At 39.7% G+C, this 144,179-nt stretch overlaps 1 protein-coding gene and 3 pseudogenes across 1 annotated transcript; all 4 read left to right on the plus strand.

Moving 5' to 3' along the window:
- The first annotated feature begins 9,526 nt into the window (after positions 1-9,526).
- Positions 9,527-10,651, plus strand: LOC129053485 (actin, cytoplasmic 2-like; annotated as a pseudogene).
- On the plus strand, positions 22,960-38,055 carry LOC129053291 (PTPN13 like Y-linked pseudogene; annotated as a pseudogene).
- LOC129053292 (heat shock transcription factor, Y-linked-like) lies at positions 40,841-83,162 on the plus strand (annotated as a pseudogene).
- Positions 41,842-42,147, plus strand: LOC134760935 (heat shock transcription factor, Y-linked-like). The gene has a single exon (XM_063721440.1). The coding sequence runs from the start codon at positions 41,842-41,844 to the stop codon at positions 42,145-42,147; it is 306 nt and encodes a 101-aa protein (XP_063577510.1).
- Positions 83,163-144,179: the final 61,017 nt, after the last annotated feature.

Genomic DNA, 144,179 nt, shown 5'->3' on the forward strand with positions numbered 1-144,179 from the left:
ACATATATTCTTAAACATTTCTTACGGCATGAAAGACAGAATGGCTTTCATGATAATGATGGAAGCAGTGTCAAATAAAATCTTACAAAACTGTCTGGACAGGATGGCTCCATGACTGTAGTCCCAGCTCTTTGGGAGGCTGAGGGAGGTGGATGACTTCATTGCAAGAGTTTGAGATGAGTCTGGCCAACATGGTGAAACCCCTACTCTACTAAAAATAAGAACATTATTTAGGCATGAGGGTGCATGCCTGTAACCCCAGTTACTCAGGAAGCTGAGACAAGAGAATCCCTTGAACCTGGAAGAGGCTGCAGGGATCCAAGATTGCACCACTTCCCTCTGGCCTGGGTGAGAAAGTGAGACTACATCTCGAGAAAAACCTCTCTGAACATTAAAAAGCAAGGTAGATTTAACCAAGTTTCTATTTTAAGCTGTCATTAAAGTTAATTGAGTTAAAAGTGAAGATCTATAAGGAAGAGAAAACAACATCAGACTTGATTTTTGGAGCTCTGGAATCTAATAACATAACTCAGGGGTGTGTTTAATGAAGAAAGACCTGACCTCTAAGTTTGGGCAAGACAATATGTGGCATTTTAACTGACCATCATCACCAACTCCTTGGCTTCATGACAACTGTGAGGAAGATTAGATTCTAGATGCAGATTTTGATGCACGTGTGGAAATATGGAGCTTATCTCAAATAATTGTGGTTGTGTGATTTAAAATGTCTGAGGATCCCTTGGAGAATATTAGCTCAGAAGCTTTTCTTTAGCCCACCTCAGAGCTTTCTTGGGGGCATAAGTTGACTCCCAGGAGACATTTGTGGAAAGGAAATATACTAGTCGGGGCCACTAGTAGCAAGGAATAAGAGTCAGGTCAAGCAGTACACAAACAAAACGCCTAGAAATAAGAGTCTGGTAAAGAAAATTGATGAGGAAAATCACCTTTGAAAAATTCTCACAGTTTATTGCTGTTTATATTGGATTTGGTTTTAAATAGTCACATAACTTGCCCTGTGGCCCACATTGGAATCCTGTGGCATGATCATGGCCTTCTGCAGCAGCAACCTCCTTGGGTTCAAATGATCTTGCCAACTTAGCCTCCTGAGCATCTCACCTCTCTGGACTCCACCAATCCTTCCCCCTCAGCATTTCACAGTACAGGCATGGGCCTCCAAAACTAGCTTATTTTTGTATTCTTTTATACAGAAGAGATCTTGTCATGATGTCAAGGCTGGTCTCATAATTCTGGGCTCAAGTGATTTGTTCTCCTAAGCCTTCTAAATTGGTGGGATTACAGATATGAACCACCACACCCAGACTCCTACTGGTATATTTAGAAGGATAGAAGTATGCCCATTTTTGGATGCATGCATGGAGAAGACCCCAAAACTTTTAACTTTTTCCTGACTTTGTACTAAACACTAGAGTTCCTGAAAGAGTCCATATGCAAATTCTGGACAGTTTTTCTTCTCTTTCTTTTCCTTCCTTGGATTTTTTTTTTAATGTGTCAAGGAAAAGATATGAACAAAAATATGAAAGAAAACAGGTTAAGTGGCCATACATGACAAAGAACACAGACTACAAAACTAGCTTTAAAGAGTTTTAAACAAGTACACAACCCACAAACTAAGCAATTGTGGAGGTCAAGAATTTTTTATCTAAATATGCTGAATAATATCCAAAGTGTTCAAAGTTCAACAATAAAATAAAAGCCATTCAAAGATAAATGCAAAAAAGCACATTCAAAGAAAACATGATTAAAAGAAACTATTTCAGAAAGCCCAGGCATGGTACTAACTAGGGAAATCTTTCAATTCTCTTCATTTTAATGTTCTCAAAGACCTAAGGGAACCCAGTAGAACAGTGATTCAAAATTGAAAATACCAATAAATACACATACATTATTTAAAAAATGAAATCTGTAACTAGAAAGATTGAATTGCTTGTGTGAGCATGCAAAAAGCATAATGAGGCAACTTGAAGATAGATTGTTTGATATTATTCAGTGTATGAAACAAAAAGAGAAGCAAGAATAATGAACAAAACTAAGGTTGCCATGGGATTCCATCAAGAATATCAACATATTCATAATGGGAGTTCCACTGATAAAAGAGAAATATGAGGTGAAGGAAAAGAATATTTGAATAAACAGTGGCTGAAACTTCACAAATGTGTTGATAGATGGAAATCTACTCATCCAAGTATCTCCAAAGAAAAAAAAAAATTCTCCAGGAAGAATAAACTCAAGGACATCCACACTGAAACACATGCACTGAAATTGACAGAAGACAAATAAATAGAGAACTTTAAGGAAATGTCACTGTGATGAGATCTTCAAAGTGCTGAAATAAACAAAATTAAGTCAATCATAAACTCAATATCTGTCCAAACCAAAATTTAAATTTATGAGCAAGTAAGGCATTGCCAAGCAAACAGAATTAAAGAGAGTACATTACTACTAGATCAGCCTTACCAAACATGATAAAAACATATAAGGAGTGAAAGTAAACCCATACCTCATGTGCAAATCAAGAAATGAAATAAAGAATATCAATAAAGTAATTACACCAGGAAATAGAAAAGCCAATATTATTGTATATGGGGTTTCTGTAACTGTATTTTTCTACTGGATTTAAATGACAAGAGGAAAGGCACAGTATCTCACAACTGTAATCCCAACCAAAGATGAGGATTTCCTTGAGCCCAGGAGTTTGAGACCAGTCAAGGCAAAAAAACGTGACCCTGTCTCTACAGAAAATCAACAATATTAGCCAGCTGTGGTGGCATACACTTCTGTCACAGGTACATGAGGGGCTGAGGTGGAAGGATCCCTTACGCCCAGGAGCTCAAGGCTGTAGTGAACCATGTTTAGCCTATGTGACTGAAACCCTGTCTCAATGAAGTAAAATAAAATTCAATAATAAAATGAAGAAATGACAAAGAATAAAACAATAATTACATATCTGTGTTGTTACTACATATTGTATGACAAACAATTTTTGACAAAAAAAGTAGAAAGGTAGGGAGAGCAATATAGGAAAATGATTTGTGTATGTCAATACTCAGTTATTGTAATTCACACTGTATTATTATAAATTTCAGATATTAATTATAGTGCCATTAATGGCCAATAGGAAAATAACTGTTCAATATACTGAAGAGAAATGAAGGAGTCAGAATTGTACCCCAGAAAAACAAATGTAAATATGAGCAGTTTTGGAGGAATGAAATATAACAACAACAAAACTTGTAGAAAAAAAGGACAAAAATAGGAAATTAAATTCTTGTCAGCAATTAATTTCAGTCCAAATAAACTCCAGTTAAATGTCAAAGACTGGCAGAATAACTTTTTAAATGTTTTAAAAGTGAGGGAAAAAATAACTCAAACTGTAACCAAAATAGAGGTGGAATTACTAGATAAATATCAAAATTGTTTAACTAATCAAGAAGATATATCACTTACATATATACCTAATAACAGATCCTCAGAATATGTGAAACAAAAACAAATAGATTTGTGGAGCTAGACAGTTCTGCAATAATAATAATAGTTGGAGATTTCAACAGCCCACTTTCAATAATGAGTGAAGCGACCACATCCAAGTTCAATAAGAAAAAAAAAGGTCTTGAAAAGCAGTATAAACTAAATAAGTCTCTCAGACATATACAAAACAGTCCACAAGCTGACTACACATTCTTCTAAACTGCTTATGTGTTATTCTCTGAGCTATCTTCAGAATAGACATTATGGTAGTCCACAAAGCAAGTGTAATTATATCTAATATAATTGAAATCACACATAATGCTTTCTCCAACCACAATGGAATAAAACTAGAGACCCATTTTCTTTTTTTTCTTTATTTCTTTTTTTCTTTCTTTCTTTACAAAATAAATAAATAAGTTGGAGTTTCACTCTGTCACCCAGGCTGGAATTCAGTGGTGTGATCTTGACTCACCAAAACCTTTCATGTTCAAGCAATTCTCCTGCCTCATACTCCTGAGTAGCTGGGACTACAGGCACACACCACCATGCTAGGCTAATTTTTGCAGTTTTAGTGGAGAGGGAGTTTCACTGTATTGAGGAGGCTAGTCTCAAACTCCTGACCTCAGGTGATAAACCCACTTCAGCCTGTCAAAGTGCTGGGATTATAAGCATGACCACCACACCTGACTGAGTCTCATTTTCTAAAAACTGAAAAAATACATATTGTTTGGAAACTAATAAACACACTCTTCAACAACCTATGGTTAACTGAAGAATCTGCAAGGAATTAAATAATTTTCACAAATAAAAGGAAAATTAAAACATACTAAAGCTTTTGAAATGCACTAAATCAATTTTGAGAAATATATATGTGTAAACATATAGATAAAAAAGAAGAAATGTAAAATTTATAACATAAATGTATACAAAAAGAAGCAGAAAAAGTTTAAACTAGAGTAGAGTACTTTTATAAAAAATATGGCATAGTAAAGGAAGCTGCCATCAATTGCCTCCAAGCCTAACCCCCAAAGAACACCCACAGAAAAACTGAGTATACAGTGCTGAGATTATCACCATCAATAAAGCAGAGATCAAAATTGAGAATGAGGCTGCTCCTAGGGTGACAGAGAAGTGAAGAAACCAGGCAAAGTGTAAAAAATTTGACCTTTTATATTCATGACACTTGTCCCCTATTCTGCTGACAACCAAGTGTGAAAAAAAAGAAAAAAGTTTGGTAGGCAAGATGGCCGAATAAGGAAAGATTCCGCTCTACATCTCCCAGCATGAGTGACACAGAAGAAGGGTGATTTCTGCATTTCGATATGAGTTACCGGGTTCATCTCACTAGGGAGTGCCAGACAGTGGGTGCAAGGCAGTGGGTGCAGCCCACTGTGCACGAGCCAAGGCAAGGCAAGGCAAGGCATTGCCTTACTCAGGAAGTGCAAGGGGTCAGGGAGTTCCCTTTCCTTGTCAAAGAAAGGGGTGACAGCTGGCACCTGGAAAATCGGTTCACTCCCACCCTAATATTGCGCTTTTCTGATGGGCTTAAAAAACAGTGCACCAGGAGATTATATCCCACACCTTGCTCAGAGGGTCCTATGCCCATGGAGTCTCCCTGATTGCTAGCACAGCAGTCTGAGATCAAACTGCAAGGTGGCAGCGAAGCTAGGGAAGGGTCGCATGCCATTGCCCAGGCTGGCTAAGGTAAAGAAAGCAGTCAGAAAGCTCGAACAGGGTGGAGTTCAACACAGCTCAAGGAGACCTGCCTGCCTCTCTAGGCTCCACCTCTGGGGGCATGGCACAGACAAACAAAAATACAGCAGTAACCTCTGCAGACTTAAATGTCCCTGTCTGACAGCTTTGAAGAGAGCAGTGGTTCTCCCTGCACGCAGCTGGAGATCTGAGAATGGGCAGACTGTCTCCTCAAGTGAGTCCCTGACCTCTAACCCCAAGCAGTCTAACAGGGAGGCACCCCCCAGTAGGGGCAGACTGACACCTCACATGGCCAAGTACTCCTCTGAGACAAAACTTCTAGAGGAACAATCAGACAGCAGCATTTGCAGTTCACCAATATCTGCTGTTATCATCCTGATACTAAAGCTGAGCAGACACACAACCAAAAAAGAGAATTTTAGACCAATAACCTTGATGAATATTGATACAAAAATCCTCAATAAAATACTGGCAAACCAAATCCAGCAGCACATCAAAAAGCTTATCCACCATGATCAAGTGGGCTTCATCTCTGGGATGCAAGGCTTGTTCAGTATATGCAAATCAATAAATGTAATCAAGCATATAAACAGAATAAAAGGCAAAAACCACATGATTATCTAAATAGATGCAGAAAAGGCCTTTGACAAAATTCAACAACACTTCATGCTGAAAACTCTCAGTAAATTAGGTATTGATGGGACGTATCTGAAAATAATAAGAGCCATCTATGACAAACCCACAGCCAATATCATACTGAATGGGCAAACATGGAAAGCATTCCTTTTGAAAACTGGCACAAGACAGGGAAGCCCAATCTCACCACTCCTATTCAACACAGTGTTGGAAGTTCTGGTCAGGGCAATTAGGCAGGAGAAGGAAATAAAGAGTATTCAATTAGGAAAAAAAGGAAGTCAAATTGTCCCTTTTTGCAGATGACATGATTGTATATCTACAAAACCCCATTGTTTCAGCCCAAAATCTCCTCAAGCTGATAAGCAATTTCAGCAAAGTCTCAGGATACAAAATCAATGTATAAAAATCACAAGCATTCTCATACACCAATAACAAACAGAGAGCCAAATCATCAGTGAACTCCCTTTCACAATTACTTCAAAGAGAATAAAATACCTAGGAATCCAACTTACAGGGGACGTGAAGGACCTCTTCAAGGAGAACTACAAACCACTGCTCAATAAAATAAAAGAGGATACAAACAAATGGAAGAATATCCCATACTCATGGGTAGGAAGAGTCAATATCATGAAAATGGCCACACTGCCCAAGATAATTTATTGATTTGATGCCATCTCCATCAAACTACCAATGACTTTCTTCACAGAATTGGAAAAATCTACTTTAAGGTTCATGTGGAATCAAAAAAGAGCCCGAATCACCAAGTCAATCCTAAGGCAAAAGAACAAAGCTGGAGGCATCATGTTACCTGACTTCAAACTATACTACAAGGCTACAGTAACCAAAACAGCATGGTATTGGTACCAAAACAGAGATATACATCAATGGAACAAAACAGAGCCCTCAGAAATAATGCCACATATCTACAACTATCTGATTTTTGACAAACCTGAGAAAAACAAGCAATGGGGAAAGGATTCCCTATTTAATAAATGGTGCTGGGAAAACTGGCTAGCCATATGTAGAAAGCTGAAACTGGATCCGTTCCTTACACCTTATACAAAAATTAATTCAAGATGGACTAAAGACTTAAACGTTAGACCTAAAATCATAAAAACTCTAGAGAAAAACCCAGGCATTACCATTCAGGACATAGGCATGGATAAGGACTTCATATCTAAAACACCAAAAGCAATGGCAACAAAAGCCAAAATTGACAAATGGGATCTAATTAAACTAAAGAGCTTCTGCACAGCAAAAGAAACTACCCTCAGAGTGAACAGGCAACCTACAAAATGGGAGAAAGTTTTTGCAACCTACTCATCTGACAAAGGGCTAATATCCAGAATCTACGAAGAACTCAGACAAATTTACAAGAAAAAAACAAACAACCCCATCAAAAAGTGGGTGAAGGACATGAACAGACACTTCTCAAAAGAAGACATTTATGCAGCCAAAAAACACATGAAAAAATGCTCATCTCCACTGGCCATCAAAGAAATGCAAATCAAAACCACAATGAGATACCATCTCACACCAGTTAGAATGGTGATCATTAAAATGTCAGGAAACAACAGGTGCTGGAGAGGATGTGGAGAAATAGGAACACTTTTACACTGTTGGTGGGCAGCTATAAAGACACATGCACACATGAATGTTTATTGCAGCACTTTTCACAATAGCAAATAATTGGAACCAACCCAATTGTCCAACAATGATAGACTGGATTAAGAAAATGTGGCACATATACACCATGGAATACTATGCAGCCATAAAAAATGATGAGTTCATGTCCTTTGTAGGGACATGGATGAAATTGGAAATCATTATTCTCAGCAAACTATAGCAAGGACAAAAAACCAAACACCACATGTTCTCACTCATAGGTGGGAATTGAACAATGAGAACACATGGACACAGGAAGGGGAACATCACACTCTGGGGACAGTTGTGGGGTGGAGGGAGTGGGGAGGGATAGCATTAGGAGATATACCTATTGCTAAATGACGAGTTAATGTGTGCAGCACACCAGCATGGCACATGTATACATACGTAACTAACCTGCATGTTGTGCACATGTACCCTAAAACTTAAAGTATAATAAAATAAAATAAAATAATAAAATAAAATAAAATAAAATACTCATCTGTATTCACATTAAAAAAAGAAAAAAGAAAAAAAAAAACTCCTCCGACTCTTAGTTACTACACAGAACAAAATAAAGTTGAAGTGGATAGACAGATTCCCCATCACTGTGGATTCCCTGGCAGGAGACTTATTCTTGTCTTCACCCAAGGAAGCCCTGTGAGTGCTGAAAAGAGAAAAAAAAAAAAAAAAAAAAAAAAACCTGAGGACAACCAGGCATGAAGTAGAAAGGCAGGACTACCATCTCCAGCCTGGATATCTCAGTCACAGGAGATGTCAACCCTGAGTGCCTGTACAGCATCACCATAAGGTAGGAGGTATAGTGCATAATTTCCTTGATCACAAGCCTATAGAGAGCCTTCCCACACTCTTAGGATATCCCTTTCAAAATCTCTCAGATAAGAGACTGGCAGTGTTTCAAAGTTTGTTAGAGCCGTGATAAACCTGGGCTTAAGGCATCATCTACTGCCAAAACAGAGGCACTGACCTAGCCAAAATCAAGCCAACAATACCCCACAATACTTATGTCTTAAAGAAAGCTCAAAATGCAAAATAAGACAGAGAAAACAATAAAGTAAATAACTACTCCTTCAATAAAGAGATATAGATGTACAACTACAAGAAATAATACCAAACAGGAAATTATAACCTCCCTAAATGGACAAAACATAAACCATTGACCAATGCCAATTACTGAGACGGCTATCAGTGTTTATTGGATCAAGAATTCAAGGTATCAGTTTTCAGGAAACTCAGATCTCTAAAACAACACAGAAAAGGAACTGATACACTTCTGAAAGAAATTTTTAGAAATGGACTGAAATTATTTAAAAATAAAAAAAGTCCCAGAACTGAGAAATATACGAGTTGAAGTTTAAAATTCAGAAAGCTTTCAACAGCAGAATAGATCAAACAGAATAAAGAATCAGTGAGCTGTAAAATGAGTTATTAGGGCCAGGTGTGCAGGCTCAGGCCTGTAATCACAGCACTTTGGGAGGCTGAAATGGGTTGATCACTTGAGGTTAGCAGTTCAAGACCAGTCTGGACATCATGGTGAAACCTTGATTTTTCAGGGAGTCAATGTGGTGTCATTGAACTCCAGCCTGGGCAACACAGAGAGGCTTTGTCTAAAAAATAAAAAAAGAAAAAAAAAGAAAAAGAAAAAAGAAAAGAAAAGTAAATTAACAGAGGTTATTAAGAAATTCACAAAGAACAAAACAGAAAAACAATCAAAAAGAATGAAGAACATTTACCAGATATACAGAATTACCTTAAATAAGAAAATCTAAGATTTAGCAATATTCATGAAAGAGTTCAGCAAAAGGAAGTTATATACAGCATATTCAAATGAATAATAACAACTTTCAAAAATTTGAGATAAATATAAATATATAGGTTCAGAAAGATCGGAAACTACAAAAAAGATTAACACTGCATAAAACTATCCCACAACAAACAAGAATCAAACTCTCGCTCCCAGTCACCACTGCCAGCTCCTCACCTTGTTCTTCTGTGGCTCCACTATCCCACTCCTCCGCCCATCGCAATAGAAGAAGTGATCGCCATGCTGGTCATTGACAATGGCTCTGGCATGTGCAAAACTGGCTTTGCTAGGGACAGCATTCCCCGAGCCATGTTTCCCTCAATTGTGGGTTGCCCCTGACACCAGAGCGTGATGGTGGACATGGGCCAGAAGGACTCCTAAGTGGGCAAGGAAGCCCAGAGGAAACGCAGCATCCTGACCCTGAAGTACTCCATCAAGCATGACATCGTCACCAACTGGGACAACATGGAGAAGATCTGGCACCACTTCTACAATGAGCTGCATGGGGCCCCAGAGGAGCAGCCAGTGCTGCTAACCAAGGAACCCCTGAATCCCAAGGCGAACAGAGAGAAGATGACTCAGATTATGTTTCAGACCTTCAACACCCCAGCCATGTATGCGGCCATCTGAGACGAGCTGTCCCTCTATGACTTTGGGTGTATCACTGGCATTTTCATGGACTCTGGACACAGGGTCACCAACACGGTGCCCTTCTGGGAGATCTAATCCCTTCCTCATGCCATCCTGAATCTGGATCTTGTTGGCTGGGACTTGACTGAGAACTTCATGAAGATCCTCAACAAGCTAGGCTACAGCTTCACCACCACACCCAAGTGGGAAATCATGCACGACATCAAGGAGAAGCTATGCTAGATCTCCCTGAACTTCAAGCAGGAGATGGCCACTGCCACATTCTCCTCTTCTCTGGAGAAAAGCTATGAACTGCTCAATGGTCAGGTCATCACCATTGACAACGAGTGGTTCCAGCGTCCAGAGGTGCCGTTCCAGCCTTCCTTTCTGGGCATGGAATCTTGCAACATCTGCGAGACCACCTTCAACTCCATCATGAAGTGTGACGTGGACCTCTGCAAAGACCTGTATGCCAACATGGTACTATCTGGCAGCACCACCGTGTACCCAGGCATTGCTGACAGAATGCAGAAGGAGATCACTGCCCTGGTGCCCAGCAATATGAGGATTAAGATCATTGCTCCACCAGAACACAAGTACTCAGTTTGGATTGGTGGCTCCATTGTGGCCTCACTGTCCACCTTCCAGCAGATGTGGATTAGCAAGCAGGAGTATGATGAGTTGGGACCCTCCATCGTCCACCACAAATGCTTCTAAATGGACTGAGCAGATGTGTAGCATTTGCTGCATAGGTTAATACAGAAGAAGTATAAATTTGCCCTTAGCAAATGCATACACCTCATGCTAGACTCATGAAACTGGAATAAGCCTTTGAGAAGAAATTGTCTTTGAAGCTTGTATCTGATATCATCAGCACTGGATCATAGAACTTGTTGCTGATTTTGACCTTGTATTCAAGTTAGTTGTTCCCCTTGGTATTTGTTTAATACTGTGTACATATCTTTGAGCTCAAACTTTAGTGCACGTGGCTTGGTCACTTCATGACTGAGGTAAGAATGTGCTTGTGGAAGACAAGCCTGTGGCTTGGTGAGTCTGCATGGCCAGCAGTCTCTGATCTGTGCAGGGTATTAATGTATCAGGGCTGAGTGTTCTGGGATTTCTCTAGCGGCTAGCAAGGACTCCTGACTTAGTTGCTTCTGTCCTGCCTCTCTGTCACAGTTGAAAAGCCCAAGCCATAGGACCCAGTTTCCTTTCTTAGCTGATGTTTTTTGCCAGAACACCCTGGGCTGTCACTTGCCTTGAGTTGAAAGCAGTTTGCATTTACACCTGTAAATGTATTCATCCTTTTAATTTATGTAAGTTTTTTTGTATGATATTCTAGATTCTTTAAAGACATGATAACAAATTTTTGTTTCTACTGTTATATGAGAACGTTAGGACCCAGCAACACATCACTGTGTAAGAAAAAATAAAAGTGCTGCCAAAAAAAGAATCAAACTCTCAAAGGTTGAGAAATAAAGAAAATTCTAAAAGCACTAAGGGAAAATAAACAAAAAAAGGAGGAGCTTGAAATCATTCAGCAAAAGACTTGTCACCAATAGGATTTTAAGGAAGACACTGTATTAAAAGACATAAATTGTGACATCAAAAACATAATTGGAACAGAGGGTAAATGTCTATAGTTTTTATATGACAAAAGTTGTCAGCTTAAGCTAGTTGATAATTAAGTATAAGATGTTTTCTCTGAGCCTTTGAAGACCATCAAAAACTACAGCAGCAACACTAATGATAAAAACAAAGCAATCAAAGCTTATCACTACTGAAATTATTTAAATGCTAAACATTTAAAAGCAGACATGGGAGGAAGAAAGGAAAAAATGATGTATGACTCAATCAGAAACAACTAACAAGATAACAGTAGTAAGAACTTACTTATCAATAATTATCTTGAATGCAAATGAATTAAATTATGCAATTAAAAGTTGTGGAGTGACCAAATGGATTTTAAAAATGGAATTCAACAACATGTTACCTATGAGACCCACTTAATCTTTAAGGACAAACATGGGCTGAAAGTGAAGGAATTGAAGAAGATACTGCTATGCAAATGGTAATAAAAAATTTGGAGTGGCTATACTCCTATCTATAAAAGAGATTTCAATTCAAAACCTGTCATAAGACCAAGAAGGTCATCATTTAATAATAAAGCAACCAATTCATCAAAAGGTTATAACAGTTATATATATAAATCTGCACTCAACATTGGAGCACCTAAATATTTAAAGCAAATATAAATAGAAATGAAGAGAAAAATGGCAATAAAATAGTTGTAGGAAATTTCAGTACCTCAATTAAAACGAGGAACAGACAAACTCGGCAGAAAATTAATAAGAAAATGCCAGACTTGAATTGTAGTTTTAGCTAAATGAACCCACAGACATATACAGAACTTTTCATCGTGTAGAAGCCGAATATATATTTTGCTGTAACACGCCTAGAGGATTCTGTAAGATAGACCATATGCAAGGCCATAAAACAAGTCTTAACAAAGTAAAATGGCTAAAAATATAGTGAGTATTTTTTCAGACCGTCATGGTAGCAAACCAAAAATCAGTAAGAAGAGAAATCTTAAAAAAAAAAAATCGCAAATAATGAACTTTTTTTTTTTTTTTTGAGACAGAGTCTCGCTTTGTTGCCCAGGATGCAGTGCAGTGGCACAATCTAGGCTCATTGCAAGCACTGCCTCCCAGGTTCATGCCATAGTGCTTCTCCAGTCTCCCAAGTAGCTAGCACAAAAGGCACCTGCCACCACGCCCAGCTAATTTTTCATATTTTTAGTAGAGATTGAATTTCACCATGTTAGTCAAGGTGGTCACGATCTCCTGACCTCATGATCTGCCCAACTCGGCCTCCCAAAGTGCTGAGATTACAGGCATGACCCACCACCCCCCAGCCTACATGGCATTTTTAAAACATTGTCCTGAATAATGAATTGATGAAATGAAAAATGAAAAGAAAAATTCATAAATATCTTGAGGCAAATAATAGAGGAAACTCAACATACCTATACCTATGGTGTGCAGTGAAGCAGAATTATGATGGAAAATTACAACAATAAATGCATACATTAAAAAAAAAAACATACCAAATAAGCAACATCTCATTGTATCTAAGAAACTAGAAGGAAAAACATCTAAATTCAAAATTAGCACAATTAATAAAATAATAATTAAAACAGAAACAAATCAAATAGGGAACATAAACATCTGATGAGAAAAAAATAAAGGCAGCCAAATTATAAAGAAATAAGTAAAGTTGTCTCTCTTTGCAGATGACAAGCTCCTATATGTAAAGACAGTTCAAATATTCTATTTAAGAAACTGTTAGAACCAATGAACGAATTTGGTAACATCATTGTACAAATAATTACCTAACTGAAAAAGAATTCAAGACACTCATCTGACTTATAAGCATATCAAAGAAATTAAATACTTAAAAAAAGGTAACCAGAAAGTAAAAGATCTCTCCATTGAAAACTATGAGACATTGTTAAAAGCAATTTAAGAAGACAAAAATAAATGGAAAGATTGTCTATGCTTATGGATTGGGAGAGTTAATATTGTTAAAATATTTATAGCATCAAAATCAATACACAGATTCAATGCGATCCAACAAAATTTCAATGGCATTCTTCACAGAAATAGAAAACAAAATATAAAACTTGTATAGCTATATAGAGAGCCGTAAATTGTGAAAACAATTCTTGAGAAACAAAAAAGAAGTAGGAAGAATCACATGACCTTATTTGAAATTGGCATGAACACAGAATCATGACCAAAGGAACAGAACAGAACATCCAAGCATATGTAGTCAATTAGTTTTTGAAATCTACAGCAAAATCATAAAATGAGAAGAGGGATCATGTTTTCTATGAGTAGTGCTGGGAAAACTAGATTTCCACATGCAAAAGAAAAAAATTGGATCCACATTTTACATCATACACAAAAATCAAATGAAGATGAGTTGAAAAATCCTAAATGTAAGACTGCAACCTCTAAAACACCTAGAAGAGAACACAGAAAAAAGCTCATGAACGATGGCCTTGATAATAATTATTTTGAATACCATATTAAAAACTCAGTCCACATAAACAAAAACAAATAAGCAAGACTACATCAAATGAAAAAGGAATCAATCGACCAAATACAATAGCCTAAATATTGGGGAAAATATTTTCAAGCTATATATCTGATGATGGGTTAAGATCTAAAGTTTATGAAAAAATTGTATGTGGGAAAGAAAGTTTCTGGGGTGCCAGTTGATTTGATCTCCCCTGTGTGAGACACCCATGGGGAGCCATGGGTGGCTTCTGAGGAGAAAAATCTCCTTACTGCCTTCATGTCTTTTTCCCTGAGAGCACAACTGCACAGCACATTCCACTGGTTGCTCAGGGAGATAACACTCCCTTGAAGCAGTGGAGTATGATCAAACGTCTTGGCTCTTCCTGAAACCTGTTCCCACCCATTTCAGTTCTGATAAGTTAAAGATCTTAAGTAGTTTAGCCACCCGCCTTTGCTCAAGGGAATTCACAGAAATCACCAGTGCTATACATCTTACTCAATGACTGAGGAGTTCTCCTTCACTGATTAATCATTTTCCTCATTCCTTCCTCCCCCTCCCATCTACCCTAAGAACAAAGAACTTGTAAACCACTAAATTAGGTGGAGCCTGACAACTTTGGGCCGTGAGCAAGCCTCCAATGCTCAGGCCCCCTGGACCAGCATTTTAAATGCTTATTCTCTCTCTTTCTATCTCCTTTGTCTCCCCCAGACTCAAGGTACCTGCGGGGTGTTGTGAGACTGTTTTCCCCGACATTGTACAACTCAACAGTAGCAAAACAAATAAATATATTAAAAGCTGAGCAAAAGCTCAGAATTGACATTTCTCCAAGGAACATGTAAAAATGGGCAACAGGTATTTAAAAACTTTTCAACATCATTAATCATCAGAAAAAAATTAAATCAAAGATACTTTGAGACGTTACATAACTCACATCAGGATAGCTATTATTAAAAACTCAAAAGATCACAAAGATTGGCTAGGATGTATTGAAAATGAAACTCATGTACAGTGTTGTTGGTAATGTGTAGCAATTATAAAAATCGGTATGGAGGTTTCCAGAAAATTAAAAATAAAGCCACTTATGCCTCAACAACTCTTCCTTTAGACATATAACCAAAGGAAATCCCTACCTCATAGAGATATTTGCACTGTCATGTTCATTGCAGCATTATTAACAATAGCTAAATATGGAAACAACCTTATTGTCCAGTACAAAGAAATATTATTTAGCCCTAAGCAAGAATGAGATCTTGCCATTTGCCCCACCATGGAGGAGCTTGGGGGTAACTATGCTAAGTGAAATAAACCAGACACAGAAAGAGAAATATTTATAGTCACATATATGCAACAGAAGGGAGGGCGGTGCCAGGCTTTTTTTTCTTAATGAGTTCTCAAAGGCTAATAAAAAAAGATCTCCCTCCTTATCACAAGAATGACACTAAACTCTTCAAAAAGTATCCACCCCCAAGACCTGAGCATCTCCCACTCAACCTTTCCTCCAACACTGGGGATCAAATTTCAGCATAAAGTTTGTAAAAGCAAATATCCAAACTATAGGAGTAACTATGTGAGATTAGAAATATGTTAATTTGCTCTAGTATGGTAGCCTTTGAAATAGCAATAGGTATCCCATAGTATATGTCGTACACATGAAATGAACATAATAGGATGCATTTTTATTTATTTATTTATTTTTAAATTTTTATTATACTTTAATTTCTAGGGTACATGTCTACAGTGTGAAGGTTTGATACATAGGTATTCGTGTGCCATGTTGGTTTGCTGCAACCATCAACACATAATTTACATTAGGTATTTCTCCTAATGCTATCCCTCCCCCAAATCGCTGCGCCCCCCCCATTTCCTGACAGGCCCTGGTGTGTGATTTTCCTTGCCCTGTGTCCAGCTGATCTCATTATTCCATTCTCACCTATGAGTGAGAACATGTGGTGTTTGGTTTTATGTCCTTGTGAAAGTTTACTGAGAATGATGGTTTCTAGCTTATCCATGTCCCTGCAAAGGACAAAAACTCATCTTTTTTAATGGCTGCTTAGTATTCAGTGGTGTATATGTGCCACATTTTCTTAATCCAGTCTACCATTGATGGACATTTGTGTTGTTTCCAAGCCTTTGCTATTGTAAATAGTGCCACAATAAACAAATGTATGCATGTTTCTTTATAGCAGCATGATTTATAATCCTTTGGTTGTATATCCAGTAATAGGATTGCGGGATCAAATGGTAATTCTAGTTTTAGATCCTTGAGGAATCACCACACTGTCTTCCACAGTGGTTGAACTAATTTACTCCCAGCAACAGTGTAAAAGTATTCCAATTTCTCCACATCTACTCCAGCATCTGACTTTTTAATGATCGCCATTCTAAGAGGCATGAGATGGTATCTCATTTTGGTTTTCATTTGCATTTCCCTGATGACCAATGACGATGAGCATTTTTCCCTGCACCTGTTGGCTGCATAGATGTCCTCTTTTGAGGAGTGTCGGTTCTTATCCTTTGCCCACCTTTTGATGACTTTTTTTCATATAAATTTGTTTGTGTTCTTTGTTGATTCTGGATATTAGTTCTTTGTTGGATGGGTAGATTGCCAAATTTTCTCTCATTCTGTAGGTTTCCTGTTTACTCTGATGGTAGTTTCTTTCACTGTGCAGAAGCTCTCTAGTTTCATTAGATCCTATTTGTCTATTTTCACTTTTATTGCCATTGCTTTTGGTGTTTCAGTCATGAAGTGCTTGCCCATGCCTATGTTCTGAATGGTATTGCCTAAGTTTTCTTCTAGGGTTTGTATGGTTTTAGGTTTAACATTTAAGTATTTAATCCATTTTGAATTAATTTTTATGTAAGGTGTAAGGAAGGGATCCAGTTTCAGCTTTCTAAAAATGGCTAGCCACTTTTCCCAGCACCATTTGCTAAATAAGGAATCCTTTCCCCATTTCTTCTTTTTGTCAGATGTGTCAAAAATGAGATCATTGCAGATGTGTGGTGTTATTTCTGAGGCCTGTCTTCTGTTCCATTGGTCAATATATCTGTTTTGGTACCAGTACCATGCTGTATGGTACCAGTACCATAGCCTTGTAGTATAGTTTCCAGTCAGGTAGCATGATGCCTCCAGCTTTGTTGTTTTTGCTTAGGATTGTGTTGGCAATGTGGCTTCTTTTTTGGTTCCATATAAACTTTAAAGTAGTTTTTTTTTCCAATTCTCTGAAGAAAGTCTTCGGTAGCTTGATCAGAATGGCTTTGCATGTATAAATTACTTTGGGCACTACAGCCATTTTCAAGCTATTGATTCTTCCTATCTATGATCATAGAATATTCTCCCATTTGTTTGTGCCCTTTTTTATTTTGTTAAGCAGTGTTTTGTAGTTCTCCCTGAAGACGTCCCTCACATCCCTTGTCAGTTGGATTCCTAGGTATTTTACTCTCTTTGAAGCAATTTCGAATGGGAATTCACTCATGATTTGGCTCTCTGTTATTGGTGTATAGGAATGCTTGTGATTTTTGCACACTGATTTCATATCCTGAGACTTTGCTGAAGTTGCTTATCAGCTTAAGTAGATTTTGGGCTGAGACAATGGAGTTTTCTCAATATACAATCATGTCATCAGAAAACAGGGGCAATTTGACTTCCTCATTTCCTAATTGAATACTCTTTATTTCTTTCTCTTACCTGATTGCCCTGAGCAGAACTTCCAACACTATGTTGAATAGGAGTGGTGAGAGAGGGCATCTTTGTTTTGTGCTGGTTTTCAAAGGGAATTCTTCCAGTATTTGCCCACTCAGTATGATATTGGCTGTGGGTTTGTGATAAGTAGCTTTCATTATTTTGAGATACGTTCCATGAATACCTAGTTTATTGAGAGTTTTCTAGCATGAAGGACTACTGAATTTTGTCAGAGGCCTTTTTTGTATCTGTTGAGATAATCATGTGGCTTTTGTCGTTGGTTCTGTTTATGTGATAGATTACATTTATTGAATTGCATAAGTTCAACCATATTTACATTTCAGGGATGAAGATGACATGATAGTTGTGGATAAGCTTTTTGATGTGCTGCTGGATTCAGTTTACTGGTATTGCACTCAGGATTTTCACATCAATGCTCATCATGGCTATTAGTCTAAAATTAACTTTTATTGTTGTGTCTCTGCCGGGCCTTAGTATCAGGATGACGGTGACCTTATAAAATGAGTTAGGGAGGATTACTTCTTTTTTTATTGATTGGAATATTTTCAGAAGGAATGCTACCAGCTCCTCTTTGTACCTCCAGTAGAATTCAGCTGTGAATCCATCTGGTCCTGGACTTTTTTTTCTTTGAAAGGCTATTAATTATTGCCTCAATTTCAGAGTCTGTTTTTGGTCTATTCAGAGATTCAACACCTTCCTGGTTTAGTTTTTGTAGGGTGTATGTGTCCAGGAATTTATCCATTTAGTCTAGATTTGCTAGTTTATTTGCATAGAGGTGTTTATGGTTTTCTCTGATAGTAGTTTGTATGTCTGAGGGACTGTTTGTGATATCCCCTTTATCATTTTTAGTGCTTCTGTTTGATTATTCTATCTTTTCTTCCTTATTAGTCTTGCTAGGGATCTATCAATTTTGTTTATCTTTAAAAAAAGCAGTTCCTAGATTCATTGATTTTTTGAAAGGTTTTTTGTATTTCTATCTCTCTCAATTCTGCTCTGATCTTCCTTATCTTTTGCCTTCTGCTAGCTTTTGAATTTGTTTACTCTTGCTTCTCTATTTCTTTTGATTGTGATGTTAGAGTGTCAATTTTAGATCTTTTCTGCTTTCTCTTGTGGGCTTTTAGTGCCATAAATTTCTCTCTACACACTGTTTTAAATGTGTCCAGAGATTATGGTACATTGTGTCTTTGTTCACATTGGCTTCAAAGAACATCTGTTTTTCTGCCTTCATTTCGTTATTTACCCAGCAGTCATTCGGGAACAAGTTGTTCAGTTTACATGTAGTTCTGTAGTTTTGAGTGAATTTCTTAATGCTGGGTTGTAATTTGATTGCAGTGTGGTCTGGCAGACAGTTTGTTGTGATTTCTATTGTTTTACATTTGCTTAGTAGTGCTTTATTTCCTATTATGTGGTCAATTTTAGAATAAGTGTGATGTGGTGCTGAGAAGAATGCATATGATTTCGGGTGGAGAGTTCCATAGATGTCTATTAGGCCTGTTTGTTGCAGAGCTGAGTTCAGGTCCTGGATATCCTTGTTAACTTTCTGCCTCGTTGATCTGTCTAATATTGACAGTGCGGTGTTAAAGTCTCCCATTATTATTCTGTGGTAGTGTAAGTCCCTTTGTAGGTCTATAAGGACTTGCTTTATGAATCTGGGTGCTCCTGTATTGGGTGCATATATATTTAGGATGCCTAGCTCTTCTTCATGAATTGATCCCTTTACCATATGTAATGGCCTTCTTTGTCTCCTTTGATCTTTGTTACTTTAAAATCTGTTTTATCAGAGACTAGGATTTCAAACCCTGCTTTTTTTTTTTTTCTTTCCATTTGCATGGTAGGTCTTCTTCTATCCCTTTATTTTGAGCCTATGTGAGTCTTTGAATGAGACATGGGTCTCCTGAATACAAAACACTGATAGGTCTCAACTCTTTATCAAATTTGCCAGTCTGTGTCCTTTAATTGGGGCATTTAGCCCATTTACATTTAAGGTTAATATTGTTATGTGTGAATATGATCCTGTCATTATGATGTTTGCTGGATAGTTTGCCCGTTAATTGATACAGTCTCTTCATAGCATTGAAGGTCTTTACAATTTGTCATGTTTTTGCAGTGGTTGGTACTGGTTGTTTCTTTCCATGCATAGTGCTTCCTTCTGGAGCCCTTTTAAGGCAGGCCTGGTGGTGACAAAATCTCTCAGCATTTGCTTGACTGTAAAGGATTTTACTTCTCCTTCACTTACAAGGCTTAGTTTGGCAAGATATGAAATTCTGCATTGAAATTCTTTAAGAATCTTGAATATTGGCCTCACTCTCTTCTGGCTTGTACGGTTTCTGTTAAGAGATCCACTGTTGGTCTGGCAGGCTTCCCTTTGTGAGTAATTCAACCTTTTTCTCTGGCTGCCCTTAACACTTTTTCTGCATTTCAACCTTGGTGAACCTGACAGTTATGTGTCTTTGGGTTGTACTTCTCAGGGAGTATCTTTGCGATGTTATCTATATTTCCTGAATTTGAATGTTGGCCTGCCTTGCTATGTTGGGGAAGTTATCCTGGTTATTATACTGAAGAATATTTTCCAACTTAGTTCCATTCTTTCCCTCACTTTCAGGTACACCAGTCAAATGAAGATTTGGTCTTTTCACTTAGTCCCATATTTCTTAGAAGATTTGATTGTATCTTTTTACTCTTTTTTTTCTAACCCTGTCTTCTCATTTTATTTTGTTGATATGATCTTCAGTCACAGACACCCTTTGTTCCACTTGATCATATTGGCTATTGAAGCTTGTGCATGTGTCACAAAGTTCTCGTGCCATGGTTTTCAGATCCATCAGGTCATTTAAGGTCTTCTCTACACTGTTTCTTCTAGTTAGCCATTCATTTAATCACTTTTTGAGGTTTTTAGCTTCCATGTGATGGGTTCAAACATGTAACTTTAGGTCAAGGAGATTTGTTATCACCAACCTTCTGAAGCCTACCTCTGGAAACTCATCAAAGTCATTCTCCATCCAGTTTTGTTCCACTGCTTGTGAGGAGCTGTGCTCCTTTGAAGGAGAAGATGTGCTCTAATTTTTAGAATTTTCATCTTTTCTACTCAGGTTTCTCCCCACCTTTGTGCATTTATCAACCTTGGGTCTTTGAGCTTCTTGACCTATACGTAGGGTTTTGGTGTAAATGAACTTTTTTTTTTTTGATGTTGAAGCTATTCCTTTCCATTTGTCAGTTTTCCTTCCAACTACAAGGTCCCTCAGCTGCAGGTCTTTTGTAATTTGGAGGAGTTCCACTCCAGATTCTGTCTGCCTGGTTGTCATGAGCAGAGGATGCAGAAGAGCAAATATTACAGAATGGCAAATATTGCTGTCTCATTCTCCCTCTGGAAGCTTTGTCCCAGAGGGGCAACTGCCTATATGAGGTCAGTTCCTACTGGAAGGTTTCTCCCAGATAGGCTACAGAAGGGTCAGGGACCCATGTGAGGAGGCAGTCTGTCTATTCTCAGAGCTCAAATGGAATTCTAGTATAACCACTGCTCTCTTCAGAGCTGTCAGACAGGGATGTTTCAGTCTGCCAAAGTTGTCTGCTGCCTTTTTTTAGCTATGCCTGGCCCACAGTTGCAAAGTCTAGAGGCAATAGGCCTTGTTGAGCTGTGGTGGGCTCTGCCCAGTTCAAGTTTTCTGCATGCTTTGTTTACCTACTCAAGCCTTAGCAATGGTGGATGCCCATCTACCAGTCAGGCTGCCACCTTCGGGGTTGATCTCAAACTGCTGCATTAGCAGTGAGCAAGGCTCTGTGGGCATGGGACCCACCAAGCCAGGCATGGGAGAGAATCACTTGTTCTTCCAGATGTGGTGACCTTGGAAATGTGCAGTATTTGCACAGGAGTACCCTTTTTTTTCCAGGTAGTCTGTCATGTCTTCCCTTGGCTAGGAAAGGGAAATCACCCAACCCCTTGCACTTCCCAGTAGAGGTGACACCCCGCCTTACTTCAGCTCACTCTCTGTGGGCTGCACCCACCTCCATGGGCTGCACCACTGTCCAACCATTCCCAGTGAGATGAACCAAGTACCTCTGTGGGAAATGCCGAAATCACTGACCTGCATTGATCATTCTGGGAGCTGCAGACTGTAGCTGTTCCTATTTTGCGATCTTGGAAAACCCCCAGGAAAAAATAGGATGCATTTTTAAAAGTAATTTTTTTTTAAGATGGAATCTCATTCTGTCACCCAGGCTGGAGTTCAGTGGTGTGGAGAGTGCTTCCTCCACACACTTCCCTGTCCCTGTCAATCAGCTGGCTGTGAGATCATTGAAACCAGTGATCTGAGGCTCAGGACGGGCCCAGGCAGTGTTGTGGCTGCCTGCCTGCATTTCAAGGTCACTGTATGATAGGGTCAGTTCTTTGGCTACAGAAAAGGTTATCGTGTCACCAGAGGAGGGCTTTTTGAGTTGATTTGAGAGACAATACAATCAACAAGATTTGGAATGTAACAGCTTAGTGTTGGGGAAACCAACCCCACACCATTCAGTTGGTACCCTGACTCTGGAGAAGACAAAGGAATTAGAAAGAGATAGAATAAACATTTAAAAAGTAGGTCCAGGGGACCAGAGCATTGAAGGCTTGCTCATGGCCCATTGCTCTTGGGCTTCACCCTATTTATTGGTTTACAAGCTCTTTGTTCTCAGGGAATCTGGGAGGGGGAGTAAGGGATGAGGAAAATGATTAATCAGTGAAGGAGAACTCGTGAGTCATTCAATAAGATGTTTGGCACTGGCAGTTTCCATGAATTTCCTTGAGCAAAGGTGTGTGTCTAACCTACTTAAGTTATGTAACTTATTGGGCCTGAAACAGGTGGGAGTTGGTTTCAGGAGGAGCAAAAATGTTTGATTATACTCCACTGCTTCAAGGGAGTGTTATCTACCTGAACAACCTGTGGAGTGCTGCTGAGCAGTTATGCACTTGGTGCATAAATAAGTGAAGGCAATAAGGAGACTTTTCTCCTCAGAGGCTCCCCATGGCTCCCCATGAGTTTCTCACACAGGGGAGACCAACATAACTGGCACCCCAGAAACACGCTTTTCCACAGTTAGCAATTATGGGTTTTTGGTTTGGACCAAAGAGAGGACAAGAGATAAACAAAAATATTGGGGTGGCCCTGTGGTGACAGCATTTTCCAGCCAGCAGGCCTTCTTTACCTTCTGGGAAGAAGGCTGGGCCTCAGAGTCCCACAAACTTCTTCTTCCATCTGATCCCTTCTAGAGGGACATGAATAAAATGGGCCTCCACCGTCCCAAGAAAGCACTCAAGGACTTGGGCTTGGACTTTCCTGGAGACAAGACAATTTGAATGCCACTGACTACCAGCTACAGTCATCCCATGGGCCACAAGACCATTTCACCTGTTCAGTTCCTCTCTACATTTTATTGGGGACTAAGGCATGGAATGGGTGTAGGGATGACAGATGACAGGGCCCTGTCTGTGGGATAAGGACAGACCCCAGGGAAGGGGAAGCCTCCAGCCAGGAGTCCAGGTCGGGGGCCAGGTGTGGGCAGCAGTTTCCTCTGACCTCATGCTTACTCCTGCAGCCTGACTCATCACCTGAATTTATGTCTATTTTGGAGAATGGAGAAAACAGACTTAGAAAAAGACACTTGCAGTCCTGTCACCTAAGACAAACCCAGTTGTAATTCTGGAGTGTTTATTTTTAGTATTTTGTCTGTTTCTCTTTTCTCATGTTTCTGCTACATGTCAGTGCTTTTTTGAGCAAACTACCTGCACTCCGTGATCTTCCTTTGATGAGGAGGATCCTTTAAGATAAGAAAAGTACCGGCTGGCCAGCTGTGGATCTGGTCTACATTTCGGGCTGGCCTACATCTTGTCTGGCCTTCACATGATGTGCACTTTTTCTCCTCCTTTCCACATACCGTAAGGATATTATCATGTTTCCTGGCACCTCTTTTGCCAGCTTATATTTAGATCCCGCACTGCCCAGATGTGTGACCCTAGGCAGGTTAATGTGACTTCTCACCTCTAAAATGGGGATGGTGCCAGGACCTGCCATGGGGATTGTTGCAAATTTAAGTGGCAGTGGTTATCAAAAGCCTAAGAGTACCATTGAGGTACAGTGTGCATTCATGAAATACAAATTCTTTATTATCAAGTGCTGCCTAATTGTTCTTTAGGATCAATCATCATTTATTCAAATAACTATCAAGCTCTTGTTAATCGTTTTCCTATTTTCAATACTGGAGAACAGTACTTCATTGAAAGTCATTGTAAATAAAGTGCTAACATATTATCAATTTCAAGTAATAGGCATTATTAAGTGCCTCATGGGTGCCAGGTCAATAGAGCCTGAGCCAAGTGTTTGCAGCCACAGAGAAAATGGGAAAGGCATTGCAATTTGTGATATCCTGGGACCCACAGCCACGAGTGGCCAAATTGAAACAGGAAACCACATTCCTCAGCTTGTCTTCAGTTTCTTTCCAAGTCATACTACTCTGACCCGAGAGAGCCTCTGCCCACCAAAATAAGGTGTTCTTTGTGTCCCCCAGGCCACTGCAGGGTAGTGAGATGTACCAGTAGGGGCCCAACCATGTTGTCACCGCCCTTCCTCTCATCTTTCTTGCTCCTTTCATCTGCCTTCTGGCTGCTTACAGTAACATGCTGGACCACTCTATGGCTGCACCTGAGTCGTGGTTGATGGCACTAGAACTGGCATCCTCTAAGGAAATTTCCTTCCAGACTGGGAAGTTGGTCTACAGTTAGGGGCTGGACTTCATGATGCACACTGCAGACACCTCTGTGGTTGTGTCTATTGATACCATTGGTGATGCCTACATGTGGATCTGCTTTGGAAAGATCTTGAGTTTTTGAGTTGGATCTGGTGATTATTTGGGTCTTGTTTGAGGGAGTGGAAGTGTGGGTAGAGCCAGGATTTTCTGCTGGAATCTGTGACATTTAATTAGACTTGGAACAAGTACACCTGGAACAGAGACTGTTCCTAGAGTCTCTGATACCATATATTATTTCTCATATATTTTATTTTGAAAATAAAAATATATACACATGACTGAAAAATACAGACGTGAGCCAAGAGTAACATAGAAGGAGCTGCCACCATGTACACCTCACTCTAGTCACCTGAACTAACTGTTAACAACCAGGTACCACAGAGGACAACCGAGTTTCTTACATTCCCACCTTTCCTCCACCCTCAGCCAATTATAGGAATGCCATGATTTTAGTTTCTTTCTTAGTTATCATTGAAATTGTAAGTAACTATAGAATATAAATATTTATATATATATTTTGTTGATCCAATACAATAGAATCTTGTGACTTTCCTCTTGTAGGAAGTATATTATCACTGTGAATTCACACACACATCTTGGTGTTCTATGGGTATATACACATTTGTTCTTTAGCTCTCTATTTTCTTGAAGTTTCTATTCCTTTTCTTCTCTCTTTCTATTTAAAATTAAATTGTCTCCTTTTATCACATCCTTAACATCTTCCCTCATTTCTAACCTCCCATCTGAAAAGTCACTGCTGGATGCCTTCCTTTTTCCTGTTCCCACCTAACCAACATCTCTCTAGGCCTGGGATGGAGCTGTCATTCCAAGGGCTTTCATAACTGCCTCCCTGGGTTTTTACATGTCTAATGCTATTTCACTACTGCAACTCGATGACTCATCTCCCAGAGAGCTAACCACTTTTCTTATGGTTCATTTTTTTAGTTGTATGTGCTTTTGAAATATTTTGTAGATTCTGTCTTCCATTTTTTGATAGTTACACATTTTAAGAGAATTTCAAGCTGTCTTTCCTAATCTCAGAATTTTCTTATTATCTTCCTAAATTTTGTTACTTTCTATGGATGCAATATTTTATACTTCTTTGAGACTATAGGGAGCATGCATTCTGAAATTTCCTTGAACGGAGGGCATGGGGTCAGAAGGAAAAAGGAACTTAAAGACTCGTTTCTCTGGAGGTGAGTTGTGTGTTTGATCATATATGTCTTTTATTTTTTGCAGTTTTAAAAACTGTTGAACACTCATGTTTGCCTGTGCAATTAGTACTTAGGCTGAAATAGGGATGTTTACAGGCTCATTTCACATTGGGACAAGAGGAGCTGGCCATCAATCCAGGGGTCTACACATGGGAAGGATGATTTCCTCTGGGAATCCCTAAGCTTCCTTGTTTCCTCTGCAGTAACCTTCACCTTCAGTTGTCCTGCTGCTGCCTTGGCATGGCGATGCTCTTCCTCCACTTGCAATCTGACTTGCACAACCATGGACATTGTGCTCATGGCTTTTCCCTTCTCTTTGTCTTAAAGAGAGACAATGCAACCCATTTCTCTACTGTGATGGAACCAGAATGTTCATATTAGAACTTGAACATCATTTCCTCTACATCAGAGGGCATGTAAGATTCTGCATGTAAGAGGAAATATCAGAAAATAGACACAAGGACAGGAAAGTCACTTTGACCTATAAAGGTCCTCAGGGGTAGCCGGGTACTATGTTAGATCGTCACTCTTCTGTGCAGAAGGAAGGACTGTGTGAGCCTTCCTCTCAGGCCTGTTCTGTTTATGAGCTCAGGGCCAACTTAATTCTCATTGTACAGCCTCATAAATTAGGAAAAGAAAAAAATCTGCCTTCTCAGACCTCCTGCTCATCCATATTCTAAGCTTCAGATGGTGATTCCTTATTTAAAAACAGCTTCATTGAAGTGTGATTGGCATACGGTAAACTGCACATGTGCAGATAGAAGAACTGGTGGTTTTCTCCATGTGAGTATTTCATTCACCGAAAGACCAGAAGTGCAATGAAGGTCATGAAAACATACCTTCCTCCCCACAATAACAACCTCTCTCTGGCCAATCTCAGATCACAGATTTGCTTCTTTGACTAAAATTTAGCAGGTATTTTATAGAATTACATGTAAATACAGTATGTACTTGGGTCTATGTGCATCATTCTGATCTGGCTTCTTTTATTTAGCAGAACCACTTTCAGAGTCACTCTGTTCTGAGTGCATAAACAGTCCATTCCTTTTCATGCTGAACCACATGCCATGGTGTGGATGTGCCACAGCTTGTTCACCCTTCTTCTGTGTATGGGCATTTGGGAGCTCCTGGTTTGGGAACATTGTGTATAAGGATGTCTTGAAAATTTATTTATGTATGTAGCCTGTAAATTTGCCTTCATTTCTCATCGTTCATTCCTAGGAGTGCAGTGGCTACATCATGTCATGGTAGGTCTGCTTCAACCTTGCTAAGGAACCACTGACCCTTGTGCTAAGTGTTTGGTCCATTCCCTGATTTCTGTCTTGCTCCATCTGATTTAGTCATACTAACATCTTGTCTCCTTCACCCTCAAGGGCAATAACTTCTTAGCATACCACCCTTCCTTTACACTTGGAATCACCAGCTCCTTCTCCATGTTATGGCTTTGATTCCCTCACTAAAGTTGCCTTCTGTGACCCATGTGTAACACATTGCCCTTGAAACATCCTATGTATGAGAGGGTTTTGGGATAAGAGAGTGTTCCTGATGAGTATCAAGTACCTACAATAGCTCTGAATGGAAGAAAGATGACTGGGTGTGTCTTGTCACCCCTTGTCCCTGGAGCTCATCTTGGTTGATAGAAAGAAGACTGGGTGTGGCCTGGACATGTGTTCAAGTGACTCACCAACTTTTTCTAAATGACAACTGGAGACCTGGCCAGGGGTTGGAACCTGAAGTTACTTGGAAGCTGTGTGATTGAAAGTGAGTCACTCAATCACCCTATCCTGGCCTTTTTCTCTACATGTTGGACTACCCATACCTGGCAGAGTTACTGTGAGTTCACCTGGGCAAGTCATCTGCACATAGTGGTGCTCAGAAAATGTTAATTTCCCTTTATTTAAGTGGAACAATGCATGGATATTATATGTGAGGTCTGGATTACAAAAGAGCAAGATGCAGAAGACCTTGTATACCCTGAGTAGACATCACTGATCACTGGGTGTTTGGATAGGCAGCATAGAAAAAGTGACCTGTAGCTTGAAATGGCCAGTGGGTGTGTTACAGATATTTAAACAGGCATCAGTGGGGCAGGAGAGGGATTACTTTATACCCACTAGAATGTCTTTTTTTTTTTTTTTTGGTAAAAGGGAGAGTTGGAGTGTTTGTGGAGAAAACAGAACCCTTGTGTATTGCTAGTGAGAATGTGAAATGATGCTGATGGTTGCACAATAACATAAACTTACTTAATGCCACTTACCTATACATGTAAAAATGTTAGATTAGTAAAGTTTATGTTATGTTTCTTTTAACACATACAATAAAGGCTTCCTGAGAACTGGTCCTGAAATAGTTCCATGTGGAACAAAACAAGACTCTTCTTTCCTAGAGTGAGTAGGAACCTTTTATTTTTTTCAAATGGAGTCTTGCTCTGTGGCCCAGGCTGGAGTGCAGTGGTGTGGCCTCTGCTCACTGCAGAGCTTTGACTATGGCCCCAACCAGCTAGTGAGACTCGCATTAATTTAGTAAAGATTAATTGACCAAGGCTGAAGTCAACACCACTAAAGGGTAATTGACAGTTTGGACTTCCCAATTAGAAAGCAATCTAGCACTGTACTAAGTCAAAGATTAAACTTAGGACCACATGAGTAAGCAAGCTAGTTAGATAAACACCCCATATTCATTTGTTTCTATTCTAACTTACTTAACTAAAGGGAAAAGGCCATTTTCAGGCAAGTTTATTACTGGGGCTTGTGCCAACCTGCTAGGCCTTGCAAGAAGGCTTGCATCTGCTAATTTTGCCCACCATCTTGACTGAAACCCCACAGATATCAACGCAACAACAGGAATTTCTAGAGTACAAATTCGTTTCTGTGAAAATTGAAGAAATCATTGATTTCAATTTTAGTGCATACTTCACAATGCTTAATACTTGATAGAGATTAGAAATCTCGAGGTTTACCTTCTTAAATCTGCTTTTTCAAAAGTAAATGAAAATGTGAAATCACATGTTTTTGGTCTATTCATTTTTCTTCACCTTTCGTAACGTGGCACAGCTTTCGATTGACATTTGAAGACAGAGATTAATATATTAAATCATTTCTCACTGTTCTTTTCCCTTTGGCTTTGAGACATTACAAGTGAAACTTCTCATAATTTCAGCAGTGCAAACTTTAAATAAGAAGAAAAGGTGATGGGCATCTGGCAATATGGTTGTAAAGTAACAACTCTGGTCTACAGCTCCCAGCAAGATGAACACAAATGACAGGTGATTTCTGCATTTCCACCTGAGTTACCCAGATCAGGTCACTGGAAGTGGTTAGACATTGAATGCAGCCCACAAAAGGCAAGCAGAAGTAGGGTGAGTGTTGCTTTACTCAGGAAGTGCAAGGAGCTGAAAACTTCCTCCCTTAACCAAGGAAAGCAATTGGGGGCTGTGCTATCAAGCCCATAACCTGCAGTTTTCCATGGTTTTTACAATGCAAAGACCAGGAGATTCCCTAGTGCACTTTCAAAACCACAGACCTGGGTTTCAAGCACAAAACTGGGTGACTGCTTTCACAGATGCTGAGCTAGCTGCAAAATAATTTTTGTACCCCAGTGGCATGTGGAACACCAGTGACACAGAACCACTAACCCCTCTGGAAAGGGGCTGAAGCCAGGGAGCTAAGTGGTCTCACTGAGCAGGCCCCAATTCCATGGACAACAGCCAGCTGATATCCAATGTCTTCAAGTTCTCACTACACACAAAGAAGCCTGAAGTCAACCTAGACTGATCATGGTTGGTTGGGAGAGGGTTGACCACCATTACTGAGACATGAGCATAAGGATTTCCCCTCAGAGTGTTAAGAAAACTGCCAGGAACTTTGGACTGCATGGAACTCACAGAAGCATGCAAAGCAGCTGTGGCCACATTGGCTTTCTAGATTCCTCCTCACTGGGTAGGGCGTCTCTGACAGAAAGGCAGCAGCCTGAGTCAGGGGCTTATATGTAAAACTCCCATCTCCCTGGGACAGAACACCTGGAAAAAGGGATGGCTGTAAGTGCAACTTCAGCAGACTTAAACATTCCTGCCTGCTTGCTCTGAAGGGAGCAGTGTATCTCCCGGGACAGTGCTCAATCTCTGCACAGGGACAGACTGGCTTTTCAAGTGTGCACCTGATGAATGTGCTTCCTGACTAGAAGACCCCTTCCAGCAGGGGTCAAAAGACACTTCGTACAGAAGATCTGTGGCTGGCATCAGCCAGGTATCACACTGAGAGAAATATTCCAATCATTGCTGTTGTGCAACTTCATATGGTGATACCCAGGCAAACAGCATCTGAGGTAGAGAAGCAAACTGTAGCAGATCTGTAGAAGAGAGACCTGACTGTTAGAAGAAAAACTAACAAACAGGAAACAGTAACATCAACATCAACAAAAAGACACTCACACAAAATCCCAATCCAAAGACATTCAGGATCAAAAATCACAGGTAGATAAATCCATGAAAAATAAGGAATAGCCAGCACAAAAGAGCTGAAAATTGAAAAAACTAGATTGCCTCTTCTCCTCCAAATGATTGCAACTCCTCTCCAGCAAGGGCACAAATGTGAATGCAGAATGAGGAAGATGAGTTGGCAGAAGTAGGCTTCAGAAGGTCAGTAATAACAAAATTCTCTGAGCTAAAGGAGTATGTTCTAAATCAATGCAAGGAAGGTAAGAACCTTGATAAAATGTTACATAAGCTGCTAAGTAAAATAACCAGTTTAGAGAAGAATATATGTTAACTCATAGAGCTAAAAAACACAGTGCAAGAAACATTGTGAAGCAAAAACAAGTATTAATAGCTGAATCAATGAAGAGGAAAAAAGAGTATCAGAGATTCAAGATCAACTTAATGAAATAAAGCATGAAGACAAGATTAGAGAAAAATGAAAGAAAAGCAAAAAACAAAGCCTTCAAGGGATGTGAGACTATGTCAAAAGACCAAATCTATAATTGATTGGTGTACCTGAAAGTGATGGGGAAAAATGGAACCAAGTTTGAAAACACACTTCAAGTCATTACTCAGGAGAACTTCACAAATGGAACAAGACAGGCCAACATTCAAGTTCAGGAAATACAGATAACACCCTAATATACTCCTTGAGAGGAGTAACAGACATATAACTGTCAGATTCTCCAAGGTTGAACAAAAAGAAAAAATATTAAGGACAGCCAGAGAGACAGGTCAGGTTACCTACAAAGGGAAACCCATTAGACTAACAGAGGATCTCTCTGCAGAAACTCTGCAAGCCAAAACAGAGTGGAGTCCAATATAAAACAATCCTAAAGAAAAACCATTTCAACCTAGAATTTTATATTGAGCCCAACAAAGCTTTATAAGCAAAATAAAAATAAAATTATTACAGACAACAAAATGTAGATGGTTTTGTCACCACCATGCCTGCCTTAGAAGAGTTCCTGAAGACAGCACTAAATATGGAAATAAAATACCAGTACTCACCTGGTGCAGAAGCTCAGACCTGTAATCCCAGCACTTTGGGAGGCATAGCCAGGAGGATCATGAGGTCAGGAGCTGGAGACCATCCTGGCTAACATAGTGAAACCCCATCACTACTAAAAATACAAAAAAATCAGCTGGCTGTGTTTGTGGGAGCCAGTAGTCCCAGCTAGTCAGACTCAGGGGGCTGAGTCAGAATGGCGGGACTTTTCAGTGAGCCGAGTTCACACCACTGCACTCCAGCCTGGACGACAGAGTGAGACTCCATCTCAAAAAACAAAACAAAACAAAAACAAAACAAAAGAAAATTGGTACTCACCATTGAAAAAAATAGCAAATTATAAAGAACAACAACACTATGAAGAAAGTGGATCAACTAATATGCAAAACAACCATCTAGCATTGCCATGCCAGGATCAAATTGACACTTAAGAATATTAACCTTAAATGTAAATGAAATAAGTTTGCCAATTAAAATACAGAGACAGGCAAATTGTATAAAGAGTCAAGACTCTTCAGTGTGCTATATTCAGGAGACCCATCTCATAGGTGAAGACACACATTGGCTCAAAATAAAGGGATGGAGGAACATTTACCAAGCAAATGGAAAGTTAAAAAAAAAATGCAGGGGTTGAAGTTGTAGTCTATCCTAAGACAAAATTTAAGCCAACACAGATCATAAAAGACAAAGAACAGAATTGCATAATGGTAAAGGAATCAATTCAACAAGCAGAGCTAACAATCCTAAATATCTATGAACCTAATACAGGAGCACTCAGATTAAAAAGCAAGTTCTTAGAGACTTACACAGACTTAGACTCACACACAATAGTAACAGGAGACTTTAACACCCCACTATCAATATTACACAGATAAATGAGACAGAATTTTAACAAGAATACTCAGGAAGGGAATTCAGCCTTGACCAAGTAGAGCTAATAGACATCTGTAGATGTCTCCATGCCAAATCAACAGAATATACATTCTTCTCATCACCACGTAGCACTTATTGTAAAATTGACCACATAATTGGAGGTAAAACACTCCTCAGCAAATGCAAAAGAACGGATATGCAAACAAACAGTGTCTCACACCGGAGTGGAATAAAATTAGAACTCAGATTAAGAAAGTTACTCAAAACAGCACAATTGCATGGGAACTGTAAAACCTGCTTCTGATTGACCACTGGGTAAATAACAAAATTAAGAAAGAAAGAAAAAAGTTGTTTGAAATCAATAAGAACAAAGACACAACCTACCACAATCTCTAGAACACAGCTAAAACAGTTTTAAGAGAGAAATTTATAGCACTAAATGCCCACATCAAAAGTGGGAAAGATCTAAAATCAACACCATAAAATCACAATGAAAAAAACTAGAGGGACAGACATAGTGGCTCATGCCTGATATTTCAGCACATTGGGATGTTGTGCCAGGCAGGTCACCTGAGTTCAAGTGTTCAAGAACAGCTTAGCCAACCAACATGGTGAAACTCCATCTCCACAGAAAATAAAAAGAAAAGAAATGGAGCCTGGCATGGGGGCACACAGCTGTAATACAGGATACTTGGGAAGCTGAGTTGAGATAATCTCTTGAACCCAAAAGATAAAAGCCACAGTGAGCTGAGGTAGCACCACTCCACTCCAGTGTGCATGGCAGAGCAAGACAGCTTCTCAAAAAGAAAAACAAAAAAATGAAGAAGAAAGAAAGAAAAAGATCTGGAGAAGCAAGGACAAACAAATCCAAAAGCTGAGACAAAAAAAGAAATAACTGAGTTCAGAACATAACTGAAGGTGATAGAGACAGGAAAACCCTTCAAAAAATTCATGACTCCAGGAGTGTTTCTTTTTTTATTTTTGTAAAAATTAACAAAATAGATACACTGCTAGCCAGACTAATAAAGAAAAAAAGAGAAGAATCAATTAGACATAGTAAAAAAAGATAATGGGGATGTAACCACTGATCCCACATAAATATAAACTACCATCAGAGAATACTCTAAACCCCTCTATGTAAATAAAGCAAAAAATCTAGAAGAAATAAATAAACTCCTTGACAAACACACTTCTAAAAGACTAAACCAGAAAAAATTAGAATCCCTGAAGAGACCAACAGATTCTAAAGTTGAGGCAGTAATTAATAGCCTACCAACCATAAAATGCCCAGACCAGACAGATTCACAGCTGACTTCTAGCAGACGTACAAAGAAAAGCTGGTGCTATTTCCTTCTGAAACTATTCCAACAATAGAAAAAGAGGGACTCCCCCCGAAATTATTTTAAGAGGCCAGCATCATCTTAATACCAAAACCTGTCAGAGACATAAAAAAAAAAAGGCCAATATCCCCAATGAACATCAACGTGAATATTCACAATAAAATACTCACAAACTGAATCCAGCAACACATCAAAAAGCTTATCTATCATGATCAGATCAGCTCCAACCAGCAAGGCTGGTTTCAAAGTACACAAATCAACAAACGTAATTCATCACGTGAAGAGAACCAATGACAAAAACCACATAATTTTCTCTATCGATGCAAAAAAGGCCTTAGATAAAATTCAATATCCCTTCCTACTGAAAACACTCAATTTACCAGGTATTGATGGAATGTATCAAAAACTAAAGAGAACTGTTTGTGAGAAACACATAGGCAATATTATACTGCATGGGCAACAGCTGGAAACATTTCCTTTGAAAACATAAAACACAAGGCACAAGACAAGGATGGCTTCTCTCACCACTCCTATTCAACACTGAATTGAAAGTTCTGCCCAGGGCAATCGGGCAAGAGAAACAAATAAAGAATATTCAGATAAAAATAAAGGAAATCAAGTTTTCCCTGTTTTTAGAGGACATAGTCGTATATTTAGAATACCCCATTATCTCACCTCTAAAACTCCTCAACAATAGACAAGAAACTTGTCTTTTGTATGAGTTTGCTTAAGCTTATAAGCAACTCCAGCAATCTCAGACTACCAAATCAATGTGCAAAAATCACAAGAATTTCTATACACTAATAATAGACAAACAGAGAGTCAAATCATGAATGAACTCAAATTCACAATTGCTCCAAAGAAAATAAAATAACTAAGAATAAAAATTACAAGGAACATGAAGGACTCCTTTATGGAGAACTACAAACCACCATTCAAAGAAATAAGAGAGGACACCAAAAAAAAAAAAAAAAAAAAATCGTGTTCACGGGTAAGAAGAATAAATATCATGAAAATGACCATACTGCTTAAAGTAATTCACACATCTACAGTGATCTGATCTTTGACAAGCCTGACAAAAACAAGCAACTGGAGAAGAATTCCCTGATATGGGAAAACTGGCTCACCATACACACAAACCTGAAACTAGATCCCTTTCTCACACCACATAATTAACTCAAGATGAATTAACAGACTTAAACATAAAACCTAAAACCCTAAATGCCCTAGAAGAAAATCAAGAAATTACCATTCAGGATATAGGCATGGGCAAAGCCTTTATGACCAAAAAACCAAAAAACAATTGCAACACAATGCAAAATTGACAAATAGGACCTCACTAATCTAAAGAGCTTCTCCACAGCAAAAGAAAATATCATCAGAGTGAACAGGTGACATACAAAATGTGAGAAAATTTTTTCAACCTATCTATCTGAAAAAGGTCTACAATTCAAAACCCACAAGAATTTTTTTAAAATATACAACAATATAAAAAAACCCATCAAAAAGTGGGCAAAGGAGATGAACAGACAATTCTCAAAAGAAGACATTTAATCAGCCAACAAACGTGTATATAAAAAGCTCTGCATCACTGGTCATTAGAGAAATGCACATCAAAAGGACAATGAGATACCATTTCACACCGGTCAGAATGGTGACCATTAAAAAGTCAGGAAACAACAGATGCTGGTGAAGATGTGGAGGAAAAGGAAGGCTCTATACTGCTGGTGGGAGTGTAAATTAGTTCAATCATTGGGGAAGACAGTGTGGTGATTCTTCAATGATCTATAACCAGAAATACCATTTGACCCAGCAATCCCATTATGTTGTATACCATAAGAGGATTATAAATCATTCTACATAAGGAAACATGCACACATATGTTTATTGCAGCACGATTCAGACGCAAAAAAGACATGGAACAAACCCAAATGCCCATCAATTATGGACTGGATAAAGAAAATATGGAACATATATACCATGGGATACTATGCAGCCATGAAAAAGAATAAGTTCATGTCCTTTTCAGGGACATGAATGAAGCTGGAAGCAATCATTCTCAGCAAGCTAACATAGGAACAGAAAAGCAAACACTACCTGTTCTAACTCATAAGTGGGAATGGAACAATGAAGACACAATGGAGCCTGTCAGGGAGTAGGGGGTAAGTGGAAGGAGATCATTAGGACAAATACCTAATGCATGCAGGACTTAAAACTTAGATGAGGGGTTGATGGGTGCAGCAAACCACTGTGTCACATGTACACCAATGTAACAAATCTGCCTGTTCTGCACATGTATCCTAGAAGTTAAATTATGATTTTAAAAAGTCAGGTTAAATGACAGACTAAATAGTATCCATGAATTCATGATTACTCCCTATTTGGTTTTTACTTTATAATTTGTCTGTGCTTTGTGTGTCCAGGGAAACAAAATAAAAATATATTGTACCGAACATTTTAAAAGAATTTACTAAAAAGCAGTTGGAGCCAATTCTTTTATCTCTTTATGAAGACAAGTATGGATTAAAAACCAACTCTCCTAATGCTTGTCAGTGCGGCAAGGTTCTTATGATAAAAATAAAACTTCCAACCTAATGACACTTGGCAGCCTCCAGAACTTTAAGGAAAGCGGAGAAACAAAATATCCAACTTCAGGCTCTTTCTGGGAAAGGATGCCCAGTGCCTTGAGGACTCTTGGACCCTGGAGGAAGGATGGAAGTGGGGTAGGTGGGGGCGGCCTTTGGAGTCACTGCTGCTCTGGCAGCCACTGCTGTTCCCCATGGATAGCTAGGAGTCTCAGCCTTCAGCAGAAAGAGCAGGCTTTCCACAAGCAGTGTTTGGCGTGCCTGCCTGATTTCCATCTCTATATCTTCCTTAGTGAAGTATCTACTCAGGTTTTTACCTTGGAATTGGGTTGCTTATCTTTTTGAGTTTGAGAGTTTCCTCGTATATTGTCCATGCAAGTCACTTTTCAGATGAGTTTGCTAAATTTTTCTACCTGTGGCTGGCTTTTTGTTTCCCTTTATCGGATTTTTATTTTTTTTGATGTGGAGTCTCATTTTGTCACCAAGGCTGGAGTTCAATGACCAGATCTAGCCTCACTGCAATCCCCACATCCCAAGTTCAAAGGATTCTCCTTGCTCAGACTCCTGAGCAGCTAGGATTACCGGCACACACCAGAAATCCCAGTTAAATTTTTGTATTTTTAGTACAGACGTGATTTCACCATGTATACGATGCTGATCTGGAACTCCTGTCCTCAGGTGATCTGTCCACTTTGACTTTCGAAAGTGCTAAGATTACGGGCTTGAACTGCCATGTCCAATGGCAACAGGGTGTTTTACAGAGTAGACAATTCAGCTTCCAATAAAGTTCATATTATCCATTCTTTTTCTTTCATGGACTTGCTAATAACTCATTACCAAACCCAGACCCATGAAGATATTTTCTAATTACAACTTTGCATTGAATAAATTTAATGTATGGGTATTTTTGACTAATTTTTTAACTGTAAAAGTTTTGTCTATATTCATTGGTTTCCATTTAGTTTCCAGCAGTTTTCTTGACACTTGTGAAATAGCTTTGCCTCTTCCAAAGAATATGCTTTGCCTTTTTGACAAAATCAGTTGACTTGGGATGGTTTTGGGGCTATCTATTCTCTTCCACTTATCTGCTTGTCTATTAAATTATGAATGCCACACTCTTCTTTATTACGTTAGCTTTAGTGTAAGTATTCATATCCAGATGTGCAAGTCCCTTAGCTTTGTTCTTCTTCAGTCTTATTTCATCTATTCTAGGTTTAGGAAGAGTTTGTTGATATATTTACCTGGAATTTGATTGGGATATGGCTGAAATAATCAAAAATGTACTTCTCCAGAATGAGAAACATCTGTTTATTGATTGATTGATTGATTGAAAAAGAGTTGTGTCACCCATGTTGGAGTGCAGTGCTGCTATCTCAACTCACTGAGATTCTCCTACTTCAATGACTCAAGTAGCTGGGACTACAGGCGTTGTATTTTTGGTAGAGATGGATTTCACCCTGTTCCCCAGGCTGGTCTCCAACTCTTAGGCTCAAGTGATCTGCCTGTGGCAGCCTCCCAAAGTGCTGGGATTACAGGCATCTGCCAACATGCCAGGCCTCTCTGCATTTACTAACATTTCTTTTGATTTCTCTCAAAGGTGACTTGTTGTTTACTGAATGAATCTTGCATATTTTGTTACATTTATACTTAATGTATTCAATTTTGTGGGTAGTGTTGTAAGTGGTGTTTTAATATTCAAATTCCAAAGATTTCTATTCATTATTTCTGATATACAAAAACTCAATCAAGTTTTATCTATTGCCGGTCTTCTTTGCTTCTTTTTATCTCCACTCAGGTATGGGAATGTTGGCTGTATTTCACTTCCACTTCCTGAGATTACCTCCTGTATGAACCCACCCCGAATTTCAGAGATTTTCCCGGGCTACCACCAGAGGGTGCACGGAGCCTAGGCACTGAGACCGCAGAGCCCGGAAACCAACTCTCTGAGGAGCAGGGTGTCCTCACAGTGCTTCGGACAGTGCTTCCTTCTCCTCAGGACACAACGGAGAAAGGCCGTTGTTTCAGGGTATGTGGGGACACCTGTGGCACGTTCCTGGTGAAGACTATGCCTCCTTCATCTCAGGACCTGCCTAAGTGTGGTCGCGGCTTTGGCACACCTGGGGTCGCCTCCACCATGAAGATGAAGCCTCTTTCTCTTTCGTACATGTCCAGGAGTGGCCGTTGCTACAAGAGATCTGGTGCTATGACCAGGTGAGAATAAAAACGTCTCCTCGGCACCCTCCCAGGAGAGGACATGGCATTCAGACATCTAGTGGCGAGGTGAGGAAAAGTCACCCTGTCTGCCGCACCCAGAACTGAGGAGGGGCACTGCCCTGAGCCTTAATTCCCAGCCTTAGCCTACAATTCTGACTATACGAAAGTGTCCCTTGAATGAGTCAGTGAACACGCATTGTCACAGCTTCCAAAGTGTGGTTTGCAGATGATCTGGGCTTGTTTCTGGGGGAGATTCTGGTACAGGGAAAGGAGAGGCGCTGAGTGGAACCACTATGACTGGCTGAGGCCAGGGGAGAAATCACAACCTCCAACAACACTTTTTTTCATGATTTAATGATTCATTTTTCTTAGAGAACTAAAGTAGTTCAAACAATATAGAAAAATTTTTAAGTAGGTATATGAGAACTTGAATGATTATTTAAGTTTAAATATATGATATATGACTGGTTAGCAACATTTTTTCTTTTCCTGACACAGTCACAGTTTAATTAAGAGTGGATTTCTAATGACGATGGAAATATCCACTTTGTGAAGACTGACATCCTACATTAGGTGAGATGTACTAACAGTATCAAATTTTAATATTACACCATAAATTAATTGAAGAATTCTGAGCCAAATATGATTGACAAATGGTCTATGACACAGCCCTACTCAGGAAATCCTGAGAACATGTGCCCCAGGTGGTGTGTACACAGCCTATATTTATGCATTTTAGGGAGACAGGAGACATCAATCAAACATATGTAAGATGTACATTGGTTTGGTGGAGAAAGGATGGACAACTTGGAAACAGCGATGGTGCGGGGATGGACTTTCAAGTTACAGGTAGATTTAAATATGTTTTCATTGGCAGTTGTCTGAAAGAGTTAAGTTATTACCTAAAAACCTAAAATCAAAAGATAGGAACGACTGGGTTACAATAAATAGTAAGGGCTGTAGAGACCAAAGTTTTAGCATGATGATGAAGATTCCATGTAGCAGGCTTGAGAGAATAGAAGGTAAATATTGCTTATCAGACTTAAGTTATGTGTTGCTGTTAATGATGATCAACTTTTTCTAAAGTTCAAAAGGGAGGAGCATGTAATGAATCATGTGTGTCCCTCTTTCCTGTTGGGAACTGGATCACTTTTGGAATGCCCTTGGTCAAATGGTGGGGTTCATTCAGATGACTGTGGTGGGTGGGGGGACTTAAGAGTTAATTTTTTTTAAAAGGTTTCACTTCTATTTACAAAACTATTACCTATTAAATTGTTATACATAATAATTAGTCTAAGAGAAAAAAGGGATTTCTTAAATTAAAAAAAAAAAAACACTAAAAAATCTAAGCCACCAAATCTTGCCAGATTTTTTTTTCTTTCTGTTTTTAAAGTTGTCAGAGATGCTTTGCTTTTAAGTCATATAGCTGACTTGTTGACCATCTGTGTATAGTTCTGTTGCTTCTTCAAATACTGTACCTAATAACCTTCCAAAATTGTTTTTAAGTAAATTTCTTAAATTGTAGTAGTAAACAAAATGAAGACAATATTAAACAATACTGAAGTTTATCACAGGATATAAAATTTTCAACAATTATTCCTTTTCTTCTTCTTCTTTTTTCTTTTTTTTTTTTTTGAGACAGGATCTCATTCTTTTTCCCAGCCTGGAGTACAGAATTGCCATCATCGCTCACTGCATCCTCTAGCTGCAAAGATCAACTGATCTTCCACATTGGACTCAGCTATCATCTCTGCCTAACTTTTTGTATTTTTTGGTGGAGACAAAGCTTTGCCATGTTGCCTGGACATGTCTCAAATGCCTGGACTCAAGTGATCTGCCTGCCTTGGCCTCAAAAAGTGCTGAGAGTATAGGCATTAATAAAATGTTTCTGTTAGGGTTGGATAAAAATTAGTCTTGAAAACTGGCTAGCCATATGTAGAAAGCTAAAACTGGATATCTTCCTTACACCTTATACAAAAATTAATTCAAGATGGATTAAAGACTTAAACGTTAGACCTAAAACCATAAAAACCCTAGAAGAAAACCTAGGTATTACCATTCAGGACATAGCCATCGCCAAGGACTTCATGTGTAAAACACCAAAAGCAATGGCATTAAAAGCCAAAATTGAAAAATGGGACCTAATTAAACTAAAGAGCTTCTGCACAGCAAAAGAAACTACCATCAGATTGATCAGGAAACCCACAGACTGGGAGAAAATTTTTACAACCTGCTCATCTGACAAAGGGCTAATATCAAGAATCTACAATGAACTCAAACAAATTTACAAGAAAAAAACAAACAAACCCCATCAAAAAGTGGGTGGAGGATATGAACAGACACTTCTCAAAAGAAGACATTTATGCAGCCAAAAGACACATGAAAAAATGCTCATCATCACTGGCCATCAGAGAAATGCAAATCAAAACCACAATGAGATACCATCTCACACCAGTTAGAATGGCAATCATTAAAAAGTCAGGAAACAACAGGTGCTGGAGAGGATGTGCTTTAGATTGCATTTATAATGATGCTTTAGATTGCCTTACCTGCATAGGCCTTCTGAAGGTGCGTTTGAAGCTTCAGTCTTGAAAACCATACAGGCTGGAAAAGTATCTAAAGAACTATTTATTTGAGATGGCACATGTTTCTTCAGAAACTCAAGTTGTTTCTCCCAGAGATGAATGAACTGATTCAGAAGCCTCCGCTAGATGGCTACTGTGTAAACACACATTCCTTCGGGACTCAGACTTAAGGTCAATGATTGAAGAAAATGCTGTTCAGGCTTTTTCACAAGAATCCTTGTTAAAATGGCCATGTGACACAGTTTGTGTTTCTGAGCCAGATAAAGATAATGATTTTTTTTCTCTGATTTTCCCCAGGAAATATCAGAAAATATTTGAGAATGACCAATTCAAGTCTATTCTATGTGATGAGAATGGAACTTGCCTAGTGATTAATGAAGAACTCATCAAGAAAGAAATTTTGGATAGAAAGACTCCTTACGGAATATTTCAAGCTGACAGAATCAAAAGTTATGCTTGACAGCTCAGCCTTTATGGATTTAGTAAAATTTGACAGAATTTTCAAAGATCTGCCTTTGTAGCCACCTTTCTGGCAGAAGAGAATGAATCCATTGTCTTAAGCAAGATATTTAACATATTTCAGTTACCACTTTATATAGAGTATATATGTAATTTTACTTTCTACCTCAGTAAATATGTTAATACATGCAGTAAGACCAGATCTTGAAAATTATATAAAATACTAAGGTAAAAATTTTTTAATTCTTTGAAATTATTGAGTTCAGCTTGAGCATTAACCTTCCAGCATTTTAAGAAATTTTGCTAACAACTTTGAATCTTACCAGTGAAATCAAAATAAATGTACCAAAGCCACTTAATGCAATGTCACTATTAATATATAAAATGTTTTCACTTGAGGGCTTAGCAACTTTAGTGCTTTTTTCCCAAAAGCACATTCTTGAAAATAGTAAACCATGTTCATGAATTTTTTGATGATATTAAGTTTGTGTGATGAAACAGAAATCTGATATTTTAAGTGTTTGTTATTGTCACTTGTCTCAACAAATTGCAACAGATCAGCATGCTATTTTAAATCAGTTGACCTCTATTCATATGCACTCTCATAGCACCTGCATCCAAGCAAGTGGCCACATTGTGAATTTCATTACAACCACAACTTCTCAATACCACAACATATCTCCCTTGCAAAACTGTTTTCTGGAGCTGATAGTGGAACCATATGCTCTTCCAACAAGATATCCTGTGATATTAGTCAACGAGGCTCCACATCCTAACCTGCTACCAGTAGGCAAACAATGGTTGCAAAGGCCTACGATACCTGATACATCAGCTGTCACCCATTCGAGGCCAGATCTTCAACCATCACAACTGGACAAATATCACCCTAATTACAAATGATCTTCCATTAAAACAGTATCAGATTATGCATGACAACAGAGACTAACATTTACATAGACCAAAAAAACCCTAAAAATATCTGCAATTATCTTACTGAAAAATAAAACTGCATGTCAACTTATATGTTTGCTTTTTCTTTATTTCTCAAAGTATAGTTAAAAGTAAAATGGTGTTTTCTTTCAGTGTCAGGCTATTGTACTACTTCCTATAAAAATATATGTGGGCTTTTTGATTATTTGTAAGGAAATTTGATGTGCTCCTTTGTAAGTTAAGTAATTTAGTTCTTTAAAGAAGAAAAAATAATAAAGTCTTTGGGTCCACTTGCTGCTGAAACAACATGGTACCACTACCTGGGTAATTTGTAAAAAGGCTTATTTTGCTCATGGCTCTTGAGGTGGGGAAGTCCAATGGGCTGCATCTCATGAGATCTTCTTTCTATGTTACAACATGGCAGGTTGACCTTACATGGTGAAGGGCATGAGATGAACAGAAAATCGGGACCAAACTCATCCTTCATCAAAGCTCACTCAGAAAATAACTAATTTGTTCTCCAGATAATACCATCAATTTAGTCACGATGTTACACACACGGCTAATCAACTCTCAAAAGTCCTACCTCCCAACATTGTCACAATGAACACAGAAATTCAATGTGAAATTTGGAGGGGACATACAAAACCATGACAGCAGGCAAGGGAAAGGAAACAACTGGAGTTAGGAAAAAGTAGTAAGTGACTTCTCAGGTAGTCTGGCACAAATCAAATAGGGCATAAATTTGGGCGGCACAAAGGGAATAGATACTCACATAAATGCACACAGACACACACACAGAGAACATCTAGAGAAAGGTTAACACACACTATATACTTCAGTATTTTCTCAGTTACATTTCCTCAGTTCTTTGAAACTTAGATTTTAGTTGGCAAAGATTTTCTTCTTTGCAATCCATACGTAATGAGCTCAGTGTCCATGATCACAATAATTTGTGTCATCACTTGAATAATAAGGTTTACATCATATTATGCTCATGGATTTCTTCACTGTCAGCACATGGTGGAATTTTACAGCTGGCATTAACAAAACATCATTTAAATCTTATATCAAAGCTTTCCAACATGCTTGTGACTTTCATTACCTCCTGCTAGAGTCCACCATTCATGTTTTCTAATGCACATTTCCTTACTTTTTTTTTTTTTTCTCTGAGAACATCTCCCTGTGTTACCCCAGATGGAGAGCAGTGGCATTATTTCAGCTCACTGCAAACTCAACCTCTGGGTTCAAGCAAATCTTGTGCCTCAACCTTTTGAGCAGGTAAAATTATATATGCCCACCATGCTGGGCTAATTTTTATATTTTTAGTAGAAATGGGGTTTCAACATTGTGGCCAGGATGGTCTTGAACTCCTGGCTGCATGTGATCCACCCACCATGGCCCCTAAAAGTGCTGAGATTACAAGCTTGAGCCACCAAACCCCACCTCTAATGCAGATTTTCATCACATTGGTTTCATGCTCCATACAAAGTCAGAGTTAATTGCTTTTGTCAGGATTTAATACCTTTTGGATTCTGAGTCCAGATCCTCAGCATGGCTAAATAAATCGCTTTCAGACCTGTTATTTGTTTTCCTTTCAGCTTCATGTCCTTCTCTTTCACCACAGTGAGAGATTCAGACAGCTCCACTTTCAGACATGCCCTTTTCCATCTGGCAACTTGAGTCCCATTTATTTCTTGGAGATAAAAATGTCTCCCCCATTTGCCTACTTAAGACTCCTACAACACAGACATCACTCCTTCCAGGAGTTGCTTCTTATCTATCACATTAGTTTTCTTGTCTGTCTGTCTTGGACACCCAGAAATGATGTAACACAGTACCTAATACATATATGTGTGTGTGTGTATGTATACATATATGTATGTGAATTAGTCAATATTGACTGGGACATATGAATATAACATCTATTTTCATTGTCAAAATGAACATTCTTGGTGTTGTGGCATTACTTTTTATTCTTTTTTCCTCACCACAACTTTTTCTAAAAGGGTAGGTCACAGTATCATTCATTAGAGATGCAATAATTTTGACTTATGGAGACTAGCATCACTGGTTATCACTTCAACTATCACACTTTCTTTTTATGTCTAGTTATGATTTTTCCATGCTTCATCTAAAACTTCTTTTTCATCTTCTGCTTTGATTGGTAGGTCCTTGCCTGAAAGAACTAGCTGTCTCCTTACCACTCTTTCCTTTATGTGCAGTAGCAATTCCCAGTGGCAAAGGGATATTTGGGAGCCCCTTGTGGCCTATTGAAAAAATTCAAATATCCCAAAATAAAAACTTAAAGAAGCTATTTTTGAAACTGACTTTGTATGCATGGATTCATTTGATAGAGTTCAACTTTTCTTTTGATTCAGCAGGTTGGAAACACTCTAATTGTAGAATCTGCAGTGGGACATTTGGGAGCCCACAGAGGCCTATGGGGAAAAACTTAATATCCCCATGTAAAAACTAGAAAGAAACTATCTGTGAAACTGGTTTGTGATGTGTGGATTCATCTCACAGAGTTAAACCTTTTCTTTGATCCAACAGTTTGGAAAACTTTTGGAGAATCTGCGAAGAGACATTTGGGAGTCCTATGAGGCCTATAATGAACTACAGAATATCCACAAACAAAAACTAGAAAGAAGCCATCTGTGAAATGCCTTTGTGATGTGTGGATTCATCTCACAGAGGTAAAACTTTCTTTTCATTCAGCAGTTGGGAAGCACTTTTTTAACAGAATCTGTGAAGGGACATTTTGTAGCTCATGAGGTCTATGGTGAAAAACAAGATATCCCTGGATGAAAACTGGAAAGAAGCTATCTGTGAAACTGATTTGGGATGTGTAAATTCATCTTACAGAATTAAACCTCCCTGTTGGTTCAGCAGGTTGTAAACACTCTTTTTGGAGAATCTGCAAAGGGACATTTGGGAGCCCATTGATGTCTTTTGAAAAGAAAAGAATATCCCCAAATGAAAACTAAAAAGAAGCTATCTGTGAAACTATTTGGTGATGTGTGGATTAATCTCATAGAGTTAAACTGTTCTTTCAATCTAGCAGGCTGAAAACACTCTTTTTGTAGAATCTGTGAAGCGACATTTGGGAGTCTTTTGAGGCCTATGAAGAAAAACTGAATATTCCCGGATAAAAGTTAGAAAGACGGTATCTTTGAAACTATTTTTTGATGTTTGGATTCATCTCACAGAGTTAAACCTTTCTTTGATTCAGCAGGTTGAAAACATTCTTTTTGAAGAATCTGTGAAGGTACATTTTGGTGTCCATTGAAACCTATGGAGGAAAATGGGATATCCCAAGATAAAAACTAGAAAGAAACTATCTCTGAAACTACTTTGTGATGTGTGGATTCATCTCACAGAATTAAACCTTTCTTTTGATTCAGCAGTTAAAAAACACTGTATTTGGAGAAGCTGTGATGGGACATTTGGGAGCCAATTGAGGCCTAGGGTAAAAACAGAATATCCCCGTATCAAAATTGAAAAGAAGCTATGTATCAAACTGTATTGTGATGTGTGGATTCATCTCACAGAGGTAAACCTTCCTTTTAATTCAGCAGGTTGAACACACTCCTTCAGGAGATCTGTGATGGGATATTTGGGAACCCTTTGAGGCTTAAAGGAAATAATCAAATATCTGCAGATATAAGCTAGAAAAAGTCTACCTATGAAATTGCTTTATGATGTGTGGATACATCTCACAGTGTTAAATTTCGCTTTGATTCAGTAGGTGGGAAACATTCCTTTTGGAGAATCTGCAAAGGAACATTTTGAGGCCAATGGGGAAAAACAGAATATCCCCAGGAAAAAACTAGAAAGAAGCTATCTGAAACTGCTTTGTGATGTCTGGATTCATCTCACAGAGTTAAACAATTCCTTTGATTTGGCAGGTTGGACACACTCTTTTTGGAAAATTTCCAAAGGGACATTTGGAAGCCCATTGAGGCCAATGGGGAAGACCAGAATATCTGCAGGTAAAAACTAGAAAGAAGTTATCTGTGAAACAGCTTTATGATGTGTGGATTCATCTCACAGAGTGAAACATTTCTTTTGATTCAGGAGATTGGACACAGTCTTTCTGAAGAATATGCAAAGAGACATTTCACAGGCCATTGAGACCTATGGGGAAAAAGAGAATATACCTGGGTAAAAACTAGAAAGAAGCTCTCTGTGGAACTGCCTTGTTCTACAGATGAGAAGTGGATTCATCTCTCAGAGTGAAACATTTCTTTTGATACAGTAGTTTGGAAACACTCTTTTTGGAGAATCTGCAAAAGAGCATTTGGGACACTTTTGAGGCCTAAGGGAAAAAACTGAATATCCTCAAGTAAAAACTAGAAAGAAGGTATCTGTAAAACTGCTTTGTGAGGTGTGGATACATCTCACAGAGTTTAAACCTTTCCTTTGATGCAGCAGGTTGGAAGCACTCTTTTTGGAGATTCTGATAAGGGACATTTAAGAGACCTTTGAGGCCCATGCAGAAAAAAACCACATATCCTTAGGTAAAAACTAGAAAGAAAGTATCTGTGAAACTGCTTTGTTTTGTGTGGATTCATTTCACAGAGTTAAACATTTCTTTTGATTCAGCAGGTTGGAAACACTCTTTCTGGAGAATCTGCAAAAAGACTTTTGGGAGCCCATTGAGACCCATAACGAAAATGCCAATTTTTCCCCATACCTAGAAATAATATATCTGTGAAACTGCTTTGTGATGTGTGGAGTCATCTCATAGAGTTAGACGTTTCTTTTGATTCAGCATGCTGGAAAAACTTTTTTTTGGAGAATGTGTAAAGGAAAATTTTGGAATCCCAGTGAGGCCCATGGGGAAAAAACAAATATACTGAGGTAAAAACTAGAAAGAAGATATTGGTATAACTGATTTGTGATGTATGCTTCATTTCACAGTTTTAAACATTTCTTTTGATTCAGCAAGTTGGAAATACTCTTTTTGAGGATCTGAGTAGAGACATTTGGGAACCTATTGAAGATTATGGGGAAAAGATCAATATCCCCAGGTAAAAACTAGAAAAAAGCTATCAAGAACCTGCTTTGTGATGTGTGGATTCATCTCACAGAGATAAAATTTCTATTGATTCAGCATGTAAAAAGTACTCTTTCTGGAGGATCTACAATGGAACATTTTGGAGACCATTGAATCATATGGGGTAAAACTGAATATCCCCAGGTAAATACTAGGAAGAAGTTATGTGTAAAACTACTTTGTGATGTGTGGACTCACCTAACAGAAGTAAAATTGCCTTTCTATTCAGCAGATTGGAAACACTCTTTTTGGAATATCTGCTTAGGGACATTTGGGGCCCCATTGAGGTCTTGAGGAAAAACAGAATATCACAGATAAAAATTGGAAAGAAGATGTATGAGAAATGGCTTCCTGATGTGTGGATTCATGTCACAGAGTTAAACCTTTCTTTTGATTCAGCAGGTTGGAAAGACTCTTTTTGGAGAATCTAGGAAGGGATATTTGGGAGCTCATTGAGGCCCATGGGAAAAAATCAAATATCCCCAGAAAGTCTAAGGAATGTATCTGTAAAACTGCTTTGTGATGTGTGGAGTCATCTAACAGAGTTACAACTTTCTTTTGATTCAGCAGGCTGGAAACACTCTTTTTGGGGAATCTGTAAAGTTAAATTTAGGAGACTAGGGGACCATGTGGAAAACGGAATGTACCCAGGTAGAAACTAAAAGCAAGCTGTCTGTCAAACAGCCCAGAGTTAAAACTTTCTTTTGATTCAGCAGGTTGGAAACACGATTTTTGGAGGATCTGTGAAGGGACATTTGGAAGTTCATTGAGGCCAGTGGGGTAAAATGCAATATGCTGTGATTCAAAACTGGAAAGAAGCTATCTGTGAAACTGCTTTGTGGCTTGCAGATTCTTCTCACAGAGTTAATACTTTCTTTTGATTCGACAGGTTGAAAACACTTTTTTTTTTTGGAAAGTCTGTGAAGGGACATTTTAGATCCCATAAAAGATCATGGGGAAAGTCAGAATATTCTCAGGTAAAAACTTGAAAGAATCTATGTGTGAAACTGCTTTGTGATTTGTGGATTCATCTCAGAATTAATCCTTTCTTTTGATTAAGCAAGTTAGAAAATCTCAGCCAGGTGGGGTGGCTCATGCCTCTGATCTCAGGACTTTGGGAGGCTGAGGTGGGTGCATCACAAGGTCAGGAGTTTGAGACTGTCCTGGCTAACATGGTGAAACCCCATCTCTATTAAAAATACAAAAAAATTATCCAGGCATGGTGGTGGGTGCCTTAGTCCAAGCTACTTGGGTGGCTGAGGCAGGAGAACAGCGTGTACCTGGGTGGTGGAGCTTGCAGTGACTGGGAAATTGGAATACTTCACTCCCAACTGGGTGACAGAACAAGACTCCACCTCCAAAAAAAAAGAAAAGAAAAAGAAAATCTCTTTTTGGAGTATATGCAAAGGGATATTTGGGAGACCACTGAGGCCCATATGGAAAAACTTAATATCTCCAGGTAAAGACAAGAAAAAAGCTGTCTGTGAAACTCCTTTGTGATGGGTAGATTCATCTCAAAGAGTTAAATGTTTTTTTTGATTCAGCAGGATGGAAACACTCTTTTTTAGAGATTCTGCTAAGGGATATTTGTGAACCCATTGAAACTTATGGGAAAACTAAATATTCCCAGGTAAAAACTAGAAAGAAGGTATCTGTGAAACTGCTTTGTTGTATGTGGATCCATCTCTTAGAGATAAACCTCTTTTTTGACACAGCAGGTTAAAACACTCTTTGTGGAGGATCTGCAAATGGACGTTTGGAAGCCCATTGAGGACAATGTGAAAAACCAAATATTGCCAGGTAAAATCTAGAAAGAAGCTATCTGTAAAAATACTTTGTGGTTTGTTGCTTCTTATCAGAATTAGATGTTTTCTTTGATTCAACATGTTGGAAACAATCTTTTTGGAAAATTTGCAAAGGCACATTTGGTAGCCCATTGAGACATACAGGGAAAAACCCAATATCCCCAGGTAAAAACTAGAAAAAAACTTTCTATGAAACTGGTTTATGATGTGTGGATTCATCTTTCTGAATTAAACCTTTCTTTTGATTCAGCAGGTTGGGAACACTCTTTTTGGAGAAACAGTGAAGGGATTTTTGGGAACCCATTGAGGTCCATTTGGAGAAACTGAATTTTCACAGGTAAAAACTAGAAAGAATCTGTGTAACAGCTTTGTGATGTGTGGATTCATCTCACAGAGTTAAATCTTTCTTTGGATTCAGCAGATTAAAAGCACTCTTTTTGGAGAATCTATGAAGGGATTTTTGAGAGCCCATTAAGGCCTATTGGGTAAAAAACTAGTATCCTTAGGTAAAAACTAGAAAGAACCTATCTGTGAAACTGCTTTTGTCACGTGTGGATTCATCTCACCGAGTTAAACCTTTCTTTGGATTCAGCAGGTTAAAAACACTCTTTTTGGAGAATCTGCATGGGATATTTGGGAGTCCATTCAGGCCCATGTGGAAAAACCCAATATCCCCAGCAAAACATTAGAAAGAAAGTGTCTGTGAAATTGCTTTGTGATGTGTGGATTCACCTCACAAAGTTAAACCTTTCTTTTGATTTATCTGGTTGGAAATGTGGGAAAGAGAGTTTCTGGGGTGCCACTTGTGCTGGTCTCCTCTGTATGGGACACACATTGAAAGCCATAGGTGGCCTCTGAGGAAAAAAGTCTCTTTATTGCCTTCGGGATTTTATGCCCCATGAGCACAAACACTCAGCAGCATTCCACAGTTTTCTCAGGGTGATAATACTCCATTGAAGCAGTGGAGTATAGTCAAACATCTTGGCTTCCCCTAAAACCTGCTACCACCTGCTTCAGTCCCAATAAGTTAAAAGTCTTAAGTAGTTTAGACACACGCCTCTCCTCAAGAAAATTCACATAAATCACTACTGCTATAAATCTTATGGAATGATTCACAAGCTCTCCTTCACTGATTAATCCTTTACCTCATTCCTTCCTCCCCTTTCCATCTGCTGTAAGAACAAAGAGCTTATATACAAATAAATTGGGTGGAGCATGAGAACTTTGGGCTGTGAGCAAGCCGTCAATGCTCCAGCCCCCTAGACCCACCTTTTAAACACTTATGCTGTCTCTTTCTAATTCCTTTTTTCTCCACCAGAGTCGGGGTACCTGCTAGGTGGTGTGGGATTGGTTTCCCCAACATCTGGCACCCAACACGGGTCTCCCTATAATCTCTACAAATAATCCAGTGAAGATATGTCAGAGCATGGAAAGTGGAGCATGACTGACAAAGGACATCCATGTAAGTTTTCACTTCAGGCTCTATGGAGAATTCAATGGTAACTGTAGGAAAATATGGGTCAGGCTGAAAGTAAGTTTGCTAATTACTTAAGGCTGGTGCTGCAGTCATTGTGCTGCAGTGGGGCAATTGTGAGTACCCGAAACCTCACATCTTTGTTCCGTCTCATAGAAGAGTATTCGCCTTGGTTCCTGGAATATGGAAAAAAAGAATGTAAAAGATTGGTATAAGGTCAGATCAGACTCAAAATGAGCACAACAAGAGAGCCACAATATTCCTTTCTTCTCTTGGTCTGTGTCATTGGCAATTAAAAGAGCACTAAAGTGCTTCCTCACTGAAGTGGAAGGAGTAGGAGTTTCAGGATGACATAGAAAATTGTAATAATCAGAAGTCTGATGATCAGCAAAGTGAACCATTACGGTCTAGGCTTAAAAAGGGGGAGAAATGGGAAACTATATATGCTAACTTCCTAAAACTTATGAAAGGAACAGTTCCACCTACTGCAGAAACATTGCCACCTACTGTGCCTTTAGGGGAACGCCTGGAATGGCCACCCCTGCCTCAGCCTTATGAATTTCTGGAAAGGGAGACTGAGATGTGGCTTCCCACTCCCGTTTCATGCCCCACCATTAACTATGGTGAAGGAAAGCTTCAGGCTTACCCAACAGTGAATTACAGTGAGGGAATAACCCAAGCTTGTACTCCTGATAATTATGGTAAAGGAATGTTGTGAGCCACCCCAAATACTAATGATGGCTCAGGGATAATGCAGGCATCCATTCTCCCAACAAGATAAATGGGGTATTTGGATGTTTGGCAGTTTTCATTAAATATTTTGCCAGCTGAGAAGTCCAGAGAACATGATGAAGCAGACTGGGAGCTATTTTATTTTAAAATATTAAAAGACTTAAAGCAAGCAATTGGACAATATGGACCAAATTCTCCTTATGTTCATTCCTTATTACAATCTGTGGCTTATAACCAACATTTAATACTTATAGATTAGGAGTCATTAACCTGATCCACACTGTTCTCTCAATTTCTGTAATTTAAAACCTGTCAGATGGATCAAGCAATAAATCAGACATGCAGAAATGCTCAAGCCTAACCTTCCATTAATATCACATGTGATCAGTTGCTTGGAATTGGACATACATGAAGTACTGAAAATCAAGCAATGATAATGGGTGTTGAAACTGTTCATCAGCTCAGAACTATATGTCTAAGAACCAGGCAAAAAAATTCATGACCTTGGTACTATTTACCCATATTTTAACTCAGTTCAATAGGCTTCAAGGGAGCCTTATCCAGATTTTGTCACCCATTTGCAAGACACGATTCAAAAGGCCATTTTGGATTACTATGCCGGGAAAGTGATCTGTGAAGGAACATTTTGGAGCCCATTGAAATCTATGGGGAAAAACCATATATTCACAAGTAAAAAATAGAAAGAAGCTATCTATGAAACTGTTTTCTGATGTGTGGATTCATCTTACAGATATAAAACTTTCTTTTCATTCAGCAGGTTGAAAACACTCTTTTTGGAGAATCTGCAATGAAACATCTGAGGCACATTGAGGCCTAAGAGGGAAAACTGAATATCTCCGGATAAAAACTAGAAAGTAGCTATCTGTGAAACTGCTTTTTGATATAGAGATTCATCTTACACGTTAAAACTGTCTTTTGATGGAGAAGTTAGAAACATTATTTTTGGAGAATCTGTATGAAGACATTTGAGAGGCCATTGAGGCCTATGGAAAAAGAACCAAATGTCTTCAGATAAAAACTGGAATCTCTCTGTGAAACTACTTTCTGATGTGCAGATTCATGTAACAGAGTTAAACCTTTTCTTCATTTAGCATGTTGCAAACACTCTGTGGAATCTGCAAAGACAGATATTGAGCTCACTAAAGTGAGTGGTGAAAAACAAAGTATCCCCAGATAGAAACAAGAAACAAGTTATCTGTGAAACTTCTTTGTAATATTTGGATTCAGCTCAAAGAGTTACACCTTTCTTTTGATTCAGTGGTTTGGAAACTCTCCTTTTAAATGATGTCCAAAGGGAATTTTTGAGCCCATTGAGTCCTTGGTGAGAAACTGAATATCCCCAGGTGAAAATTATGAAGAAGCTATCTGTGAAACTGCTTTGTGATATGTGGATTCATGTCACATAATTAAAATTTTCTTTTTGTGCTGCAGGTTGGAAAGACTTTTTTTGGAGAATCTACAAAGTCACATTTGGGTGCCGTTTGAGTTTTATGTGGAAAAACATAATTTCAAGGGATAAAAACTAGTACGAAGCTGTTTGTGAAACTGCTTTGTGACTTTTGGATTCATTTCACAGAGTTAAATCTTTCTGTTGATTCACCAGCCTGAAAACACTCTTTCAGGACAATCTGCAATAAAACATTTGGGGGCCCATTGAGGCATATGGGGAAAAACCAAATATCTCCATTTAAAAACTAGAAAGACTTGAGGGACTGATCCAAGATGGCCAAATAGGAACAGCCTACAGTTCCCAGAGTGACACAGAAGACAGGTGATATCTGCATTTCCAACTGAGGTAGTGGGTTCATCTCTCTGGGACTTGTTGGACAGTGGATGCAGCCCATGGGGTGTGAGCTGAAGCAGGCTGGGACATTGCCTCACCCAGGAAGGATGGGGGTTGGGAAATTCATTTTCCTATCCAAGGGAAGACATGGTGGATGGTACCTGGAAAATCAGGACACTCCCATCTTAATACTGCACTTTTCCACAGTGTTAGCAAATGGCACACCAGGAGATTATATTCCGTGCCTGGATCAGAGGGTCCCACATCCACAGAGCCTTGCTCACAGCTACAACAGCAGTCCAAGATTGAGGTGCAAGGCAACCGCAAGGCTGGAGAGGGGCGTCCACCATGGCTGAGGCTTAAGTAGCTAAACAAAGCAGCTGGGAACTTCAAATTTGGTGGAGCCCATCACAGCTCAATGAGGCCTGCCTGCTACTGGAGACTCTACCTCTGGGGGCAGGGTATAGCTGAACAAAAGGCACTAGAAACTTTTGCAGACATAAAGTTAACTGTGTGGCAGCTTTGAAGAGTGTAGTCGTTCTTCCAGCATGGAGTTTGATATCTGAGAATGGACAGACTACCTCTTCAAGTGGGTCCTTGACCCCCAAGTAGACTAACGTGGAGACACCTCCCAGCAGGTGCTGACTGATACCTCATACAGCTTGGTGCACCTCTCAGATGAAGCTTCCAGATGAAGGATCAGGCAGCAACATTTCCTGTTGTGCAGTATTTGCTGTTCTGCAGCCTCCGTTGGAGATACCCAAGCAAACAGGGTCTGGAGTGGACCTCCAACAAAGGCTAACAGAGGTGAAACTGAGAGCCCTTATTTTTAGAAAGAAAACTAATAAACAGAAAGGAATAGCAACAACATCAACAAAAAGAACATCCATGCCAAAGCCCCATCTGTAGGTCACCATCATCAAAGACCAAAGGTAGATAAAACCACAAAGATGGGAAGAAACCAGAGCAGAAAACCTGAAAATTCTAAAAATCAGAGCATCTTTTCTCATCCAAAGGAAAGCAAGCTTCTCCTCAGCAACAGAACAAAGCTGGAGGGAGAATGACTTTGATGAGATGACAGAAGTAGGGTTCAGAAGATTGGTAATAACAAACTTCTCTGAGATAAAGAAGGATGTTTGAACCCATTGCAGAGAAGCTAAAAACTTGGGGAATAAAGATTAGACGATGGGTTAGCTAGGATAAACAGCCTAGAGAAGACCTTAAATGACCTGATGGAACTGAAAACTATGGCATGAGTACTACGTGATGCATGCAGAAGCTTCAGTAGCTAATTCAATCAAATGGAAGAAAGGGTATCAGTGATTGAAGATCAAATGAATGAAATGAAGCAAGAAGACAATTTTAGAGAAAAAAGAGTAAAAATAAATTAAGAAAGCCTCTAAGAAATATGGAACTGTGAGAAAAGACCAAATCTACATCTGATTCGTGTACTTGAATGTGACAGGGAGAATGGAACCAAGTTGGAAAACACCTGCGTGATATTATCCAGGAGAACTTCCCCAACTTAGCAAGGCAGGCCAACATTCAAATTCAGGAAATACAGAGAATACCACAAAGATAATCCTCAAGAAGAGTAAACACAAGACACATAATTGTCAGGTTCACCAAGATTGAAATGAAGGAAAAAATGTTAAAGGAAGCCAGAGAGAAAGGTTGGAATTCCCACAAAGGGAAGTCCATCAGACTAACAGTAGATCTCTCAGAAGAAACTCTACAAGCCAAAGAGAGTGGGGCCTATATTCAGCTTTCTTAAAGAAAAACATTTTCAACCCAGAATTTCATATCCAGCAAAACTAAGCTTCATAAGTGAAGGGAAAATACAATCCTTTACAGACAAGCAAATGCTGAGAGGTTTTGTCACCACCAGTCCTGCCTTACAGGAGCTCCTGAAGGAAGTACTAAACATGGAAAGGAACAATCGGTAAGAGCCACTGCAAAAACATGCCAAACTGTAAAGACCATCAATGCTAGGAAGAAACAACATCAACTAACGAGCAAAATAACCACCTAACATATTAATGACAGGATCAAATTCACATATACAGTATTAACCTTCAACACCAGTGGGCTAAATGCCCCAATTAAAAGACAGACTGGCAAATTGGATAAAGTGTCAAGGCCCATCAGTATTCTGTATTGAGAAGACCCATCTTCTATGTAGAGACACACATTGGCTCAAAATAAAGGGATGGAGGAAGACCTACCAAGCAACTGGAAAACAAACAACAACAAAAAAAGCAGGGTTTGCAATCCTAATCTCTGATAAAACAGACTTTAAACTAACAAAGATCAAAAGAGACAAAGAAGGCCATTACATAATGGTATAGAGATCAATTCAACAAGAAGAGCCAACTATCCTACATATATATGCACTCGATACAGAAGTACACAGATTTGTAAGGCAAATTCTTAGAAACCCACGAAGAGACTTAGAATCTCTTTAACACAACAATAATGGGAGTCTTTAACACCCCACTGTCAGCATTAGAGAGATCAACAACACAGAAATTTAACAAGGATAGCCAGCACTTGAACTCAGTTGTGGACCAAGTGGACCTAATGGACATCTACAGAACTCTCCAGCACAAATAAACATAACATACATTCTTCTCAGCACCACATCACACTTTTTCCAAAACTGACCACATATTTGGAAGGAAAGCATCCTCAGCAAATGTAAAAGAACAAATATTATAACAAACTGTCTCTCAGACGACAGTGCAATCAGATTAGAACTCAGGATTAAGAAACTTACTCAAAACCACACAACTGCATGGAAACTGAACAACTTGCTCCTGAGTGACTACTGGGCAAATAACGAAATGAAGGCAGAAATAAAGATGTTCTTTGAAACCAATGAGAACAAAGACAAAACATAACAGAATCACTGGAAGACATTTAAAGCAGTTTGTAGAAGGAAATTCATAGCACCAAATGCCCACAAGAGAAAGCAGGAAAGATCTAAAATTGACAGCCTAACATCGCAAATAAAAGAAATAGAGAATCAAGAACAAACACATTCAAAAGCTAGCAGAAGATGAGAAATAACTAAGATCAGAGCACAACTGAAGGAGATAGAGAAATAAAAAAAAATACCCTTCAAAAAATAAATGAATCCAGGAGCTGTTATTTTGGAAAGATCAATAAAATTGATAGACCACTGGCAAGGCTAATAAAGAATAAAAGAGGGAAGAAACAAATAGATGCAATACAACACACCAAGGCTAAACCAGGGAGACGTTGAATCCCTGAATAGATCAATAACAGGCTCTGAAATGGAGGTAATAATTAGTAGCCTACCAACCAAAAAAAGTCCAGGACCAGACGGATTCATAGCTGAAATCTACCAGAGGTACAAGGAGGAGCTGACACCATTCTTTCTGAAACTATTCCAATCAATAGAAAAGAGGGAATCCTCCCTAACTCATTGTATGAGACCAGCGTCATCCTGACACCAAAGCCTGGCAGAGACACAACAAAAAAAGAGAATTTTAGACCAATATCCCTGATGAACATTGAAGCAATGATCCTCAATAAAACACTGGAAAACTGAATCCAGCAGCACATCAAAAAGGTTATCCAGCACAATCCAGTGGGCTTCATCCCTAGGATGCAAGGCTGGTTCAACATATCCAAATCAATAAACGTAATCATCCTATAATCAGAACCAAAGACAAAAATCGCATGATTGTCTCAATATATGCAGAAGAGACCTCTGACAAATTTCAACAGCATTTCATGCTAAAAACTCTCAATAAACTAGATATTGATGGGATGTATCTCAAAATAATAAGAGCTATTTATGAAAAACCCACAGCTAATATCATATTGAATGGGCAAAAACTGGAGCATTCACTTTGAAAACTGGCACAAGACAGGGATGCCCTCTTACCACTCCTGTTCAGCATTGTGTTGGAAGTTCTGTCCAGGACAATCAGGCAGGAGAAACAAATAAAGGATATTCAAATAGGAAAAGAGGAAGTCAAATTGTCCCTGTTTGCAGATCACATGATTGTATACTTACAAAACTCCATTGTCTCATCCCAAAATCTCCCCTTAAGCTGAAAAGCAACTTCAGCAAAGTCTCAGGATACAAAATCAATGGGCAAAAATCACAAGCATTCCTATACACCTATAACAAACAGAGGCATATCATGAGTTAACTCCCATTCACAATTGCTTCAAAGAGGACAAAATACCTAGGAATCCAACTTACAAGAATGTGAAGAACCTTTCCAAGGAGAACAACAAAGCACTGCTCAAATAAATGAAGGAGGACACAAACAAATGGAAGAATATTTCATGCTCATGGTTCAGCAAGTTGGAAAAAATCTCACTGGAGAATCTACAAAGGGACTTTTGTAAGACTACTGAGGACTTTTGGGAAAAACTGAATATCCCTAGATAAAAACAAGAAAGAAGCTACCTGTGTAACTACTTTGTGATGTGTGTATTCAACTCACAAAGTTAAAGCTTTATGTGGATTCAGCATTTTTGAAACACTGTTTGTGGAGAATCTGAAAATGGACATTTGGCAGTCCATTGAGGCCTAAGGGGAAAATCAGAATATCTCCAGAAAAACTAGAAAGAAGTTCTCCATGAAACTGCTGTGTGATGTTTGAATTAATCTCACAGGGTTAAAAATTTCTTTTGATTCAGCAGTTTGGAAACACACATTTTGAGGAATCCACTATGGGACATTTGGGATCCCATTCAGGCCTATGGGGAAAAGTCAAATATCCTGACATAAAAACTGGAAAGAATCTCTGTGAAACTGCTCTGTGATGTGTGAATTTATCTCACAGAGGGAAACGTTTCTTTTGTTTCAGCAGGTTGGAAACACTCTTTTTGAAGAAAGTGCAAAAGGGCATTTGGAAGCCTACAGTGGCCCATGGGGAAAAACTGAATATCCCAAGACAAAAACTAGACAGAAGCTATCCTTGAAACTGCTATGTGATGTGTGGATTTATCTCACAGAGTTAAAATTTTTTTCTGATTCAGCATGTTGGAAACACTCTTTCTGGAAAATTTGCAAAGGGACATTTGGGAGCCACAGAGGCCTAAGGGGAAAAACAGAATATCTCCAGATAAAAACTAGAAACAAGCTATCTTGAAACTGCACTGTGATGTGTGGATTCATCCCAAACAATTAAAACTTTCTTCTTATTGAGCAGGTTGGAAACACTCTTTTTGGAAAATCTCACATGTGGGTGCCCATTAGGGCCTACAGAGAAAAACAGAATATCCCCTTATAAAAACTAGAAAGAAGCTATGTGTGAAATTGCTTTGTGATATGTGGATTCACCTCACAGAGTTAAAATTTTCTGTTGATTCAGCAGGTTGGAAACACTTTTTTTGGATAATCTGCTATGGGACATTTGTAAGCCCATTGTTGTCTATAGGGAAAAACTGAACATCCCCAGATAAAAATAAGAAAGAAACCACTGGTGAAACTGCTTTGTAATGTGAAGATTCAACTCTTAGATTTAAACATTTCTATTCATTTAGAATGTTGGAAACACTCCTTTTGGAGAATCCACAAAGTGGCATTTGGGAGCCCATTGAGGCTGATGGTACAAAACAGTATATCCTCCGATAAAAACGAGAAAGACGGTATCTGTGAAACAGCTTTAGGATGTGTGGATTCAGCTCACAGGATTATACTATTCTTTTAATTCAGCAGCTTGGAAACACTCCTTTTGTAGAATCTGTAAAGGGACATTTTGGACTGCATTAAGACCTATCGTTAAAAACCAAATATCCCACAATAAAAACTTGTAAGAAGCTATCTGTGATACTGCTTTTTGAGGTATGATTTCAGTGCACAGTGTAAACCTTTATTTTGATTCCACAGATCAGAAACCCTCCTATTTTAGAATCTACAAAGGGTCATTTAGAATATACGAAGGGTCATTTTGGAGAGCAGTAAGGCCTATAGTGAAAAACCAAATATACCTAGAAACAAAGAAACACGTTTTCTGAGAAACTGCTTTGTCTCCTTTCAGCTCACGGAGTTAAGCTTTTCTTTTGGTTCAGCAGTTTGGAAACAGTCTTATTGTAGAATATGTAAAGGGACACTTTGAAGGACCTTGAGGCCTATAGTGAAAAACTGAATATCCTGTGACAAAAAGTATAAAGAAACTATGTGTGAAACTTCTTTGTGATATGTGGATACAACTCACAGAGTTAAACTGTTGTTTTGATTCAGCAGGTTGGAGACATTCTTCTTGTAGAATCTGCAAAGGGACATTTTGGAGCCCATTATGCCTATAGAGAAAAACAGAATATCTCATAATAAAATTTCAAAAGAAGCTATCTGTGAAATTGCTTTGAAATGAATGGTTTCAGGTCACAGAGTTAAATTTTTAGTTTGATTCAGGAGGTGTGAAACTCTTTTCATAGAATATGTGAAGGGACATTTCAGATCACAGTAATGCATACAGTAAAAAACCGAATATTCTATGAGAAAAACTAAAGAGAAACTGAAACAGCTTTGCAATTTGTTGATTCAGCTCACAGAGTTAAACCTTACTTTTGATTCAGCATGTTGGAAACACTCTTTTTGTACAATCTGCTAAAGAACATTTTGGAGCACAGTGAGACCTATAGAGAAAGATCAAATATGCCACAATAAAATATTGAAAGAAGCTATATTAGTAACTGCTTTGTGATGTGTGGATTCAGCTCACAAAGATAAACCATTCTTTTCATTCAGCAGTTTGGAAACACTCTTTTGAAGAATCTGTGGAAGGACAGTTCACAGGGCAGTAAGGTCTATAGTTGAAAATCAGATATCCTTATGTAAAAATTAAAAAGAAGATATTTGCAAAACTGATTGATGATATGTATTCAGCTCACAGAATTAAACCCTCCCTTTACTTCCAGCATGTTAGAGACACTCTTTTTGCACAATCCACTAAGGAAGATTTTGGAGCACCATAAGTCCTATAGTGAAAAATCAATATTCCATGGTAATAACTAAAAAGAAACTATATCTGAAGCTTTTTTCTTAGTTCTACATTTAGCTCACAGATTTAATCTTTCTTTTTCATTCAGTAGTTTGGAAACTCTGTTTTGTCAAATCTGTGAAGGGACAATTCAGAGCCTACCAGGCATATAGCAAAAACAGAAGAGCCCAGGTCAAATTTAAAAAGAAGCTATCTGTGAAACTGCTCTGTTATATATGGATTCAGCTCACAGAGTTAAAGCTTTCTTTGGATTCAGCAGTTTGGAAACACTGTTTTTGTAGAATGTGCTAATGAACAATTTGGAATGCACTAAGACCTATAGTGAAGAACAAAACATACTACATTAAAAACTAGAAAGAGGCTATCTGTGAAACTACTTTGTTTTGTGTGAATTCAGCTCACAGAGTTAAATCTTTCTTTTGATTCAGCAGATTAAAAACACTCTTTTTATAGATTCTGTGAAGGCACATTTTGGATTGGAGTAAGGCCAATATTAAAAAACTGAATATCCCACAATAGAAACTGGAAAGAGGTTATCTGTGAAACTGCTCTATGATGTGTGAATTCAGCTCAAAGAGTTAAAACATACTTTTGAATCAACACTTTGGAAACTGCTTGGAAACTCTTTTTGTGCAATCCATGAGGTGATATTGAGGGCTTTAGTGGAAAACTGAATGCCCTGTGATAAAAAACAGAAGAAAGCTATCTGTGAAATGGCTTTATGCTGTGTGGATTAGGCTGCTAGAGTTGAAACTTTCCTTTTTTTCGGCAGGTTGGAAACACTCTTTATGTAAAATCTGCAAAGGGACATTTCAGAGTGCAGTGAATCTTACATTGAAAATGGAATATCCCACTAAAATACTAGAAAGAATGTATCTTTGAAGCTGTTTTTTTATGTGTGGACTCAGCTCATACATTTAAACATTTCTTTTCATTCAGCAGTTTGGAAACACTCTTGTTGTAGCATCTGCAAAAGAACATTTCGAATCCCATTTTGCTTATAGAGAAACAGAATATCCCGCAATAAAATATAGAAAGAAGGTATCTGTGAAACTGCCTTGTGATGTGTGTATACAGCTCACAGAGTTAAAACTTTGTTTTGATTCAGCAGTTTGGAAAGAGTCTTTTTGTAGAATCTGCAAAGGGATACTTCAGAGCACAGTAAGGCCCATAGTGAAAAACTGAATATCCCACAATAAAAATTAAAAGGAAGTTATCTGTAAAACTATTTTCTGATGTGTGGATTCAGCTCACAAAGTTAAACCATTTTTAATTCAGTGGTTTGGAAATAGTCTTTTTGCAGAATCTGTGAAGGAACGTTTCAGAGCACACTAAGGCCTATAGTGAAAAATTGAATATCTCATGATATAAAATAGAAAGAAGCTATCTGTGAAAAAGTTTGTCAAGTCTCCATTCAGCTCACAAGGTTAAATCATTCTTTTGATTCAGCAGTTTGCAAATACTCTTTGTGTAGAATCTGTGCAGGCACATTTCGAGACCACTAAGCCTACAGTGTAAAAGTGAACATCTCATGATGAAATCTAGAAAGAAGCTATATGAGAAACTATTTTGCTATTTGAGGATTCGGTTCAAAAAGTTAAACCATTTTTTTGGTTCTGCCGTTTGGGAACACTTTTTTTATAGAATCTGTGAAGGGACATTTCAGGCCACCATCAGACCTTCAGTGAGAAACAAAATACTCCTAGATAAAAACTAGAAAGAGATTATCTGTGAAACTGCTTCCTGTGCATTCAGCTCACAGATTTAAACCTTATTTTGATTCACCAGTTAGAAAATACTCTTTTTGCAGAATATGCAAAGAGACATTTTGGAGCACAGTGAGCTCCATAATGATAAAGTGCATATCCCACGATAAAAAACTAGAAAGAGGCAATCTTTGAAACTGCTTTGTGAAGTGTGCATTTGGTTCACAGAAATAAACTGGTCTTTTGATTCAACAGTTCAGAAACACTGTTTTTGTAGGATATGTGGAGACATTTCTGAGTGCAGTAAGTTCTATAGTGAAAAACCAATTTTTCCACAAGAAAAATTAGAAGGAAGGTTGTTGTGAGTCTGCTTTGTGATGTATGCACTCAGTTCACAAAATTAAACCTTTCTTTTCATTCAGCAGTTCAGAAAAACTCTTTTTGCAGGATCTTTGAATGAACATTTCTGATGACATTGAGGCCTATAGTCAAAAAATGAATAGCCTGTGATAAAAATTAGTAAGAAGCTATCTGTGAAACTGCTTTGTGATGTGTAGATTCAGCTCATAGAGTTTAGCCTTTCTTTTGATTCAGTAAGTTGGTAACGCCCTTCTTATAGAATATACGAAGAGACTTTTCAGAGAAAAGTAAAACCTATAGTGAAAAACAAAAAGTCCTATGACAGAAACTGAAAAGAAGCCATATGCAAAACTGCTTTGTGATGTGTGCATTCAGTTCACAAAGTTAAACTTACCTTTGATTCAGTGGTTTGGAAACACTCTTTTTGTAGCATCTGCTAAGGGATATTTCACAGTGAAGTAAGAAAAAAACTGAATATCTCAAGTAAAAACTATAAAGAAGCTATCTGTGAAAATGCTTTGTGAAGTCTCCATTCAGCTCACAGTGTTAAAATTTTCTTTTGATTCAGTGTTTGGAAATACTCTTTTTGTAGAATCTGCAAAGTGACATTTTGGAATCCAGTAGGCCTATAGTGAACTACAGAATATTCCATGATAAAATCCAGAAATAATCTATCTGTTAACCTGCTTTGTGAAATGTGGATTCAGCTCACAAAGTTAAACTGTTCCTTGTTTTAGCAGTTTTAAACACTCTTTTTGTAGAACCAGAGAAGGGACATTTTGGAGCACAATAAGTCCTACAATGAAAAACGAAGTGTCTCTAGGCAAAAACTAGAAAAAGTTATCTGTGAAATTGCTTTCTGGTGTGTGCTTTCAGCTCACACAGGGAAATCTTTCTTTTGCTTTTGATTTTGTATAATTTGGAAGGTATTGAGGCCTGTAGTAAAAAAATTGAATATCCCATGATAAAAACGAAAAGAAGTTACCTTTGAAACTGCTTCATGATGTCTGAATTCAGCTCACAGAAGTAAACCTTTCTTTTCATTCAGCAGTTTGGAAACACTCTTTTTTTTGAACCTGCAAAGGGACATTTCAGTGGACATTGAGGCCTACAATAAAAATTATTAAAATCTTCGTGTGAAAATACTTTGGGATGTGTGTATTCAGCTTACAACATTAAGCGTTTCATTTGATTTGGTTCTGTGGAAACACTTTTTCTAGAATATGTGAGGGAACACTTCAGAGCACAGGAAGGCCAATAGTAAACAGAAGATCGTGCAATAAAAACAAAAAGAAGCTATCTGCACAACTGCTTTGTGATGTCATTCAGTTGAAAGAGTTAAAATTTTCTGTTGATTCAGCAGTTTGGGAACACACTTTTTGGAAAATCTGCAAAGGGACAATTCAGAGACAACCAGGCCAATAGTATAAAACAGATTATCTCACCATAAAATCTTAAAGAAACTATCTGTGAAACTTCTTTTGGAGTGTCTCAATTCAGCTCAGAGAGTTAAATCTTTCTTTTAATTCGATATAGGGAACACCCCTTTTGTGAAATCTGCTAAAAGATATTTCAATGTACAGTAAGACATACCGTGAAAAGCAGAATATCCCATGACAGAAACTAAACAGATGTTATCTGTGAAACTGCTTTGTGATATCTGCATTCAACTCACAAAATTAAACCTTTCTTTTGATTCAGCAGTTTGGGAACACTCTTTTTCTAAAATCTGCAAACGGATATTTCAGGGACAACTTGGCCTATAGCGACAAACCTAATATCTCACAATAAAATCGAGAAAGAACGTATCTGTGAAACTGTTTTGTGATTTTGGATTCAGCTCACAGAGTTAAATTTTTATTTTGATTCAGCAGGCTTGAAACACTCCTTTGGAGAATCTGAGAAGAGACATTTCAGACCACATTAAGGCCTTTTGTGAAAAACTGGGTATTACTGATAACAACTGGAAAAAAAAGTTATCTGTGAAACTGCTTTGTGATGTCTGTATTCACCTCATAGAGCCAAATCTTTCTTTTGACTGAGCAGTTTTGAAATACAATTTTTGTAGAAGCTGCAGAGACATTTCAGAGTGTAGTGAGGCCTATTGTGAAAAAAAAATCTTGTGTTGAAAACTAGAAAGAAGCTGTCTGTGAAACTGCTTTGTAATGTCTGCATTTACCTCAGAAACTTAAAGGTTTCTTTTGATTCAGCAGTTTGGAATTTTTTTTTTTTTTTTTTTTTTTTTTTTTTTTTTTTTTTTTTTTTTTTTGAGAATCTGCAAGGGACATTTTGGAGCCTAATAAGTCTATAGTGAAAATCCAAATATCCTGTGATAAAAACTAGAAAGAAGTTATCTGTGAAACTGCTTTATGATATGTGAATTCAGCTGAGTTAAACCTTTCTTTTGATTCAGCAGGTTGAAAACACTGTATTTGTAGAAACTGTGAAAGGACATTTTAGAGGGCAGTAAGGCCTATAGTAAAAGACTGAATACCCCTAGATAAAAACTAGAAAGAAGTTATGTGAAACTGCTATGTGGTATCTGCATTTAGTTCACAAAGGTAAACCTTTCTTTTGACTTAGCAGATTGAAAACACTTTTTTTTTTTTTTTTTGAGATGGAGTTTCACTCTGTCACCCAGGCTGGACTGCAGCATAGGTGCAGTGATCTCAGCTCACTGCAACCTCTGCCTCCCAGGCTGAAGTGATTCTCCTGCCTCAGCCTCCCTGTAGCTGGGATTACAGGAATATGCCACCACGCCTGGCTAATTTTGTAATTTTAGTAGAGACAGGGTTTCTCCATGTTGGTCAGGCTGGTCTTGAACTCCCAAATTCAGGTGTTCTGCCTGCCTTGGCCTCCCAAAGTGCTGGAATTACATGCATGAGCCACTGCACCTGGCTTTGGAGATACTTTTTTTATAGAAGAGACATTTCAGAGCACATCGAGGTTTATAGTGAAAAACTGAGTATCTTGTGATTAGAAACTAGAAAGAAGTTCTGTATAAAACTGCTTAGTTATGAAAGGACTCAGCTCAAGAGTTAAATTTTTCTTCTGGTTTAACAGATTGGAACACTATTTTTATGGAATATGTGTGAAAACATTACAGAGCACCATGAGGTATATAGTGAAAAACATAATATCTTACAATAAAAACTACAAAGAAGCTATCTGTGAAACTGTTTTGTGATGTGTGGAATCAGATCACAGAGTTATATCTTTGTTTTGACTCAGGAGTTTGGAAAAACTCTTTTTGTAGCATCGTCTAAGGGACATTTCATAGTGCACAAAGGCCTATATTGAAAAACTGAATATCTCACCATTAAAATCTAGAAAAAGCTATTTGTGAAACTTCTTTGTGAAGTGTGGATTCTGCTCTCAGAATTAAACCTGTCTTTTGATTCAAAAGTTTAGAAACACTCTTGTAGAATATGCACATGGATATTTCAGAGCATAGTACAGCTGATAGTGTAAAACCGAATATCATGAGATAAAAATTAAAAAGATGCTACGTGTGAAAATGCTTTTTGTAGAATCAGCTAAGGGACATTTCTGAGCACACCAAGGCCTATAGCATAAAACTGAATATGTTGTGATAAAAACAAGAAAGAAGCAATCTGTGAAACTGCTTTGTGTTGCAAGCATTCAGGTCACAGTGTTAAACCTTTCCTTTGATTCAGAATTTTGGAAATCATCTTTTTGTAGAATCTGTGAGGTACATTTCTGAGGCCACTAAGCCTATAGTGAAAAATTGAATATCTTGTGATAAAATATTGAAAGAAGCTATCTGAGAAACTGCTTTGTGATGTGTGGATCCAGCTTACAAAGTTAAATTGTTCCTTTCATTCAGCAGTTTGGAAACACTTTTTTGTAGAATCTGCAAATGGGCATTTAGGAGTGCATTAAGGCCTATTGTGAAAAATCAAATATCTCTAGATAAAAACTAGAAAGAAGCTATATGTGAAACTGTTTTGTGATATGTACATTCAGCTCACAGAATTAAACCTTACTTTTGATTCAGCCATTTGGAACACACTATTTGTAGAATCTGAGAAGGGACATTTTGGAAGGCATTGAGGCCTATAGTGAAAAACCGAATATCACGTGATAAAATCTAGAAAGAAGCTATCTGTGAAACTGCTTCCTGGTGTGTGGATTCATCTCTTGTAGTATCTACAAAGGCATATTTTGGAGGACATTGAGGCCTATAGTGAAAAAACATATAGCCTGTGATAAAAATTAACAAGAAGCTATCAGTGAAACTGCTTTGCAACAGTGTGGATTCAGCTTCCAGAGTCAAACCTGTCTTTTAATTCACCAACCTGGAAACACTCTATCTGTGGAATCTGCTAAGGGATATTTCAGAGCACATTAAGGCCATTAGTGAAAAACCCAATATCCCATGATAAAAATTAGGAAGAAACTATCTGTGAAACTGCTTTGTGATGTCTGCATTCAGATCACAGCTTTAAGCTTTTATTTTGACTCAACACTTGGAAATATTCTTTTTGTAGAATCTGTGAAGGGACATTTCAGAGGCAATTAGGCCTACAGTGAAAAACTGAATATCCCATAATAAAAACAGAAAGTAGCTAACTGTGAAACTGCTTTGTGGTGTCTGCATTCATCTCACAGAGTTTCTTTTTATTCCACAGTTGAGAAACTCTCTTTTTGTAGAATCTAGAAGAGACATTTCAGAGCCCAATATGCCAACAGGAGAAAATTGAATATCTTGTGATAAAATCTAGAAAGCAACTGTCTGTGAAACTGAATTATGAAATGTGGATTCAGATCACAGAATTAAACTGTTTCTTTGATTCAACAGTTTTGAAACACTCTTTTTGTAGAATCAGTGAAGGGACATTTCAGTGCACAGTAAGGCCTATAGTGAAAAGCCAAATATTACATGATAAAAACTAGAAAGAAGAAATCTGTGTAATTGTTTTGGATGTGTGCATTCAACTCACAGAGTTAAACCTATGTTTTGATTCAGCAGGTTGGAAACACTCTTTTTGTAGAATCTGTGAGGGATATTTCAGAGAACAGCAAGGCCCATATTGAAAAACCAAATATCCCTAAAAACTAGAAAGAAATTATCTGTAAAACTGCTTTGTGATGTATGCATTCATCTCAGAGTTAAACCTTTCCTTTGATTCAGCTGTTAGGAAGCACTCTTTCTGTAGAATCTACAAAGGTACATTTTAAAATGCATTAAGGCCTGTAGTGAAATAACGAATATAGCTAAACAAAAAGTAGAAAGAAGTTATCATAGAACTTATTCCTGATGTGTGCATTCAGCTCACAGAGTTAAACCTTACTGTTAATTCAGCAGTTTGGAAACACTTCTTTTGTAGATTCAGCAAAGGGACATTTGGGAGGTCATTGAAGCCTACAGTGAAATATTGAATATTCCTTGAAAAAAATTGAAAGAAACTCTCTGTGAAACCACTTTGTGAGATATGGATTCAGTTTACAGATTTAAACCTTTGTTTTCATTCAGCAGTTTGGAAACAGGCTTTTTGTAGAATCTGTGGGAGACATTTCAGAGTGCAGTAAAGCCTATAATGAAAAATGGATTATCCCACAATAAAAACTATAAAGGAGTTATTTCTGAACCTGATTTGTGATGTGTGCATTCAACTCACAGAGCTAAACCATTGTTTTCATTCAGCAGTTTGGAAACACTGTTTTTTTAGACTCTACCAAGAGACATTTCAGAGTATATTGAGGTCTGCAGTGAAAAACTGAAAAGCCCGGGATAAAAGCTAGTAAGAAGCTATCTGTGAAAATGCTTTGTGATGTGTGCATTCAGCTCACAGAGTTAAGCCTTTATTTTGATTCAGCAGATTGGAAACATTCTTTTTGTAGAATCTACAAAGTGATATTTTGGGACACAGTAAGGCCTACAGTGAAAAACAGAATATCTCAAAATAAACACTAGTAAGAAGTTATTTGTGAAACTGCTTTGTGATGTGTGCATCTATCTCACATAATTAAATTTAACTTTTTATTCAACAGCTTGGGAACACTCTATTTCTAGAATCTGTGAAGGGATATGTCAAAGGGCATCGAGATCTATACTGAAAAAATGAATAGACACTATTAAAACTAGAAAAAAATTAGCTGGGCATCGTGGCTTATGCCTGTAGTTCTAGCATTCTGGGATGGCTGCGTGGGTGGATCATGAGGTCAGGAGTTCAAGACTAGACTGGTCAAGATGATGAAACCCTGTTGCTTGCATAAAAACAAAAGTTAGCCAGGCACAGTGACAGGAGCCTAAATCTCAGCTACTTTGTAGGTTGAGGCCAGAGAATCACTTGAACCAGGGTGGCAGAGGTTGCAGTGTGCCAAGATCAAGCCTCTGCACCCCAGGCTGGGTGACAGATTGAGACTCCATCTCAAAAAAAAAAAAAAAAATCCAGAAAGAATCTATCTGTGAAACTACTTTGTGATGTGTGCATTCAGCTCACAGAGTGAAACCTTTATTTTGATTCAGCAGATTGGAAACACTCTTTTTACAGTATCTATAAAGTGACATTTTGGGACATAGTAAGGCCTACAGTGCAAAACAAAGTATCCCAAAATAACTAGTAAGAAGCTATTTGTGAAACTGCTTTGTGATGCATACATACAGCTCAGTGAGTTAAACCTTATTTCTGATTCAGCAGTTTGGAAACACTATTTTGGTAGAATCTGTGAAGCAACATTTAGGAGCCCACTAAGGCAAATAGTTAAAAAATGGAATATCCTGAAATAAAAACTAGAAAGAAGCTATCTGTGAAACTGCTTTGTGTTGTGTGCTTTCAGTTCGTGGTGTACAGTATTACATTTGATTCAACAGTTTGAAAGCACACTTTTTGTAGGATCTGTGAAAGGATATTACAAGGCCCAAAAGGCCTGTACTGAAAAACACTATATCCCATGATAAAAACTAGAAAGAAGCTGTCAATGAAACTTCTCTGTGATGTGTGCATTAAATTCACAGAGTGAAACTTTTCTTTTTTTTAATTCAGCAGTTTGGAAACACTCTTTTTGTAGAATCTGAGAAGGTACACTTATGAGTGTATTGATGCCTATAGTGAAAAACGAAAAATCTTCTGAAAAAACTAGAAAGCAAATATCTGTGAAACTGCTTTGTGACATGTAGATTCAGCTCACAGAGTTAAACCTTTCTTTTAATTCAGAAGTTTGGAAACCCTGGTTGTGTAGAATCGGCAAAGGGACATTTGGGAATGCACTGAGGCATTTAGTGAAAAACTGAATATCCCAAGACAAAAACTACAAAAAAGCTACCTGTGAAACTACTTTGTAATGTGTGAATTCAGTTAATAGAAGTAAACCTGTCCTTTAATTCAGCAAGTTGGAAATACTCTTTTTGTAGTTTTTGCAAAACGACATTTTGGAGGGCATTGAGACCTATCATGAAAAAACAAATATAGCATGATAAAAACCTAGAAGAAGGTATTTTTGAAACTACTTTGTGATGCACGCATTCAACCCATAGAGTGAAACCTTTTGTTTGACTCAGCAGTTTGGAAACCCACTTTTTGTAGAATCTGCAAAGGGTGTTTCAGAGCTCTTTGAGGCATATAGTGAAAACCTGACTATTTCTAGATAAAATCTAGAAAGAAGATATTTGTGAAACTGCTTTTGATATGTGCATTCAGTTCACAGAGTTGAATCTTACTTTTGAATCAGATGTTTTTAAACAGTTTTTTTATAGAGTCCACGAAGAGACAATTTAGAGACCACAGAGCCCTGCAGTGAAAAAGCAAATATCCTGAAATAAAAACAAGAAAGAAGCTATTTGTGAACTTGTTTTGTGATGTGTGCATGCAATTCACAGAGTTGAACCTTACTTTTGATTCAGTAGTTTTGAAACACTCTTTTTGTAGAATATGCAAAAGGACATTTCTGAGCCCACTGAGACTTAAAAGTGAAAAACCAAATATCCCAAAATAAAATATCCTAGAAAGAATCTACCTGCCAAACTGCCTTGTGAAGTGTGCATTCAGTTCACAGAGTGAAACCTTTCTTTGATTCAGCAGATTGTGAAAAACACTTTTTCTAGAATCTACAAAGGGACATTTTGGAGTACAGTAAGGATTACAATGAAAAACAGATCACAAAATAAAAACTAGGAAGAAGCTATTCATGAAACTGCTTTGTGATGTATACATTAATGTCAAAGATTTCAACCTTACTTTTGATTCAGCGTTTTGGAAACACTCTTTTTGTAGAATCTGCAAAGTGACATTACAGACCCCAATGAGGCCCATAGTGAAAAACTGAATATTCTGAAATAAAATCTAGAAAGAAGCTATCTGTGAAACTGCTTTGTGACATATGAATTCAGTTCACATTGTTCAATGTAACATTTGATTCAACAGTTTGAAAATATTCCTCTTATAGTAGCTGCAAAGAAACTTTTCGGTGCCCACTGTGGCCTATAGTGAAAACATGTATATCCTAAAATAAAAATGAGAGTCTATCTGTGAAACTGCTTTCTCATGTGTGGATTCAACTTTCAGGGTTGAACCTTTCTTTTGATTAAGCAGTCTGGAAACACCGTTTTTGTGGAATCAGCCAGGGCACATTTCAGTCCGTTGAGACATATAGTGCATATTGGAAAGGATTTTTTTGTAGAATATGCAAAATGGAAATTTTAGAGGGCATGGAGGCATATAGTAAAAGATTGAATATTTCATGATAAAAACTAGAAAGAAGCTATACGTGAAACTGCTTTGTAATGTGTGGATTCAGCTCACAGTTTCACAGAGTGAAACCTTTCTTTCAGCTCACGGAATGATTCATCAATTTGGAAATATCCCACGATAAAAACTAGAAAGAAGCTATTTGTGAAACTGCTTTGTGATGTTTGCATTCAGCTTACAGAGTTAATCCTTTCTTTTGATTCAGCAGTTTAAAAACACTTTTTTTGCTGAATCTCTGAAGGGAGAATTTAAAGTCCACTGAGGGATTAAGTGAAAAACAGAATATCCCAAAATAAAAACAAGAAAGGAGCTATTTGTGAACCCGTTTTGTGATGTGTGCATGCACTTCACAGTTAAACCTTAGTTTGGATTCAGCAGTTTGGAATCTCTCTTTTTGTAGAATCTGCAAAGGGACATTTCTGATCCCACTGAGACCTATAGTGAAAAACTGAATATCTTGAAATAAAAACTAGAAAGAAGCTGTTTGTAAAACTGTTTTGTGATGTGTGCATTCAGCTTACAGAGTTAAACCTTACTTTTTATTCAGCAATTTGGAAACATTCTTTTCATAGGTTGTGCATCAGAACACTTCAAAGATCATTGAGGCATATATTGAAAAACTGAATATCCTTTGGTAAAGAATAGAAAAAATCTATATAGGAAACTGCTTTGTGATGTGTGGATTCAGCTCACAGAGTGAAACCTTTCTTTTGATTAGGCAGTTTGGAAAAAAACTATTTTTGTAGAACCTGCTAAGGAAATTTTCTCAATCCACTGAGGCCTATAGAAAAACACAGAATATCAAGCCATAAAAATGGGAAAGATGCTGTCTGTGAATCCACTTTTTGAGGTGTGAATTCAGCTGGCAGAGTTAAACCTATCTTTGATTCACCAGGTTAGAAACCGTTTTTTGTGGAATCAACCAAGGAACATTTCACACCTCACTGAGACCTATAGTAAAATGTTGAATATCTCACAATACAATTTAGAAAGAAGCTATCTGTGAAACTGCTTTGTGATTTGTGGATTCACCTCACACAGTTAAACTTTTTATTTGATTCAGTAGTTTTGAAGCACTCTTTATGTAGAATCTGTGAAGAAAGAAGCCCCTGAGACCTTTATTAAATTAACTAATATCCTGTGATAAAAACTAGAAAAAAGCTCCCTGGGAAATTGCTTTATGTTGTGTACATTCAGCTCACAGAATTAAACTTTTTTTTTTCTTTGATTAAGCAGTTTGGAAACACTCTTTTTGTACAATCAGCAAAGGGAGATTTTGTAGTGCATTGAGGCCTATGGTGAAAAAATACACATCCCATGATAAAAACTAGAAAAATCTATCTGTGAAACTGCTTTGTGATGGGTCGATTCAGCTTTCTTTTGATTCTGCAGGTTGGAAACCCTTTCTGAATAATCTGTAAAGGAACATTACAAAGCAAACTGAAGTTTATAGGGAAAAACTAAATATCCCATAATAAAAACTAGAAAGAAGCTATCTGTGAAACTTCTTTGTTCTGTGTTTATTCAGCTCACAGTGCTAACCTTACTTTTTATTCATCTGTTTGGAAACAGTCTGTTTGAAGAATCTACAGAGGGACATTTCAGAACGTGGTGAGGCCTACAGTGAAAATCTGAATATCCCACAATAAAATCTGGAAAAATGGCATCTGTAGAACTGCTTTGTGACGTGTGGATTCATCTCACAGGATGAAATCTTTCTTTTGATTAAACAGATTGGAAATACTGTTTTTGTAGAATTGGTGAAGCGGCATTTTGAAGGTCATTAAGACCCATGGTGAAAAACAGAATATCCCTTGATAAAAACTTGCAAGAAACATCTGATCTGTGAAATTTCCTTGTGATGTGGACATTCAGCTCACAGGTTTAAATCTTTCTTTTGCTTCAGGAGTTTGAAAACACTCTTTTGTAGGATACACAAAGCTGCATTTCAAAGGTCATTTTGACTTAGAGTGAAAAACCGAATATTTCTTGATTAAAAACTAGAAAGAAGCTATATGTGAAACTGCTTTGTGATGTGTGGATTCACCTCACAGATTTAAACGTTTCTTTTGATTCAGCATTTTTGAAGCATTCTTTATGTAGAATCTGCAAAGGGCCATTTCCTAGTGCAGTAAGGCCTATGGTGAAACACAGAATTTTATTAGATTAAAAACTAGAAGGAAGCTCTCTGTAAAAATGCTTTGTCATATGTGCAAACAGCTCACAGAGTTAAACTTTACTTTTGAATCAGCAGTTTGCAAATACTCTTTTTGTAGAATCTGTGAAGGGACATTTTGAGCACAGTGAGGCTTATAGTGCAAAAAACAATATTCAGTCACAAAAACTAGAAAGAAGTATCTGAAATTGTTTTGTGATTTGTGGATTCAGTTCACATAATTAAACCTTTCTTTTGATTCAGCAGGTTGGAAACATTATTTTTGTAGAATCTGTGAAGGGACATTTCTCATCCCACTGAGACTTATAGTAAAACATCAAATGTCCAGCCATAATTACGGGAAAGATACTATCTGTGAATCCGCTTTGTGAGACGTGGATTCAGCTGACAAAGTTAAACTTGTCTTTTGATTCAGCAGGTTAGAAACACTTTTTTTGTGGAATCTGTGAAGGGACATTTCACACCTCATTGAGGCCTATAGTAAAAACTCAAATGTCCCACCATAAAACCTAGAAAGAAGCTATCAGTGATAATGCTTTGTGAAGTGTGTATTGTGCTCACGGAATTAAACCTTACTTTTGATTCAGCAGTTTTGAAACACATGTTTTGTAGAATCTGCAAAGGGACATTTCAGAGGGCCTTGAGACTTATAGTGAAAAACCGAATATCATGCAATAAAAACTAGAAAAAAAAATCTATCTGTGAAACTGCTTTGTAATGTGTGGTTTCAGCTCAGAGATTTAAACCTTTCTTTTGAATCAGCAGTTTGTAAACTCTTTTTATAGAATCTGCAGAGATATTTCAAGGTGCAGTAAGGCCTATAATGAAAAACTGAATATCCTGACATACAGACTAGAAAGAAGCTATCTCTGAAACTGCTTTGCAATGTGTGAGTTCATCTCCAAGTGTGAAATCTTGCTTTTGATATGGCAGCTCAGTAACACTCTTTTTGTAGAGTCTACGGGGAGCCATTTTGCAGCCCACTGAGGCCTATATTAAAACACTGAATATGCCGCCATGAAAACTAGAAAGTTGTTAACAGTTAAACCACTTTGGAAAGTATGGATTCAAAAAGTTAAACTTTTCTTTTGATTCAGTGGTTGAAAACACTCTTTTTCTAGTATCTTCTAAGGAACATTTCAGAGCCCACTGTTGCCAATATTGAAATCCCGAATATCCCACGATAAAAACTAGAAAGAAGATCTCCTCTTTGTGATGTGTGAATTCATCCTAAAGAACTAAACCTTTCCTTTGATTCAGCATATTGGAAACCCTCTTTTTGAAGAATCTACAAGGGGACACTTCGGTTCCCATTAAGGCCTATAGAGAAAAAAGGAATATACTTCAAAAAATAACTAGAAAGAATCCAACTGTAAAACCACTTTGTGATGTGTAGATTCATTTCACCGAGATAAACATTGTTTTTGTTTCAGCAGGTTGAAACCACTCTATGTATAGAATTTATGAACGGACATTTCAGAACTTTATGAGGCTATAGTGAAATACCGAATATCCTGTGATAAAAACTACAAAGAAGCTATTTGTGAAACTGCTTTGCGTGTGTGGATTTAGCTCACAGAGTTGAACTTTCTTCTGATTCAGCTGGGTGGAAACACTCTTTTTGTAGAATCTGGGAAAGAATATATTGGAGCCCAGAAGGCCTATAGTGAAAAACTGAATATCCCGTGATAAAAACTGAAAGGAGCTACCTCTGAAACCACTTTGTGGTGTGTGGATTCAGCTCACAGAGTTAAACCTTTCTTTTGATTCAGCTGGTTGTAAACCCTTATTGTGTAGAATCTGCAAAGGGACATTTCAATTCCCAATGAGGCCTATAGTGAAAAACCAAATATTCTGTGAGAAAAACTAGAAACAAGCTTTCTGTTGAATTGTTGTATGATGTATGCTATTATTGCACAGAGCTAAAACTTACTTTTGATTCAATATGTTGGAAACACTCTCTTTCTATAATCTACAATAGGATATTTTGGAGACCATTGAGGCATATAGTGAAAAACTGAATATCCCATGATAAAAACTAGAAACAAGATATCTGTAAAACTGCTTTGCTATGTGTGGATTTATCTTACAGAGTTAAAAAATTATTTTAATTCTGCAAACACTCTCTTGTGGAATGTACAAAGGACATTTCTGAGCCCATCAAGGACTATAGTGAAAAACAGAATATCACGTGATAAAAACTAGAAACAACTTATCTGGGAAACTACTTAGCAATGTGTGAGTTCATCTAACAGAAGTAAGTCTTTCTTTGATTCAGCAGGTTGAAAACCCTCTTTTTTAGAATCTATTAAGGGATGGCCAGGTGGGGTAGATCTCGCCTGTAATTCTAGCACTTTGGGATGCTGAGGAGAGTGGATCACGAGGTCAGGAGCTTCAGACCAACCTGGCTAACATGGTGAAACCCCATCTGTACCAAAAAAAAAAAAAAAATTATCCAGGTGTAGTGGTGGGCGTTTGTAGTCCCAGCTACTTGGGAGGCTGAAGCAGGAGAATGGTGTGAACCTGGGAGGCAGAGCATGCAGTGAGCCAATGTTATGCCACTGCACTCCAGCCTGGGTAACAGAGTGAGACTCCCTCTCAAAAAAAAAAAAAAGAATCTACTAAGGGACATTTTGGGGCCCATTGAAGCCTACAGTGAAAAATTGAATATCCCTTGAATATCCTGCAATAAAGACTAGCAAGCAGATATCTGTGAAACTGCTTTATGATGTATGGATTCATCTCACAGGGTGAAGCCTTTCTTTTGATTCAGCTAGTTCGAAACACTCTTTTTGTAGAATCTGCAAAGGGACATTTCAGAGTCAATTGAGACCTATAGTGAAAAACTGAATATCCTACTATGAAAACTAGAACAACCTATCTGTGAAACATCTATGTCATATTTGGATTGATTTCACAGAGTTAAACTTGTCTTTTGATCCAGCACTTAGAAACACTCTTGAAGTAGAATATCTGAAGTGATATATCAAAACCCATTGAGGCCGATTTTGAAAAACCGAATATCACACAATAAAAAATAGAAACAAGGGCAGGAATTGTGGCTAAAAACCTAAAATCCCAGCACATTATGAGGGTAACTCACCTGAGGTCGGGAGTTTGAGACCAGCCTGACCAACATGAAGAAATCTTTTCTCTACTAAAAATACAAATTGCTCTGGGCTTTGTGGTGCATGTTTCTAATCTCAGCTATTCAGGAGGGTGAGGCAAGAGAGTTGCCTAAACCCAGGAGGTGGAGGTTTCAGTGAGCAGAGATCACACTATTACACTTTAACCTAGTCAAGAAGTGAAAAACCATCTCAAAAAAATAAAAATAAATAAATCTAGAAACAAGTTCTCTGTTAAACCATCGTATGATGTGTAGATTAATCTCACAGAGGTGAACCTTTCTTTTGATTCAGTATGTTGGAAACTTCTTTTAGTAGAGCCTAAGAAGGGACATTTTGTAGCCCATGAAGTCTATTGAAAAAAATGAATATCCCACGATAAAAATGAGAAACAATCCCCCTGTGAAACCTCATTGTGATGTGTGGATTCATCTCACAGAGATAAACCTTTCTTTAGATTTAGCACATTGGAAGCACTCTTTTTGTAGAATATATAAAGGGACATTTCAGAGCCCATTAAGGTCTATGGTGAAAAACTGAATATCTGGAGATAAAAAAGCAGAAACAAGCTATCTGTGAAGCCACTTTGGGATGTGTGGATTTATTTCACAGAGTTGAAATTTTCTTTTGATACAGCAGGTTGGAAACCCAATTTTTTTCAGAATCTATGAAGGGGACATTTTGGAACCCACTGAGGCCTATAATGAAAAATTGAAGATTCCATGACAGTAACTAGAAACAAGCTATCTGTGAAATTGCTTTGTGATCTGTCCATTCATCTCACAGAGGTAATCCTTTCTTTTGATTCAGCAGGTTGGAAACACTATTTCTTCATAGAATCCACGAAGAGTCATTATTGAGCCCATTAGAGCCTACAGGGAAAAACTGAATATCCCGCAATAAAAACAAGAAACAAGCTATCTGTGAAACCACTTAATGATGTGTGGATTCATCTCACAGAGGTAACCTTTCCTTTGGTTCAGTAAGTTTGAAAAATTCTTTTTGTAGTATCTACAATGGGACATTTCAGATCCCATTAAGGCCTATAGAGAAAAACAGAATTTCCCATGATAAAAAATATTTAAAAAAATCTGTGAAACTGCTTTGTGATGTGTGAATTCAAATCACAGAATTAAACCTTTCTTTTGATTCAGCAGGTTGGAAGCACTCTTTTTGTAGAATCTATGAGGGGACATTTCAGAGCCCATTGCAGCCTGTAGTGAAAAACCGAATATCCCACGATAAAAGTGTGATAGGCTTCCCTTAGTGGGTGATCGACCTTTCTCTCTGGTTGTCTATAACATTTTTTTCTTCACTTTAAGTTTGGTGACTCTGACGATTATGTATATTTCTCGGGATTCCGCTTCTCGAGGAGTATATCTGTGGTGTTCTCTGTATATCCTGAATTTGAAAGTTGGCCTGTCTTGCTGGGTTGGGGAAGCTCTCCTCGATAATACCCTGAACAATGATTTCCAGCTTGGTTCAATTGTTCTTGTCACTTTTAGATTACCAATCAAATGTAGATTTGGTGTTTTCACATAGTCCCATATTTCCTGGAGGCTTTATTCTTTCATTTTTAGTATTCTTTCTATAATCTTATCTTCTCACTTTACTTCATTAGGTTGATTTTCAATCTCAAATTTTGTTCACATGATTTATTCAGCTATTGAATATGCTTCACAAAATTCTCGTGCTTTGTTTTTCAGCTCCATCAGGTCATTTATGTTCTTCTCTAAACTGGTTATTCTATTTAACAATTTGTCTAACATTTTTTCAAGGTTCTTAGATTCCTTACATTGGGTTACAACAAACATTTTTAGTTCAGTGGAGTTTCTTATTACCTACCTTCTGAAGCCTACTTCAGTCAATTCATCAAACTCATCCTCCATCCCGTTTTGTTCCCTTCCTAGCGAGTTGTGAATTTTTTTTTCCTGAAATGGAGTCTCACTGTGTCACACAGACTGAAGTGCAGTGGTGTGATCTCAGCTCTCTGAAGCCTCTGCTGCCTGGTTTCAAGCAATTCTCCTATCTCAGCTTCCCAAGTAGCTGGGGTTACAGGTGTACACCACCACACCTGGGTAATTTATCGTAATTTTAGTAGAAACAAGGTTTAACCATTCTGGCCAGGTTGGTCTTGAAGGACCTGACCTCGTGTTCCACCCACATCAGCCTCCCAAAGTGCTGGGATCACAGGTGTGGACCACAATGCCTGGCCTATATTTTTTATATATGATCAAATAACAGTCAGACCGAGTCATCAGTGTGGCAAATTTCTAGGCAACAAGGGAGAGAAGAACTTGGAAGTTGGGGTAGGGACAGTGAAGAAGACACAGTTGCTCCAGGCTGTGCACAGGCAGCCTAAGCTTCCATCCTCCTTGAGGCCTCAGTTTTCAGAGTAACAGTGTCCACTAGGTGATGCCCGACAGCTGTCCTCTCCTAGGTGGTCCCCACAACTAATCAACCAGGGCCGCTGGAAGACACAACCTAAGTCCCCAACCATCAGATAATCTGGAATTTCCAATCAGAGACAAGAGACTGACTGGAAATTCTAAGTCAAGGTCCAAACTAAAAGAATCACTGGCACACCCACCAGGAATAAGATAATTTTTAAAAGAATCATTTCTGTGTTTTGGGTGCAACTGTGTATTTCTGTAAAACAAAATTACTTATTGTAAATGTTACTCTCTTTACTCATTATGTGTACAGTCCTATGATAGACAGATCAGGGGACTCATCACCTCAGAGTCCATAAGACCAGATGCTGACATCTTCAATTTCTATTTAGACTGAATTTAAACAAGCCAGCCAAACACTCTGCGGTGAAACTCTCATAAAGACAAGCGACAGAAAAAGGGAAAGATAAAAAAAAAAAAAATGCTGTCGGGGGAACTGTTTCACGCCTGTCATGCCTGCACTTTGGGAGCCTGAGGGCACATGGATCCCTTGATCCCAGGCAATCTGGAACAGCCTAGACAACATGGTGAAACCTCTCTACAAAAAATACAAAAATTAACTGGTTTCATAACCTTGACTCAAAATTAATGAATAGATTAAAATTAAAAATAAAAAATCTTCAATGCTGTTTTCTCTTATTTTTGCTTCCTACCCTGAGAAGAACATAATACAGCTGTTGTCTGTCTGACTGTCCATCTGCTTGTGAGAGAGTCTCACTCTGTCTGTCAGCCAGGCTGCAGTGCAGTGACACCATTATGGCTGACTGCAGCATCAACCTCCCCAGGGTTAGGTGAGTCTTCCGCTTTGGCCTCCCGAGTAGCTGGGACCACACAGGCATGCACTTCAGGTTGTGACTGTGTTTTCCAAGACTTGACTTGAGCTCCTGGGCTAAAGCATTCCTACCACCTCAGCCTCCCAAAATGTTGAGGTTGCAGGCATTAGCCACTGCACCCAGCCTGACTTAATACATCTGGTCTCATTACACCTTGACCACATGCCCATGAAGAACTCAAATCAAGGGAGAATCAACAAGAGACTTTCAGCATCCTTTTCCTAAAGCAGGGAGGTGGATGGTGGCCGAATGTCCTGCACTTCTGTGGTTTTAGGTGGCCACGTGTAGAGGATAGATTTCAAATATTTCTGTAGAGGCAAAAGCCACTGTCATCTGGAGAAAAGGATGGGGTTTCTGACAGTGTCTGAAGGGCCAGGAAGGTCCAGGATCTGCCAAGGCCCATGTTCTGGGTTGGCGGGTCTATGGAATCCAGGGTAGAAGGAGCCATCGATCCTCACTGAGTTCTTGCCCTAGGCCCCACTGTGCAGACCAAGTCAGAAGGAACAATCCTTCATCCTACATGCCACATCCCTCCACTGAACCTGAAAGCAGATCGATTTTGCAAACATGAGGTGACTCTTCGTTGGAAATGGATGACAAGGGGCTGGCCTTCCCTGAATCAGTAGGATAAAGAAATTATTCTGTGGCATAGAATGAGGTGTGGCTCGAATCTTGAATCTCCATTTAAAACCAACAAAGGTGGCCAGGTGCTGTGGCTCATGCCTGTCATTCCAGCACTTTGGGAGGCTAAGGCAGGCAGATCCAAGGTCAGGATTGTAACACCAGCCCGGCCAACGTGGTGAAACCCCATTTCTACTAAAATTACAAAAATTAGCTGAGTGTGGTGGTGCATGCCTCTAATCCTAACTTCTCAGGAGCCTGAGGCAGGAGAATCGCTGGAACCCAAAAGGTGGAGCCACTGTAACTCCAGCCTGGGGGACAAAGTGAGACTCCATCTCAGAAACAAACAAATGAACAAAGCCAATGAATGTGTTTAACTCAAATTGTCATGCTCGGGTCTATTGATAGGGTACATTGAGCATGCGGGGAAATTTCAGGGGGTGGGGTGGAAACTATTTTGTGGCCTCAAGGGAGGGTTTGAGAGGTAGTCCCACAAACCTGATAGCCTAAGGAATCCCCTGCACTCAAGAGGCGATATTCACTTCTAGCCTGTAGCCACCCATGTGAGATAATTAGGCTCTCTACAGAACTCCTCCTGAAATGGGCTCTCGCTCCATTCAATGAAAATGGGAGAATCTGTTTCTTAGCATGCAGCTGCAGATGAACGATGATCTGGACACTCGCATAAGAAGAATGTCAGGCTCTACTCACACCATGTGGTTTTGTAACCTCCAGCATATGTGCTGGTTGGGGGCGTTGTGGACAGAGGAGTGGAGAGAGTGGTGGTGTCCAGCATGTGCCAGAGACACGGGATGTGATTGGGTTGGTCAGAGTCTAGGGAACTCATCACCTGTCAAGAAGTCTCACCTTCTGCTTTCCTCTCTGACCTACTCTCCACATCTTCATAGTGCAGTGGAGACGATGTAGGTGGAGGATGCCAGCACCTTGGACTTAAGCAAAGGAAGGCCGCCTTCCCAGGGGTTTCACTGGAATGGATGCCTTGGGCAGGCTCACAAAGATGCTGATGGTGACAGAGAGAGGGATATATGGGGGAGGGAGCGGGCCAATGTAGAGTTATGCATTTGACCTCTTTACAGGTAGTCAGCTTTGTGGAGTCCTGTGCATCCTTCCAGAGAGTCATTTAGTGCTGGCAAGCATGGTCTCCAGGATCACAGCTCCCAGCAAAGGCTTTTTTTTTCACATTGAATCCTGGGAAGGAAAGTTCTCAGCAGGCTTAGTCCTCCTATCCAAGAAGCTGAAACCACTTCTGGGAGGTTTTTCAAAGAGTCAGTCATTCCACAAGTGCCGTGGGAGTTCTGGAAATTGAGAGAAGTGTTTGGAGATATATATTTTAGACAGAATAGACAGAGCTTGGTCACGAGTTGTTTAGGACACAGGGGATACAGATTGAGAAAACCCTCCTAGCATCCTAGGTGAACAGAGGTACGATTTATTGAGACAGTAATTCTGGGTAACAGCCGAGGAGAGGGAAAAGCAAACTCAGATTTTAAGGTAGGATTTTAATTAGTATGTAATATCTATGAGATGTCCAAGATCAGAGATGAACTCACCAGTTCTGTACAGGATTCTGTATGGAGATCAAATCTGGGATTTCTGAAGTTAAGAATTCAGCCTTGGTAACAGATTAGATTAGATCTACGTGAGCCTATACTAGAAAAAATACAGGGAGGGAAGAATAGGACAGAGAAAGAAAGATACAAAGAGAGAGAGAGAGATAGAGAGAGACAGAGAGAGATAGAGACAGAGACAGAGGGAGAGAGGCAGATAAAGAGAGAGAGAGGAAGAGGAAGGAGATACTCAAGAAATAATTACAAATATTTTATAATGCTCTGATGCCATAAACAGTGGCCAGAGTATGCTTTGAAAACAAGAACATCAAAAACAACAGCAGCAGCAGCAACACTCACTTACAGATTTTTAGAAAGTAGGATATTTTGAACTATAGTTTGCCTCAACCGGTTCTCACTGCATGTTGAGAGATTTGCAAAAGTGCTAGTTAACAACAGAAGAAAACAGCAGCTAATATGTCCTGGGGAAAATATACATCTTCCTAAAAATTGGTGAATTCTACTTAAGCTGAAAATAAATACGAAAAAGAAAAAACAATAACAAAACGAAACAAGCAAACAAACACGGGCCACAGCATTGTCTCTGGAAATCTTAAAAGAGCAAAATGCTTTGTAGAAAGCGTCTCTATATTGGGCAAATACTAATAAGGCCCAGAGTAGAGCAGTGACGCCTTTCCCATTTTGAAAATATGCTGGCCTGTGGTAGGAGAAAATAAAAAAAAATTACATCTTGATGAAAGGTGATTGAGACCAATCCAGGATGAAGCTTTCTTAGGGAGAGGGGCCTGAGGAGCAAAGGGGGAAAAAACTCACAACTGCAGTCTGGCCCACCTGCCTGTCCCCTTGTCCATGCGGGTCAAGGTCTATGCCATCGGCCCAAGCTGCCTCTGCGGCACTGGGACCGTGCCTCCCACATCTTCAAAAACTGTGGCCAATGAGTGAGGCCTGACGACCACCAATGCAAATGTCAGCCTGGTGAGAATGAGATCACTGGGGAGGGGTGGGGGAAGGGGAGAGAAGACGGAGGCACACCAGGGTGGCACTAGAACATTTCCAAGCACGGTGGTGGGAGGTGGAAGGGTTGGGGGAAACCTACCTAACTAACACTAAATTGCGGTAAAAGGGCTTGGGGGTGACTTAAAAATTAAAGTGACCCTACATAAGGCCAAAGTGGAAGAGCCTATGAACATTAAAGAAACCAACACATGAAGAAAAATAATGTGCTGATAAAAGACCAACAGGGGCCCCGCCAGGGCAGAGGTTCCCTAGGAATGAGGGAGAGAGCGCGGGGCCTCCAGAAGGCAGGAAGAGAAACCAGGTGACCCAGGCTCTGTGAAGTCGGCCAGACCTCCCTCTGTACCACCTCCACTTTAAATAACAGTGGCCACTAGGTTATGCCCGAAGACAACCGATGCTTGCAAGTGTCAGTCAGCACGGAAAAGAAACGAGCGATACATCGTTCTGGATCAGGGTGGAGGTAGTGGTGCCGGGGGTGGAAGAGCAGTGTCTCGTCAAGAGAACATCACCGCCGTATTATCCTGGTAGCGATACAGTGCCATTTACTAGAAATCACTCAAGAGTTTCGCTCTTGTTGCCCAAGCTAGAGTGCGGTGGCACAAACTCGGAACACTGCAACCTCTGCCTCCCAGGTTCAAGCGACTTTCCTGCCTCAGCCTTCTGAGTACCTGGGATTATAGGCATGCACCACCACGCGCGGTTAATTTTGTATTTTTAGTACACGCGGGGTTTCTCATGTGGGTCTGGCTGGTCTCGAACTCCCGACCTCAGGTGATCCGCCCACCTTGGCCTCCAAAAGTGCTGGGATTACAGGCATCAGCCACCGCGCCCCACCATGTGTATAGAATTTTACACCAAAATAGTGAGCTTTCTTCCTCGTTGCCTTCACAATTGGTTTCACTAGGTAAGATTTTCTTTAACCGTTTATTTTTAAATTGAGGAGTTTGTAAGGGAAATATGAGAAGTAGACTTCACAAGTGACAGGGGGAAATGTCTGAACACGCCCCTTCCATCCAAGTGCGTATCTGGCCTCGACCGCCAGAAATCATAAACCGAGTGGGGAAGCCCAGCAAGAGCTGTCTGTCTAGATTCCTCTCCTCCTCTCCAAGGACAGCGCTCCTTCCTTTCGTGGAAGGTGCAGGACCCTCCGCAGAACGTGGGTCTCTTAGTTTATTGTTGATTTCATCTACGGTGATGATAATAAAAGAGGTATGAGAGTAAATCAACCTTTAGGACACTCCCCTCCGTCCTCACCACACAGATCCCTCCCCGCACAAACTCTCACCCCTGCATTCCCTACTGAAGCCCAAGAAAGGAAGAAAGACAGAAAGTAAAGTAAGAGGTCAGCATCCAAGGCAGTGGAGGTGGGGGATCTCAAAGGGTGAGCAAGAGGTGGGGGGCTGGGGATGTCGCTGCCAAGCTAGAAAAGGTGGGAGACTGACTATCTATCCCCACTCCCCAGCCTTCGGGGGGGTGGCTCCTGAAAAGCTTCTGAATGGAGAGAAGCCTGAGGCTATAGAAGTCACCAGATAGGACTCCAGAAAGGGAATAAGGATTTGGGCTTTTGAACAGGGCTTTGGAACGCGGTGCTGTGGCTTCCAAGTTGATGGTCTTCACCTCGCACAGAGCTAGACTCTGTCAAAAAAAAAAAAAAGAAAAAAGAAAAAAGAAAAGAAAGAAAAAAAAATTAGTACACTCGTCGTGGTCGTGAGTGATTACCGGGAGGCCAGGCGAAGTGGCTCAAGCCCGTCTTTCCAGCACTCTGAAATGCTGGGTCAGGAGGATTGCAACGAAGTGATGAGACACTGTCTGTAGAAAACATTTAAAAATAATCTGGGCACAGTAGCGTGTGCCTGTGGTCCCATTTACTCTACTCTGGAGGAGGAAGGATCACTTCCTCCTCCTCTGAGGAGGAAGGATCACTTGAGCTAATGTGTGTCTAGGCTGCAGTGTGTGAGCTATGATGGTATCACTGCACTCCGCCAGGGTGGCAGAGTGAGATGCTATCTCTGAATCAATCAATCAATCAAATCACTGAAAGGACTTCTCTATTTCTTACTTTCAATGGATATCTCTTTAGGTCAGATAGGCATGATGGCTCACTCCAGTAATCCCAGCACTTTGGGAGGCCAAGTTGGGAGGATTAAAATAAAGAAAGAAAAAAATAAAGGTGGCGGGAGGTGTATATCCTTGACTGGTGACTAACATTACACAAACCCTACAAGGAAGGAATGTGTGTAGGATTCAGTAAACGCATCCCGTTTTCTTAAACTACTGTACAGTGTTGTCATCTTAAAGGTGAGTGGGGCCAAGGATGAGGGTGGCTCATGCCTGTAATCTCAGAACTTTGGGAGGCCAAAGTAGGTGGATCATGAGGCCAAGAGTTCAAGACCAGCCTGGCCAAGATAGTGAAACCATTTCTTTACTAAAAATACAAAAATTGCAGGGTGCAATGGTTGGAATGTATAATCCCTGCTACTAGGCAGGCTGAGGCAGGAGAATCACTTGAACCTGGGAGGCGAAGGTTGCAGTGTGCCAAGATCAGGACACTGCACTCTTGCTCTGGGTGACAAAGCAACACTCCATCTCAAAAAAAAAAAAAAAAATATATATATATATATATATATAAATATAAAGGATGACAGAGAAAGACTCTGTCTCAAAATATATATATATATATATATATATATATATATATATATATATATATATATATATACATATAAAAAACAGGATGAGTGGACCAGCCTGACTAACATGGCAAAACACCGCTCATCTCTACTAAAAATGAAAATATCAGCCAGGCATGGTGGCACACACCTGCGATCCCAGACACTCAGGGAACCTGAGGCACAAGAATCACTTGAGCCTGGCAGGTGGAGGTAGCAGAGAGCCTAACTTGAGCCACAGCACTCTGGCCTGGATGACAGAGTGATACCCTGTCTCAAAAAAAAAAAAAAAAAAGATGAGGCCGGACACGGTGGCTGACACCTGTAATCCCAGTGCTTTCAGGGCCAAGGCAGGTAGATCATAAGGTGAGGATTTTGAGACTAGTCTGACCAATATGGTGAAACTCCATCTCTACCAAAAATACAAAATTAGCAGGCTTGGTGTTGCACTCCTGTAGTCCCACCTGCTCAGGTGGCTGAGGCAGGAGAATCACTTGAACCTGGGAGACGGAGGTTGCAGTGAGCCGAGCTTGGACCAATGCATTCCAGCCTAGGTAACAGAGGGAGAATCCACCTCAACAAAAAAATAAAAAGAAGATGGAAAATATAGATCTCAGAGTTGACAAATGGGTAGATCCAGTATGAGATGCACATAGGATGGTGGCCAAGATTGATTTGCAGTTTTCTTTTTTTATTTTTATATTTATTTATTTATTTTTAGCTCTGTCACCAGGCTGGAGTGCTGTGGTGTGATCTCAGCTCACTGCAATCTTTGGCTCCCTGGTTCAAGCCATTCTCCCACCTCAGCCCCCTGAGTAGCTGAAATTACAGTCAAGCACTACCATGCCTAGCTAATTTTGAACTTTTTTTAGAGACAGAGTTTCACCATGTTGGGTAGGATGATCTTGATCTCCTGACCTCATGATCTGTCCACATTTGGTTCTTTCTTTCTTTCTTTCTCTTTCTCTCTCTCTTTCTTTCTTTCTTTATTTCTTTCTTTGTCTTTCTTTCCTACTTTCCTTCTTTCCTTCTTTCTTTTCTTTCTTTCTCACAGGACTACCCAGTTTAGAGTGGGTCATGACTGACTGCTGCCTCAACCTTTCAGGCCTCAAGTGATCTCCTCCTTATCTCAGACTCCTGAGAAGCTGAGAATACTGGCATGCACCACCATGCCTATCTAATGTTTTTATCATTTTTATTATGATTATTATTATTTTGAGACAGGATCTCGCTCTATCACCTAGGCTGGAGTGCCGTGGCACACTCTTGGCTTACTGCAACCTCTCCCTGCCTGGTTCAAGTGACTCACTGACCCCAGCCTCCTGAGTTTTTGCCATGTTGGTCAAGGTTGGTCTCGAACTCTTGGCCTTAATTTGATCCACCTGCCTTGGCCTCCTAATGTTCTGGGATTACAGGCCTGAGCCACTGCACCTAACTGAATTTTATTCACTCTATCTCATATATACTCAAAGAAATTGCTTGGAAGTCAATGCTAGCATAATCCCCATTGTGCATATATTTCAGGTCTGGGGAGACCTGAAACAGTGATTTGTGATGGTCACAGAAATGAGAAGAAAATAATGTTTTAATCCAGCTCTGTTCCCTCAAACCTGGGGCCCTGGCTACATTTAGATATCTTCATGCGGTAAGGGGCTTGTGTTTGCATAATTGTGTACAGGTGAAGAGTTGACATGGGAAAGGAAGATGAGTAATCAGCAGCTGTGCAGGGACTTTGCATACGTTTATAGAAGAAAAGAGCTCAGGAAATGATGGAATCTTGAAGAACTAACACACTCCTCTTGTGACAGAACCTGACAGAATTTACAAGTTTGAAAACTAGACATAATCTAGAGAAACACTCTAGAGACAGCCCTGTACCTAGCTCATTTTATGGGGGATGCTTAAGAGAACATTGTGTTCTTATTTCATGGTGACATTTCTAAGCTGTTGCCTTAGAAATGTCCAAAGTGAGAGCCTTTTCAAATAATACAGACATTGGCTAAGCCCACATCCTTGACACCTGTGTCTATTTGGCAAGAGACACCCAAAGATAAGGCACTGTAGCCCAGGACAGGTCTGTCCATTCCAGGCCTCTCTTGTCTTCTAATCTGGGAAACCTCATCTGGCCCACCATAACCATGTGTTGCAGGGGGAACAGGAAAGGAGGTGGCTTTTCCTCACATATGCAGGTTGTCAGGCATTGGAACTCTGGTAAGTCTGTCATGTTCCCACACAGGCCATGGCTGGTTGAATAAAAAGTTGAGTGTGGAGACCAAGTGTGTCTACTCAGATGTGAATCCCAAGGCCTTTATCTGTCCTCTGGTTTCCTCAGGGCCTGGGGGTCTATGCAGATGCTCCTGTGTGCCTGATCTTGGGAGTAGAAATTTTATTTTTTTAAAGACAATCTTGCTGTGTCACCCAGGCTGGAGTGCAGTGACTCAATCTCCACTCACTGCAAGCTCTGCCTCCTGGGTTCATGCCATTCTTCTGCCTCAGGCTCCCGAGTACCTGGAACTACAGGTTCCTGCCACCACATCCAGCTGATTTTTTTTTTATTTTTAATAGAGATGGGGTTTCACCGTGTTAGCCAGGATGGTCTTGATCTCCTGACCATGTGATTGACCCATCTCAGCCTTCCAAACTGCTGGAATTACAAGTGTGAGCCACCATGCCCAGCCAGGAGCAGAATTTCTAATCGGGATGTCACCTTGTGGTAAATACAAGGGAGACCATTAACTTTTTTGTTTTTTTGGGTTGGCTTGGCTGCTGGGCATTCTCTTTACAGAGCTGTATTAAAATCAATGAGCAGCTCTTTGATGAGTTCAAGTCCCCATCTCTTTGGACAAGGTGCAGTTTTGCCATACAACCAAGCATGTCCTACGGTGAGCTATGGTGAGAGCAGGCACATGGGAGTCTCTACAGACAGAGGCCTAACAAGGCCAGGATGGGTCCAAAACCCAGACCCAAATATGGACTGTCTCTGGGCTCTGTCTTAGAGCTTTTTTCTCAGAGTGACCCAAAGTTCTGCCGTCAAAAAATCTGGCCTTTATTAGTCCCAATGGCAACTTGATTAAGTGTAAATTCCCTGTTCACATACTTGTGGAAATACCAGAGGAGGTCTTTTTGTTGTTTTTACTTTACACTAGGCTGTATTTATTCATGTTGCTACAGTTTGTATTGTTTTAACTATTTACCCCAGGTATCTTCTGTAACAGGCAGCTTCACTGTACTGCCAGACTTTCTCTGAGACTTAAAAGCCACCACTATTACTAGGGAGGTTTTTACACAAAAATAGGGAAGTGGTTACATGAAAAAAAGTTATGTTGTTCTCTGCATTTGCCTGCAATATGTCACCTCAGAGAACTCATCCCTGTAGGCCATCAGGGTAGAAACTGTGCCTTCAGATGTCTTTGTAATATTCTATTAAAGAAGGCCATTTCCCAGAGTGGCTTAACCTTTCAATAATGGTGGAGCATGCCATGATAACACTCTATTTTCATTTTAGTTGTAATGAAGAAAATTTATCTGCATGTCATGATTTCCTGTAACAGCTTGCTTGGGCTTCCATAATCCAGTACCGTGTACTGAAGCTCTCAATGGAAACTGAGTTTCTCATAATTCTGGTGGTTAGAAATTGAAAAACAAACTATTGGCTGAAGTGGTTTCTCTAATGCCTCTTTCTATTTGAGATTAATTGACCACCTTACATTTGTTTTTTCTCAGGGTCTTCTCTTGAGCCCCTGTGTCTTTACTCTTTTTAAAAGGACTCCAGTTATGTTAGATTAGGTTCCACTTTACTGAACTTACTTAATCATAGTCACCTCTTTAAAAATGATATGTCCAAACACACACTTACTCACAGTTTGAGGTTAATTACATTATATATGCCTTAGAATGTCAACATATAAATATTAGAATATCAACATAAATTTGGGAGAAGGGAAACAATTTAGAACATGATATGTATTAATTGTTGATTGTCAGGAAAGTGATTACTGGGTAAAAGGATATACACATGTAAAATTTCTAAAGCTACAGCCAGGAGACTTTCCACAAGGTCTGTGGCAAGTACATTGTCATCCACAGTCCCAGAATAAAGCTGATTCTCTGAACTCAGCCTCACCTGGATATTAACATTCTTTTAATTTTCTGACAATCTCATGTGTGTGGGGCCAATAAAAACACATTGATCATTTTATTTCCATTTTTCCAACTGATATGTTTAAGTCACTTGTTAGTTGTTATTTTAAATATAGATATGGGTGTTCTGTTCCTCAATTTATCTCCTCAGATCTCTGACTATCTTATTAATCCTGCAGTCTCCAGCATTTGTCTCCTTACCAGGTCTGAAAATGTTGTGTCTCTTTCTTAAGACTTTCTTTAATATTAAAGACAGAAAAGCCAGGCACGGTGGCTCATGCCTGTAATCCCAGCACTTTGGGAGCCTGAGATGGGTGAATCACGAGGTCAGGAGATCGAGACCATCCTTGCTAACACGGTGAAACCCCGTGTCTAATAAAAATACAAAAAAATTACCCGGGAGTGGTGGCAGGCTCCTTTAGTCCCAGCTACTCAGGAAGCTGAGGCAGAAAAATGGCGTGAACCCAGGAGGCTGAGCTCTCAGTGAGCAGAGTATGCCACTTCACTCCAGCCTGGGTGACAGTGCGAGACTCTGTCTCAAAAAAAAAAAAAAAAAGGAAGAATAAAATGTTGCTTTATTTCTTTCTAAGCTGTCTTGCCCTGTTCACTGTCTCCAAAATGGAGAGGAAATATGGCTTCTCCAGGTTCTTACACTCAATGTCAGAAGCTTCTCTGTTTCAGGTAATTTAGAAGAAATTTCATGCAGCCCTCTCTGGAAGGTTCTTAGGTCTGACCCATGTGCTGTTCAACAGCCATTTGAAATTTCGTAGCCTGTGTTTTCTCATCTCTACACTGAGGACTTTAATGGAGAACTCAGTGGGAAAAATGCACTTCATACAGGCTATTAATGCTGATGGATACTGTTGCTTCACAGTTGACAAAATTACTTGAGGATTTCTTGTAGCTAGTAGTGGTTAGATTACTCCCAAACCCATATCGAATTTTTTAAAAAGCCTAAAATTTTTTTGTCAGGGACATGCATGTCCTCCACATTCACAAGAAGGAATGTTTGTGGCCAGGTGCAGTGGCTCATGCGTGTCATCTCAGCATTGTGTGGGGCCAAGTCAGGCAGAGCACTTGAGGTCAGGAGTTCAAGGGCAGTCTGAACAACATGGAGATACCCCGTTTCTACTAAAAATGCAAAATTAGTCAGGCGTGGAGGTGCATGCCTGTAATCCAAGCTACTCGGGGGGCTGAGGCAGGAGAATCACTTGAACCTGGGAGGCAGAGGTTGCAGAGAGCTGAGATCATGTCATTGCACTCCAGCCTGGGCAACGAGAGTGAAACCATATTCCCCCTACAAAAAAAAAAAAAAAAAGAAATGTTTGTTACATTTACACAAGACAGTTCTTTCTCCTTCCCAATACAACAAGGTGCACGTAGGAATGGACCCCCAACTCCTGGCTTCAGAATGCTCAAAGACGTGGTGGTGTACTTTGAATGACAGATTGGTTTGGCTGAGACCAAATGTAATAAAAGAAAATGAATCTTGAGAAAAGTTTTGAGAGAACTTTAGAATTTCTAGGCCAAAAAGTTTGTGTCAGACTCTCTCCGAACAAAGCCTCTATGTAAGAACTGTGACCAGTGATTATTTTATTTTATTTTATTTATTTTTTTAATTATTGTTATTATTATACTTTAGGTTTTATGGTACATGTGTGCAATGTGCAGGTAAGTTACATATGTATACATGTGCCATGCTGGTGCGCTGCACCCACTAACTCGTCATCTACCATTAGGTGTATCTCCCAGTGCTATCCCTCCCCCCTCCCCCCACACCACAACAGTCCCGAAGTGTGATGTTCCCCTTCCTGTGTCCATGTGTTCTCATTGTTCAATTCCCACCTATGAGTGAGAATATGCGGTGTTTAGTTTTTTGTTCTTGCGATAGTTTACTGAGAATGATGATTTCCAATTTCATCCATGTCCTTACAAAGGAAAGGAACTCATCATTTTTTATGGCTGCATAGTATTCCATGGTGTATATGTGCCACATTTTCTTAATCCAGTCTATCATTGTTGGACATTTGGGTTGGTTCCAAGTCTTTGCTATTGTGAATAATGCCGCAATAAACATATGTGTGCATGTGTCTTTATAGCAGTATGATTTATAGTCCTTTGGGTATATACCCAGTAATGGGATGGCTGGGTCAAATGGAATTTCTTGTTCTAGATCCCTGAGGAATCGCCACACTGACTTCCACAGGGATGAACTAGTTTACAGTCCCACCAAGAGTGTAAAAGTGTTCCTATATCTCCACATCCTCTCCAGCACCTGTTGTTTCCTGACTTATTAATGATTGCCATTCTAACTGGTGTGAGATGGTATCTCATTGTGGTTTTGATTTGCATTTCTCTGATGGCCAGTGATGTGAGCATTTTTTAATGTGGTTTTTGGCTGCATAAACGTCTTCTTTTTAGAAGTGTCTGTTCATGTCCTTCGCCCACTTTTTGATGGGGTTGTTTGTTTTCTTTTTGTAAATTTGTTTGAGTTTATTGTAGATTCTGGATATTAGCCCTTTGTCAGATGAGTAGGTTGCAAAAATTTTCTCCCATTTTGTAGGTTGCCTGTTCACTGTGATGGTAGTTTCTTTTGCTGTGCAGAAGCTCTTTAGTTTAATTAGATCCCATTTGTCAATTTTGGCTTTTGTTGCCATTGCTTTTGGTGTTTTAGACATGAAGTCCTTGCCCATGCCTATGTCCTGAATGGTAATGCCTAGGTTTTCTTCTAGGGTTTTGATGGTTTTAGGTCTATCATTTAAGTCTTTAATCCATCTTGAATTGATTTTTGTATAAGGTGTAAGGAAGGGATCCAGTTTCAGCTTTCTACATATGGCTAGCCAGTTTTCCCAGCACCATTTATTAAATAGTGAATCTTTTCCTCATTTCTTGTTTTTCTGAGGTTTGTCAAAGATCAGATAGTTGTAGATATGTGGCATTATTTCTGATGGCTCTGTTCTGTTCCATTGATCTATATCTCTGTTTTGGTACCAGTACCATGCTGTTTAGGTTACCGTAGCCTTGTAGTATAGTTTGAATTCAGGTAGTGTGATGCTTCCAACTTTGTTCTTTTCACTTAGGATTGACTTGGTGATGCGGGCTCTTTTTTGGTTCCATAAGAACTTTAAAGTAGTTTTTTTCCAATTCTTTGAAGAAAGTCATTTGTAGCTTCATGGGGATGGCATTGAATCTGTAAATTGTCTTGGGCAGTATGGCCATTTTCATGGTATTGATGCTTCCTACCCATGAGCATGGAATTTTCTTCCATTTGTTTGTATCCTCTTTTATTTCCTTGAGCAGTGGTTTGCTGTTCTCCTTGAAGACGTCCTTCACATTCCTTGTAAGGTGGATTCCTAGGTATTTTATTCTCATTGAAGCAATTGTGAAAGGGAGTTCAATCGTGATTTGGTTCTCTGTTTGTCTGTTATTGATGTATAAGAATGCTTGTGATTTTTGTACATTGATTTTGTATCCTGAGACTTTGCTGAAGTTGCTTATCAGCTTAAGGAGATTTTGGGCTGAGAAAATGGGGTTTTCTAGATACCCAATTATGTCATCTGCAAACAGGAAGAATTTGACTTCCTCTTTTCCTAATTGAATACCCTTTATTTCCTCCTCCTGCCTCATTGCCTTGGCCAGAACTTCCAACACTATGTTGAATAGAAGTGGTGAGAGAGGGCATCCCTGTCTTGTGCCAGTTTTCAAAGGGAATGCTTCCAGTTTTTGCCCATTCAGTATAATATTGGCTGTGGGTTTGTCATAGATAGCTCTTATTATTTTGAGATATGTCCCATCAATACCTAATTTATTAAGAGCTTTTAGCATGAAGTGTTGTTGAATTTTGTCAAAGGCCTTTTCTGTATCTATTGAGATAATCACGTGGTTTTTGTCTTTGGTTCTGTTTATATGCTGGATCACATTTATTGATATGCATATATTGAACCAGCCCTGCATCCCGGGATGAAGCCCACTTGATCATGTTGGATAAGCTTTTTGATATGCTGCTGGATTCTGTTTGCCAGTATTTTGTTGAGGATTTTTCAATCAATGTTCATCAAGGATATTGGTCTAAAATTCTCTTTTTTTGTTGTTTCTCTGCCAGGCTTTGATATCAGGATGATGCTGGCCTCATAAAATGAGTTAGGGAGGATTCCCTCTTTTTCTATTGATTGGAATAATTTCAGAAGAAATGGTACCAGTTCCTCCTTGTACTTCTGGTAGAGTTTTCCTGTGAACCCATCTGGTCCTGGACTTTTTTTGGTTGGTAGGCTATTGATTATTGCCACAATTTCAGCTCCCTTTATTGGTCTATTCAGAGATTCAACTTCTTCCTGGTTTAGTCTTGGGAGGGTTTATGTGTTGAGCAATTTCTCCATTTCTTCTAGATTTTCTTGTTTATTTGCTTAGAGGCCTTTGTAGTATTCTCTGATGGTAGTTTGTATTTCTGTAGGATCGATGGTGATATCCCCTTTATCATTTTTTATTGCATCTGTTTGATTCTTCTCTCTCTTTTTCTTTATTAATCTTGCTAGCGGTCTATCAATTTTGTTGATCCTTTCAAAAAACCAGCTCCTGGATTCATTAATTTTTTGAAGGGTTTTATGTGTCTCTATTTCCTTCAGTTCTGCTCTGAATTTAGTTATTTCTTGCCTTCTGCTAGCTTTTGAATGTGTTTGCTCTTGCTTTTCTAGTTCTTTTATTTGTGATGTTAGGGTGTTAATTTTGGATGTTTCCTGCTTTCTCTAGTGGGCATTTAGTGCTATAAATTTCCCTCTACACACTGCTTTGAATGCATCCCAAAGATTCTGGTATGTTGTGTCTTGGTTCTTGTTGGTTTCAAAGAACATCTTTATTTCTGCTTTCATTTCGTTATGTACCCAGTAGTCAGTCAGGAGACTGTTGTTCAGTTTCCATGTAGTTTAGCATTTTTGAGTGAGATTCTTATTCCTGAGTTCTAGCTTGACTGCCCTGTGACCTGAGAGATAGTTTGTTGTAATTTCTGTTCTTTTACATTTATTGAGGAGAGCTTTGCTTCCAAGTATGCGGTCAATTTTGGAATAGGTGTGGTGTGGTGCTGAAAAAAATGTATATTCTGTTGATTTGGGGTGGAAAGTTCTGTAGATGTCTATTAGGTCCGCTTGTTGCAGAGCTAGGTTCAATTCTTGGGTATCCTTGTTGACTTTCTGTCTCGTTGATCTGTCTAATGTTTACAGTAGGGTGTTAAACTCTCCCTTTATTAATGTGTGGGAGTCTAAGTATCTTTGTAGGTCACTCAGGACTTGCTTTATGAATCTGGGTTCTCCAATATTGGGTGCATGTATATTTAGCATAGTTAGCTCTTCTTGTTGAATTAATCCCTTTACCATTATGTAATGGCCTTCTTTGTCTCTTTTGATGTTTGTTGGTTTAAAGTCTGTTTTATCAGAGACCAGGATTGCAACCCCTGCCTTTTTTTGTTTTCCATTTGCTTGGTAGGGCTTTCTCCATCCTTTTATTTAGAGCCTATGTGTGTCTCTGCATGTGAGATGGCTTTCCTGAATACAGCACACTGATGGGTCTTGACTCTTTATCCAATTTGCTGGTCTGTGTGTTTTAATTGGAGCATTTAGTCCATTTACTTTTAAAGTTAATATTGTTATGTGTGAATTTGATCCTGTCATTATGGTGTTAGCTGGTTATTTTGCTCATTAGTTGATGCAGTCTCTTCCTAGTCTCGATGTTCTTTACATTTTGGCATGATTTTTGCCATGGTTGGTACCGGTTGTGCCTTTCCATGTTTAGTACTTCCTTCAGGAGCTCTTTTAGGGCAGGCGTGGTGATGACAAAATCTCTCAGCATTTGCTTGTCTGTAAAGTATTTTATTTCTCCTTCACTTATGAAGCTTAGTTTGGCTGGATATGAAATTCTGGGTTGAAAATTCTTTTCTTTAGGAATGTTGAATATTGGCCCCCACTCTCTTCTGGCTTGTAGGGTTTCTGCCAAGAGATCCACTGTTAGTCTTATGGGCTTCCCTTTGATGGTAACCCGACCTTTCTCTCTGGCTGCCCTTAACATTTTTTCCTTCATTTCAACTTTGGTGAATCTGACAATTATGTGTCTTGTGGTTGCTCTTCTCGAGAAGTATCTTTGCGACATTCTCTGTATCTCCTGAATTTGAATGTTGGCCTGCCTTGCTAGATTGGGGAAGTTCTCCTGGATAATATACTGCAGAGTGTTTTCCAACTTGTTTCCATTCTCCCCGTCACTTTCAGGTACACCAATCAGACGTAGATTTGGTCTTTTCACATAGTCCCACTTTTCTTGGAGGCTTTGCTCATTTGTTTTTATTCTTTCTTGTCTAAACTTCCCTTCTCTCTTCATATCTTCCAGGGCTGATACCCTTTCTTCCATTTGATCGCATCGGCTCCTGAGGCTTCTGCATTCTTCATGTAGTTCTCGAGCCTTGGTTTTCAGCTCCATCAGCTCCTTTAAGCACTTCTCTGTATTGATTATTCTAGTTATACATTCGTCTAAATTTTTTTCAAAGTTTTCAACTTCTTTGCCTTTGGTTTGAATATCCCCCCGTAGCTTGGAGTAATTTGATCGCCTGAGGTCTTCTTCTCTCAGTTCATCAAAGTCATTCTCCATCCAGCTTTGTTCCATTGCTGGTGAGGAACAGCATTCCTTTGGAGGAGGAGAGGTACTCTGCTTTTTAGAGTTTCCAGTTTTTCTGCTCTGTTTTTTCCCCATCTTTGTGGTTTTATCTACTTTTGGTCTTTGATGATGGTGATGTACAGATGGGTTTTTGGTGTGGATATCCTTTCTGTTAGTTTTCCTTCTAACAGACAGGACCCTCAGCTGCAAGTCTTTTGGAGTACCTGGTCTGCTGTGTGAGGTGTCAGTCTGCCCCTGCTGGGGGGTGCCTCCCAGTTAGGCTGCTCAGGGGTCAGGGGTCAGGAACCCACTTGAGGAGGCAGTCTGCCCATTCTCAGATCTCCAGCTGTGTGCTGGGAGAACCACTGCTCTCCTCAAAACTGTCAGACAGGGACATTTAAGTTGGCAGAGGTTACTGCTGCCTTTCTGTTTGTCTGTGCCCTGCCCCCAGAGGTGGAGCCTACAGAGACAGGCAGGCCTCCTTGAGCTGTGGTGGGCTCCACCCAGTTCGAGTTTCCTAGCTGCTTTGATTACCTAAGCGAGTCTGGGCAATGGCGGGCGCCCTTCCACCAGCCTCGCTGCCACCTTGCTGTTTGATCTCAGACTGCTGTGCTAGCAATCAGCAAGATTCTGTGGGTGTAGAACCCTCTGAGCCAGGTGCAGGCTATAATCTCCTGGGGTACCGTTTCCTAAGCCCATTGGAAAAGCACAGTATTCAGGTGGGAGTGTCACGATTTTCCAGGTGCCGTCTGTCACCCCTGGAAAGGGAATTCCCTGACCCCTTGTGCTTCCCGAGTGAGGCAATACCTCACCCCTGCTTTGGCTGGCTCACGTTGCACTCAGCCACTGACATGAGCCCACTGTCTGGCACTCCCTAGTGAGATGAACACGGTACCTCAGATGGAAATGCAGAAATCACCCATCTTCTGCGTCGCTCATGCTGGCAGCTGTAGACCAGAGCTGTTCCTGTTTGGCCATCTTGGCTTCTCCTCCCAACCAGTGATAATTTTAAATAGTCAAGTTTAATGGACATATCTAAAGTAATATAATATAATGTAATCAGCCAAATATTACAATATATACAAAGTATTAAGATAATACGGCAAAATAATAATAAAAAAATCCAGAAATCTACCATAAAGAAATAGAGAGGTATAAATTACCTAAAAAAGTTTAAAATGATTATCTAAATGGTGCTCAGTGAGCAAAATCTGAGAGCACAGACAATGAAATAAAATCAGGAAAATGAGAACATAAACAATAACATAAAAAATATTAAAGAGCAAATTATGGAGTTGAAGAATATAAAAGAAAACATGCCTGAGAAATTATCAAGCTTCAGAAAAAAAGATAAAAACTAAAAATGTTCAAGAAATTTTAACTAGGATAAACACAAAAAGATTCATAATGAGAAAAATTACAAGCAAATTTTGAAAGTCACAGACTAGCAGATAATCTTGAAAACCGAAAAAGAAAAACTATGCATCATTTATATAGGTGCTTCTATGAGACAATCAGTGAATCTAGCTGCAGGAATCTTGCCAGCCAGAAGGGACATGGGTAATATTGTTAATGTGCTGAAAGAAGAAAAAAATTTAAGCAATAATACTGTATCCAGGTATACTATTTATCAAAATGAAGAAAAAATAAAGTCTTTTCATGATGAGCACATGCTTCAATAGCATATCACCACTCGAACTTCACTACAAGAAATGCTAAAGAGAGATTTTCTCATTATAAATATAAAGTGTTGATAAATAGCATCGCATAATTAGATGAAAGTACATAACTCTCTGGAAAAGAAATACACAGGCACAAAAATAAAATTATGATGAATTCAAATGATTGCTCATAAAACATATGTAATTATGTAATATAATTTAAAACAAAAGCCTAAAATATGCAAAAACATTTGTTAATGATATATAATATAAAAAGATATTGGTGACATCAATAATATTAAGTTGAGGCAGATGGAAAGAGAAAGAATGTTTGTATGTAATTAAAATTATTTTGTTACTGGCCGAGCATGGTGGCTCACCTCTGTAATTACAGCACTTTAGGAGGCTGAGGTAGGCGAATCATGAAGTCAGGAGATTGACACCAGCATGGTCAACACGGTGAAACCCCCCGTCTCTACTAAAAATACAAAAAATTAGCTTGGCATGGTGGTGTTCCCTTGTAATCCTAGGCTCTGGGGAGGCTGAGGCAGGAGAATCACCTGAACTCAGGAAGCAGAGGTTGCTGTGAGCTGAGATAACATCCTTGCACTCCAACATGAGTGACAGTGTCAGACTCAATCTCAAAAAAAAAAAAAAAAGAAAGAAGGTTTTATGAAATCCCCATGGTAACCACAAGAAAAATATTTGCGGAGATACACACACAAACACACATAAATACATTAAAGCATGTCACTACAAAAATCAACACAAAAGGGAAGATTAAAAGGAGTGGGTAAAGGGGACCACATAGCTATAAAAATCAGAGAAAACAATGACAAAATTAATTTCTTCAATTTTAAAAACACATCTTAATATTTATGAACTAAACTTTTCAATCAAAACATGTAAACTGGATAGAGGGATTAATAAAGAACAACAACAACTTTATCCTCTCCATCAGTGACTCACTTTAGATCTAATATCAAAACTAGACTGAAAGTAGTAAGATCAAAATCGAAGTTTGAAGTAAATGGAAATCGAATGACAGCATTGCTGGTCACAGCTGTGTTAGGCAAAATACATTTTAGTCATAGTTCATAAAACAAACTTTAAGTTGGCCACGCATGGTGGCTCAAGCCTGTAATCCCTACACTTTGAAAGGCAAGGTGGGCGGGTCACGACGTCAGTAGATGGAAACCATCCTGGCTAACACGGTGAAACCCCATCTCTGCTAAAAATACATAAAGGTAGCTAGGAATGGTAGTGGGTGCCTGTAGACCCAGCTACTAGATAGGCGAGTCAGGAGAATGGCGTGAACCCAGGAGGCGGAGCTTGCAGTGAGCTGAGATCGTGCCGCTGCACTCCAGCCTGGGCGACAGAGTGAGACTCCTTCTCAAAAATAAAAATAAACTTTTAGTTTCAACTGTCACAGGAGACAAAGAAGGCCATTAAATAATAATAAGAGGGCTCATTCACTTAGAACTTATGAAATTTTGTTATATATATGTATGTGTACATATATATACACATAAATTTTTCACACCAGTGTTTCCAAATGTACAAAGCAAACATTGAAATAATTATTACAATAGAGAGAAAAATAATAAGAGTAGAATACTTTAATTCAAACTTTTAATTATAAATAGTAAAGCTAGCCTAAATACTAATAAGGAAACAAATTTTGAAAACACAAGAGAAAAATTAGATCTAATGAGAATATACAGAATACACAACAGAAGAACACAATTTTCTCTATAGTTCATAAAACATTCTCCTAGATACACCACTTATTAGGCCACAAAATTAGACTTAACAATTTTTTAGAACAGAAATCTTAAAGGCTATTATTTCTGATCAAAATGGAATAAAACTAGAAATCAATAACAGAAGGAAATAAAAATATCAGCACATATAGAAATTAAACAACTCTCTTTTGAGCATGCTTGTGTTCAAGGGTTGTAAGGCTTAATATTGTGAAAATGTTCATACTTCCTAGTGAACTACAGATTCAATGCAATCCCTTTTAAATTAACAATTATTTTCTTTTTTTTTTTAGAAATTGAAAAAGTAACCAACAAATTGTATGGAATCTCAAAGGACACAAAACAGCCAAAAAATGTTTAAAAAAAGAAATAATGTTATTGATGTCACTTTTTCTGATTTCAAAGCACATTGCAAAGCTACAGTAATAAAAACAGTTTGGTTCTGGCATGAAGTCAGACAAGTTTTCCAAAAAAGCACAATGCAGCACAGATGAAAACCTTGCACATATGTGAAAATAGTTATTGGAACACCTATACTCATTGAAGCATTATACACAAAGGCCAATATTTGAAAGCAAAACAAACTTTCCTCACCGAATAAATGAATAAATATGATTTGTGATATAAAAGTAATGGAAAACTACTCAGCCTTTGAAAGGAGATAATCTTGTAACATCCACAATAAAGATAAACCTTGAGCACATGATGCTAAGTAAACTTAGCCACAATAAAACAGATACTCTATGATTCCACTTACATGTAATATCTAAAGTATTGAAACTCTTAGGAACAGAAAATGGTATGGTTTTAATCCAGAGCCAGGTGGTAAAAAAAAAAAAAAAATGGATATTATTAATTTATATTGAGTTTTAGTTTTGCAACAGAAAAAAGTTTTACAGATATGTTGCATAACAATGTAAATACACTTAACATAGCAAAACTGTATAAGAAAAAATATTTAAAATTATCAATTTTATGTTATGTATTTTTACTACAATTAAAATTAACAATGACACCGGAGGGCAGGTGGCTAAGGCCTGGAATCACAACACACTGGGAGGCCAAGGTGTTCAGATCACTAGAGATTAAGAATTCAAGACCAGCCTGGCCCCATTTCTACTAAAAATACAAAACTTAGCCAGGGATGGTGGTGCATGCCTTTAATCCCAGCTATTCAGGAGGCTGAAGCAGAAGAATTGCTTTAACCTGGGAGGTGGAGGTTGCAGTGAGCTGAGATTATGCCACTGCACTTTGGGTGACAGAGCAAGACTTTGGGTGACAGAGCAAGAGTCTGTCTTAAAAGTAAATACGATAGCTAACAGAGATAGAGTTACAAACTTTCTAAAATGTTACCTTCAAACCACAAAATGGTTTCTTTCACTCTAAGATATTATAATATAAAGATGTTGAAATTAAGAAAATTTCCATGAATACTTACCTAGACAGAATCAATTATTGGCCACCAGCCAAGAAGAAAAATATACAAATCATAAACAAAATAGGGGTAAGGTTTATACAAGCAAACAAACACTTTGATAATTATATTGACAAAGGAGGTAGGGCTGATTCATAATTGACTTTTGCCTCACACTGTATTAAGATGTACAGAGTTGACAATTGTCATACAAAATTATAATATATAAATTAAAACTAAAAACAGTAAACTGATGTAAGGTGGCCTACCCTAAGAAATGAAACAAACAGATATAAAATTGCAAACAAAGTTAAAATTAACATTAATCCCCAAAATTCTGATTTGAATACTGCAATTCAAAACCACACTAAATAGGTAGAAACTAGAAACACAACTGTTGTGAGACAGCCTACTCTGTAAAATACAGAAATATAAAATACAAAACTTAATGAAGAGCAACTTTAACGCATAAAATCCTCAATAACAGAGAAAAAATTCTAGATACCTGCAATTTTCAACTCTAACTGTGCATCCACGAAAAGCATGGATTTTGAATTGTTTGATACAGTTAGGGCAACAACATTTCAAAGAAAACACATTATAATTATTCATAAAGTGCTTTGATGAGAAAGTTTTAAACAATATGCATTTTATAAATACTAGAGAAACTTTTAAATTATGCTACTGATACATTGATATGTTGCTGCTTTGTTTTCTCGTTTTTTTTTTTTTTTTGAGACAGAGTTTTACTCTTTTTTCTCAGGCTGGAAGGCAATGATCTCTGCTTACCACAACCTCTGCCTCCCAGGTTCAAGCTATTCTCCTGTCTCAGCCTCCTGAGCCACTGGAATTACAGACATGTGCCACCATGTTCAGCTAATTTTGTATTTTTAGCAGAGACAGGGTTTCTCCATGTTGGTCAAGGCTGCTTGTCTCAAACTTCTGACCTCAGGTGATCCGCCCAGCTTGGCCTACCAAAGTGCTGGGATTACAGGCATAAGCCACTGTGCCCGGCCCATTGCTGCTTTTCTTTCAAAATGGTAAGGCTGTGATCTGGCCTTTAGAAGGAAAGTCTTACATTTCTAAATACAATAACTATATATATTTTAAATACAGTATAAAAAATTGATATATAAAATAAAATTGGGAATAAGTTTTGCTATTATTCAGGTAAAAGCTGAGAAAACTGGAAGAAAATGCTAGTAATAACATTGTGCCTAAATTCGATGAATCATACAAGACAAATATTTTAATAAACTATATAATTTACATATAACATATACATTTGAGAATGTTGTTTTATTTTAGTTATGTATTTATTTTTTGAGGTAGAGTGTCACTCTGCTGCCCAGGCTCGTGTGCAGCGGAAGGATCTTGGCTCACTGCTAACTCCACCTCCGAGTTTCAAGTGATTCTCTTTCCTCAGCCTCCCGAGTAACTATGATTACAGGTGCCTGCCAGCACACCTGGATAATTTTTGTACTTTTGGTAGTTGGGTTTTCACTATGTTGGCCAGGCTGGTCTCAAACTCCTGGCGTCATGATCTGCCCACCTCTGCCTCCCAAAGTGCTGGGATTACATGCATGAGAGACCATGCCAGGCCTTGAGCATGCTATTGTAGAACTTCTGAAACTAAGATTACAGAAAAATTACAGACATATGACAATTCAGAAAGTGAAAACCCAGTCATGAAAATCTTCATGTTGAAGAAGACAGAATCACAAAATAATAAGTGAGAAATAAGGTAAGAATTGGAAATTCAATGTATGTAGAGCAGTGTTCTAATTTCCCCGATGGGAAAAGTTTTTGTAAGGAATCCATAAAACAATTACATACATAAGCCACCCTACAGTAGACATTGTTGGCATACAGAGTTTAAATTTTTAAAATTAGGTCCTGATAAAAAAAAAAAAGAATTCTCCATAAAATAATTTTCTTTTTTTATTTTTTTTATTTATTTTTTATTTTTTTTTCTTTTTTTTTCTTTTATTGTAATTATTATTATTATTATTATTATTATTATTATTATACTTTAGGTTTTATGGTACATGTGCCCAATGTGCAGGTAAGTTACATATGTATACATGTGCCATGCTGGTGCACTGCACCCACCAACACGTCATCTAGCATTAGGTATATCTCCCAATAATTTTCTTATATTTAGCAAGATATTTTTGCACATAAAGATTTTCCATCAAATTTTTTTGTAGAATTATGTCTTAAACCTTCATAGGATGTGAAATTATATAGCAGAAAATATGTGTCATCTCTCTTTGGTATTCCTGGAATTTCTTTTTTTATTGTGTAATCCAATTTATATGAAATATCCAGAATATGCAAATCCATAGAGACAGAAAGCAGACTAGTAACTGCAAAGGGATGAGGAGGAAAGGATAGAGAGTGACTGCTAAAGGGTGTAGGATTTCCCTTTATCATCACTGCTTCCCCCACAGTGGTGACACTCATAACCTTGTTAGTAAACTAAAAACCAATGGATTGTATATTTCATTTATGTTTGTTATTAGAGTCTAAGGTCTCACTATGTTGCCTACACTGTTCTTGAACTCCTGCCTCAAGCAATTCTCCACCTCAGCCTCCCCATCTGCTGGGATTACAGGCATAAGTCACCATATCCAATTCTGATAATACACTTCAAATTTGTAAATTTTAATGTATGATATGTATATCTCCGATAAAAAAAAAAGAACAGGGAGTTCTGTACTGATATGATATAATCTCCAAATATATTTAGTAAAAAAGAAAGGTACAGAACAGTGTGTGCAATATACTAGTATATTCTTTAAAAAATTGTACATATATATATATATATATATATATATACACACAAACACACACTGTCCAGGCATAAAACCTCTCAAGAGGCATACAGGAAACCAGTAACATTATTTCCTAAAGTAAAGGATCCTGGAGTGCCTGTGAATATTGTGGTCTGGAAGGGAGACCTAACTTTTCAACATGCTCTTTTGTGCCTTTTAAATTTTGTATAGAGTACAACACTTCCCTTATTTTCTAATTTATAGAAAGAAAAAAAGGAATACTCTGATATTTATCTTTAAAAAAGGAATACTCTTTAGTCTTTAGTTTTATGTTAAGAGATCATCTGTATTTTTTTCTGTAATAAACTTAAAACATATCCACCCATTTTGTCAGATTTATTTATTCCTTAGCAATTTGTTTTAAAAGTACAGTTTTTGTCTCAATCCTTAATAATACTATATTCATTATATTTCAGATGTTTAGGTTTCTCACGGAGAAAAAGAAACACAGGCATAAACCTCTATACTATCCAGCTGCTAGTCCTGCAACATGATTTTAATAAAGTATTGCTGATACTTGAACAATTTCTATGATGTCAGTAGAGTAATATCAACAAGAATGATTGTAAAGCAGCTGGCCTTATAAGTCAAGAGTTATAATATTTGATCCACTGTTCAATCCATTTCTAGATCTGATCTAGATTATTTTCTTTTTTATTTATATATTTATTTTTATTCATTTATTTATTTATTTATTTTAAGAAGGAGTTTCGTTCTGTCACCCAGGCTGGGGAGCAGTGGTGTGATCTCAGCTCACTGCAAGCTACGTATCCCAGGTTCATGCCATTCTCCCGCCTCAGCCTCCTGAGAAGCTGGGACTAAAGGCACCCACCACCAGGCCCCAGCTATTTTTTTTTTTTTTTTGTATTTTTACTAGAGTTGGTGTTACACCGTGTTAGCCAGGATAGTCTTGATCTCTTGGCCTGGTGATCCACCCGCCTAGGCCTCCCAAAGTGCTGGGATTACAGGAGTGAGCCACTGCACCCAGCCAATCTGATCTACATTATTTTCTAGCTCTTCTGGTATATTTCTGGGCAACTGATGCATGATTTCTTCCTTGTGGGATGTTGTGGCTTCTTCATAAAGAACTTGAATAATCTCACACTGAATATTGTCTGTTAGAGTCTTCTCATTACAACCCCTTGTTTCAAGTCTTTCATACAATACGTTGGTATCTGTCCTCAGCACAAAAACTATATGAAACCAGCATTTAGAGAAGAAATCAAAACCAGGGTAATCAACAATAACTCCACCTTCTCTTATTTGGTTATCTAACTCATCAACTACTCTGTCTTCATCTAAAATAGGACAATCATACTCTTCAACATAGCCATCATACAATTGCTCTTCTCAAGATAAATCACCCACATCAGTGTATTTCAATCCTGATATTCATGCAAGTTCTTTGCCTAGTGTGGTTCTTCCACCCGCTGTTGTACCGGTGGGAAGGATGTTCAGAAGCAATGATGGCTTGCCGCGAGGGCTCCGAGTGCCTTGTTCACATGTCCTTTGCACTACTGTTCTTGGAATTTCTAAACCAAATCCCAATGCCTCCACAACTCCCTTCACACACATTTGACTTCAGACACCACATATTTATTAAAAAATTGCATAACATAGAGGTCTCCAGAAATGTGAACACATTTCCCCAGATTCCCAAAACTAATGAAAACTAGTCAGATCTTGTAGGTTCTTACAGATTCTGGAAGGACTTTGGTTTTCAGTGTGAATGCACTGGAAGATTCTGGGAGGGAGAAAAGAAGCCGTAGAAGATTGAAGAGAATAGTAAGCATGGGACAGGAACATGTTTCTCTGTGACAGCAAGAAAAATGAAATTACACTTTTCTAAAACAACTTCCATTGGAATAGGGATGACTAAACCATATTTAAACTCTGGCTTTCTCTGTGACTTTTGGACCTCTTCCATGTGTTACCTGCTCATTTATTTTCACCTTGCTTTTTATATGGCTGTTGCCTCCTCTATTTCCACACTGCAGGAATTTTTTCTTTGCTACAGTATATCCACCAAAGTTTTTTTTTTTTCCTTCACCACAATAGTAATTGGGCTCACCAGAAAATGCCCAACTCCCAGCATCTTCCTCAGGAAAGAATTAAAGCTGTAGTGTATGTGTTGAAATGTTTGTCTTTTTGAGAGATTGCCTAATGAATAGATTCTGTCTTTCCTGACATGGAGTGCTGAAGGACATGATGGAGTCATACAAATGACAGTTGTGTCTGATGAGAAGAAAGAAAATTGCAGCACTAGAGAAACTGTAATACCACAGAGAGTCAACTGGGGAAGAAAATAGGTAATCCATCTAAAAACAATGAAACAAATTCCCTTTAACTGAGAAATACACACAGATCCAGAGAAGACATATCTGAGAATGCATCTGTGAAGCACCCAGAATCTATAGCCTGGCTGAGTGCTGTCAATATCCCCCTTTACTAAGCCAGTTTTTTTTTTTTAATGTGTGTGTGTGTGTGTTTTGAGAAAGAGTTTTGCTTTGTCACCCACGCTGGAGTGCAGTGGAGTGATCTCAGCTCACTGCAACCTCCATCTCCTGGGTTCAAGTGATTCTCTTCTCTCAGTCTCCTGAGTGGCTGGGACGAGAGGTGCACACCACAATGCCCAGCTAATTTTTTTTTGTATTTTCAGTAGAGATGGGTTTCGCTATGTTAGCCAGGCTGGTCTCAAACTCCTGGCCTCCAGTAATCTGCCCGTATCAGCCTGCCAAAATGCTGGGATTACAAGCATGAGCTACCATACCCAACCATGCCAGGTTTTAAGTGCTACATTTGATGGATGTTGTGTAATTTTCCAAATCTTATAAAAAAATTACAAGGCATACGGAGATGGTGGAAAATACACTTCAGTGGAAGAAAGAGAATAAATATCCAGAAGTTGAATGTTAAGAAATGAAAATTTTTGCATATCTGATAAAGAATTAAAAATAAAGAAACAGTCGCAGTGAACAAAAATAAAACAAAAATAAACAATTGAATAACATTTAAAAATAATAAATGACCAAAATATGATATCAACAAAGAGATGAAACATTTTTCTAAAAACCCAACAGAAATTGTGGCATTGAAGGATCCAATAACTGGCATTTACAAATTCACTACAGAGACACAACAGCAAACAATGGAGCAAAAAAGGAATCAGGAAATTAAACATATATTATTCACAAACATTTAAGCCTGGAAACAAATTTTTGAAAAAAATGGAAAAAATAAGTGTGAAATATGAGACTTACTGGACACGATCAAGTAGACCAATATATTCAGAGAATGAGTCTTATAAAAAGAATATAGGAAGAAAATGACATAAATCTTATTTAGGAGAAAAAGAGGGCATGCTGAGACCCCTACACATTTCAGTGATGAAAGAAAGCATACTAGTAACCAAGAATAATTGATCTGGAAAACACTATACTTCAAAAATTAGAAAAAAGAAAACCTTTCTAAGTTTAAAATAAAAAATCTAAAGTTGCTTACTGCTAGAATAACCCTAGAACCAAATACAAATGACAGTCAATTATGTTGAAACGTTAAATGATGCTGGACAGCATCATAAAACCATATGATAATACAAAGCTCTCTGTTAAATATAAGTATATACACCGATATAAAATTTGCTATTGTAATAATAGTGGTGCATAAAATTCTTAAATATCTGTGAAAATACACACAATATATAAAGATATAATTTGTAACATTAGTAAGATAGTGGGGGAAGTAAAAATGAATATATTTTGTATGCTGTTAACTTGAAGTTGAAGGCAAAAGCTGTTTGCCTTGGGGACCTTAGCACTGGGCATGGGATGAGACAAAGCTGCCATTTTGTCTCCCTTAGTTCTTCCATCTCCCCCACTCTGCACAGGGATTTTTCTTGGTCTGCAGGAATAGTCAATGTGGCCAGGCTCTGTTCTGCACACACAGACAGATGTAGGTAAGCATGGCATGTATAGAGGGGGCATGGGATTCTAAAAGGAATTAAATATTCAAAAAGTGGAAACCTGAGAATTTTGGGCATGATTCTCAGGGCTTTGGGCTGTGGAAACGGTAAGTCCTTGCTTCCAGCCATGCGGTTTCTCATCAGAGTTGCTGGGGCCTTCTCCCTGCAGGTGTCCCTTAAGGAGATGTTGCAGGAGATTTAGCCGGTGCTGATGGCCCATGAAGATATGTGTCACTGCACCTGCTTCTCACTGCACCTTCTTCTCACTGCACCTGGACAGCAACATGCCAAACAACTTCCCAGGGCTGCAGAACAGTGAGGAGCTGCAGGGGGCTCAGGGCTGTGTAAGAGGGACGGCTGGTTTGGAAGTTGGGTAGACGGCCTAGAGGAGGGATCCCAAAAGAAGGGCCAGGTAGCACTTCCCCACTCTTCGGAGGTCTTTGTGTCACAGATAAGCATGTGAATGTGGATTCAAGCCCAAGCCTCCTTCTTAGCCTGTCCCACCAACACCTTATAACTTCATATCCCACAAGTTAAAGAACAGAGTTGTGATTCTAAAAAAATCAGGCAATACAAATCCAGGCTTAATATCAGCCCAATAAAATTCTATAAAGATAAATGATGTCTTGGAAAAAAAAAAAAACTTAAAAAGATTCACAGTATTTGAGTGCAGAAATCTGCCCAGTGCAGCACCAACTGCTGTGGTGAGATTCACCTGGTTGTAAAGCAAAATCTCTCATGTACTCATGTTCCCTGGGGAAAAGCCACTCATGTTCCCAGGGTCTACCTGCTTGCTAAGAGCAATTGTGGAAAAGATTTGGAGCTCAATGATGCCCATAATTGATCACAGAATCTTTCCTCTTTCCCAAAACAGCCACCATTAAAATTCTATGCAACCCATACTGAAAGATGGTCCTGAAGTTGGAGGCCCTGGGGAGTCCTCAGCACACCCCTGCATGAGGGCTGCCCAAAAAGGCAGCTCTAAATGTTCCATCTACCCAAGACACTATTGCAAAAAAAGCAGTTAGCCTTGTCAGCTCTTCAAGACCCACGAGTGCTTCAGAGGCATTTGGTAGAAGATTCTTTGTAAGAAAGGATCCCTGCCCACTAGCAGACAGGAGTGTGTGTTTGTGTGAGTGTGGGGGTGTGTGTTGAAATTAGAACCCCACCTTCTGTGTTCATTATGGAATTTGAAAATGGAAGCCTAAATTTGAAAGTTAAAATCACCCGTGAAACTATCTTACAAAATATTTTCTGTGCTAGATGTGATGTTTAAGGGTACAGGGCCCTGGTAACATCCTATTTCCCTCTCCCTGAAAGAGCTATACACACTATTCAAGGCCTGCTTCCACATGAACCACATCAAAGAGCAGCTTAAGAGCCTGGACCCATCTGCCACCTTCCGCAGGGCTGACTAAAGCTCCTGGTTCTTCCTGAGCATCTTCTCCAATGATCTGAGAGGTGGGGGAGACATTGGGGCAAGGATTAAAAATAGGGGAGGGGAGCATGGATACCAGAAGCTGAGGACCAGGTTTTCCCACCTGGAGGGGTCTGGCCTAGAGGCACTCAAACCAGGGTCAAATTTAGGTGGAGACCGCTGGCCTTGGGTGGCCCTGTGCTGACCACCAGCCTCAAGTACCTCAGACAATAAGTGAAAGAATGGCTTGGAGATGAATCTAATTGACTGTGTGCCACCTGAGCACATCTTTCTAGGGATCCATGAGGAGCCACTGTGTCTCCAGAGCCATGACTGGAAGGTGGAACTCCCAAAGGGAACAAAGAAGAGGGTTCTCAGTGAGATGAAGAGCTTATTTCTACTAGACCATTCCTGAAGCGCTTTCAGTGACTGAAAGTGCCTAGCATGAGCAGCTGGAACCCACTTCCTGGAAACTGCAAGATGCAAGGAGACTTCATGTACCTCTTTGTATTACAGACAAGGGCCAGAAGGGCCCCATCAGTGCATCTGCATTTGGCTTTTACTGGATCCAGTAAGTCTCTGCCAGCTCCCTACAGACTCTTGGGATGTCACTGGTTCTGGGTCTGTGGACAGATAACCAGGACATGTGCTCAGTGCCCACTTCCTCCTTGTAGGCCTATAGCCTATTGCTCAACCCCAAGCCCACCAGCCCTTGCTTCCTAAGCCATTACCTACTGGAGCTGCTCAAGTACAACAGCCTGAACTTCACAAAACTCTTTGTCATGCCATGAAAGAAAAGGTAAGGCTGCCTGGCTTGGTGGCTCATGCCTTTAATCCCAACACTGTGGAAGGCCAAAGTGGGTGGATTACCAGGTCAGGAGTTCAAGACCAGCCTGGCCAATACAGTGAAACTCTGTCTCTATGAAAAATGCAAAAATTAGCTGGGTGTGGTGATGCATGCTTGTAGTCCCAGCTGCTCAGGGGGCTGAGGCAGAAGAATTCTTTGAACCCGGGAGGTGAAGTGTTACAGTGAGCTGAGATCACATTGATTCACTCCAGTCTGGGTGACAGAGTGAGACTTCTTCTAAAAAAATAATAAAATAAAATAAAATAAAATAAAGTAAAATAAAAGAAAATAAAATGAAGGTAATGTCACTGTTTCATCTCCCCCGTCTTGTGTCAAGTTACAGATGCTTATGGGATGAACCAGCCAGCCAAAACTCCAGAGCTTCTGCCCAAACTATCTGCCCCCACTGCTTGAGTCCCCTCTAGGGAGCTGTCCATGTGACAGGGGGCATCCCTGGGAGTGTTGGCCATTTGCTTCCATCTGACTTCAGGGCAGATTCTCAGAGCAAGAAGATCCTAGAGCAGATGGAGGTCTTAGAGAAGAAGCCTATGGCAGGGTTCTGGGCTCGGTGGGCTGTGTATCTCCCCCTCCCCTGCTTGTCACAAGGTCCAGCACCACACACTCATTGAGGTCACTGCTCCATTGCACGTGTGCAGCTGGATGGCTCCCCAGGCAGAGGCTGCCATGGACTGTGTGCACACAGAGAATGCCTACAGCTTGAGGCTGTACTATGAGGAGAACATTCCTGAACAGGGGCATGCAGACTGGTCCAGCCCTCAGTGGGAACCCCCTTCCTCCTGGGTACTAGACAGAATTCCGTGCACTTTCCTGAAGGCTCCATGCTGGGTCTGTTCATTTGGAAGTTTGAGGCTGTCCGTAGGGAGGTAATGAAAGAGACTTCTCCTCCATCTGGAAAAAAATAAAAAAAAGAAGAAAGAAAGAAAAGGGAGACTTCTCAGAGCACACTGTGGGGCACAGGCTGAGCCCTTGCCTTCCACCCTGGTCCCTCTATGGTCCCAGGACTGAAAAAAGGAGCTGCAGACAATAAGGGAACCACTCTGCAAGAACAGGCCTTAGTGGCTGCTTCAAGAAAGAACCACAGTCAAAGTGTCTACAGCCCTTAGTGACTGACTGGCAGCTTCAGGCCCACCTACCATCTGCAGGCAGGTTTTCTTGCTGACAGAATGAAAACAAGGAAAACAGGAATGAGTCCAGCCCTCTCAGTCACCCTGAAGGTTGCCTGGTGTTCCCTGCAAGGCCTTCTAGCCTTCTGTTTCTTGGCAGACCACCCAAGCATCATTTTCTGGCCTTCGAGACTTTGATTCTCTGGAAGGAGAAGGCCCTACTTTTCACTAGGCTAAGTGGTCAGGGCCATTCAGCTCTCCCCATTCAGTAACAACCAATAGGCTCTCACCTGGGTACACACTGCCCAACCATGGCCCTTCTAAGGCAGGAGTTCATTTGTCTTACAGGTTCAGCTTACTAGGGCTTAAAAGTTATCAGTGCTGTTATTAAGATAGGGAATATAGGGGGAAAGAGTTGCCTTGAAAAATTTCCCCTAATCTTACCTTGGAGAGCATCAGCACATGTGACAGCATAGGCAGGGCTGCTGAGGATGCTGGGGGAGAGTGCCCAGTGTGTCCAGCCAGCAGGTCGCTTCTAGAGGTGGCTCATGTCCCAGCCCCTGAGAGAAGCAGTCAGACATCCCAGCAAGGAGCTGGGGTGTGTAGACCAGGGCAACCCAGGCACACTGATGGCGGCTTGGCACTACCTCCCATCAAGAGGTGTCACCACAGCTGACCCTTGGAGCCAGGGAGTGATTTTCAATGTGTGCAAGGCAGTCAGTTCCATCAGCTGTACAGCCTTCAACACTCACTTCACCTTGGACATCTCACTAGAAAGCAGTGGGGACTGGCCAATGCAGAAGCTCTGCCAACTGGGACAGAACATCATGGGGTGGGGGATCTGGGGCCTGTCTGCTTATCTGAGCATTGCTGTCTGAGGGTGGGCTCTGCAACCAAACAGTGACTGTTTTCATATTTGTCTGTTCATTTATGGGTTTAAAATATCCTAATATTTCATGTGTGGTAGTTTCAAGCTTGTATTTGTGTATTTGTAAAAATTTTATTAGAAGAAAGAGGGCTTAAGACAACAATATTTTAGAAGGTCTTAAGGGAGCATAGACTTCATGTCACAACAGGTACTGTTGACCTCTTTTTGCTACCTTTGTGCAAAGTATACACAGAAAGTGCAGCCAGAGGTGATGAGGCCAAGTGTCTAGAGAAGAGCTGCCTGGGCTTGCTTCCTGGTCTGCAGTCAGGTGGACCCTGGCTGTGAGGTGATGCCCACCCTGGATCTACACACCACACCCCCTCTCCTGAGTAACCACCCAAGGCAGAGCCAATTAGTGGGCGAGTGATGGGCATCAGGCACCCCAATACCATCTGGGAAAATTTGAATGCCATCTGGGCTGGGGCTGTGGGGGGCAGGGGCTGAGGCCACCTTGGCTTGTTATGGCACCACCCACAGATGTATCTGTCCTGTGATGCTTCTCCAGCAGTCAGCTGCCCATGGTCCTGAGCCTGTCATGCCATGCCTGCTACCTCACACTGCTTGTGTTTGAAAAAAACATCCTGAGATGGTGCTACTGGATGTGAGCACTGGCAAGAGGACAGCACCTTTGTCCTGGGGGATTAGGAGCTGACCAGATAGCTCCTGACTGCCTTTAGAAGAAGTAGGGGCTGGTGCTGCAATAAACAATGCCTCCCAAAAGATGTGTTGGCAATGGCTCAAGGAATATTTGACACAGAGGCCTAAATGAAGACACATGAATGGAGTGTGTGGACATCAGTTAGCAGCTGGGAAACAGGTGCCTCTCAGGCCTCATCCTCCAGCAACTGTGGAACGTGCCCAAGCCATGAGTGTATACACCTGGAGTGTCTACATCTGGCTGCTGCTTTTGCTGTCACTATCCCCAGGCTCAATCTGGCTTAAAATCTGGATTTAAATAGAAAATATTAGAAGCTTTTCTGTGCCCTGGAATAGGAAGCCAGAGATCTGTGTAGGGCTGGCCCTGGGTGCACATTAGTTTTGTGACAGGATGAGAGCTGCAGTGGTTTTATTAATCGTGATAGACCCGGCCTGGTTTTAGCTCTGAGTGATGGGGAGGGAGACAGCAGTGGTGGTCATGCAGACATCCACGTGTCCAATCCTGGCCTGCCTGCCCTCAGACATAGCAAGAGGCACCACCACAGGCCCTGACTTGCCTCCCTACTCCTTGAATGCCAGATGGGAATACCTGGAAGCTACAATCTGAATGTATCATCCTCCCAGTTTGACCTGAGCCGCCTAACACACAGAGGGGATGGGTGAGTGAAGGGCCTGGGGGAAAGCAGGGCTGGATCATGGATCCTGGTGGAAATTTAGAGATACAAGGGTGGTTGTCACCTCTCTGTGTAGCCCAGCTCCCTACCTGATTCTTGCCACACAGCCCCATCTAAAGAGACCAGCTCTGGCAAGTTTGGGGATCCCTAAGGCTCCAGGCTGCTCCCTGTCACCCCCTGTCTGTGCTCCTTACCTTTCCTGCTGGCAGAGCCCAACATGGAGGGGGAGGTTGCCACCCTGTGAGCCTGAGGGAGCTGTGTCTGACGGGGTCTTCTGTCTGGTGTTTTGCATAGAGCTACTTATGAATATGGTCTGTCCAGATACCTTGTTTCAAACGAAGTGAGCATGAACTAGCAAGTGCAGAAACCCCACACTTGATAAATAACTTTTTCTTGTCTTTATACCATCACATTTTCATTTCACATTGGAATCAAGTAAGTGAAACCTGCTACAACAGCCTCGGCCATGTGTTCTGTAACCAAGACTCATTTGGTTGTGAGGGCTGTTGTCAGAAATGTTATGAAAAGAAGAATATGTATAAATTAGATCAAATGTAAAATTATGCTTATAATGTCATTTGTGTGGGAGATAAGAGGGTGGAGTAACAGGCACTCAGTTGGAGTTCACCCACCTGTCACTTACCAGGCTCATGAGTGTAGCTCTGGTGAACTTCACCCGACATTGGTGACAGAAGAGAAAAGGCCAGTATGAAGGCTAGGTGGGGGAGAGGTGCCAGGCTGTGGGGCTGTGCCCTGGGCATGCTGAGCCTGTTCGGTCACTGGGCAACCAACTGCCTGGGAACCGGCCCTTGACACATGAGTTGAGGTAAGAGGATTGGGCAGCACTCTTCAGAAGTCACACTGTGCTGGGAGAATGGAGGAGAATCTACAAATGGCCATCCTAGGGTAGGTTTTAGAGTGATCTGGACACTCTTGGAGAGCTAATGAGATGGGAGGAAGGCAGTCCCCCAGGTGCACCTGACGACCGGAGCCCATGGTACTTGGGGTGGGTGCTTGTGGGGGTAGCCTGTCCCTATGAGTGGAAGAGCTGAAAACTTTTACAGCTGGTGGCTGCTTCTCAGCAATCCCTCTGCAGAGTATTCAGGTCATCAGCCACGTGTATAGCTGAATGTCTTTTGAAGTATTTAGAGAGTGTTCTCTGTCTTAGAGTTTCCTTTCCCCTGGGCTTGTGCAGTGAACACTGTTCACACGGCTAACACCACTTCTTGAGATGCCTTCACCATGAAAAGCTGAGAATGGATTGGGTTTAGTTACCATTGTGCCTTCTCCTCACCTGAGAGGCCTATTTTCTTTGGTTAATTCCTTAAGTGTATTAGTGCTGTCATTCACCTTTGGAAAACTCAAATGACAAGTGGCTGTTGTTTCATAAAAAAAAAACAAATAAAGGCTTTTAATGTGAAACCCTCATTTTCTCCTTCTCTTAGGTGAAAGATTTTATTTTTTTAAGAAGGGTACATAGTGGTATCCCAGCAGGTGTAGTGTGAGAACTGGCTTGTGCTAGGCTATGGTTTCAGTGTGGATGGGCAATTCTTCAAGATGGAAAACCAAGTCTCACTGAGTTGCTGGAGCCATACTCACCTTTCTCCACATCCCCCACTGTGGGCTTTCACTTATCTCCCATGCTTGAATTTTTTAACATACATATATTTTATTTTTAACATACATATATTTTATTTTTTAAACATACATATGTTATATATGTATATATATAAATGTATATATGTATGTATATTTATATATGTATATATACATATATACGTATATATATATATACGTACATACGTATATATGTATATATACATATGTATGTGTATATGTATATATGTGTATATATGTATATATGTATGTGTATATATGTATGTATACACATATGTATGTATATGTATATACATGTATATATGTATATTTGTGTATATTTATATATGTATATATAATTTTTTAACATACATATATTTTATATATATAAATATATATATATACACACACACACACACACATACACATACAGACCTCACTCTGTCATATAGGCTGCAGTGCAGTGGCTGAATCATGGGACCCTGCAGCCTCAAACTGTTAGGCTCAAGTCATGCTTCCACCTCAGCCTCTCAATTACAGGCAAGAAATGCTACACCCAGACAATTTATAAACTGTTTTCTAGAGAGTGAACCTACTTATGTTGCCCAGACTGTTCTTGAACTTCGGAGATCAAGCAATCATCCCACCTTTCCCTCCCAAAGTGTTTAGATTGCAGCTGTGAGCTACAAAACTCAGCCAAAAATATATATTTTAAAGAACCGTTACAATCAAATTATGAGTTATGATTGTACCACTGCTCTCCAGCCTGGGCACCAGAGCAAGACCTTATATCCAAAAGCAAAGCAAAATGAAACAAAAAAATACTTACAACCAAATTAAGCTTTGAATATTGTGTCATCTGTTCTGTGTCCAGCCCTGCCCTCCAAGCTACCACAGTTAAATATAATGGTTATTGTGAAAACAGTTATATAGTATTAAGAAATTTCTATACGTCCTCCAGCTGCGAACGAGATATTCTAAATGCAGCCCAAATATTTTCTCACCACTACCTTCAGAATCTAAACTAGCAAACCAAATCAGGACACCTGCAGAGGACAGTTGGTTGTTTTCAAGTAGAAAGAGAATTATCCCCGTTAATAAGAGTAATACAGTGATTCTCAAAAACAGAAATCAGACTGAGATGCAGCACAGTCAGAGCACAACTACCCTGGAATAACCTCCTCACACAGAATGGTTGAGGAGCCTTTCTTAGATGAGCAAATTTGGGCAATATAATTCTTGCTTATTTATTCCCAGCCCTTGCTTCCCACCTGATTCCTAATGGCCACCTCAGGATGTGGTCAGCAGTGGGGTACAGTGTGATGAGAGAGGGGTTTAGAGATGGGACGACGGTCATTCCTGCATTAACAAAATGCTTAAAAAGTTGTGAAAAATGTGTCCAAATGTTCTACTTCCTACCTTTAAATAGCTGCTAAGATGCATTGTGCAACAGACTCAGGAAAAAGAAGTAACAAGTGCATTTCAAGTCTCAGCTCACTTCTTTATTAGCTATGATACTCTGGGCAGGTGACTCCAATTATTGAAGCCTGTTTACCTGTTCACCCAATACAATCCTAAGCAAAAATAACAAAGCTTGAGTCATCATGCTACCCAACTTCAAACTATATTACAAAGCTATAGCAGCCAATACAACATGGTCCTAGTACAAAACAGATATATAGACCAATGGAAGAGAACAGACACCTCAGAAAACACCGCACATCTACAACCATCTGATCTTCAATAAACCTGACCAAAAAAAACAAAGGGGAAAAAATCCCTATTTAACAAATGGTGCCAAAAAAGCTGGCTATCCATATGCAGTAAACAGAAACTGGATCCTTTCCTCACATCTTATACAAATATTAACTCAAGATGGATTAAAGTTTTTTTGTTTCATGGATGTTTTTTGAGATGGAGTCTCACGTTGTTGTCCAGGCTGGAGTACAGTGGGTTGATCTCAGCTCAGTGCAACCTCTGTTTTCAAATAGAAATGGAAATACCTTTCTAGCAATTCTCCTGCCTCCAGCTCCTAAGTAGCTGAGATTACAGGCACCCACCACTACGTCCAGATTTTTTTTTGTATTTTCAGTAGAATTGGAGTTTCATGTTGGCCAGGCTGATCTCAAACTCCTGACCTTGTGATTCTCTTGCGTCAGCCTCTAAAGTGCTCAGGTTACAGGCATGAACCAATGCACCTGGCTGGAATAAAGTCTTAAATGTAAGAACCCAAACCATAAAAACCCTAGAAGAAAACCTAAGCAATTTCATGTAGGACATAGACACGGACAAAGACTTCATGACTGAAACACTGAAAGCAATTGCAACAAAGAAAAGTTGATAAATTAGATCTAATTAAACTAAAGAGCTTCTGCACTGCAAAAGGTGTCATCAGAGTGAACAGGCAGCCTACAGAATGGAAGAAATTTTTTGCAATCTATCCATCTGACAGAGCTCTAATATCCAGAATGTAGAAGGAACATAAACAAATTCACAAGGAAAAAAAAACACCACCATGAGAAAGTGGGCAAGGGATATTAACAGACTCTTCTCAAAAGAAGGCATTTGACTGGGCGAGGTGTCTCGGGCCTGTAATCCCAGCACTCTGGGAAGCTGAGGCAGGAGGATCATGAGACCAGCCTGGCCAACTTGGGGAAACCTCGTCTGTACTAAAAATACAAAGAATTAGCTGGGCGTTTGGTTGGGCCTCTGTAACCCCAGCTTCTCAGGAGGCTGAGTCAGGAGAATCACTTGAAACTGGGAAGCGGATATTGCAGTGAGCTGAGATCCTGCCACTGCACTGCAGCCTGAGTAACAGAGCAAGACTTCATCTCAATGAATAAATAAGTAAGTAAGTAAATAAATAAATAAATAAATAATACAAGAGGCATTTATGTGACAAAGAAACATAAACCTCATTTTCACTGGTCCTTAGAGAAATTCATATCAAAACCACAGTGAGATAACATCTCACGCCAGTTAGAATGGCAATTATTAAAATGTCAGGAACCAGCAGATGCTGGTGAGGCTGTGGAGAAATAGACACACTTTTACACTGTTGGTGGAAGTGTAAATTAGTTCAATCATTGTGGAAGACAGTGTGACAATTCCTCAAGGATCTAGAAACAGAAATATCATTTGACTCAGCAATCTTATTACTGGGTATATACCCAAAGCATTATAAATCGTTCTACTATAAAGACACATGCACATGTATGTTTATTGCTGCATTCTTTACAATAGCAAAGACTTGGAACCAACCCAAATGCCCGTCAGTGATAGACTGGAAAAAAAAATTAGGCATATATACAACATAGAATATTATGTAGCCATAAAAAGATGAGTTCATGTCCTTTGCAGGGTCATGGATGAAACTGGAAACCATCATCCTTAGCAAACTAACAGGAACAGGAAATCCAACACCACATGTTCTCATTCATAAGGGGAAGTTGAACAATGAAAACACATGGACACAAGGAGGGAAACATCACACACTGCGGCCTGTCTGAGAATGGGCGTCAAGAAGAGGGAGAGAATTAGGAGAAACAGCTAAAGCACGTGGGGTTCAAAACATAGATGGCGGATTGATAGGTGCAGCAGGGGGGCGAGGTGGCTCACGCCTGCAATCCCATCACTTTGGGATGCGGAGGTGGGTGGATCACCTGAGGTCAGGAGTTTGAGATAGGTGCAGCAAACCACCATGGCACATGTAAACTTAAGGAACAAACCTGCACGTTTTGCACATGTATCCCAGAACTTAATTTAAAAGAAAAAAAAGGGGCACTGAGGCTGAGGGGGAGTGGGGGGAGGGGCAAGAGTGGGGGGAGGGGCGGGAGTGGGTGGGCCCTGGAACTTTATCCAATCAGTGGCAGTGGCGTGGGAACTGCCCCATCAGGCATGCAGTTGGAGAGGAAGGGAGGGCGTGGCTTCCAGCGTTTGGCGGGAGCTTTTTCTCTCCCTTGCGCCGGAACTTGGGAACCGTCTCTCCTCTTCTGCCTTCTCCACGTTGGGAGCTCCAGGCGACTTCCTCACAGTCTCTGTTAATAGCCCTGTAATCTGCAGGTACTTGCTGATGCATAGCTAAGATACCAGGGCATCCTGCAAGCTGTGAAATGGTGAGTACGGGGGTTCGGCATCCCGAGAGAAGAGAGCAGGCTGTGAAACCGGCAGGACTGGCCTCTCCACAGTCAGCTCCCAGTCTCCCGTGCAGCTTGGCGGTCAGTCTCCTGTGGCCACAAGATCGTGGCTGGGCCAGCAGCGGGGATCCCCGAGTCCCACCTAGTGCAGTCCTGTCCTCTCCCTGTGCAGCGTTCTGCTGTGCGCCCACAACTCCGAGTACTCTTCAGATTGTTCAGGGATGCCAGTGGGTCATAAGGGCAGAAACATGACTGGTAGTGTGCGTGGGAGGAGCTGTGGTCCCAGGGGTCTCCATTCTCTCTTCTTAAAAATTAAAGGGAGTTGAGCAGGGTGCGGTGGCTCACGCCTGTAATCCAAGCACTTTGGGGCCTGTAGTCCCAGCTACTCGGGAGGCTGAGGCAGGAGAATGGCGTGAACCCTGGAGGCGAAGCTTGCAGTGAGCCGAGATCATGCCACTGCACTCCAGCCTGGGCAACAGAGCGAGACTCTGTTTCAAAATAATCATAATCATAATCATAATCATAATATAATAATAATAATAATAAAATAAAAATAAAGGGAGTCCATGTTAAAATGTTAACCAGTTTATTTGAGCAAACAGTGATCAGTGAAATGGAAAGCACCCAGCCATGATTTGTAGTCCACCCGAGGAGCATGCAGGAAAGGCTTTTATAAGGTACATAAGAAGGCAAGCCAAGTTCTAGAATTGGTTAGAGTTGGCTGGGCATGGTGTCTCATGCCTGTAATCCCAGCACTTTGGGAGGGTGAGGCATCCACACCACCTGAGGTCGGGAGTTCAGACCAGCCTAACCAACATGGTGAAACCCTGTCTCTACTAAAAATACAAAATGAGCCGTGCGTGGTGGCGCATACCTGTAATCCCAGCTACTTGGGGGACTGAGGCAGGAGCATCACTTGAACCCGGAAGGTGGAGGTTGCGGTGAGCGGATATCGCGCCATTGCACTCCAGCCTGGACAACGAGAGCAAAACTCCGTCTCAAAAAAAAAAAAAAAAACACACACACACACACACACACAGGGCAAATACACGAACTAAATGGTTTCCAATAATTCCTGAAGCTTTGCCAAGTCCATGTTTAAAAAATTACGTGTATGGGGACTGGCCCAGTGGCTCCTGCCTGTAACCCCAGCACTTTGGAGGGCTGAGGCAGGCGGATAACAAGGTCAGGAGATCGAGACCATCCTGGCTAACACGGTGAAACCCCGTCTCCACTAAAAACACAAAAAATTAGCCAGGGGTGGTGGCAGGCGCCTGTAGCCCCAGCTGCTAGGGAGGCTGAGGCAAAAGAATGATGTGAACCCAGGATGCTGAGTTTGCAATGAGCCGAGATCGCACCACTGCACTCCAGCGTGGGCGACAGAGCAAGACTCCATCTCAAAAAAAAAAAAAAAAAAAAAAAATTACATTTATGGATATATTTCCTGACCCTTAATTCTGTTACATTAATGTGTATATATTGATCTTTTATTCTACAACTTTGCAGAATTTGATTATTAGTGTTAACAGTTTTATTATTACTTAGGAATTTAATTATATATATAAAATTGTAACATCTATATGTAGAAATAAGCTTATTTCTTTTCCAATTGGAATGTTTCTTTTCTTGTATTGCTCAATAATTCTGACCTGATTTGTATTGCAATTTTGATCAGAAGGGATGAAAGCAATTATCCTTGTCTTGTTCCTGATCTTAAGGAGAAAGTTTTTAGTCTTTCACCATTGCATGTAGTGGTAGTTTTGAGCTTTTTGTAGGTACTTTTTTTTTTTTTTATGTTGAGGAAGTTTTAGTCTATATCTAGTTTGCTAGGTGCTCTTATAAAAATGTTTTGGATTATTTCAAATTTTTTCTCCATGAATTGAGATGATCTTTTTTTTTCTAAAAATCATTCTGTTGAGGTGGTATATTGATTGCGTTGACTAATTGCAATTGTTAGAGTGAGAAAAATTGGATTTACATCTTCTAATGTTTAAAAGAGTTCATCAGTGAAGCCATCTGATTTTTGACTTTTCTTGTTAGTATGATTTTGATAATTTATGCAGTCTTTTGCTAGTTACAGTTTGTATTAGACTTATTCAGAGAAATAGAAGGAATAGAACAAATATCTACCTCCATGTCAATATTTATGTGCGTGTTAAAATATAGGACAGAGCCCTTTTGGGTTGTCATGGCGGTGTCTGCACAGGGGGCCTTTCTCAGCCATCTCTGGGCTGGTTTAGAGAACCCTCTGTTCTTCCACACACCTCATTTCAATGCTGGCCATTGTTGGCAACAGCAAATTTCTGCCCTGCACCACAGGAAACAGAGTATGACCCGATTAAAACCTTTTTGTTAATCTCTTGTGTGGAGATCTGTGAAGACAGTAACTGGCAGCCAGATTTGGAAGACTCAGAGCTATTTCTGGTCATCACCGCTGCTCCTTATACCCCATGCAACTTTCTGCTCCCCAGGTGTGGCATAGAATTATGTCTGAACAGACCTTCAGCCTTCGAAGGTACCAGATAACAGCTCCAGGGCTCAGAACAATCAATTCAGGTGGATGGGTACCACAGCAGAATTTGCCTTCCTGTTTTGCCAACCATGACCCGGTTTGTAAACATGAGCTATCAGTATTCTAACAACCCAACAATCTGCTCCTCCTCAGAATGGGCCAGCCTCATATGACATTCCCGTACATAGAAAATTTGACATTAAATATTTATCTTTTGTATTTGGCTTGTTTTACATAGTATAATGTCTTCAAATTTCATCCATGTTGTAGCATGTATCAGCATTGCAGTTTTATTTTTTTTGAGATGGAGTCTTTTTTCACCCAGGCTGGAGTGCACAGCAATGCAGTCATGACTCACTGCTGCCTCAGTCTCCCCAGGCTCAAGTGATCCTTCTGATTCACATGGACCTCCCCTGTGCCTGGGACTGTTGGCACATACCACCAAGGCCAGCAAATTTTTGTACTATTTGTAGAGATGGAATTTTGCTAAATTACCATCTTTTTCAGATGCATAACTTCCAAATGTTTTCTTCCACTCACTAGGTTCTCTGTTTACTCTGTTGATAGTTTTATTTTCTGCTGTGCAAAAGCTCTTTAGTTTAGTTAGATCTTACTTGTCAATGTTTGTTTTTCTTACTATTGCTTTTGGTGTTTTTGTCATGAAATCTTTGCAAATTCCTATGTCCAGGATTGTTTTGTCTGGATTGTCCTCTAGGGTTTTATAGTTTTCGGTTTTATATTTAAGTCTTCAATCAATCTTGAACTTATTTATTTATTTATTATATATAGTGTAAAGAAGGGATCTAGCTTCAGTCTTCCACATATGGCTAACCAGTTATCCAAGCACAATTTATTGAATAAGAAACCTTTTCTTATTGCTTGTTTTTTTCAGCTTTGTTTATTATCACATGGTCACAGATATGCAACCTTATTTCTGGGTTCTCTATTCTGTTCCATTTCTCTATATACCTGTATTTGTATCAATATCATGCTGTTTTGGTTACTGTGGCCTTGTAGAATAGTTTGAAGTCAGATAACGTGATTCCTCCAGCTTTGCTCTCTTTGCTTAAAATTGCCTCATCTATTTGTGCTTTTTTTTTTCTTTTTTCACAGAGTCTTACTCTGTCGCCCGGGCTGGAGTGGAGTTGCAGGATCTCGGCTCACAGCAAGCTCCACCTCCTTGTTTCACGTCATTCTCCTGCCTCAGCCTCCCGAGTCACTGGGACTACAGGTGCCCGCCACTATACCTGGTAATTTTTTGTATATTTAGTGGAGACGGTGTTTCACCTCACGATCTGCCTGTGTCGGCCTCCCAAAATGTTGGGATTACAGGCATGAGCCACCACTCCTGGCCTTTTGGTTTTATATGAACTTTAAAATAGTTTTGTCTAGCTCTGTAAATAATTTCATTGGTAATTTGAAAGGAATAGCATTGAATCTATAAATTGCTTTTTCCAGCATAGCCATTTTAGTCATATTGGATCTTCCTATCCATGAGCATGGGCTGCTTTTCCACTTGTTTGTGTCTTCTCTGATTTCTCCAAACAGTGTTTTGCAATTCTCATTGTAGAGCTCTTTCACCTCCCTGGTTAGTTGTATTCCTTGATATTTTATCATTTTTGAGGCAATTGTGAATGGGATGGCCTTTCTGATTTGGCTATCGTGTTGTTATCTTTGGTAGAGAGAAATGTTATTTATTATTGCACATTCATTTTGTATCTTGAAACTTTGCTGAAGTTGTTCATTGACTAAAGTTTTAGAGTTGTAACTACAGGGTTTTCTAGATATATAATCATATTATCTGCAAACAGAGATAGTTTGATTTTCTCTTTTCCTATTTGGATGCTCTTTATTTTTCTTCTGTTACCTGATTGCTCTGGTCAGGACTTCCAATACGATGTTGAATAGAAATGGTGAGAGAGAGCATTCTTGCCTTGTACTGGTTTTCAAAGCAAATGCTCCCAGCTTTTGTCCATTCAGCAGAATGTTGGGTGTGGGTTTGTTATAGACAGCTCTTATTATTTTCTGCATCTACTGAGATAATCGTGTTTTCTTTTCAATTCTATGTGATGAATTACATTGACTGATTTGCATATGCTGAACCAACCTTGCATCTTAAGGAGGCAGCCTACTTGACCATCATGACTATCTGTTTGATGTGCTGCTGGATTCGGTTTACAAATATTTTGTTCAGAACTTTTATGTTGATGTTCATCAAGAACATTGGCCTAAAGTTTTCTACACTTCTTGTGTCTCTGCCAGGTTTTTGTGTCAAGATAATGCTGGCCTCGTAGAATGAGTTGTGGAGGGGGGGGAATTCTCATTTTTTGGGGACAGTTTCTGTAGGAATTGTACCAGCTCTTCTTTGTACATTTGGTAGAACTTGGCTGTAAATTCATAAGGTCCAGCGCTCTTTTTGACTTACAAGCTATGTATTACTGATTCAATTTCAGAACTCGTTATTGGTCTGTTTAGGAAATCAATATCTTCCTAGCTTAGTCTTGGGAGGGTGTGTTTGTGTCTAGGAATGCATCTATCCCTTCTAAATTTTATAAATTGTGTGTATAAAGTTGTTCATGGTAGTACTGACCCCACATAAATAAAAACAACTATCAGAAAAAAGTAAAGTTTTAACAGTAATTTTTATGTCTTGAATTGATTTTTGTTTAATTTTTTACATGGAATATGATACAGATTTAAACTTATTGGTTTAAATTTGGACTTGTTTTCCTAGCATCACTTGTTGAACAAACTGTCATTTCCTTTACATAATGGTTTAGGCACCCTTATCAAAAGAGAATCAACAGTTTATGCAAGGTTTTTTTTTGGAGTTATCTATTTTATTAATTTTCTCTCTATCGTTGCTTTTATGCCAGTATCAAACTTTTAATTGTAGCAGCATTTTATATTCTGAAGTTTAAAATGTGAGCCACTTAGCTTTGTTCTTTTTTTCAAGATTATTTTGGATATTCAGATCACCTTCAAATTTCATATGAATTTTAGAATCGGCTATTCTTTTTTGAAGAAGAAAAGGTGGAAAAAACTAAAAATTGGGATTACAGTACCTCTGTACACTACTTTGGCTAATATTGTCATTTTAACTTTATTAAGTCTTCCAGCCTATGAACATAGAATTCCTTGCCACTTAGTTAAGTATTTTTTAGTTTATTTCATAAATATTATTATCTAGTAGTTTTCATCATACACGTTTTGTACCTCCTTATTAAATTTATTGCTAAGCATTATATTATTTCAATGTTGTTGCAAACAATTGTTTTCTTAATTTACTCTCAAATTTATTGTTGGCATATGGTAATGCAGTTTATGTTTCTCTGTTGTAAAAATAAAGATCTTATCTCTCAAATGTAACTTTGCAATTCATTCAGAATAAATATGCTGTTTATATTGGTAGTCACTTAACAATTTCCAATAAGCCAACTAATTTCACTGTGTTCTAAATATGTTCAATTGTGTTTTATTTTCATTTCCTCTCACCTGTCATCATTTTACACATAGAACTTTCATTTCTGATAACTGATGCAGTGGTTTATGCCAGTAATCCTAGCATTTTGGGAGGCCAGCATGGGTGGATCACCTGATATCAGGAGTTTGAGACCAGGCTCGCCAATATGGTGAAACTCTGTCTTTACTAAAAAAACAAAAATTAGCTGGGCAGGGTTGCAGGAGCCTGTAGTCTCAGCTATGATGCAGGAGAATCAATTGAACCTGGAAGGCGGAAGTTACAGTGATTTGAGATCACGCCATTGCACTCAAGCCTGGGAGACAGAGAAACTCCATCTCAAAAAAAAAAAAAAAGAAAGAAAAAAAAGGAAAAAGAAAAAATCAAACAACTTCCATTCCTCTAATGTCCCTAAAGTCCTTGGTAATTGTATTTATTCCTGTCTCTTACAATCTTTAACAATCTCACAACACAAAACAACCAAAGTTAGTCTACATGTCAAAAATCTTCAATGGATCTTTTACAGCAGAAGATTGCTTACTGTAATATTAAATGGAAAGGATGCACACTGCTGAGATGTAATTCTCCAAAAGTCTTTCAGAGTTTATTGTTTTGTTAATTTTTATGTCACATATCTCTCCTTTTCCAGGTTATTTTTTGAAGATTTTTGTACAGAAATAGCCTGGGAAAAGGGTAGTAATTTTTTTCTTTTCAGGTGAATGGCAGATAAATTACTCAACCAATATAAAAAAGGCAGTTTTTCTCTGTGAGGCAAATGTTGGACAGGTTTTCCTGTAACCTACTTTTAAAAGATTAAGGTTCTTAATCTTGAGGTTGCTCAGCTGTGATATGAATCTTCCATATGTGCAATGTTCATCTGAGCCTTTTGAAATCCCTCCAAAAATTGTAGTATGAACAAGGAGAACTAATACGAATATGAAGATTTTGCCTCCAGTTCTGCCGTCAAACATAAGTATTTTTGTCATTGAAAACATTTGTTTTTCAACTACCTATGACCCGGAAGTCCCCTCCTCGCTTTGAGAATTCCCGCTTTTGCTTCAAGTTTTCCTGCCTTTGCAGACTGAACCAATGTTAATCTTGCACACATTGATTGATGTCTGCTGTGTTCAAAGAATGTATGAAACCAAACTGTTCTGATGACATTAGGCCACGTCCTCAGAACCTCCTGAAGCTGTGTCACAGGTGTGTGTCCTCAAACTTGGCCAAATATACTTTATAAATTCACTGAGACCTGTCTCAAGTGATTAGGGTTCACAATGGAGAGTGCATTGTAGCTCCACCCTGGGATTTCTCATTAACAAGAACTGTCCTGAATCTCTCCAGATGCTGGGAAACCAGGTATATGTAAATTGTATGAAACTAAATTGCCCTTCCTAGAAGTATATGAATGACTGTTGAGGAAAAAACACGAATTGCCCACCTTTCAAAGAAGCAATAACACTGAATTCTGTGACATTTTCAGAGTTGACTTGTTTCCTGAGTCATCTTCACCAAATCTGGAATCAGTCCAGGGTGAGCTATTGTCCCTCCAGCCTTTGGCCCTCCCCCTTCAGTCCTCTGTGCTCTCCCCTCAACCCTTGCAGCGATCACATTTTCTGATTCTGCAAAAGCAGATGGGAGCCTTGAACTCTGCTCACTGCAACCTCCACCTCCCGAGTTCCAGCTATTCTCCTGCCTCTCCCCGCGAGTAGCTGGGATTACAGGCAGGCACCACCACACCTAACAAATTGTATTTTTAGTAGAAATGGGGTTTCACTATTTTGGCCAGTCTGGTCTCAGGTGAACGGCCCTTCTTGGCCTCCCAAAGTGCTGGGATTACAGGCATGAGCCACTGCACCTGGCCAGAGAACAATGGCTTTTTAATTATTTTTTTGAGTCATGAAGTCCTTTGAGAATATTATAAAAATTAGGAGCTCTCTCTCCAGGAAAATACACACACACATGCAGAATGTTCCCAGAGCCTCTGAAGCCCTGCCATGCATCCCTGGCTAAGAATCCCTTGTCTATTTTATATATTCTACTTATAGTGCTATTCATCACAAAACAAGTTGCCTGTCACGACCTGATGTTGAAATGCACATTTGGAATCTTGCAGTCACATAACCTCAAGTGTTTGGTCAAGAGAGACAGATGCCTCCCACAGCAATGTGGCAAAAACTTTGCATAGTATGCCAGGGTCTCCTTCTGGAATGTTTATGATTCTTCCATACACTTGAGCATGTACACAACAATCTGAGATGCGAAACGCACAGAAGCTGGTCTTAATCTGAGCAAATCAGCAGCTTTCAGAAGCTGCAAGGGAATGAAGTGTTAGAGAAAGTGAAAATTGTCCCTAATGATAGCTCAGAAAATAGGGCTGATTAGGTGAACTGTAGCCCCGAGTTTCAGTGGATCCCAGATGTCATGGATCACCAATCACTGCTACTATCCTCCTAGGAGCATCGTGCTTACCTGTTTGCCAGCCAAACTCAGTAAAACAGATTTTAGAGTCATGCAGGCCTGGATTTAAATGCTGGCTTTCTTTACTGTATAAATTTGTAGAGGCTGCTTAGCTGCTCTGAACCTTGGTTACCTCATCTCTAAAATGGGACTAACAAGATAAACTACCTGATAGGATTATTGTGAACATTAAATGAAATAAGACATGTAAAGTGCTCAGCACCCTACTCAGCAAGTGGGAAGTATTCATTAATATGCCTGTTACTATGGACAGTAGTAGAGGGCAATAACAACATAACTCCGGAGTTAGGAAAACTCGATTTCAGGCCAGAACAGTGGCTCATGCCTGTAATACCAGCACTTTGGGAGGCCAAGATGGGTGGCAGATTCACTTGAACCCAGGAGTTCGAGACCAGCCAGGAAAACATAGTGAACCTCTCTCTTTATAAAAAATTAAAAAAAAAAATTTAGCCAGGTGTAGTGGTGCATATTTCTCGTCCCAGCTACACAGAAGGCTGAGGTAGGAGGATTGCATGAGCCCAGGAGGTTGAAGCTAAAGGGAGCTGTGATTGCACCACTGCACTCCAGCCTGGGCAACATGGCAAGGTCCTGTCTCCAAAACAAAAAATAAACAAAAAATCCTTGTCTACATTTTGACTCCAATTACTTGCAGGTTTAACTTTGTGTAGGTTACTAAACTCTCCCATTTTTAATTTCCTCAACTGAAGCAAAGGGTTAACCTCTACTTCAAAGGGTAGTTCAGCCAGGTACAATGGCTCAATCCTGTAATGCCAGCACTTTGGGAGGTCGATGTGGGCTGATCACTTGAGGTCAGGAGTTAAAGATCAGCCTGTTCAACATGGTGAAACCCTGTCTCTACTAAAAATACAAAAATTAGCCAGGTGTGGTGGCAAACACCTGTAGTCCAAGCTACTTGGGGGGCTGAACCAGGAAAATTTCTTGAACCTGGGTTGCAGTGAGCTGAGATCACACCATTGCACTCCTGTCTGAGTGACAGAGTGAGACTCCATCTCAAAAAACAAGAACCACCCCACAAAAACAAACAAACAAAGTGAAGTTCAATGGGCTAATAATACACGTACTATATGTGCTTAAACATGTCTGGTACATATTAAACACCCACTAGACGGTGGCAATAAAGATGCTGATGCTACTAATAATAGTTAATACTCACAAAGCTCTTACTAAATGCCAGGAACTATTTTAAGCACTTTTCATGTATTATTTTTTATTTAGTTGTCATGATCAATAAGATAAGTCCAATTATCATCTTTGGATGAGGACTGCAAAACTCAAATAAATTGTGCTAGATCCTAGAGCTGGTAAAGATAATTTTTTTTTTTTTTTTTTTTTTTTTTGAGGCAGAGTCTTGCTCTGTTACCCTGGATGGAGTGCTGTGGTGTGATCACAGCTCATCACAACCTCAAACTCCTGGGATCAGGTGATCCTTCTGTCTCAGCCTCCTCAGTAGCTAGGACTACAGATACATGTCACCATGCCCAACAAATTTTTAAATTTTTTGTAGAGATGGTGTCTTGCTATGTTGCTCAGACTGGTCTCAAAATTCTGAGCTCAAGCAATCCTCCTTCCTTTGCCTCCCAAAGTGCTGGGATTACAAACATGAGCCAACATGCCAGACAAAATTTAAACCTTGATAGAGCTTGAGACCATGCCCTAAACCACTATTTTCTTGAGAATAATGTGTCAACATCAGCCTTGTATATCAGAGATTCAAGATCACTTCATATCGAGGAATCTGCCCCAATATTCATTTAGGTTCTTTTCTATTTTCCTTAAGCATCAGCCAGCTTGAGAAATAAAGGGACAGAGTACAAAGGAGAGAAATTTTAAATCTGGACATCCGGGGAGACATCACAAGTTGGTAGGTTCCATGATGCTCCACAAGCCACAAAAGCCAGCAGGTTTTTATTAGGGAGTTTCAAAAGGGGAGTGAGTGTGCAAATAGGTGTCGGTCACTGACACCAAGTACTTTACAAGGTAACAGAATATCACAAGGCAAGTGGAGGCAGGGTGAGATCACAGGACCACAGGACTGGGGCAAAATTTAAATGGCAAATGAAGTTTCGGGCACCATTGTTTTTGATAATATCTTATCAGGAGACAGGGTTTTGAGATCAACCGGTCTGACCAAAATTTATTAGGTAGGAATTTCCTCTTCCTAGTAAGCCTGGGAGCACTATGGGAGACTGGGGTCTATTTCATCCTGCAGTCTTGACCATGAGAGATGGCCGAGATCCCCACCCCTGGTTTGCATTCTCTTTCTCAAGGATATTCCTTGCTGAGAAAAAGAATTCAGTGATATTTCTCTCATTTGCCTTTGAAAGAAGAGAAATATGGCTCTGTTCTGCCCGGCTAACTGAACCTTCCTCTTATCCTGTTCTTTTTTTCAAGGTGCCCAAATTTCATATTGCTCAAACACACATGCTGTACAATTTGTGCTTTTAATGCAATTATTACAGGGTACTGAGGTGATATACATCCTCCTCAGCTGACAGGATGAAGAGATTAAAGTAAAGACAGGCAAGGAAATCACAAAGGTGTTGATTGGGGAAGTGATAAGTGTCCATGAAATCTTTACAATTTATGTTTAGAGATTACAGTAAAGACAGGTATAAGAAATTACAAAAGCATTAATTTGGGGAACTAATAAATGTCCATGAACTCTTCACAATTTATGTTCTTCTGCCATGGCTTCAGCCAGTCCCTCCGTTTGGGGTCCCTGACTCCCCACAGCATATCTCCCCCTTTCTATTTATATAAATGTGTCATGGTGATGAAGTCTTGTTCATTCTCTTGATTTTGACACAGGATTATTTGACTGGCCTGGCATGCTAAAAACAAGCCAATTAAACAGAAACATAATTACAAAATTTACTACAGTGGGGCCCCCAGTAGACTTAATCCAAGTCGTAGGGTTTAATCCATAAATATTTTCTGCCACCTGATGTAACACCTCAGCTTCAGGCACAATGGATAAGTGAGCTTGAGAGGCTTCAAAAATGTGTTTCCTTAATTAAGTTATTGTCAGGCCTCTGAGCCCAAACTAAGCCATCACATCCCCTGTGACCTGCATGTACACATCCAGATGGCTGGTTCCTGCCTTAACTGATGACATTGTCTTGTGAAATTCCTTCTCCTGGCTCATTCTGGCTCAAAAGCTCCCCCACTGAGTATCTTGTGACCCCCACTCCTGCCCGCCAGAAAACAACCCCCCTTTTTCTTTTCCCTACTCAAATCATATAAAACAGCCCCACCGAATCTCCCTTCAGTGACTCTCTTCCAACCTGCACCAAGGTGATTAAAAGCTTTATTGCTCACACAAAGCCTGATTGGTGGTCCCTTCTCATGGACGTGCATGAAATTTAGTGCCAAGACTTGGATCAGGAGACCTCCCTTGGGAGATCAATCCCCTGTCCTCCCGCTCTTTGCTCCATGAGAAAGATCCGTCTATGACCTCAGGTCTTCTGACCGACCAGCCCAAGAAATATCTCCACAATTTCAAATCCGGTAAGTGTCTTCTTTTTACTCTTTTCTCCAACCTCCCTCACTATCCCTCAACCTCTTTCTCCTTTCAATCTTGATGCCACACTTCAATCTCTCCCTTCTCTTAATTTCAATTCTTTTCATTTTCTGGTAGAGACAAAGGAGACATGTTTTATCCTTGGACCCAAAACTCTGGCTCCAGTCACAGGCTAGGGAAAGCAGCCTTCCCTTGGTGTTTAATCATTGCAGGGATGCTTCTCTGATTATTCACCCAGGTTTCAGAGCTGTCAGACCACGCAAGGATGCCTGTCTTGGTCTTTCATCCTTAGCAGCAAGTCCCATTTTTCTGGGGGAAGGGCAAGTACCCCAACCCCTTCTCTCCATGTTTCTACCCCTTCCCCACCTTTCTGGGGGGCAGGAAATCCCTGACCCCTTCTCCTTCACACTTGGTGGCAAGTCCCACTTTTCTGAGGGAGGGACAAGTACCGCAACTCCTTATATCTCTGTGCCCTGATCCCTTATTTCCATGTCCCAACCTCATATCTCTGTGCCCCGATCCCTTTTTTCTGCACCCCAATCTCTTATATCTCTGCACCCCAATCCCTTATTTCCACACCCCAGCCTCTTATATCTCTGTGACCCAATACTTTATTTCCACACCCTGACTTCATATCTGTGTGCCCTGACCCCTTTCCCACTTTTCTGGAGGGTAAGAACCCCCTAACCCCTTCCCTCCGTGTCTCTAATCTCTCTTTTCTCTGGGCTTGCCCCCTTCACTATGGGCAACTTTCTACCCTCCATTCCTCCTTCTTCTCCCTTAACTTGTGTTCTTAAGAACTTAAAACCTCTTCAAATCTCTCCTGACCTAAAATCTAAGCATCTTATTTTCTTCTGCAATGCCGTTTGTCCCCAATACAAACTCTACCATGGTTCCAAATAGCCAGAAAATGGCACTTTCAATTTTTCCATCCTGCAAGATCTAAATAATTCTTCATGTAAAATGGGCAAACAGTCTGAGGTGCCTGACGTCCAGGCATTCTTTTACACATCGGTCCCTCACTAGTCTCCGTGTCCAGTCCAACTTGTCCCAAATCTTTCTTCTTTCCCCCCAGCCTGTCCCTTCAGTCCCAACCCCCAGTATCGCTGAGTCTTCCTAATCTTCCTTTTCTAAAGACCAATCTGACTTCTCCCCTCTTCTCCAGGCTGCTCCTCACCAGGCCAAGCTAGGTGCCAATTCTTCCTCAACCTCTGCTCCTCCACCCTATAATCTTTTTATTACCTCCCTTCTCACACCCAGTCTTGTTTACAGTTTCATTCCGTGAGTAGCCCTCCCCCACCTGCCCAGCAATTTGCTCTTAAAATGTGGCTGGAGCTAAAGGCATAGTCAAGGTTAATGCTCCTTTTTCTTTATCTGACGTCTCCCAAATCAGATAGCATTTAGACTCTTTTTCAGAAATAAAAACCCAGCCCAGTTCATGGCTCATTTTGCAGCAACGCTGAGATACATTACAGCCCTAGACCCTAAAAGGTCAAAAGCCTGTCTTATTCTCAATATACATTTTATTACACAATCTGCTTCCAACATCAAATAAAACTCCAAAAATTAAATTCTGGCCCACAAACCCCACAACAGGACTTAATTAACCTCACCTTCAAGGTGTACAAGAATAGAAAAAAGTTGCAATTCCTTTCCTCCACTGTGAGACAAACCCCAGCCACATCTCCAGCACACAAGGACTTCCTAATGCCTGAACCACAGTGGCCAGGCATTCCTCCAGAACCTCCACCCCCAGAAGCTTGCTACAAGTGCCAGAAATCTGACCACCAGACCAAGGAATGCCTGCAGCCCGGGATTCCTCCGAAGTCTCATCCCACCTGTGTGCTACCCCACTGGAAATCGGACTGTTCAACTCACTTGGCTACCACTCCCAGAGCCCCTGAAACTCTGGCCCAAGGTTCTCTGAGCGACTCCTTCTCAGATGTTCTCAGCTTAGCAGCTGAAGACTGACACTGCCTGATTGGCTCAGAAGCCTACAGGACCATCACAGATGCTCTAGGAAACTCTCACAGTGGAGGGTAAGTCTGTCCCCTTCTTAGTCAATATGGAGGCTACCCACTCCACATTACCTTCTTTTCAAGGGCCTGTTTCCCTTGCCTCCATAACTGTTGTGGGTATTGACAGCCAGGCTTCTAAACCTCTTAAAACTCCCCAACTCTGGTGCCAACTTAGACAATACACTTTTATGCACTCTTTTTTAGTTATCCCCACTGGCCCAGTTCCCTTACTAGGCTGAGATATTTTAACTAAATTATCTGCTTCCCTGACTATTCCCAGGCTACAGCCACACCTCGTTGCTGCCTTTTCTCCCAGCCTCAAAGCATCCCTCCCATACTCCCCTTGTATCTCCCCACCTTAACCCACAAGTACGACACCTCTACTCCCTCCTTAGTGACCGATCATGCACCCCTTGTCATCCCATTAAAACCTAATCACCCATAACCTGATCAATGCCAATATCTCATCCCACAGCACACTTTAAAAGGATTAAAGCCTGTTATCACTCTTCTGCTACAGCATGGGCTTCTAAAACATATAAATTCTCCTTACAATTCCCCCATTTTACCTGTCGAAAAACTGGTCAAGTCTTACAGAGTAGTTCAGGATCTGCACCTTATCAACAAAATTGTTTTGCCTACTCACCCCATGGTGCCAAACCCATATACCCTCCTATCCTCAATACCTCCCTCTACAACCCATTATTCTGTTCTAGATCTCAATCATGCTTTCTTTACTACTCCTTTGCCACCCTCATCCCAGCCTCTCTTCGCTTTCACTTAGACTGACCCTGAAACCCTTTAGGCTCAGCAAATTACCTGGGCTGTACTGCCAGAAGGCTTCACAGATAGCCCCCATTACTTCAGTCAAGCCCAAATTTCATTCACATCTGTTACCTATCTCGGCATAATTCTCATAAAAACGTATGTGCTCTCTCTTCTGATCATGCCCAACTAATCTCCCAAACCTCAATCCCTTACAAAACAGCAACTCTTTTCCTTCCTAGGCATGGTTAGTGTGGTCAGAATTCTTACACAGGAACCAGGACCGCACCTTGTAACCTTTCTGTCCAAACAACTTGACCTTACTGTTTTAGCCTAGCCCTCATGTCTGCGTGCAGTAGCTGCCACTGCTTTAATAATTTTACAGGCCCTAAAAATCACAAACTATGCTCAACTCACTCTCTACACTTCTCATAACTTCCAAAATCTATTTTCTTCCTCATACCTGATACATATACTTCCTGCTCCCTGGCTTTTTCAGCTGTGCTCACTCTTTGTTAAGTCCCACAATTACCATTGGTCCTGGCCCGGATTTCAATCCGGCCTCCTGCATTATTCCTGATGCCACACCTGATGCCCATGACTGTATCTCTCTGATCCAACTGACATTCACCCCATTTCCCCATATTTCCTTCTTTCCTGTTCCTCACCCTGATCACGCTTGATTTATTGATGGCAGTTCCACCAGGCCTAATCACCACACACCAGCAAAGGCAGGCTATTCTATAGTACAAGCCACTAGCCCACTTCTTGGAACCTCTCATTTTCTTTCTATCATGGTAATCTATCCTCAAGGAAATAACTTCTCAGTGTACCATCTGCTATTCTACTACTCCTCAGGGATTATTCAGGGCTGCTGCCTTCCCTACACATCAAGCTTGAGGATTTGCCCCCACCCAGGACTGGCAAATTGGCTTTACTCAACATACCCCAAGTCAGATAACTAAAATACCTCTTAGTCTATGTAGACACTTTCACTGCATAGGTACAGGCCTTTCCTACAGGTTCTGAGAAGGCCACCACAGTCATTTCTTCCCTTCTGTCAGTCATAATTCCTCAGTTTAGCCTTCCCACTTCTATACAGCCTGATAACAGATCAGCCTTTATTAGTCAAATCTGCCAAGCACTTTTTCAGGCTGTTAGTGTTCAGTGAAACCTTTATAACACTTATGGTCCTCTGTCATCAGGAAAAGTAGAACAGACTAAAAGTCTTTTAAAAATACACCTACAAATCTCAGCCACCAATTTAAAAAGGACTGGACAATACTTTTACCACTTTCACTTCACAGAATTCTGGCCTGTCCTCGGAATGCTACAAGGTACGGCCCAATCAAGCTCCTTTTTATTAGGCCCCAGTCTCATTCCAGACACCAGACCAACGTGGACTGTGCCCCAAAAAAATTGTCATCCCTACTGTCTTCTGTCTAGTCATACTCCTATTCACCGTTCTCAACTACTCATACATGCCCTGCTCTTGTTTACACTGCCAGTTTACACTGTTTCTCCAAGCCAGCACAGCTGATATCTCCTGGTGCTATCCCCAAACCGCCACTCTGGCAAGGCTATGCTGAACCTCCTTAGGCACTCTCTAATTAGATGTCCTAAGTCCTCCCAATTCTTAGTCCTTTAATACCCGTTTTTCTCCTTCTCTTTTTCCATTTAATTTTTCAATTGATACAAAGCTGTATCCAGGCCATCACCAATAATTCTAAATGACAAATGCTTCTTCTAACAACCCCACAATATCACTCCTTACCACAAAGTCTTCCTTCAGCTTACTCTCTCCCATTCTAGGTTCCCATGCCACCCCTACTCCCGCTCGAAGCAGCCCTGAGAAACATCACCAATTATCTCTCCATACACCCCCCAAAAATTTTCACCATCCCAACACCTTACGACTATTTCATTTTATTTTTCTTATTAATATAAGAAGACTGGAATGTGAGGCCCATGAGCCAAAGCTAAGCCATCATATCCCCTGTGACCTGTAAATACACATCCAGATGGCCGCTTCCTGCCTTAACTGATGACATTCCACCACAAAAGAAGTGAAAATGGCCTGTTCTTCCTTAACTGATGACATTGTCTTGTGAAATTCCTTCTCCTGGCTCATCCTAGCTCATCCTGGCTCAAAAGCTCCCCCATGAGTACATTGTGATCCCCATTCCTAACTGCCAGAGAAAAACGCCTCTTTTTCCTTTACCTACTGAAATCCTATAAAATGGCCCCACCCCATCTCCCTTTGCTGACTCTCTTTGCGGACTCAGCCTGCCTGCACCCAGGTGATTAAATGATTTATTGCTCACAAAAAGCCTGTTTGGTGGTCTCTTCACACGGAAGCACATCAAAGTTATAGCCAATGATAAATTATCTTCCCTACCCAGATGGTGTCCTTTGACCATTTCCCATGAATGATCAGTCTCATTATAGAAATACGGGGTGATGCAGAAATCCGAAGTATTCCAATCGCACTGCATTTGCATGCAATGCTCAAGATTCACTACCCAGTCTCCAAACAGACTGTCTTAAATCATTAATTTGATTTGCCAATTGTTGATCGATGCGTTGTTGAGAATTCCACATTTGGGTGGAATTGGCTTGCCAATCATTAAGAAAATGAGCCATTTGAATAGATCAGTATAATGCCATTCCAGCAGTGGTGGCCATTGTAGTGACTGTAATTAGGCCCATGATAACAGCGATTAAAGTGAAAACAAATCTCTTAGATCTTTTTAGAATTCGCTGTAGCACTTCATTAATTAAATGTATTGAGGGAGAGGATTCCCAAGGTCTAGGTAAAGTTACCAGAATCCAGATTCCTTCTCAAGCTTGAACCGAAATTACATTTTTCCTGGAGTCAAAGTGGGAGTTAATACAAGTGTATAGATAAAAATTAATGCATTGGACAGTTTGATTACTCGTCCAAATTTTGATATTTCCTACTAAAAGCATGTAAGAAGGCTTAACACAACACTATATGGGAACAGTAAGGTTGGAGGTAAGTAAAGCAGAATGCCTGGGTGTACATTGATACTGAGAGAGTGGGATGGTAGTGGGAACAACAGTCAGAATAGTTTTCCTTTCCCATTCTCACAGTCCAGATATGGCAATAGCCAATTTCTAAAGTTCTGGGTGTTCTGGGCCCAGAATGGGGAGTATCATATGAGGCCTGGGGAGGGTAATGCTTTTATCTTCCCATTTTAAGGGAAAGAATGAGCTGATCCTCCTATGCAAAGTAGAATGATGATTCTCATTCTGATAAGAAATAAAATAAGTAGCCTCCAGGCATTCCCTTCCTCCAGAGGAGTAATAGTTTTTAAAAAAGGCCTTTAGTTCCCAGTCTATTACTAAACCAATATGAGTCATTTTTTAATATTACTGCATGTGAGTTATCACAGTCTTCCCAAATTAAAGTTTTAGATGGGCCCTCAAAATTTGTAGGGCATGGTTTTCCTGCAGGTTTATATTGAATGTATGGGGTATCTCCCATTACTCCTCCTTTCATTTGTTTTAAAGGAGAAAGGGAGAGGCCAGAGATCAAACGTCCCATTTTATCTTTAGCTGATCTTTCTGGAAGATAAGCAGCCCAGAATTGAGTTTCTAGATGCATACAATCAGGTGCAAGTCCGAGGCACAGAGGTGGGTATTTATAACCCATGGTTACATTCAATGCAGTGCCTTCTCCTGGTTGAACAGGGCAATGGTCATCTGTGTCTCCAGGCATCCATGCACTATCATTAGTGTAGATTTCTGTGGGAGCATCTATCCAGCTGAGAGGTCGAATAAGTGGAGGAAAACGCACATAAGCCCAATAAGAATAATTATGCATAGCAGGTAAATCAGTGTGAGAGGAAACTGGTGAGACAAAAAGTATAAGGAAGAGAATCATTAAATAAAACCTAGTGTAAGCAAGATTTAGTGCTGAAGGAGGAAGAGAAGAACAGAGGGATGTTATTTTCAGGGTAATAGAAATGGTGAGATTTTCAGGTTTGTAAGGAGAAAAAGGTAATCAGGAGAAGTGTGATTAGTTAGATGGGTCTCCGTTGCCATCAGGGAGGATTGATTTACACTCATTGTGACTTGGTGTGCCTATTTCTGAGGAGTCAACACAGATCTCACCATGTCTGAAGGCAGTCTCTGACACAGATGTCTTTTCTCTGTGATTTTCACTGTTCAGCCTTCACCCAGAGCTTGAGTCTTCTGGTGGCTACCCAGACTGGGGATTGATGATCTCCTGCTGAAACACAAGCATATCCTCTTCCCCATGTTATAATTGTGCCAGGTTCCCAGGTATTGATTTGGGAGTTTTTCCATAACACTGGCTTGCCTCCATTTAAGGAAATTTTTTTGCCTGTATAATGGCATTCGGCAGCAGGTAGAGTATTCTCTTTAGGAACACTGAAAATAACTTAAACAATGCCAAATGTAATTGGGAGTGTGAAGTAGTTAAATCATGTTTTGGTTGTTCAGACTGTTTGGACATTTGGGTTTTTAAAGTGTGATTGGCACATTCCACCACAGCTTTTCCCTTAGGATTGCAAGGGATTCCACTAATATTGGAAATTTCCCATTTTTGCATAAATGAATCAAAACCCTTGCTAACCTATTCAGGGGCATTATCTGTCTTTATTTGATATGGAAGCCCCATAACTGCAAAGCAAGAATACAGATTTTTTTTAACATGGGCCATGCCTTCCCCTGTTTGGCAAGTAGGCCAGATAAAACCTGAGAAGTATCTACACAGACATGCACATATGACAGTCTGCCAAAGGAGCTAGCATAAGTAACATCCATTTGCTATAAAGCATTAGAAATTAGGCCTGTAGGATTAACAGCAGGTTCCTGATTTGGAAGTAGAAAGAACTGGCAGTGAGGGCAGCTCTGAACAATAAACTTAGCCTGTTTCCAGGTAAAAGCAAATTTATCTTTTAATTCAGCGGCAGTAACATGAGTCAGATTACGGAACTCCTGAGCTTCTTGGGTTGTAAAAGAGACCAAACAGTTGACTTTACGGTTACCAAAAGACATGGGTCCTGGTAAAGTGGTATGAGACCTGATATGTGTAATAGAGAAAGGTTGTCTACATTTGTGAACCGCCCATTGTAACTTTGAAAATAAAAAAGCCAATTCAGAATTATCAGTATGTTTGATAGTAGCAGTTTCTATATTTTTTGTGGCATGTACAACATAAGTGGAATCTGAGACAATATTTAAAGCTTTGGGAAAGTCCTCTGAGGCAGTAATCACAGCAATTAACTCTGCCTTTTGAGCAGAAGTATAACAGGTAGAAATAAGTTTGTCTATAGGACCCATATAGCCAGCATTGCCATTACTGGAGCCATCAGTGAACACTGTAACGGCCTTAGGAATGGGTTGATCTTTGGTTAATCGAGGAACCACCCAAGACCTCATTTTTATAAAATTAAACAATTTGTTTTTTGGATAATGATAGTCAATAACGCCAATAAAATCAGCCAAGTGAATTTGTCACAGTATAGAATGTTGAAAGGCAGCTTCAACTCGAGCCAATTTAAAGAGACTACAATTATATTTGGATCAAATCCAGAAATTTGAAGTATTCTGCACCAAGCCTGTCCAATTAGTATGGCTATTTGGTCTAGATAAACAGACAAAGTTTCTGACACAGAATGAGGGAGAAAACACCACTCCACTAAATCATTATGTTGAACTATTAGTCCAGTAGGGGAGTGTAATGAAGCAAAAACCAGAAACTGAAGAGGCTGAAATGGCTGTACTCTAGATAACTGGGTCGTCTGGATTCTTTCCTCTATGAATTCCAGTTCTAGTAAAGCATCAGGGGTCAAAGTCCTGGCACTGTGGAAATCAGAATTTCCCTGCAGCATAGAGAAAAAGTTAGACAGTGCGTAGGTTGGAATGCCTAAAGTAGGTCTTAAATAATTAATGTTACCCAAACATTTTTGGAAGTCATTTAATGTTTTTAAAGAATCTCTTCTAATTTGAACTTTTTGAGGTTGAATCCACTGTTTATCGACCACCATTCCTAAATATTGAACAGGAGTAGTCTGTTGAGTTTTATCCTGAGTGATGTGTAATCCAGCCTCTGTAACACAGCAGCTTAAAATTTGGTAACAGTGAATTAATTGTTTATCAGTGGGGGCAGCAATCAAAATATCATCAATATAATGAAGAATATCGGCGTCAGGAAATTGGGCTCAAACTGGTGAAAGCACTTGTCCAACATGAAGCTGGAAGATTGCAGGATGATTTAGCATTCCCTGAGGAAGAACTTTCCATTGATAATGAGCTGTAGGCTCCTGATTATTGATGGATGGTAAAGTAAAAGCAAATTTTTCATAATCCAATTTATTTAAAGCAATATAAAAAAACTTTAAGATCAATAACTACGAGAGTCCAATCTTTAGGTATTAAAGCACGGGCAGGCATGTCAGGTTGGATGGCCCCCATAGGTTTAATTACAGCATCAATGGCCCATAAATCGGTTACCATCTGCCATTTGCCTGACTTCTTTTTTACTAGGAACACAGAATTCCAAGGAGAAAGGGAAGGTTCCACATTTCCAAATTGCAACTGCTCAGAAACCAATTGATTTAAAGCCTCCAGTTTTTCTTTAGAAAGTGGCCACAGCTGAATCCAGAAGATCGGTTGAGGACCTAAAATGACAGGAGGTTGAGGGGCTGTAGTGGATGGGGGAGGGCCTGGAGAAATGATAGGTAAATAGTAGTTTGGTCCTGGAGCCATTAGCTGACACCAGAGGTTTGAAGAGAGGAGAATTATCACATCTATGGTACCAGGCAGTGTGAGCCACAGCCGCAGGAGTTTCAAGTATTGGCTACTTGTTAAAAGAAGTGAGATAAGTAGAGAGTAACGTTAAGCCAAAGTCACCGGAGTTAGACATTGAATTTTCAGCATTGTTAGGTGGGGGAGGAGTAGCCTAAGCGAGAGTCTGATCAGATAATGAAGGCTGTGGGGGAGAGGAAGGCTGAGGAAAGACAGAGAAACTGAGGAAAAGGCAGAAAGCTGCAGGGGGTCATGAGATCTGCACACCACTAAGACAGCACCTACCAAGGCCCAACCACCCCACACAGTGATGGGAACATAACACCCTGCCGAGATCCATTTCCGGAATGCTTTACCAACACAATTCCACAATTTTGTATACATGGTTCCTCTTTCATGAAACCAAGAATAGTATTTCACCATTGTCCAAATAGAGTGACCATATTTTTCATTGTTACTCGGACACCACCCTGTTTTAACAGGAGTTTAATATAGCAGAGATAAGCATGATGCTTAGACTCCTCATGAATCGTAGTTAAAACAGACCTTACACAGACTACTCAGCCCTTGTAAGGGAGTCTAACACATGTATCTGTGGAGCAAGCCCATTGACGTTTCATCGCACCTACCGAAGGGAATCGGGTTCCCTCATGCTCTTAGGAAAAAAGAAAGACCATATGGGTGCCAGATATTGGGGAATCTGCTCTAGTATTCATGTAGGTTCTTTTCTATTTTCCTTAAGCATCAGCCAGCTTGAGAAATAAGGGGACAGAGTACAAAAGAGACAGATTTTAAATCTGGGCTGCTGGGGGAGACATCACATGTCGGTAGGTTCCATGATACTCCACAAGCCGCAAAAACCAGTAAGTTTTTATTAGGGAGTTTCAAAAGGGGAGTGAGTGTGCAAATAGGTGTGGGTCACCGACATCAAGTACTTTACAAGGTAACAGAATATCACAAGGAAAGTGGAAGTAGGGCAAACTCACAGGACCACACGACCGGGGCAAAATTTAAATTGTTAATGAAGTATCGGGCACCGTTGTCATTGATAACATCTTATCAGGAGACAGGGTTTTGAGATCAACCGGTCTGACCAAAATTTATTAGATGGGAATTTCCTCTTCCTAATAAGCCTGGGAGAGCTATGAGAGACAGGGGTCTATTTCACCCTGCATTCTTGACCATAGGAGATGGCCACACCCAAGGGGGCCAGTTCAGGGACCCACTCCCAGGTTCACATTCTCTTTCTTAGGGATATTCCTTTCTGAGAAAAAGAATTCAGTAATATTTTTTCCATTTGCTTTTGAAAGAAGAGAAATATGGCTCTGTTCTGCTGGGCTCATCAGCGGTCAGAGTTTAAGGTTATCTCTCTTGTTTCCTAAACATTGCTGTTATCCTGTTCTTTTTTTCAAGGTGACCAAATTTCATATCGCTCAAACACACATGCTGTACAATTTGTGCAGTTAATGCAATTATTACAGGGTCCTGAGGTGATATACATCCTCCTCAGCTGACAGGATTAAGAGATTAAAGTAAAGACAGGCATAGGAAATCACATGGGTATTGATTGGGGAAGGGATAAGTGTCCAAGAAATCTTTACAATTTATGGTTAGAGATTACACTAAAGACAGGCATAAGAAATTACAAAAGTATTAACTTGGGGAACTAATAAATATCCATGAAATCTTCACAATCTACATTCTTCTGCCATGGCTTCAGCTGGTCCCTCCATTTGGGGTCCCTGACTTTCCACAACAACTTCACTAACATTTCAGACACTTCCTATTTCTGGCTGGAGCTCACCCACCTGCCCCTTCAGTTTTCATGGCTTGCAGGGTAACCACTGTCCCAAAAACATGTGCACCACTAGGGCCACATGCTGTTCTAAGAGAACAAAGACAGCCTTCTCCAAATCCTTCTAGATCTGCTGTTAGTCTCAGTCAGCAAATGGCCACTGTCTGCTCTGGTATGAGAAGGACAGCGCTTCTCCCTGACTGCACCAACAGAAAGCATTCAGGGTTTGCTTGATGATTTCATGAGGGGAATATATTTAGGTGGAAGATTGTTCCCTATATGCTTGTTTTGCAACTTCCCAGCTCAGGCAGGCTCCAGTGACAATCATGTGATTAGGGAGCCCAGACTGATGGCAGACACAGGGCCCATTACTCTCCTTCAAGTTCACAAGACTCCCATTGTCACGGCTCATGGGAAGCCAAGAAGAGCACCAGGGACAGGTGGCAGACATCCTGACATCGTGAAAAGGATGGGTAATTGAACATAGCTAGGTTACATTAATCACCCAGGGTCAGAGAACACAACCAGGAAAGGAGAGAGGGGAGAAATCAGTCCAGCCTTTCTGGTCAGTTGGCACAGGAACAGAGGCACAAAATGGGTTTATGTGGGGGATTTAGCTCACTTAATCTCTATCAGGGCACCCCCTCCCTGCAAATTGCCCCAAATATACATACAACTAAAATTCAAGGCCAGCCCCAGCCTCCCCTCTGATGAGATTGATGCTCTGAGCTGTTCCTTTATAGAAATGCTGGCAACACCATGGCTACTCAGCCACCTATTATTTAGGGTGACCATAGAGGCTTTCATCTGCACTGCTGGATTCAGAGGCAGGGAGCCCTGAAGCCCAGGTGTAGTCTCCTAGATTTAACTATTCACAGGGATTAACTGGTCATTATCTCCTCTGGGATACATGTTCTGCAGACCCTGCTTTCTATTTGTACCTCACATCTGGTCCTGCCCAGAGGATTGATTTCAGCAACCATAAATTTGGAGGGAGCGGTCCATCTTGGAAAAGATTCTAGAATGGAGACCTGAAAGCGAGGAGGAAACATGTTTCTTGGGAACCAAATACAAACAATGTTCAAATACAAATCATGCCTGACCACTCCCTAGGCTTCTCTGAGTGCGTTACAGGACTACAGGCTCAGGGAGCTTCAGGAGATGTGCACCATTGGGCCTCAGTAAGCAGAATCTGTAGGGAGTTGCCACATGGCCTCTGACCTTGTGTATGATCTAGGTGAAGATACATGTTTTTCTCACAATGTCACAGACAGTATGAAGCTAGAAGCAGATACACTTGAGATGATAGAACCAGGAATCCAAAAGATAGTGTAAAATAAGGGCAAGGTGCTGACTAAAAGATGAAATTTATGAATAGCAGGGACAGATGCAGTCTTGCACTTTGGTCGACAACATAAACAAATCCAACCAAAGGACACTGCCAAGGTTTAGATTCTTGTCACTGTTACCCTTGGCACAAAACAATCTTGTGAAGTCCCACTTCCTCACTTGTAAAACTGGGATAATAGCCCCTACATTATGACGTTGTGAGAATTAAATCAGTTAATGTAGGCAAAGTGCTTACTTATCATGGTGGTGATGATGATGGTGATGGTGGTGGTGGTGGTGATAATGGTGATGGTATGATGATGGTGGTGGTGAAGATGATGGTGGTGATGGTGATGGGTGATGGTTCTGGTGATTATGGTGATGGTGAT

Source organism: Pongo abelii, chromosome Y (genome assembly GCF_028885655.2).
Source record: "Pongo abelii isolate AG06213 chromosome Y, NHGRI_mPonAbe1-v2.0_pri, whole genome shotgun sequence".
Taxonomy (NCBI): Eukaryota; Metazoa; Chordata; class Mammalia; order Primates; family Hominidae; genus Pongo; species Pongo abelii.

What these genes read in the sequence shown, in the direction of transcription:
- LOC134760935 (XM_063721440.1), top strand. Translation starts at nt 41,842, where the DNA reads ATGCACTCTCATAGCACCTGCATCCAAGCAAGTGGCCACATTGTGAAT.